Here is a 121,896-nt window from a genome sequence, read left to right as displayed (position 1 = left end):
GTACGCACGTGACTCTTGTGATGCAATAGCCCGAGCTTCACGACGCGAACTTCGCTTCCGTTCTGTAATTTGTGGAATTTGAAGCTCTTTGTCTCTCGCACGGCATTTCGTACAGTCCGCAGGGTGGGAATAACCTGCAAGCGGCATCGCTCGCTCTCGTCGATCGGACCGATGGCTCCTGGACTGATTTTTGCGGCAGCTGCCGCCGGATTCCCTCACCGCGAACCAATCGGAGCGCGTCTCAGCAATTCGAAAGATGGCGGCCAAGCTCGACGCGCTCGTCATATCGCAGTCATCGAACGCATCGCGACATCGGAAATGCTCATCGAATTGGTGCGTAACCGCCCCGTCCATTTCGACAAGTACCACGCGAAGCACAAGGTCTAAGCGACCTGACAAGGGGGCGTGACCAGGCTACGCGCGCCCTTGCAAAGCAGGACAAACCCACCAACGCCGGTGGCGTCGTCTCTTCGGCGAATGCTTCTGCGCGTCACGCTTCGCCAGAAAGGTGCTCGCCAACAGGGCTAGCAGTACTGCCTCTTCTTGCTCGGGGTTCGTCATTGCCTTTCCAAGCAATGATGGAGACGCGCAAAATTAACACACGAACTCGACGCGGGCGGAGACAACTGGGCAAGTTCGAGCCGCGCGAACATCCGGGATATTCCACGCTTGCTTGGAGGTTAGCACTTTATGGGGTAGATGGCGCTGTATCTTGTTCCGGCGGCGCGGTGCGCATGCAGTGTGAACGACGCGATTTTCAGCGGCAGGAGAATTCCATTCGCTGTAGACGCCGGATTCCTCAGTGTGAACGTGCCATGAGAGGGATGCGTATTTGCGTCGTGGCCTTCTCCGCTAATGCGGCACCGAAGATCTAACCTGTACATGCCTCAAGATACTATGGCCATATCGCCAACGCCGCACACATTACAGTGGGCGGAAAAAATTGAAGTGCTTCAACCCTGTATATCGAGGGTGACGCCTTGATCTCTGACGGCCTAGTTGTGAATGCAAAACGGACGTTGACCGACTCGGTGGGGACTCTTTGATGCTCAGAAACTCGTGAACATCGGTAGATAGAGATGGCGCCTGCCGTGGCGCTTGGAGATGGCGCCTGCCGCCTGCCGCAACAGCATGATGATGATGATGATGATGATGCCTCAATTAATGGCACAAACCACTGTGGGGGAGAGGCCATGAACCGGGTGGTAATGTGACGGAGTAACTAATGTAACTGCAACACCACCACTACCACCAGCACTTCGTCGTCGTACCGAAGTTCCCAAAGAATGCTAATCGCATTATTATACCCACAGCGGAAGACTAGCCGGGGGAGTATAAAAAAAGAAAAGAAGCGGGGGAGGAGGGATGGTAGCCGTAGTAGTAAAGAAGCTGCCAGCAATGCAATGAACCCGAAACTATGGATCATTTCTTTATAGAGTGTCGTTGGTTCAACGTGCATAGAAAACGACATCTATAAGGTCCCTTCCGCCAACTTGGATTAGCCATTACGCTACCTATCATTCTGTCTCTGGGGGCGTCGGCACTAGGACACTGTAATAGGAACGTATGTGATGCCATATATAATTTTATAATGGAAACAAGGAGACTTCCATGCTAATTTTACTGTTTTATTTTCCACAACAAGAAACCGAAAATACGAACTTCTAGTTTTAAACTATAGCATGAAAATTATTATTAACGATTAGAATTCATTTAATATCTCATATTCAGTAAAAGAAAAAAAATCTTATTTAGGTATTTATTCTTTTTCGACCCACTGCCGCCCGATTCATGCCCGATCCCCCGTAGTGGATTGTGCTATAACTACAGGAACCAAACCAAACCAAGCTGCCAGCAGCAAGCAACATCCTCCTTCTCCGGAAACAAACGAACAAACACTGTGGCTGTCATCCACCGCGTGACCTTCAGCGCGTGCGATCGCGTGAGACGAAGAAGGAGAAGCGGCACTGTCAGGGGTGGATCCCTTTGGTCAGCTCAGCCACGGAAAAAACGTGGTCACCGACCTTCGAAGGTATGTGTTCTCTTTTCTCGGCGCTCACAGGCACAAACGCGACTGGTGCTTGTTGTGAAACAATGCTACGGACCCTTTATTTGCCTAGCTTTGTCAGGAATAGCTCTCGGGTGGTCAGGGCACTCGCAGCACGGCTATAGCTTGACGTACAGAAGGCGGGAGTTATCGTGTGTTTGTGCCTTTCTGCTGTAAAGGTGTGCGAATATTCGAAATTTTGAATACGAATCGAATAATCTTCGTTATCGAATATCGTTATGTTCGAGTACTATAAAGGATAGCAGTTGTTGCAGTCTACAGAGAGAAGACAGATGAAGGTCGAGGCCCTTCCGAATGATACTGCTGCAAGAAAACCACGGTTGTCGCACATACGAAGCATTTTCTGAACGAATACGATTACGTCGCTGTCGATGCTTAATTTTACACCTGTAACTAAGTAGAATATGGTCGCGCACTGCTGTAATAGCTTTGCGTCCTCTCTGGTTAAACGCTGTGCCATTAGATGGCTCCACCAAGGCGCCTGCTCACGTTTACGTCCTTGGTATTAACCTTTTTACGGAATATCGGATACGTCCGGTATGCTGTAAAAGGTAATAAGTATACGGCTGGCTAAAACTCCCCGATTTCCCTATCTTGTTGAGCTACTGGTTGCGGGAGGCGCCCGTTTGGACGAAGTGGTGTACGGTATACCTAATTGATTAACATTCGGGCCTGTTACTTCTTTTCCCGGCAAGCTACCACTGTTTTCGGCACGATCGAAATTCTCATGGTGGAGGTGTTTTTATTCTTGTAAGTAATAGTATACCTTGCGTTCATGTGGCAAGCCCACTTCTTGATATCGAGGCAGTTTTTTGTAAAACTCGGCTGGCAAACGGAAAAAGCATGATGTTTGCATGGCTCCTATGCTATATCGTCGACCAAGCGCGTCGTACGAGCAGTTCATCAAGCTTTCTGACTTTCTGGAGCGTTTGAATAATGTCAGTGTCTTGGTCGAAGGTGACATTAACCTACCGGAAATGGACTGGTCATGTGCAATTCCCAGGAATTCTGTTCGTGGTTGTTTGTACTCCTCGTTTTTTTATCTAATGTACACTCATGCATTTGAGCAATATGTCCTCAGTGCGTCGCGTGACGATGGTACTGGCCATGTCTTGGACTTGCTGTTGTGCAATGGGTCTGGTATTGTATCAGACGTTCATGCACTACCTGGACTGAGCGACCATAACATTTTTGTTGCTGACGTTAGTGTTAAAAATATACCCATGGTGAAGAAACCACCTAGAAATGTGTTCGTATTGTAAGGCTGATTAATGTTATATAATTCAGTCGTTAGATTCGTACTTCCCAATGTTTGACGCATTAGCGGATGATTTGAGCGTTGAACAGTTGTGGGGAAAGCTTCAAAGAAAAGCTCTTCTATCTACGAGATAAATTCGTTCCGACGCGGATGCTTTCATCTAAACGTCATGAAGATAAACCGGGGTTTCATCAGGGACAGCGCATAATACTGCGCAGGGTGCGGAGGCTATACTTAAAGTATAAAAAACACAGGTCTTTGGAAAACTTATACGAACTAAATGGATTGAACTTTGATTTTCGGAATTCAGCCAGATCGGCTAAGGAATCTTATTTTGCTCGTCTTGGGGAACGGTTGGTAGAAGATCCCAAAGGATTTTGGAAGTATATTCGGCGTAATGGACAGAACGACAATTCTGTCCCTCCTCTTGAATACTTAGGCACGGTAATCGATGATGACAATCGCAAAGTTGAAGTATTTAGTACTTATTTTTTTCCGTATTTAGTAATCGCCAATTTCGGGTTGTAAGTGTGGATTTTTCGCTATGGAGTGAAGAAATGCCCGAAGTTGAGTTTGCTTTGGAAGGTGTACGTAAGCTCTTAGTAAATGTTTCTTCCAGAAAGGCAAATGGGCCAGACGATATAGCAGCAGCAATGCATAGTAGTTGTTGGGAATCGTTATGCCTATATTTGTGCCGTCTTTTCAAAAAAATGTTTAGATATGTGTGCCGCACCTACCGACTGGATATTTGCAAATGTTGTGCCTGTATACAAAAGTGGGCCTAGAAACTGCGTTGAGAACTGCAGGACAGTGTCCTTGACTAGCATTACATGTAAAACAATGGAACACGTTATATATAGTTGCATTATGTCGCATCTAGTTAAACACAATCTATTAAATGCAAACCAACACGGATTTTGGCTGGGTTTTTCTTGTAATACGCAGCTTGTAGAATTCACTCACGATTTGGCCCTAGCAATAGACAAAAGGCAGGCAATTGATTGCATCTTTCTTGATTTTCGTAAAGCCTTTGACATTGTGGCTCATGACCTACTTATTAGTAAATTGCACGCCTACAAATAGCACAAAAAGATAACTGCACGGATATCTGAATATCTCTTACACCGACAACAGCCTGTGGTTCTCAATGGCATATCCTCTGATCTTGCTGCAGTGACCTCTGCAGTACCCCAATGCTCTGTTTTGGGGCCTCTCTTATTTTTATGGAACATAAATGACATCACTAGTGGTATTACGTCATCTTTCAGAATGTTTGAGACGACTGCGTAGTGTATAGGGTTATTGATAGTGATTGTGACTTATGTGCACTTCAGAGTGATTTAGATAAAGTTTCAGCTTGGTGTGCGAAATGGGAAATGTCGCTTAACGTTTCAAAATGTTTTAACATCACCTTTACAAGGAAACATTCATACAAGGCACATGAGTACACATTAAATAGCGTTACTCTACGCAGGGTTACGGAATGCAAATACTTAGGAGTTTTGTTTACCTTGGATTTAAGGTGGAACAGGCATGTACAGGAGGTAAGAAGAAAGGCGGCACGAAAATTGGGTTTCCTGTAGTATACGCCGAAATTTTGGCCACTTACGTAGTAAATTGAAAGAACGGCTGTATTTCACTCACTTGGTTCGGTACTCGAGTACGCGTGTATCTGCTGGGGATCCTTATACGCGTCAGTTAGTTGATTTACTTGAAAAAATTCAGAATAGGGCGGTTCCATTCATTCTGTGGAATTACGACAAAAACTTCAGTATCACCGAAAGCAAGCGCCGACTTCATTGGCAGGATCTAAAGGACAGAGAAAGGCCCTCAGTCTCAAAATTTCCGCAGCGTTTAGCATTCTAAAACAGGCATTGACAGGAGCAAATATATTGCATTACCGTCATATATCTCGCGTAGAAGGGACCGTGCCTTGAAACTTCATGAATTTCCTTTTAAGGGCGACACCTTGCTTTATACGTTTTTCTTTTATAGGACCACGTGGGTGTGGAATGCTCTCCCGTCACATATTGTAGGTATACGATGTAACGAAAACCTTTACCGCGCTTTGTGTGTTTGACAATTGATGTAGATATGTATGTGCCCCTGATGTAATAGCTTCCAAGGCGATGCAGGTACTGAATAAATAAATAAATAAATAAATAAATAAATAAATAAATAAATAAATAAATAAATAAATAAATAAATAGGGGCACTTTCCTGCTTTCACGGATAGGCGAGTGTGTTTAGTGGCACTGTCGCACGCAAGCAGTTTTAATGCAAACCTCGCTTCCTGGACGCATGCCTCCGCGACTGTATATACCTTGGTTTTTCATGCAGGTACTGTTCGACATCATGAAAGGCACAGCGAAGGGCCAGGAAAGCAGGATTTCCGGGAAGTCTAAGGCGTCCAAAGGTGAGCACGCCACATGTGTCGTATGCCTTATTTTACCAGAGGTATTCGCGACAAGGCTTTAGGATTTAAGTAATTCGCTGAGTAAGTAAGGATGAACTAAAATATAAACAGAACTGCATGGGTCTTGTTCGGTATAAGTATTGACCATCTAAATTATAAAAAAGGTAGAGGAAAAAAAAAACTGACTAATGCTGATGTGCAACAGAGAAGCTGGCATCTCGTTTTCGAGCCTCGCCGATACATCCAAATCGCTTTCGGATGACCTGTTTAACCTTTTTCTCGTCTTGCCAAGCGATGATTGTTGCGAATTGAAGTGTGTGCATTCTCATCGATCGTTCCCCGATTTCACTGCGAAAGCTAATGGCCGCAGTAAACTATACTTCCAAAATTTTACCAGCTATAAAGTGCTTTCTTTGTTGCCTCAAATTGACTCTCTGACAAGTCGACTGGTCGACTGACTTAACTATCCGTTAATCGTTTACTAACGTCTTCTCCGACAGGTGCATCTAATGCAGCTTTCGCCAGCAAGGAGCAGCCGACTGCGGCGACGTCGAAGATAAGGAAGGAGAGTGCGGCGAAGGCCTCAAAGCGACCGTCGTCGGTTGCCGATCTTGCCACGGACGCGAGCCGTGAGTGCGCCTGCCAGCACGTCTGCTTTCCGACATTGGCAGTTTCAATTTCCCTCTGAAACGCGAACAAATATATTTTGTCCCAGGAATTCTTCTCCCGCATCCTTTTTTCTTTCTTCCTTATCTCGGGATCCTTTTACTTTAAGCCTCTTTCTCCGATTCCGCTAAGCGAAACGCTCCGCGCCTCTAGCAGAAGTGAGCATGCGATGCCGGTCGTCGCCGGGACGTCAACACGTTACGTCACGCCTTGAAACCGAAGCTGCATTTGGGCGGATGCTAGCTAGCGCCGCTGCGAAAAAACAAAACAAAAATTCCCACCAAATCCGAAATCCGCCGTATCTCGCAGGCCTCGGATATGCTTACGCTTTCCGTCCTCATTTGGAGCATGTGAAACATCCTGTAATAGATACAGTATGCGCGTGCGAACTGGAGTGCCATAAGGTAGTACGGAAAGGCAACTCGGTATACTCTCGGAGTGAATAATTTACTGTTATTTAGATAGAGGTTCAGCACTCGCACTGTCACGGTGGGGACCAAGCTTTCCTTGAGAATGCGTGTGCAGACACTTGGCAAGAAAATTGCTTTTTGGAGGTGCGCCAATAAATATTTCAAAACTTTTTTTTCCTTTTTTATGCCTCGTATCTCACATTCACTCTACGTTTTTCTCGTCCTGCCACACAGTGCTAATTTGTCCTTGGTATAGCAATTGCTTGAAATTACTTCCTTGAACGCTTTATTTTCGTTATGTTTCGCACTCAACACAACCTATGTGGCGTAGCTTCTCTGATATTTTGTGTTGACGTTATTGGTTTAGCAACATATACGATGTTGTTTGCTGAACTTTCTCCCTTGATCTTGTACCCTTCACGGTAAGGTTCGTTACAGCGCAACACAAGACAAGGACAAAAGAAGGTATAAAACGACGACACGGCGCTGACTCTCAACTGATATTTTATTGAAGATACGTCTAACATATATATAGGTGCTAGTTGATAACCATGACGTGCATGCGCTGTAACGAACCTTACTATGAATCCCAACCAACTGGCCCAACTTGCAGTCTTGATCTTGTACCCTTATCGGGGCACACGAGCATGGCATAAATCAGTTTACTGTTTGCCGAAGGAGAGTTCTACGCTACGCCAGCCTCAGAGAAACCGGAATGGCGCAGGTAGGCGCAAGTCCATAAAGATCTTGCAAACTAGTGCACGAAGGAGGACACGCTTGAAGAAGACAGTGCTTGGCCTTGTTTCCTTTTTTTAAAGACAAACCCTTCCGGACTTTGCTGACCGCGGCTACTGCTGCTGTCTTACCGTATAGCTGATGCGCAGGACAGCACTCGTATAACGAATCGGCTTGTATGTAGGACCACTCGTTCTACTTCTACAGATGTGCCGGTTTCCAGCTATGTTCTACACAGAATTGGACATCGAAATAGTAATAAGAAAAACGGTACCTCAGTATGCTCAGTGCGACAAATACACACGTTAAAGCGCATGATTCTTTTATTAAAGCCAAACTCTCTATTCGTTCTTTCCTGGCATTTCGTGCGCACGCTCGGTTGGCTTCTCGCCCAAGATAGTAGACCGGTTCCGGAGATAACGCAGTAGCATAGAGTCTCCTACGATGAAACTCTGTGCTTCTCGGGAGACAGCTTCATTTCGTCACCACTCAGCGTTGCTAAATTGCTATACCGTGCAACTGCAACATTAAAAATTCAAATAAACATTTCTACTTCACCGAATACGCCATAATTTTGCCAGCTTATTGCGGGACGTGTACGGTTTTACGTGCAATGCAAAAATCATGCTCGAATTTTGGTGTCATGGCCCGCTTTAAACGGGACCTGAAGTAGGCACACACACAGTTAGTAATCTCGCGTACATTACATTTATTCGAGCCAAGATTGAACGTGCCTCTGCGGGGGCAACTTGTGTTAAGTGCGGCAATAGTCTCACAGTCCTCCATGTTCTTATTCAGCGCCCTGCAATAGAAACAGAGAGGAAAAAGTATTTCCCTGCTACATATCGCGAGAATATACCCCTTCAGCCTGCATTTTTTCTTGTGAGCTGTACAGTCTGTTGTGCTCCCTATATATGTGCAATCAAGTGATTGTCATATGCAGGGTACCTGGTCACTAAGGTATAAAAGGCAACGAAGCTGCTGACCAACGCGCTAGGTCACTAACTTTTAGTGATGCAGATTCAAATATCCCCATCCCTGCCGCAGACCTAAAGCCTTTTCTGCGCAGTAAATTGAGGAATAATTGGCAAGGCGAGTGGGATACACAAGCAATGAATAAGCTTCACATAATAAAATTAAAACTGGGGAACTGGATAAATGGGAAAACAGCAAGGTACAAGGAAGTACTTCTTTGCCGATTAAGGATAGGCCACACATACGGTACCCACTCTCATCTCTTGACTGGGGGCGAACCTCCAACTTCTGTTAAGTGTGGCAATAGTCTCACAGTCCTCCATGTTCTTATTCAGTGCCCTGCAATAGGAACAGAGAGGAAAAAGTATTTCCCTGCTGCATATCGCGAGAATATACCCCTTCACCCTGCATTTTTTCTTAGCGATGAACCGCTTTTTAATCTGCAAACAGTCTTAGAGTTTTTAGCCGAAACGGACACCCTGAAAATTATTTTGCCAGGCAACTTTTAGCACACGACTAACAGCCTTGCATTCAAGGGCTCTCTTGAAACTCTGGTGTCAGTGTTACGTTTTATTGCATCATGTTTTAACGAAAGCCCATTGCCATAGGCCACATCACATCCCAGTCACCGTCATTTTTTGGCACCTATATATTCTACGCCACTTACAGCGGAAGTTTTTAGGCCCTTTTACAGCCGTATCACATCTACCATGATGAGTTCATTGTGCACGTCATCCACAATACATCGTGAACATTACCACTTGTCATGGCGCTCTTTGGCCAAACCTGGCCCTTGCGCCATAAAACATCACACATCATCATCATCATCAACGTGCCTCTGCTATTTGGGTTCCCGACCAAATCTACCAGATCACTGACATCGAATCACTTCAAAATCGGGCTGTCCGTTTCGTCTTTTCAGGTTATTCGCGCTACTCCAGTGTAACCTCTTTAAACAACATGCCGAGCTGGAACTCTTATCAAACCACTGTCAAATCGCTCACCTTTCGATCTTCCATAACCTATACAGTCGTGAATATTTCTGAGCGATAATTTCTTCAGACCACCCCCAACCGGTTTCCCTCGCCGCGATCATTCACGTACATATATTCATTAATGACAGTCGAGGATATATACAATTCTCCTGAGATTGAGCGCGACTAGCACGGTACACGTACACGATTACAGGCAGCATTTCTGACCCACATTTCCGACCCACATTGCTGTCCTGTAAGTGTCTGGTGCCGAGTTCATGCTAGATTCCTGAACGTGTGTGCGTCTCTGAAAGAAAACCATCGAGAATACCGCCTCATATTCTTCCTCAACTTGGGCCTCTCGCTGTTGGCTGAATGCAGACCGTTTCGCCAAGGATCGTTCAAAGATGTCCGTGAAGAAGCCGCGCATGGAAGGCAAGTCCGGGCCGTCGATTGAAATGACGAAGAAAAGTCGAGGCGAGAAAAAGAGCGACGCATTCATTACCAAGGTGGGCGCAGCCGGAGAGAACACCGTATATAGCGTACCTCTCCGACGCGTATTCAACACTTCCTGTACTATAGGTGACGAGCTGAAATTTCACTGCAAGCACCGTCCACAAAATCGCACTGCATCCATATGTTATCTATGTTAGTGCGCTGTAAAACCACTCCTGCGAGACGCCACAATCTTAAAGGTAAAGTTAGTAAATGGCTAGTAAATGCACGCGTTTACTAGATTAATATGTATTTTACTACCTTCATAGTACTGTACTAGCCGGCGACTAGTAAAGTACTGCCTTCACTAGCCAGACAGGCTTCTTAGTAGCTTTTACTAGTAACTAATAAGCCACTACTACCTCGTCTGGCCGTTGCCTATTACGCTGTGATTGTAAAGGTATTATGCAAAATTGACATAAACTGTAGTGTTTTTAATTATGTTGGACTAATAGTGATGTGCGACGTCGTAGCACACGTGTATACAGACAGTAGGCTTCAGAAATGTGTGCACAAAGCTTCGATTATATGACCAAATACATAGGCGTTCACCGGTGCAATATGTGCTCCCCCCCCCCACCCCCAGCACCTTTGTCATTCTGTATGTTTGTTCTTGCGTATCGTTGCTTGTTGAAGATATGTAGTACATTCTTAGTGCGCCTTAATATCCCTGGTAAACATTACGTACACATACCCTTAATTGATGCTTTAATATCTAGCCAAAGGACACGGTTCTCTTTTTAGATATTTATATTCTTAACACCTTTTCAATAATGTGCATCTGAAACCTGGCTTAGTAATGATGACAAGGACCTATTCTGCATTAACTCATGCACTTCTGAGTATTCTCACAGAGAGACAAGTAATCAGGGCGGTTCAGCTATATTTGTCTCATCTAACATTCCATATAAACGACGGCCTGACTTGGAGTTGTATATTACTGTGAATCTGTGTTTGTTGAATTTGATTCCCCCGTCTTCAGTATAGGCTACAAGAACTTAGCGTTTGGCTGCATTTATCTCTCAACTTTTTCTTTAGTTACTGACTTCTGTAGGGCGCTTGATCAAACCACGGAAAAAATGTCATGCGCTAATTGTAACGGAATAATCATGGGCGATATCAACATTAACCTCGCAGATACCAATTCATCTCATTGTTCTAGTTATTCAAGCATCTTCCATAGTTTTGGATATGAATATTTAATTTCTCTCTCTACTCGTTGTCCTAACATTACCGATGGCACCTAAATTGATGCCGCATTATCGAACTTAACAGACCCACCTGAGGCTGGCATTGTTACCACCGATATTACCTATCACTATCCTATCGTTCTACGCCTGCGCAATCACTCAGCCTTATCTAACACGTCATTCTACATAGTTGCACTTGACAAAGAGATGTTCCTTGCTAGCGCAACTAGAACTGACTGGTCTGAAGTTGTATCATGTAATGAACCTCAAAAAGCTTTTTCGCAGTTTTCAACGACACTTTCATCGCATTTCAACTCCCTCTCTTATAAAATAAAATGCAGAAAAAAGGTATAATCGCTACAAAATTCATGCCTTACAGATAGCCTTCTGAAAGCAATGCGGTCTCGCGAAAATTTGTATAAAGAAAACAAAAAAAGAAACCTTTCAATACTAATCTACTTGCCCGTGACAAAAAATTTTCTAACTCACTTTCTGCACAGCTGAGAAGTGCGAAGAGCAATTATAACGAACAACAAAAAATTAAAGAATGTGGTAATAACACTAGGAAAAAGTGGGAACTAGTTAAGACCTTTTCAAACCGTAACTCTCAGAACGTCATTTCGAGAATCATTCACAATTACATGGTATACATTAATCCGCTTGATATTGCAAATGCCTTCCGTGATGCTTTCTTCAATAACACTTTTGATTCCGCTTCATGCTCTAACATGTCCTTTAAACGCTTACCTCATTCATTTTTCCTTTTTCCAACAACACCTGATGAAGTAATTTTAGTAATTACAACCCTTAAAGCCACTAGTGCTGCTCTAGATAATCTTAACACTTACCACATTAAAATGATCGCGCAACATATTGCTAACGTCGTCTCAGCTATCATTAACCAGATTTTTAGAACCGGTGTTTTTCCACGTGAACTCAAACGCGGGCGAGTCATTCCCGTTTTCCAAAAAGGTGATCGCACGCTTACACAGAATTATAGACTCATTTGCGTTCTTCCAGTTTTTAATAAAATTATTTAAAAACTTATCGAAAGGCGTCTAACAAAATATTTAGATAAATTTAGTATTCTTTCTCCTTATCAGTTTGGCTTTCGTTCTGGCTTTTTAACTAATCTAGCACTTATGTCTCTTACTGATTATCTCAAAAAAGCGATTCTGTTCGAGTCGTTCCACCATCATGACAAACCAGCTCGGCCAGCCCACGTTACTGCTAGTATCGTGAGCCGTTTGTAGACGGTAGGAAAGGACTATAATCGAACAAAAGGAATCGTTCGCTTGCAGAAATCGTACGTTAACCATCATCTTACGTTGCGTTAACCATGTTAACGGAAAGCGTTGTAAGCAACAAAAGGTCAACAGAAATACAACAGAACCCCTTGTAATTACTTTCATAATGTTGAACTAAAGCGACTATAAATATACTAAATTGAGCTATATGAGTAAACTACGTTTTCAGGATAAAGAAAAGGCCGCTCTTAATACGAGAGGACGCGCTTGATAAGCCATAAAAGACGCAAACACAAAAGATGGCTGGCGATGCAGCCTTGAAGTTCCTGCACCAGCCAACAGGGACGTCATTGATTCTGCTCGGGTGTATACGTGAAACCTTTATTGGTGAATAATGACTACATAATATTCTAAAGGAATGAAATAATAAGCGAAGCAAGTGTTGACAAACTTCGTGTAAATGGCCAGAATACGAGAAAATTATCTGAAATCCCCGGCGACACGCCGACGGGCCGGCGTTGTGATTTCGGCGTACGAAAGCCAAGAAATCAACGTTTGGCCTTCATTTGCTTTTCTAGTATAAACAACCTCTTACCGCGAAATTAACGCAAATAGAGTTTTGAAATAAAATCTACGTACTCCTATTAATTACAACCTTGGTGGACCGCAAAATTTGATTGAGTTATCCGAAAGGTCGAGTTATGACAAAATGCCAAGCGACGTGATGTTGAATGGACGAAGCTGACTAATGATTAGAAAGCGTGACACCACACGAGACAAACGGGAACGGATGGTTTCGCCGCACAAGGAGCGCCACTGCCACCAAATGACAAAATGAAGCAGTAGCGCCGCCTGCTAAATTTCTTGTTTTCTTGTTTTCACGCTTTTAGTAACCGCTTGCCGCATGGGGCGCCATTTGAAGTCGGTGGGGTTTGAATTAACTTAAGCGGCATGCTTTCGCGTTCCGACTACAGACGAGTCGTTCTTCCATAGTAATGTATAGTTTCTCGTCGGGGCTTTTCAGTGCGTTCGAATTAGGCGAAAAGTCGAATTAAACAATATCGAATCGACGGGTGTCGACTGCAATACTTTATTAGCCTAAGCTGGCGTATTTTTTTTCCCTCTTTGGCGTCGCTCTCAAGCCGCCCCGTTTCTCCAAACGCAGAAGTCTACGGGCGAAGCCACAGCAGGCGCCGGCACTGGCTTGCGGTCCGCCACGTCCAAGATGAACGTCTCTTCCAAATCCAAGAGCGTGTCCCCTGTATCGAAGGGCGACGTCGCCAAGCGAGACATCGGCAGCGAGGCGGGGAGTTCGAAACCCAACGCTGACCTCACAATCTCCCCCAAGGACGGCAAGCCCAAGGGAGTCGCCGGCGTTCCGCCAGACGAGGGGGACAAGGATAAAGCCAAACCCCGCAAGAAAAGTCTTCACCTTCACGACAGGCGCAAGAGCTTGGTCATTGCCGCCATGTCCAAAATGATCGGCATGAGGCAAAACCGTGAGTCACAACTGGGGTGATCGGATGGCTTTCGTACAAGCAAGTAGGATAGCCCTCTCTAAGCCCTTTCTGAAATGATTCAGGAGTAGTGTAGGTCGGAATATGACCCTCAAGGGAAGGTTAACCATTATCTCTCGCTCGGTTTCATGGAATAACACTTTTTGTGCGGTACGTAATATTGCTACGGCCTCTTAGCTTTCTCTACTTTCGAATATTGTATGTGGTACCGTACGATATTTCAATGCTATCTATTATTTGTCAGAATTATTGCTGTTTCGCATTAACTGTAGTATAGTTCACGTTCAAACCGTATTTAATTGGATGGAAGTTTTCACCTCAGAATGTGACTTCCACAGATGCAATAAGTCTATCTCCTTGCGTTTTTTATTTGCCATCTGCATTGATCTTTAATTGTCTGGTGTCCTTGCCCATACGTTTTATTCTTCTCGCCTCTGAGCAGTATACAGGTGGCGAGGCCTTCGTCAGGCACTGTAATCTGCCTTTAGCCGTTCATCCCAAACAATGCATGTCGGAATAAATAAATAAATAAATAAATAAATAAAATTTGAGTTAATGGACCAACAAAACTATGAAATTTTCTGAGACAAACGGGAAACGTCATCCAAAGAAACTAGGACTCAGTTCGCCAAACATTTCATTGGTGAGGACTGCTTGTCATTGCCTAAGCACCTTCGTTGGCTCATTACATGGTGTCAGGGTTGGGGGCTCAATCACATCGCTCGTAACCCGTTGGCAAGATTGGAGTCGGGCATGAATTAGAAGGTAGCTGGTCCATGCCGCCGTCCAACTTATCCTCGCTGAGGACGTTGATGGAGGAAAGCACTGCTTCTCATCGAGAACGAGGAATATGGGTTTATTTACTCTCGGTCCCCCCCTCGATCCCAAGGTGACGGAAACGTTCGTCCAGTCATCGTAAAACAAGTCGCCTCTCTGCGGGACGGTTTACACACACACACTCACACACACACACTTCTTTGCGCGAGGTTCACGGTCCGGAGCCGACGTCAGACGGACTTCGTAGAACTCGGGGCTTGTGTCAGGAAAGGCGCCTTTTATTCCCCGAGCTGACCCCCGCAGCGCCGCTAGGTGCCCATTGTCTTGCGTCTTGGACGGCGCGTGGGAAGGGGCCTTCGTAGACGTTCCCGCGGCCACTCCCCCGCTCATAGCAGAACAGGTCGGCGTTGGTGGGTTCGGTAACAATAGGTGGTCCGCCGAACGCATTCAGTCACAACGGCGACGAGGCTAGAGCGTAACGGTGGCGTTCCAAGAAAGCTGACGTCGCCGTCGCAACTGGCTGGCAAAACTTGGACCTCAGCTGGGCCGTTCTTAACAATGGTATCAAAATGAGCAAACTCGTCATCTAAGGAAGTCCTCTAAGTGGACGAATTGCATTGTGAATACGGACCCTGAATGTTGTATTTTGCAACTATTCCCTTTGCTCTTTGTCACTGGCTCGCACCAACCCTACTGTAAAAAAAAAAAAAACCGTATTCCCCATAACTCCTATATCCATTAACATCATATGACATACGGGAAAGACATTTTTATATGAAATCCTCTGTTTTGTATCAGATTATTGGGTGGGGTAGTTATGAAGTATGTGGGTTTTTTCAGCAAGGACGCCACGCCCTTAACACCGAATCGGCCAACCGCGACGATGGATTATAACTGAATAGAATAGTAGGAAGGGAATTTTACGAATTATGGCCCTTCTTTAAATTGCGCTTGTTTGAAATTAACATGCAATTTTTGGCATTATGTAAACATTCGTGTAAAACATATTCATTCGTCTTCCCGAAGAGTGTACTTGAGGACTGCGTGCAAGCACAGTAATAAACCAGCGACATTAACCGTTTACAACGATTGCCGAGACACTAAAGAAGTTTTCGTCAACAAGCAACTGTAGATTTCACCTTGCGAAAGGGCCTATGAATACGACAATTAACAACTTGCTATCATCAGGGAGTTATCGATCGAACGTCAACAAGCCGTGGCTCACTTACCCCCACCTCTTCCGCCGAACCAAGAGAGGAATAACCGATAGAAGATCAATGGGCGCACATCTTCAACAGCTCCAGATGAAAGTGCACTCTTAGAGGCCCACGGGGACCTCCAAATTTAATCCGCTTTTTTTTTTTTACTCACACGTTTACCGATTTCGCCCCAGACGTTCTCTAAGGCCGTCACTAGTAGCCTCACGGTGTCTGCTCACTATCTGCGAGATTTCACCTCGATATCTGCAAATTGTATTTTTAATATGAGTAGCCTTCCGAAATGCGTTCATGGACAGGACCTCAGCTGTGACCCGCAGAGTGCGACGTCATTCAAGATTCACGCGATTTGATCCTGACTACGTACAGAATGCGAGATCGTGAACGAGCGCGTAACAACGGACACTGCATGCAACTTTTTTTAGCAAACCCATCTCACGATGTCTGTGGACGTTAATGCGATTACTCAAGCGATGTAACGACACTCCGGATTGTTCAAGACACCTTCATATGAAAGTTTATCGATAATTCTGACATTTCCACAGCTTAGGCCATACAGTGTTCTGTCTTTAATTTCGAACACTGAACAAGAAAAGCTCACAAATGCTCGAATCACGTTGTCATACAATGTGCCCAGATCAACATCAGTTGCAAAGAAAAAAAAAAGAAAAGAAGAAATAAAGGAAGGTGGACCGCTTTATCGCGCCGTGTAGCCCAGTTTCATTTTTCGCCGCCGTGTTACGTCACAGGAGGGTTGCACCGCGCGCCGCGTTTTGCAGTGTTGCGTGCGTAATCAGGTGAATTCAACAAATACTTCGACTCCAATTATTTCGGTTAACATGGCCGTTTTAGTATGTTGAAAGAAGAAATAGACTTTTATGACAATTTCCTTCAACTTTTCCGTATACATACGTGCTGTAAGGTTTGTAATCAATAAGCCAATTAATGTAATTATTTTATGTATTGAATTGATTGCGTTGGTTTTTCTTGGAACTGGTGTCCACCTAGGCGTGGAAACATTCAGGAGTGGAAACTCCGCTGTTTGCGGCGACCAGAAAAGGTCACGAGTCCGCGGAGCCGTTATCATGCTGGCGGCGCCTGGCGGCCTGGAAAGAAATTACCGCCGTTTCGGTTGCCAGGGCAACCGGTCCAGCGTGTTGCTCCCGTTTGGCCGCGTGCGCCTGACTTCTACTTCTATTACAGTGTACTAGAATAGGGGCAATGTGTTCAGACGGCGGAGCGCGCCACGCACTGCTTTGAAGCCGGGAGCGTAGACAGGTCCCGGATGTATGCGGCGGCGCTGCAGTCGCGCGGGCTGTACGGTCGCGTTCTCCGTGTGTTGCGGCCGGTTGCAGCGTGCTTCCTCTGTAATCTGAAGGAATTTCTCGAGATTGTCTCGTTGGGAGTCACATGCAAAAGGATTGCCATTTGTTGGGCGTGTTGGTAAACTGACTTGGAAAGCATATTTAGCGCCAGCGAACAAGTACTGAAGATTTAACTGTGCATGGGTTAAATAGGTGGGTGTTTCCTGAAAATCAAGTTGTTGAAGTTAGTGCATTGTGGTGTCCTCTCCCTACTGTGCTTGTTCGCTGGCGCTAAATATGCTTTCCAATCCAAAAGGACTTTGCGGCTTCTTGAGCCAGTCGACGGCAGATGGGCTCCGTGTGACATTGTGCAGCACCTTGGCTCTGTTAGAATACTTGGAAGGAGAGGGTTTTAAATACCCATTGACATCTAGACTGAGCCAATATAAGTTGTAGAACTTCTTGTGAGGTAGTCGTGCGGATTCAACGATCAGCCAACGCCGTTTCAATTTTTCATTGTTGTGAATTGACTGTCCTTTTATAACTTGGCGAAGGCAATGCAAACAGGGAACACAGAGGTCAGTAAACATTTGGTATCGCTACTTCACTCATCTGATAATTCTGATAAGGAAGGGGACGTTGCGTGACTTGATGAGTTAGTTGAAGCTGGAAATCTAACACTGGTAGAGCAGGGCTAAACTGTACTCCGACAGAGCACCGAGCTTATGTGGAGAAAAGGAGCGATGACCGCCTCATCCATTATATATGGCAGGGTATGCCGAGCAGAAATATTTTACGCGCAACAAATGTGAGGACTACCGCTCTCTTCTTTTGCAGAACTCTAGTGTCAGTAGCAGAGTCTCAAAATTCACAAATTTATGACAGGGGAGGATTGCCGTATCCCTCCAAGTTGCTTTTTGAAGCACCAAAGAAACTTGAGGGAATATATTTACAACCTTCTTCAGCAAAGAGGAGCTTTGCAGCGACAGCATAATTGATGTCATGATTCTAGTGAAAGCTTTAAATTTAATTGGCTATACCATAGGCTGCAAATGACATGCTGATGATTTCACACCAGCAGTTGAGCGTTTTTATAGTCCTAACAAGGCTGCACTTTTACGTTAAAGGTCTCAGTCAGTGAAGAGAAGCACGACGAAAAATGAAATTGCACTTTAAAGTTGGCTAGTGCAACATATGTATGCTGACCCTTGTCTTTTTTATCTGAATGCACAACTTTTTCTGGTGCATTCAAAAAGCACTATTTTAAAATATAAAATAAGAAATGAATTAAGGGATTCATTTGCGCATATTAATTCCGCTGTTTGTTTGGGATGGAATGTACTCGCACTGTTTTTCTGTGTTTTGACATACTGTGTGTAGTTTTGCAGAGATCCCTCTTACTGGGCGTCTTTCCTACCTTTTTTATTCATTTCACAGAAATGTAGGATGTCGGTGTGTCTCGTACTCGCACATGAGCCTGACGTTCGGGAGTACTTGCGAACGCAAAAGAATATGTGTGCACCTGGAATCCGAGTTGGGTATAATCACTTCGATGTCCTTTACTACGGCGTTATTTCCAGCCGAGTTTTCCGTCCGAATAATTTCTGGTTACGTGGCAGCGTGGCTCAAAACAAATTTAACGGCTTTACGCCACAACTTCGGTGTCTGTAAAACCTTAGCTGTCAGGTTAATAAATCCGTCTAATGGGCGTTGAGATGCGCTAGGAGTGCACATATAATTCATTTATTATATGAAGTGAGTTTCAGGGATGCATCTTAACATCCGCCGAGCATTTGCACGTCTATTTGACTGCGACAGAAAATGATTATCAACATGCAGCGCTGGCGCTGCGCCGTACGTTCCGTACAGGATGGATGGATGGATGTTATGAGCGTCCCCTTTGGAACGGGGCGGTGGGTTGCGCCACCTAGCTCTTGCTATTATACTGTCTAATGTCCTACCTAAGTTAAATAAAAATTAGAAAAATAAATATTATAAACTCCCACACCCAAATTTTCTGATCCCCTATTGCTAACTGTGCTTTTGTACGTCTCCGTCTTTTGTCGTTTCCCTACTTTTCGTCCACCAATCCTCCAATCGCCTCTTAATAATGCAGCTCATGTTCCTACAGCGCCATCTCGTTCTATCTACATAAAGAGCCCCAGCGGCGAGCGCTTCCTGAACGCACTGCCCCTATTCCAGTACACTGCACTTCTATTGAGGGCACGGAGGAAGTGGCCGGAGAGCGCGCCGGAGCCGCCTGCCCGGGCGCTGCATTTTCTTTTTTTTTTTTTTTTTCGCTGCGGCTTCTACGACGCGCCGCATGGCGCTGCCACCGCATACGGCCCCGTCGGCGCATCAATTGTGACCTTATCTGGTCGCCCGCGCTCGCTCGCGCTGACGGGAGTTTCCCCTCCATTTTTACTCCGTGACCTAGGCACATAATGTGCAGGAACCTTTGTAGGATTTTTTTAAGTGTTCGAAGCAACAAAAAAATGCTGGCTCTCCCGTAATCGAGAGTAGATGTAGGCATGAAATGGCCAGCGGCGAAGCAGATTGGTTCGAGCAATTACGGCGATTACTCATAACCACCTCGCAACCATCACAGCCATCTCAAAACCATGCGCGGCGCGCCGGATGCTGCCGGCCTGGTCACGCAGCGTGGCGCCGTCCCTCGAAGGAGGCGGCGCAAAACCCGCGCCGTGGAACTCGCGGACCGCTGGCGTTCAAAAGAGCACAGGCAACCCTGTCTCAGCGCTAAAAGATGGCAGTCAAGTGTATGGTGCACTGTATCTTCCTTTTGAACGTCGCTATTGGAAATGGCAAATAAAGCTTGGGCGGGGTAGAAGCTACATCTTGAATTATATTGTGAACAACTATTAGGAAGAACTCGGAAGCAATATTTTTTGTAACTTGTTTGGGCAGTAACTAGCGTATGTAATGTGGTCTTGTACAAAGGGTTGGGGGCCAGAGACCGAATTTTCTTAAGTTTTGACTGGTTGTCCGGATGATCTCGGTTTGTTCTCGTAACACAGTGCCCGGATAACGGGAGCTGAAAGCATTTCATGCTTAAAAATAGTATGCTAGAGACACTCTCCGAGAACGGCCCACTTTGCAATGGTGCTCTGTCGGCGGGGTCACAGTGAGAATGGAATGACGAAGGAGGAATGGCGTCGATAGAACGAGGAAGGAAGCATGACGACGACAGTATGGCGACAATGCGAGGACGATTATTAAATGATGACTATGATATAACACCACAGCATGAGGACAAGGGATCATGACGGGTGTATGACGACGGCGTGACAAGGACTGTACATGACGACGAATCTATGACGAAGATGGAGGGACGAGGATATGATGGCGAAGTTGGAATCATTACGTTGGAACGGGCATGATGACGTTACGATGACGGTGTGGCAACGAATACATGATGATTCATGCATGATGACAGTGCAATGACAACGATGGCATGGCAACGGCTGTGCAAATACAATTGAAGGAGGGTGTCGTGATTGCGGTGAAACGACGAAGGAATGACGTCGACGGAACCTCAAGGGCGCTATGACGTCGACGACACGAGAATTTGATGGCGTTTTTGAACTTAATGACGATGGTACGACGACAGCATGACGACAACGGCATGATAACACTAGGATGATGACGACGATGGTGCGAAGACAACTGCATGACGAGAGTGGGATGACGAAACTGTAATGACTATGACGGAACGATTCCAACGACACCATGACTGGCATCTTGTGGCGCAAGCTAGAGGGCAAGTTACGTCACTTGGTCGGCGTAAGAAGATATCCAGGGTGATCATTTCTATGCTTTATGGAATTTAAAAAAAATCTCCTGTGACAGATAGCTTAATTCTTGTCCTTGAGCTGGATTACTTGAAGGGGCGGACATTACTCTCTTGAGAAATCGAAACACTTCAACTAGTTAACAATAATTCACTAATTAACCTCTTAAACGATTACTTAACGACAGACCGACCGACCTAAGTGACGGTCGAAGTGCCTGAAGTAGGCAAATAATAATAATCGCATTAAAGGAACGGAAAAAATCGCGACAAAGTGAGAGAGGGTCCAGAGAGCGGGTCATAATAATTACTGAACCCTCATGTTCTCCCAACTTCTATGCCTTATGCATAGTTCAGAATATTGATACATCCAAAGCGTGTTTCTTGTGGCCGATGCACGCGGGCGCCCCGACGAAGACGACGATCGTTCTCTGGCTCTCGATCTGTCGGCTGAACTGGCCAGCGCTGGATTCTCCTATGTAAATACTTTGTAAATAGTCTCAAATTCTTAATCTTTCGTTCGCGTAACATTTTGGTGGAGGGTGCCGTTCCCCGTCCTCGCCACGGAGCTCCGCAGCTAGAGGCCTCACAGTCCTGCTTTCCGCCATGGCTCCCGGTGACACCTCGTCTCCTTCTACTCCTGCGACCCCACAAACAACGTACGTTATGGTTACCAACCCCCGCGATCCTGGCATATTCTCCGGCCAAGATAATGTCGACGTTGAGGACTGGCTCAACCTGTATGAGCATGTTAGTCAAAACAACCGCTGGGACCCTACCATTATGCTAGCGAATGTCCTATTCTACTTGGACAGAACTCCTCGTGTCTGGTTCCGAACACACGAGGACGACATCTCTAGCTCGGATGCTTCCAAGGAGAAGCTCGGCGACCTCTTTGGAAATCCCACCGGTCGGCAGCTGGCTGCTAGAAAAGAGCTTGCTACCTGAATTCAACCTTCTACTGAATCGTATGTCTCGTACATACAAGACGTGCTCGCTCTTTGCCGGAAGTCTACGAGAAAATGGCCGAGAATGACGAATTCTGCCACCTACTTAAAGCGATCGCGGACGACGCCTTCACCTCGTTGGTCTTCAACAATGTGTCCACCATCGACATCATTGTCAAGGAATGCCGACTCTTTGAGCTCGCCAAAAGCCACCGCGTCATTCCACAGTTCTCCCTGTTCCTTAACACGGCTGCGACGTCGTGTTGCGTCGACCTTACCACTTCACCACCCTTAAATGAGCACATCACGCGTATTGTTCACTGCGAACTTGAGGCTGCAAGTCCTCCGCCGTTCCATTCACGCCCCCTTGAAGCCACCATTGACCAACCAGCCCCAGCGATCTCTATCATTCAGGCAGTTGTGCGGCAAGAATTTTCCAACCTTGGTTTTGCTGCTGCATGCTCAGTCTCCCGACCTGACGCCCGACCGGTGCCGACACCTACGCCTCACAGCGATCGGTATTCCCCTTCCAGATACCGCAACCCTACCGAGTGGAGAACTCCGGAGGACAAGCCCATTTGCTTCCGTTGCCTCCGCACTGGCCACGTCGCTCGCCACTGCCGCACCTCCTGGATGTCACCGTATTCGAGCTTCTCTTCCCCGTATCCTCGCCCATATGCCAACCCGTGCCATTACTCGCCTTGTCGTATGCCTCATACATCAGGCGTATCCGTCGATGACAGTCGTCCTGCTCGCTCGCCGTCACCTCAGCGCCATTGGTCCCCGTCGCCCCAGCCACGCCGCCATTCGTCGCCGACCAATTATGGACCTTCCCGGACGGAAAACTAGACCATGCAGCTCCTGGCGGTAGAGCTGCATTTTCTTCGTCGTGTCGAAATCCTCCATTGACGCTCCCAACGACCCAGAACTTACTTGATGTTCACGTCGGCGGTGTCCCTTTGACGGCGTTAATAGATACTGGAGCCCAGATGTCCATAATGAGTTGTAACCTCCGTCGTCGAGTGAAAAAGGTTCTCACGCCTTCTCCTACTCGAGCCGTACACGTGGCCGATGGTAGCGCTATTGACGTCACTGGAATGTGTACTTCCCGTATCAGTATCGCCGACCGCCACGTTCCTGTTCATTTTACAGTGCTGACGAATTGTCCCAATGACCTAATCCTCGGACTCGACTTTCTTACGGCGCATTCAGCTTTGATCGACTGTTCTGCCGGTACCCTTTGTCTCGAACTGCCTCTACTCGCGCCTATTCGTGCCGAACTGCCGAACAACTTTAGTACGACCGCCTTCGTCCGCCTACCGCCTAAAGCCTTGACTTTCGTTGATTTGCTACAATCTTTTCCTGTGCCCGACGGTGATTACGTCACCACACCTGTTCCTGATGTCCTTTTAACGCGCAATATAACTGTGCCCCACTCCGTCGCCACCGTCGCCGATAACTGGACATGCCTCCCTGTCGTCAATTATAGCCTGACAAAGGAAGTTCTACGCCAAGGCATATCGGTTGCAATGCTGCGTGCTATAGGAGATGATCACGTCGCGACGTTTGCAGTTGAAGTCTGCTCAGATTTTTCACCATGTCCACAGGATGCCATTTGCCCTGACGCAACATTTCGACCCATGATTGCTGCGGACCTATTGCCAGAACAAGCAGCAACTCTGTGCCGCCTTTTGGTTTCCTATCACGACATCTTCGACCGCAACAATCGCCAATTGGGCCGGACTTCAATTGTTAAGCATCACATTAATACTGGTGATGCCAGTCCTATTCATCGCCGGCCATGTCCAGTTTCTGCTTCAGAGCGCAAGGTTATTCAAGATGAAGTGAACAAGATGCTTGCCAAAGGTATTTTTGAACCATCTTAGAGCCCTAGGGCGTCGCCCGTGGTACTTGTTAGAAAGATGACACATGACGTTTCTTCGTAGATTATTGTCATCTCAACCGCATTACCAAGAAAGACGCCTACCCCTTGCCTCGCATTGACGACGCCCTCGATTGTCTCCACGGTGCCAAATATTTTTCATCAATAGACCTTCGGTCTGGCTATCGGCAAATTTCTGTGGATGAAAAGGACCAAGAGAAGACCGCGTTCGTCACGCCTGATGGTGTATATCAATTCAATGTGATGTCATTCGGTGTATGCAACTCCCCAGCAACGTTCGAACGTATGATGGACTCTTTGCTTCAAGCGTTCAAATGGTCATTATGCCTCTGCTACCTAGACGACGTTCTCATATTTTCGCCTACATTTGAGACACACCTTGAGCGCTTATCAGCTGTTCTTCAAGTCTTCAACGAGGCTGGGCTGCAACTAAATTCGTCGAAGTGTCACTTCGGTCGTCGGCAGATTACAGTGCTGGGCCACCTCCTCGACACTTCTGGTATTCAACCAGACCCAGAGAAAATTCGTGCTGTCACGTCTTTTCCTGAACCTCAGTCTATCAAAGACGTCCGAAGGTTTGTAGGACTCTGCTGCTATTTCCGACGCTTCGTAAAAGACTTCGCAGCGGTTGCCCGACCATTTACTGACCTTCTGAAGAAGGACGTGCCGTTTACGTGCGTCCCCGCTCAAACTGCCGCGTTTGCCCAGCTCACCAATATTCTCACCACGCCTCCTGTACTAGCCCACTTTGACCCGTCCTCTCCTACTGAGGTATGCACCGATGCCGGTGGTCACAGTATCGGAGCCGTCTTAGCCCAGCGCCAACACGGTCAAGATCGTGTTATCGCCTATGCTAGCCGCCTCCTCACAGCAGCGGAGCGCAACTATTCGATTACAGATCGTGAATGCCTGGCTCTCGTCTGGGCGGTTTCCAAATTCCGTCCGTACTTGTATGGCACGCACTTCTCTGTAATGATGGACCACCACGCGCTCTGCTGGCTTTCCGCACTCAAGGATCCTACCGCCCGGCTTGGTCGCTGGGCTCTGCGGCTGCAAGAATATTCCTATGCAGTAGTGTGCAAGTCGGGCCGATTACACGAAGACGCAGGCTGTTTATCACGCTATCCAGTGCACAAACCACCCGCCGACCGCTACCCGTGACTCAGCTGCTACATGTTGCCGACGAGCAACGGCGTAATGCCGCTTTGCGCGCCATCATTGATGGCTTGGAATCTTCGTCTTCTGATTCGTCCCTTCACATGTTTGTTCTCCAGAATGGTGTATTATATCGCCACAATGTACGGCCCGACGACCCTGTCCTACTATTCGTCATTCCCAAGCACCTCCAGTCAGCTGTTCTCCAAGAACTTCACGATTTACCTACGGCAGGTCACCTTGGCGTCTCCCGCGCCTACGACGGGATTCACCCACGAATCTTTTGGCCCGGCCTTGCCCGCTCCTTCCGGAAATACGTTGCGGCGTGCGAAAAATGCCAGCGCCGAAAAACATCGACGCTCCCTGCCGGGTGCCTTCAACCGCTCGACATTCCTTCGGAGCCATTCTTTCGCGCTGGCTTGGACTTACTTGGCCCTTTCCCTCTATCCACGTCTGGCAACAAGTGGGTCGCTGTGGCGATAGATTACCTTCCAACGAGCTGCGCCACAGATGTCGCCGATTTTCTTTTACTCGACGTGATTCTGCAGCATGGCGCTCCACACCAACTGCTCACTGACCGTGGTCGGATATTTCTTTCTAAAGTCATCGCCGACATCCTTAAGTGCTGCTCAACCAAGCGCAAGCTGACTACGTCTTACCATCCACAGACCAATGGTTTTACTGAGCGTCTGAATCGTACCCTAACAGACATGGTTGCAAAGTACGTCTTGTCCGACCATACTGATTGGGACCTTGCCCTACCCTATGTGACTTTTGCGTATAATTCTTCGCGTCACGACACTGCCGGTTATTCCCCGTTCTTTATGTTGTTCGACCGAGAACCCACATTGCCACTGGACGCATCCTTTCCATCCGCCGCAGTAGAGGCCAGCGAGTATGCACTTGACAGAATCACCACGGCAGCCCAGGCGCGTGAAATCGCGCGCGCTCGCCTCCTGAACTCCCAAGAGAAGCAACGGCCTTTGTACGTTCGCCAACACAGAGACGTCCACTTCTCACCTTGATCTCTGGTACTCCTGTGGCCCCCGACTCGTCACGTTGGCCTGTCAGAAAAACTCCGTCTCCGTACACAGGACCATATCGAGTGCTGCGTGCCGTCACTCCAGTTACGTACGAAATCGCCCCAGTCAGTACCAATGCCTCATCTGCCCCGAATTACACTGACGTTGTGCATGTCGTACGGCTCAACTCGTATTACTCTCCTGTTATCACCGATATTTAGACGCACCGGGACGGTGCTTCCGCCGCCGGGGATAATGACACATGCATACTGCGTGTTTCTTGTGGTCGGTGCACGCGGGCGCGCCGACGAAGACGACGAACGCTCTCCGGCACACGAGCTGTCGGCTGAACTGGCCAGCGCTGCATTCTCATTTGTAAATACTTTGTAAATAGCCTCCAATTATTAATATTTCGTTCGCGTAACAGTATGTTTACCTGGTATTGATTGACCAGCGAACTAAACGATGTAATTTGTTTATTCTAGGCGAAAATAAGGGGCAGCCTGTGGTTGTTCTGTACAAGAAATAAAAAGTGAGTTAGTATACATCCGTTGCAGTAAATTACGCATTTGAGCTCTCCAGTGCGTAATGCGTGTGTTCTTACCAACGGTGCAGCACTTGGTTGGTTGTCCCGAGAGAAATGTAACTGCTACCAAGGTCAAATTTGCTGAAGAAGGACATTACAGCCAATGCGCATTCGAACAATAAGTTCGAATTACAGCTTTTGCTATAAATTTCTTCAAGCAGACATTATATGACCCTTGCGCACTGTTTCCAAGTGTTCTGAGAAACACTTCGTCACATCGTGTCCATATTCGTGGAGAATTGTGAGCATGTTATGAACAATGTTCTGCAAAATTTAACGTTTCCGGATTAATGAGTTTTGCAAATTATTACGTGACTAGATTTCTTCCTTATTTGCTTGTATGCCTTGTTTGTATTTCGTTTGTTTACATTTCACAGAAACAACGGTCATGTTATGGGGGATTTGTAGGAAATGTTAACATTCTTGGGTTAATTACAGCCTTTGTAGTAAAAAATGTATGCGAGCGCACTGGAGCGTTATGTGTGTTTTACGAACGTCGAAGAGTTCAGCTTGCGCTCCTGCGACAACTATAATTGTCACCGAGATGAAACTTAATGAAAACAGAGGAAACATCGCCGTCGATGTGCATGCGAAGTTTGATGCGTGTGAATAAATTACAGCCTTTGAAAAAAAAAGATTTTTCAAGCTCTCGAAAGCGTTAATTTTACACGGTCGTTATGCTGAATGTTTCCCATTGTCCTAAAGGTTCTAGTTGTCACTGTACGTGACACCGAGTTCACATTCTGTGGTTATGAGGGAAATGTTTGTGGACAGTTTAACGTTTCTGAATTAATTACGATCGTTACCAAAAATTACTGAAATATCGATTTTTTTCCCACGTTCACGCGCTTTACAGTGTGTTTTCTTTTAGCTGCACCAAATTTTAGACACTGTCTATGGCAGATAGTAGAATTGTAACCCTTGATCTAAATTACTCGATGAGGTGGTCATTACTTCTATATGAGAAATCAGAATACTCTATTGCATATTTAAGATAATTACGCTTAACATTTATTAATACGCTAATTACCCTTTTAATGAATTACTTTACGGCAAATATTCAAATTTACGAACTGCAGCGATGAGTTCGCGAGGCGATCCACTTGAAACGAGTTCTCAGGACTACGTCAGTTCTGAGATATTTTCAAAGTGCCCGACGAAATGCATTGGCGTTCTAGTTACTTTTTGCTTCAATGCTTAAATCAGCGTATATTAAAGAGAGTCACAACCGATCTTTAAGGACCTAGTTTTTGAGGGCGCAGCGCAAAGCTCACCCTCGGTAGCGTTTACATCTGCAGCGGTTACTTCCAAAAGCGCGTGGATATTTAGTAAGCAGAATTTTTAGATCTGAGCAGCCTCGAAAAAAAGTAAGTCCCTCCTCCAGCAACGCTGAGAAGTGAGAGCGATGTCGATAGCCCGCCTCACAAATTGTGAAAGCCACCGATCGTTCTGCTTTGACAGTAGTGTTGTCAACCACCTACATTTCGACCTTTTCGACCACTTTTGAAAATAAAAAAGCTGGTGCGATAAGTTCGCGTTGTTGTACAGACATTTCTTACATTTGTACCGCGTTTTCCCGAAGCACATGCCTACGTCATGGCTAGCAGCCCCCCGTCGTGGTTGTTCTGTCGATAGACGAGCCAAGCCAACTCATCGAAAACGAAGGCGAAGGCAGCGCCACTTTTCTACTCACTACAAACGAACGCTTATCTGCACATTGTAAGTTATAAGAACAACTTATCACAATAAAACGTGCACTGCATTTCAATACTAATAAAAAGACCGGTAACCGCGTGCAATAGTAGAAGGTAACCTGGTAGACCTCTTGTGCAGCTTCATCTTTATGCCGCGTGGGGCGCCAAAGATCATTTCTCGCGACTTTTAATTATGAATTAAAAATATAAATCCACATTTATTGAGAAAAACATGGCTCGTTTTAATCACTGCGATAGGGAATCATTCTATCAGTGGGGTAATCTCGATTCATGTTCTGAGCGGGTTGTTTGTCCCTTTGATAAAGTAAGTAGAACGACAGTGCATTTTTACCGCAAGTTTTTGCCCCCTCATCGAGTAATTCAAATCAAGGATTAGAAGTGTGCTATGTGCCACAGGCAATTCTTAAAAATTTGGTGCTGCGAAAAAAAAAAATGACACCCTGTATACGAGCCGGTCGTAGTGACCTCGGCAGAACCGAGTAGCCTTGTTATTTGTGAAAATATCTGTGGCAAGTTATGGGTGATGCACAGGCAATGTTCAAAGAGTGTGGTTCAGTTACGGCGTATAATTTAATTTTCTACCCTGTTAGAACTATAACAGCCAGCTCGATGAAATTTGTGGGGTGTGTGGGGGGGGGGGGGGGGGGGGGAGGGTACGGCCGCTTCGCATGCCAATTGTAATATGTGCGGATGAAGCTATGACCATTGCCAGAAATTCCTTAAGCAAGTGCTCGAAATGAATATACGTGGGCAACAATAATTAAATTATTGGGTTTTTACGTGCCAAAACCCCTTTCTGATTATGAGGCACGCAGTAGTGGAGGACTCCGGAAATTTGGACCACCTGGGGTTCTTTAACGTGCACCTAAATCTAAGTACACGGGTGTTTTCGCATTTCGCCCCCATCGAAATGTGGCCGCCGTGGCCGGGATTCGATCCCGCGACCTCGTGCTCAGCAGCCTAACACCATAGCCACTGAGCAACCACGGCGGGTGCGGGCAACATTTCAAACAAATGAGTCCTATGCACGCAAAGTTCTAAAGTGTGTCAATTCATTAGTGACAATCGACGTTCTTAAGTGCTCGAAAGCTTCACTGGAAACTGAGTCATTGATGCTGCAAGGTCACACCCATTTTCTGCCCTCTTTTTCTTCCTCTATGGTGGGAATGCATATAGTAGGGATGGATGGATGATTCCCTTTAATACAGAGGGTGGCGGCGGGTGTCGACCTGCTGCCACATAATGTGGAACGGTGATCTCTGTCGTGGCAGGTCCGGGTAAAAAGCCTGACAATGATTCGGAGGAGACCCTGAGCAGCAAGGAGCAGCTGTCGCTGTTCGTGGTGGCCATGCTGGCGGCCTTCTTCTTCTGCTTCCTCGTCGCCCTGCTCTTCTACTACTTCTTCACCGGCCCCAACATACCAGTCGCCGTCGCCTGCGTCTCCGATGGTACGTCCGCCCGCATTCAGAGAGAGAGAGAGAGAGAGAGCCGGCGGAACTCCAGTCGAAAGAGTGACTGCGTGGAGTGTAAAGTGCGAGTCCACCTCCGAAAGCTGTATTCTTGCGAGCCCTAAGAAACACACTTACCTCCTTCAGAAAAATATTTCTTTTACTGCCGTAGAATGAGTTTCCCCGACCTTCTCTTAGTTTTCAGGATGTACGCCTCCGGCAAATATCACGTGATGTGGCGTCGCTGGCGCTTGGCACTACAGAGTGTTAGAAAAGGTGCCCCACATTTCTTTTGGGCTTCAAAGAAGTGCCGCCGTCTTCACTGGTAATGAGCGAGTGGCACTGGCATCGGGCGTGCTATTTTTCGAACGCGCAGGGCCGCTCGTCTCCCCCTTCCCCTCTCCCTCAACAAATAAATAAATAAATAAATAAATAAATAAATAAATAAATAAATTCGGGAAAGAACGTGATGGCGCCCGTCAAATCAATGGTTTTCGCCTTGCACTGTAGGTGACCAGGTTTCACCGTTCCTATGTTTCGCCGTTCCTTGCCGTATCCGAAGCTAGGCACTGCAAATTAGCTGATAGTCTTTACTGATTATTGTCCTTGGCATATGTGTCAACAATGAAACGCGTATGAGCACGACATTACCCCCATTAAGGGCGAAGAAAAATCTAGTAGCCAGATTTTACTGATTTTTGGTACCAAAAGATATTTTCATACTGTAGATGAATTGTGAAAGCTTTACGAAGTGCGCTTTCTCATTTCGAGTGCTACGATATGGCCCACTTTATGAAGTACGCCGTGCCTTTACAGCAGCAAAACACAACGCAGGTCCTAAAATATATGTGCTATATATTGGAACTCGTTAAGATAAGAAGGCTTAATTACATTCGATGGTGACATGAAATTTGACACAGGGTCGTTATATGACCTTCAAAATTAGCATTTTAATAGAATTTTGCCTTTGTTTGGGAGGGCCTTTTACTATTAAAGTGTGTGACGTACGTAAGAATTTTATAGGTAACGGGCAAGGGCTTTGGGGCTGCTTTTCCAAGCGCACGTGGTTCTGATGCAGTGGACTTCACTTAAACAGAACTAGAAGGGGCAGGAAGTAAGGTTCCGTTTTTCAGAAGTTTCGTTTACGCAAAGGACGCAAAAGTCACGCTAAAATCGCTTTATTTCAAAAGCGTCGAGTGTTTTAATTACACTGCGGTGAACAAACGGCGGTATTTCATATTATATCTGGAATATCGCAGCTTCTTTCGCTCAAGCTCAAGTTTGCGCGCCCTACATTTTAGAGGGCAGCTTTTAGGCGCCAGTTCCTGCATTGAGCGTCGGTGTGCCTCGGCGTAAGCGAGCGAAGAGCTCAGCGAAAGATGAAAGAGCGAGCGCGGAGTGCAGCGGCGGATGAGTGAGACGAGTGAGAGCGAAGAGAGTGCGAGAAGAAAAGCGGAGGAGGAGTGAGCAGCGGAAGCAGTAGGCGGAAAGCGGGGGAAGCCACCTTCAAGCACCGCCAGACGGCGCTCACGTCCGCTCATCCGCAGCAGTGGCGGCTCGGTCGTGCGGGGAAAAGAAGAAAAGAACCAGAAAGCGCGCCTTCGCGCATAGCGTTCGCCGCAAGCATTTCCCCGTAAAGCTTACGGTTGCATAAGCTGTAGTTGCCGTGAAGCGGCAAGTGTGTGGCCGGTCTATTTGTAGTGCCGCGCGTCGCGGCTCTGCCAGTCGGTGCGGTGATCGGAGCGATGCATCAACATATCGTGAAATGAAAACACGTATACAGTTGCGCTCAAATTTAGCATTAGGGAGTATCGTAATCGTCGGTGAATTTTTGAATTGTCATCACGATGCACAAAGGAACGCGAAAACTATAGGCAACGTAAGCGCCGCAGAGCAGCCGCTGATGCTACCACAGCGTAACTATCTGCTGATGGGTTGGATTTCCTTGAACATTTGGAATCACCGTTTGAGGCACGTGCACTTTCGGTCAGAGTTACGTTTAAACGGAGTTCACAAAAAAAAAAGCGTTCCGGTTGGACGAAGTTTTTTTAAGGTTGTTCCTATGGGTGGTCAACCAAAGTGGGCACCGTCGTCCTATTTATCCGGACTTGCCGTTAAAGCAAGTTTCGTTTGTCTGGAGTCTATATGTATAATAATTCACAAAGGTGAAGACGTCCTATAATCCACTGGATGCAGGTGTATGCGGCTAAATCATTGAACACTTGGTTCAATGATGGTTGAAGGATTTCACAGATTGGTGGCCTCTCTTGCGATGACCGTCGATTTTGTGCATTATGTCCTGTTTCATGATTAGCTCGGTGACATATTTCTGCTAAAAGTTTCTGACTTATCATGAAATGGGGCCCTTCTCTGGCCCTAGAGTGCACGTTGCAATATTTTTACTTCGTGCCTTATTTGCTTTGCGAAAGGAATATACATCGTTTCTATCATTTTGTTTTTACCTACTTAGTAATCTGCAATAAAATCGTGTATAAATGTCCTCTCTGTTTACCAGTGTCCCCATAAAGCATCTAAATCGTTTTATTTTATCTTTCTAAAGTTACTGTAATATTGTTGCATAGCCCATTTTCGCTTTCGCAAATCTCACTATGGCATTAAACTTTTGGGCACACATTCTTTCTGTGTATACTGAGCCATTGGTCACAGGCGCTGTTCAAATCCACGCCCAAGCGACGGCTCTCCTGCGTAAGAGAATCCAATCTCGAAGGCTATGCTTTTGGTGACTACATGCGCTGGAAAGGGTTGCACAGGGGAAAATAGTTCATAAATCCCGTGTTTCAGACATCACATATTGCAGGCCCTAAAAGAGCACGCACTATTTGCCCTGCGTACACGAAAGCCTGAGCTTCATGCACATGCAACGCGCGTCTTTCTTTTTCTTTCTTTCTTTTTTTTTCCTTTTTTCGCAACTCTCAACATGCAGACAGATGTCCGCAGTATTTTTACGCTTCAGAAGAACCTCGCTTCCAACTAGAAGGCTTTGGTCTCTCGGCTCACGCATGCGTATAATGACCGCATGAATTTGAGAGCACATTTTATCCGCCAACCACAGGCAGCCACGTGCGGCCTTGCGATTCCCTGTTCCCCGGTTGGTATAATGTTGGATGAGTAACACTAACAGTTTTCGCGGAGGAGTTAGTCTAGGGGGCTAGATTTCCTGGCCATTGTTGTTGATACACGGACGATCACTAAATTACACAAGCACCAGTGCTCGTATTTAATATTCGCCCATGCGTCAACAAGTGCGTTGAAGTATTCAAAGCTTTAAATTAATATTAATTAAATTAACTTCTGCGGTTTCGAGTGCCAGAACCACGATCTTATTGTGAGACACGCCGTATAGTGAATTTCGACGACCTGGGTTTTTTTTTTTTTTTAACGTGCGCCTAAATATAAGCACACGAACGTCTTTGCATTTCGCTCCCACCGAAATGCTGTCGCCGCGGCCGGGATCGAAGCCGCGACTATCACGTTCAGCAGCACAACGCCATAGCCACTAAGCTACCACGGCAGGTCTAACAGCTGGTTATCTCTTGGGGCCACAGCATGGCGAGCACCACGTGCCTCATCCTTGTACCACCGCGATCTAGCTTTGGCGTTCTGCATACTGAACGTTCTGAAGTGTTTCGGTGTCAAAACACCAGCAGAATTTACGTCAATCCATGTATACATAAAAAAAAAAGAACAGCCGCGAGAGGCAGGTTATAATGCGTCGAAAAAAAAAATGGTGGATTCCTCTTTCGGAGGAATCGATCATTACGCGAAAATGAAACGCGTATACAAGTTCCTAAATATGCACGATCATTTACTAATAAGTTTCGCTCGAAACGCGAACCAATGACAGCAAGCGAAGCCCATGTTGCAGCGCAGCGTAAGGAATACTCTGGGGGCTATACACCAGGCGTCATATAAGTATATCCATTGCGCGAAGTATGCGGCATCAGGGCGAGCCCCGGTGGTATATATTGTCACGGGGTAGGGACGGTTAAGAAGGCAGCAAAACTGTGATTAACGAAACGAGCGTTTCACTAGCGGCGAACACACTCGGCGATCGTCGAAAATCTGATCAGCGGGTCAAGCGCGTCGGCTGTTATACACCAGTCGTCGAATGTTCCAGACTAATCGTTGGGACCCGCGTGCCTTCCACACGCCCGATAAAGATAAGTTCACGTGTCTATATACACGCAGACCCGCATGCACGCGATTGCCGAGCGACGGCGACGAGCGAGAGGTTTCACGTCGCAGAGGACGACCGGTCGCTTGTCGCGTCGCCGGCTTTTGGCCAGCCAGAAAATTTTGTTTGCCACCCGGGAGTCTATCGCAGCGTCTTCCGCCGGGGGCAGCGCGAGTGCGCAACGCGGCAGCGACCAGTCCGCCCTGGTTCGATCCGAATTCGCTCTCGCACCTTCCTGTCTGTCGAGTCAGCGAAACCTAAACAGCAATTTTGGCCGTCGCTTCTCAAGCTAACTATCGGCGTTGTCTTGTCGTGATTATTGGTATCAGTTTGTTTTGATGCTGTCGGGCCTGAGACGCCACCGAGAATGGTGTTGAGTTTTGCGCCGCGTCCTTTCACGCTGGCTGCATTGAGCGCATTTCCACTGGCGATGACAGCATATTAAAATTAAATCTAGTGCACCTTGGTTAAAACACTATAGCCTCGTGGTACGTTCGCGATTTATTTTTTATGGGGACAAGATTGTATTTATTCGTACAACAATCGATCTCAACAATAACGACAAGAGAGCGCCGATATTTTGTGCTCAGCTTGACATGAGAGTATAAGCTATGACATAAGCTATGGCTGATTTTACTATTGATTTTTTTTTTTTTTGCTGTCACGGCAGAGAAGCGACGCGACAGGCGGAACCTGTTGTATCGCGGCGCAAAGCAACCGTATGGAGGCGACATCGCGAAAAAAAGTCGCGACAAATTTGCGTTGTCGTTACCATTAAACATAGAAGAGTGGTGGCGCATATGCGCATACCCAGTTTACCCAAGTTGGCGTCAAGCAGGTTCACTGAAGAGCGCCACATCGCCAGTAGTACATACCCAGTAACACAAATTGGCATGTAACGGATTAACTGACGAGTGGCGGCACACACTCGGTGTAACACATGCGCAGTCGGCCAAGTAATCCGGCGGTTGCTTCTCGAACTTCGTTCTTGTAGCACAGCAGCCCCATGCTCTACTCATCAGACTACAAACCCCCCCCCAGTGACCCAACTTGACGGGAAAACGGTTAGAGAGACAGATAGACATATAGGTAGATAGACAGGTCTTGAAAAGTGGGTCAAGTACGCTAAGAGTGCTATTACTGCATTAAAACAAACCATTCTCACTTTATTAGGCTGGTACAAAACGGCAGTTTCGCCCCCTTTCCGTGATCGTGATTGCGTGACGTACGTACATCGGACAGATTTTCGGGGGGGGGGGGGGGGGGCGGCATCAAACACTTTTCTGCTGACACCTCCTACAATCAAACACTATGGCTCAGACTACAGCGTGAAATTGCTGCGTGGCTGGTGGTGCTTGCATTTTTCGAAGCCGTGCTCTATGTGTAGGTTGTTTGACGGCGTCTAGTTGTGGGAAATATTTTGCCATGATGACGGCTCGCGCAAGGCATGTGTAAATGGTTCAGAAATCAGCGAGCACGTTTTGTAGCAATGTCGAAGGATCCGTTCGGATTCAGGAGAACTGAGTATTTTAACCAACAGTAGGACGAAAGTGATCAAAATCGGGATTGCTAACTGTTGCGTGGTGACTAGAAGTATCTTGAGTTGAAGGTAAGGAGGAATTTTGTGCGGGGGAGTACATACATACATACATACATACATACATACACGTTTATCCCTGTCACGGACGTGCGCGTGCAGAGTGCCACGAGGCCATGCAATTCCTGAACGGGCACTTGAACGACGCGAAGAAGCCGTGCGTCGACTTCTACGGGCACGTGTGCGACTCCTGGCATGACAAGGACTCCAGCTTCCACGACGACGTGGCCCGCACCACGCTGATCGTTTTCAACCGGTCGCTGTTTAGCACGCTCATCGTGAAGCACAAGGACGACATTCGCCACGGCTTCCACGTCATGCAACCCGTTTACAGGCGAGCACCACCGCCACTGTCAGGTGGCGCTAAGAGTAACTGCACGAAACGGTAACTGCTAGCAGTGTGGCCAGGTCCGGTAATTGTACGCTGATTTGCGCTTGTCGCATTTGCCGATTCGCTTGTACCGCCCGTCGCTTGTAGCGGTTTTCCTTTCATTTTCTTTTTATTCCTGCTTTCATGTGAGTCTTCTCGCTTGCTCGAGTTTCCATGTGGCGCTTAATGGCACACGTATTAACTCCCACTCGAAACAATAAAATGCGTGCCCAAAGCTGTAACATAATTTTTAGCGTAAATGTGATATTCTCGTCAACAACGTTGTCATTCACTTTATCAACACTTCTTAGCAATAGTCTGCGAGAAATTTGCTATCCTAAATTAAATTATGGGGTTTTACGTGCCAAAACCACTTTCTGATTATGAGGCACGCCGTAGTGGAGGACTCCGGAAATTTCGACCACCTGGGGTTCTTTAACGTGCACCTAAATCTAAGTACACGGGTGTTTTCGCATTTCGCCCCATCGAAATGCGGCCGCCGTGGCTGGGATTCGATCCCGCGACCTCGTGCTCAGCAGCCCAACACCATAGCCACTGAGCAACCACGGCGGGTGAAATTTGCTATCTTGTTAGTGCGTATTTTATATATGAATACAGAATACGTATTTTGGGAGCTACAACGGAATACATTCCCGATTCTATGAAGCGAAAGGTTAAACCAGTACTATATAATAAGAATGGGTCTCAGTGGCTTGGACGTTAAGATGTCGACACGTGTACTTGTCTTTATAAGCGACACGTTTCACCGCCTAACAAATGTTATCGCACAGCGCAGGACGCGCCTGCATGTATCGGAAGTTTCTGGAATGTTATCGATGGTTCCATCCGCTGTCTGTGACCGAACCTTGTGTAGTCTGATTGCATGTGTGCGCGACGCGAATAATGTAGGACTTTGTGGAAGGCACGCGGGTCCCAGCGACTACTCCGGAATATTCGACGACTGATGTATAAAAGCCGATGCTCTTACGCTAGTTTCTTTAATCAAAGTTCTTCTGCCTTCTTCAACGTCACTACCACGTGACAATATGGTTGTCAAAACAAAAGCACGAGGATAAGGCAATCTCTATCACACAGAAGACATAACCGCGTGCCGTCGTGAAATGGATCGTTTTGTCTAGTAGACAAAATGTGCGGCCTCCAGCGCACCTCGTTGCCTCTGCCTCCGTTTCGCCAGCACATTCCCCCAACGGGCAACAGAGAACGTTGGGTTCCGCTGTATTACGTGTTTGATGCGCGCTGGATTTGATCTTGCATGCCTATTCGCCCCCTTTTTACGGCTGGTTGTTTGTGGAACAATAAACCGAGTATCGGAAATCTATACACACCTTTTCAATTATGTACAATTGGTATGCCTCTCAGTGTGTCGTTGAAAATTTTGAATTTGATACACCTAAATTTGGTGCCAGAGTGGAGACGGGCGCCATAATTTCACGTTGCCACCGTCCATTGGCAAAGTGCATTGGCGAAGGATCGCCACAGTTTGGCTTGGCAAATACGTTGAAACACTGCTGACGTGATGATGACGAAGATAAAGAGTAACGCAGGACTGCATTCGGAATCGCAACATGCGTCTTGTGCTTGAAAGGGGTTCGAGAGGCAAATATTAAATGAATGCGGACTGTTAAAATGCCGTTCCGGGAACCTCCTATAGCTTCCTCCGTGCCAAGAAAGGACTTAGTTTAAGAGAAAATCGCGTCAGAAGGGTCCGCATACCTTTAGCTCAATTCAAATTGCCAGCCCCGAGCAGGGGGGGGGGGGGGGTTGATTGGTGACGTAGCACACGTCATCGGTGAGTCAAACGGCACCCGACAGACGGCGCTACAGTCTCTCTTTTTAAAACACCTTAAACTTCGTAAAGCAGTGACACTCTCCTCCTCGGCCTTCTCTTCCTCGTTTCTCCTCTCTTTCACGCTCCCTCCTCGACCGTGGCGCCGCCTACACTGCTCGAGCGTAGCAACGGCGCCAACATGCGCTCCTCGCCACTCCGTATTCGCTTCTCGAGCAAAAATGGCGCTGATGCACGGAGCGAGGGCCCACGTGATGCTACTAGGCCAATAGCGACGCAGCGTCGGCCTCGGCCGGAGCGCGCGAGCAGGAGGCGGCATTCTTCAAAGCGTGGCAGTACTTTACGAAGTTTAAGGGGTTTTAATTTTTTTTTGCGCAAAATGCGAACGCGCGGCCAGGGAGAAACCGAGCCAATACAGAGCGTTGGATTCGCCGCTGCAGATGCGTTCGGTCAAGTGGAGTGTACCGCTATGGAATCGCGCGACATCACATGGATGTGGCATTCTCTGCTGCTTGCACTTTGTGTGAGGTTTGTGAGCCAGCTAAACCAGCGCACCACTGCGCGATAACGAGACTACTGAAACGCGACAGCGCGGGCGGCGCCAAGTCGATCGGAAACGAAACCTTTCGACAGCCTGCATCCTTATCAAGGGTAACGTCGATGAGTTCTTTTTCTAAACATCGAAGAGAACTAGGCAAGTAGCATTTTCTTTCGTCGTATAATGCAATGATCTTTTTATTATGAGAGGTTGAGTGCTAGTGATAGAATAAAAATGAGAAGCGCCTATGCCATCGGGCCTTGACCTCAATTTCTCGATTACTGGAACTTTCTTAGCGATAATATTGACGCCTTACGCCTTCTCAAGCATTATTTTATTACTTTAGGCTGACTTATAATATTTGCCGTTAGTGTCCCTTTGAAGAACCACGCTATACGCACGCGACCGCACAGGTCCTGCTATCGTTACATGTCGGTGCCGGTGAACCTGAAGGATGCGATGAAGGAAACTCACGAGCTGCTCGACCTCAGCGACCTGGTCAAGGCCCCTTCCTTCTTCGATGTGGTGCGCTACCTGATGCGGCAGTCCATGCAGGTGAGTATCGCTCGAAAGCGGCTGCTGCCACGCACTTCAAAACGAGCCTGCATATTGGCCTTAACGTTCCTCATATTTACTTCAAATATAATCTTCGTGGGCGATCTAGTTATTTCTTTTTTTTCAGTAAACCGTGAAAACTGGCATATAACGTCGGCGGGCGCTTCTGGTCTCACTATAAGCTTCGCTGTGAAAAGCACATAAGGAAGTGTGGGGGGGAAATGGGCGTTTTGGACCAGTACATTTGGGGTGAAATGGCCCACTGGCTAGCGAATATTTCTACCTCCTTTATACCAAAGCTTCACCAAGGAGGCAATTAACCAACACTTCTAAGCTGTGACAGCGATAAACAGAGCAATATATCGAGAGCTGTGAGAAATGTTCATCGCTCTTATACGAGGGGGGGCTGCAGCATTCGCAATAGAGAGTTTTAGTTTAGGGGACGCAAGCGGCTTGCGCCCCCTAAACTAAAACTCTCTAATCTCTGGGACTCCGTACGTGCAGAGCTCCGAAACCATCTTTTCGTCGTTGCGCAGATTGGTGTGAGCACCCTGTTCCACAGCATATTCGTGTACGAGCTGGGACGCAACATGCTTTTTTTGGGACGCGGATCCTCACTGCGCAATAAGCTCAACACGCCGTTCAATAGCGGTGAAGGACGTCACTACTTCGAGGTTACGCTCCAGGTACGTGGAATAACAGCCAATTAGTTAGTTTATGCTTTAAGTGCCTTAGAAAAGCATATCGGTATTAGTACCGGCGCCTTTCGCAATATACGTTAAAACGTGGGCGCTATACTAACAAACCAGAGAAAAATAACAAAAAGAACGATGTCCTATAGAATGGACGCAGCTATGTTAGAGTGGCGTAGAATACTAGATACGTGCAGGACATTCACCCTTAGCTTCAACAATGGACGGGCCGGCACTTTCATCGGTGTGAGATAAGATTGCAATAATTGTCGTTGCATCCCTTGCAAGAGGAAGAAGAAGAAGAAAATATGTTTGTCGTACTACTGCGCTGTTACTGTGCTTTTCTTGTTTTATGTAGTATATTAAGGCTTATTTGCGCGCTTAGGCGCTTACCGCTACTATATAAAGAAGTGATCAACAGTCGGTGAACATGGAAAGGAGGCTCAGGCTTGTTAAACACTATTGTTGCCCGCAAAACGAGACATATTTCGCACGTCTCGTTTTGCACCCATAATTTAGGTTTAGCAGACCCTGCCACCTTGCCCAAGAAGTCTCTCTGAACCTTAATCTGAAGCCAACGTTTCGACCCGGGTACTTCTTCGCTCACAACGAAGGCAGTTCCCCTTGTGGAAACTTCGGCTCTGGCGAAAACAAGTCCGCTTGTCTAAACGTTGCTTCCGGCTTAATGCCTCCCATGTAAGCCTACAAGTGCCGATCACTTCAATACTTCACCGTCCAGCGAACGCTGCAGTACTGTCTTGCACGTTATGAGGTAGAATTCGTCTTCGACCACGTGATCCGGTCTAAGCTTAAAAATTCGCACGCACGCACACACACACGCAAAACAAGATGCCGCGACAGGTTTGATCGTTCGAGCCAATCTGAAGCGTTCTGCGAATCGCTCTGTTCCCGCACCACGAAGGCGTGGCTGGGCCTGGACAACGTGAACAGGCAGCTGAGCCTTCTGATAAACGTGGACGCCGAGGTGCACAGACTGCTGACGGGACGCGTGCCGCCCGAAGAGCAGGTTGCGCTGCGAGATTTCGTCCGCGACATGCTGCCCAACGTGTCCGCCGACCAGTGGGTGCAGGCCGTGAAGGAATCTCAGCGCCAGGACGTCTTGCTTGAGGCGACGGACGACATACTCGTCCAGGGAGGCCGCAAGTTCAAGGCGGCCTTTCAGGTGAAGTGTGCACGTGTCGTGCTTCATTCGTGATTGCAGGCGCGGATACAGGCTTTTTTTTTTCTTTTCACGCGAAGCTTGTATTGTCTCGCTCGTGTCGGCGTCGGTGTTGCCGTACGAAAATAACTCGAGCCACGCGAAAATAGAAATTGTCTTTCGGGCTGCGGGTTCGGGTTACCGACCTCCGGGTCGCGGGACCACCACGCTAACCGATTCGGCCACTGTCGGTTCACCATACGCGCCTATTAAAGTGGGGTTTTATATGCGTGACGGAGTAGACGCAGCGCAAGGCGCGAGCCAATCACAGGCGTCCTCTCCCTCCGGAGGAGGAGGGAAAGGGTGTGATCGCGCGTTCACGCGCCTCGCGCACGCCGTCTCCCGCCAGTTCAGGCCCGGCAGACAGATGCGGATGCTGCGTTTGGTTCGTTCTGCCGAAGAGTAGACTGCGTTGAAGGAACGGCAGCGGGAATGGGCCACGCGTCGTGCGTTCGGCCGAAGGAGAGGTGGCACTTGATGAACGCCGCTGGGAACTCGTTCGAGAAAGGGCTCGCCGTCGACGTGCCCACCTCGCCGTGAGGGAGCGCGAAGCCGAGACGTTACGACAAAACAGCCGCGGATCCCGAGCTTCGCTTGTACCCCTCTTCATAGTATATAGTGGGATAATGTGTCTCATATGCACAAAAAAAAAGACTAACCAGCCCCTCCCCTAAGGTTGCACAAGGTTCGCGTGTACCCCTTTTCCGGGGAAGTGGGAGGGGGCTATTTTCAAAGGTGGTGGGCTCTGACAATGATGATGATGATGATTGTATGGATATTAATAATAATAATAATAATAATAATAATAATAATAATAATAATAATAATAATAATGCCTTCCCGCGACGAACGAGTGGGTGACAATGCTTTTCGGCTGAGATTACGTTCATTCGGAGTTATGTGACGCAGCATTGTACAATGTCTTCGATAACAATTCCTCGTAGCAAACGTGACTAGCCTATTAAACTCAACTGTGGCTACTACGCTTATCGCACAAAACATGATTAGAAAAGAGGCTTCCACGTGACGGCCTTCTACAGATGCGGATGCTGCGTTTGGTTATTATTTGCCGTTAGTGTCCCTTTGAAGAATCACGCTGTACGCATGCGATCGCGCATGCGTACAGCGTGATTCACTGAGTGAGGTCACTGAGCGAGCTTGTAGCAGCGTTACTCGCGGATGGTCACTGGCATGAGTTCCGAGATCGCGCGCCGCCTGATCTCGGAGGCCATGTTTCAGGCATAAGGTTTCCTATAAGAATGCTAGGAAAAGCTCTGGCAACCTCGCTGCAAGCATTGCGCTTTCACGGGAATGCACTCTTAAAGGGCCCCTCACCAGGTCTGACCATTTTGAGATGACAGGCGCAGAGCGTACAATGCGCGATAACGACCGTGTCTGCAAACTATTACATCGCTACGCGCCGCGGAAAGATATGAAATTTCAAACCGAACGCCGTTTTCCCTTCTTCTCGCGGCTGCCGCGCTCCGAGCCGGAGGATGACGTACACGTGCTAGTGCGCCTGCGTATGCATGTTTGTGCTGTGACGTCGCTCGTAGTGACACGTGACTTCGAGAATTATTCAAGGCAACATCCGTTATTTGTGTAATATGTTGCTTGAACAGACGAATTAAAGCTTAAGAAAAATAATAAAACACACAAACCGAATGTCTGCGTGTTTTTGTTTTACTTTGCACCGCAGAAAGAGATGTACTTCCGTTTCGTCTGCTTGATCCCACGTCGTTCAATCGCGCGCGCAGACGCCGACACTATGTCATTTTATACCGTGTTCCAGCGCGGCATGATACTCTGTGATGCGCTCGTGTGTACCTCGGTGTTCGTGTAGCACTGACTTATACCGCTAGTCAGGTGTTCTCGCGCACAGCGCAACAAAATCGCGGGCTGTGTGAAGCGAGACAACCACAACAGCTCGCGCGCGACGCCGCCAGCGGAAGTGCGTCGCGCCGCAATAAAGCAAGGAGAAAAAAATTGTGCAGATCCCACGCACTGTGGGAATCGACGTAAGCGAAGCTTTCTGTGCTGTTTGCTTTGATCGACCATAATTAGCGGTGGATGTTGATGGCGAACGTTTTAATTTACTCAACGTTTTGTCAACACGAGAGTTGTCAGTCGGTGTTAAACGTCACTTTCCGTTTCTTTTGCGCAGAGGTTGGCGTCGCGCGGCCTGCAGAGCACTTCCTTCTACCTGGCCACCAACCTGGTTGCGGGCGTGGCCGGCATGCTGTCCCAGCGCGACGACATCGCCAAGAGCGAGGTGGCCAAGGCGCACTTCTGCCTCCAGTTCACGCACAAGTGCCTGACGCTCACGTGGGCCTACCTGGCGTCGCGATACGCGTCGACGCCCAGCAGCATCAGCGTGCTCCACGCCATGCTCGCCAACATCCAGGGGGTCGTCACGGAGCAGCCGGACACGTTCACGTGGATGGAGGTGGCGCTGCGCTCGCTCGCTCGGTCTCTGTGACGTTGTTAGACGCGTATAGACGCGTAGAAACGCGCGCCATGGATCGGCGCTCGCCGAAGTTTGCTCGACGTCACACGTAGGCAATATACGCGATGCAGTGTCGAGGGACGCGGACAGAGAATCGAAAAGTTGTGTTACATATGTAATAAGCGCAAATAAATACATATTTTTATTATTTAGCAGAGGCGTTATCAAATTTCTAACGATACAAAAACAAGGCGCATGTACAAGATCTTAATGTCGAAACTGCGCGGTATATAACCGGCAGAATGTAATCACAATACACGTTTACAAGCAATGAATACATGGCGGAAATTGCCCTATAAAGATGTATTAGTTTTATAGTTCAAGGACACAGTGAGTTCATAACCGATGGATGGCACTTAATTTGGTTCACAGTACTGCTAAATAGACAATGAATCAGTGAGATCGGGACATTCAGCCCCCATTCGTTAAGATATAAGTATAATAATTCGAAAACTTGCCCAGCGGCGTGAATCTGCGTTCATACGCTTACTCGTAGGATCGAGGCCCATGTACATGCTGTAGGTGAAGGCGTCGCGCAGGTTCGCGGCCAATACGCACAGGTCTACGCCCCTACATCCAGTCATGATGACCAGGAAGTCGAAAGCTCCTATGAAGACGTGGAATAGGTGATGGGTAAAGTCAAAACAAAATACAGTATACTGATGGGCGACTTCAATGCCAAGGTAGGCAAGAAGCAGGGTGGAGATAAGTCAGTGGGGGAATATGGCATAGGACTAGGAATAGCAGGGGAGAGCTATAAGTAGACTTTGCAGAACAGAATAATATGCGGATAATGAATAGCTTCTTCCGCAAGCGTGATAGCCGAAAGTGAACGTGGAGGAGCCCGAATGGCGAGACTAAAAATGAAATAGACCTTATACTCTGCGCTAACCCTCGCATCATACAATATGTGGACGTGCTCGGCAAGGTGCGCTGCAGTCACCATAGGATGGTAAGAACTCGAATTAGCCTAGACCTGAGGAGGGAACGGAAGAAACTGGTACAAAAGAAGCCGATCAATGAGTTAGCGGTAAGAGGGAAAATAGAGGAATTTCATATCAAACTACAGAACAGGTATTCGGCTTTAACTCAGGAAGAGGAACTTAGTGTTGAAGCAATGAACGACAATCTTATGGGCATCATTAAGGAGTGTGCAATAGAAGTCGGTGGTAACTCTGTTAGACAGGATACCAGTAAGCTATCGCAGGAGACGAAAGATCTGATCAAGTAACGCCAATGTATGAAAGCCTCTAACCCTACAGCTAGAATAGAACTGGCAGAACTTTCCAGGTTAATCAACAAGCGTAAGACATCTGACAAGGAAGTATAATATGGATAGAATTGAACATGCTCTCAGGAACGAAGGAAGCCTAAAAGCAGTGAAGAAGAAACTAGGAATAGGCAAGAATCAGATGTATGCGTTAAGAGACAAAGCCGGCAATATCATTACTAATATGGATGAGATAGTTCAAGTGGCTGAGGAGTTCTATAGAGATTTATACAGTACCAGTGGCACCCATGACGATAATGGAAGAGACAATAGTTTAGAGAAATTCGAAATCTCACAAGTAACGCTGGAAGGAGTAAAGAAAGCCTTCGAAGATATGCAAAGGGGGAAGGCAGCTGGGGAGGATCAGGTAACAGCAGATTTGTTGAAGGATGGTGGGCAGATTGTTCTAGAAAAACTAGCCGCCCTCGAGCGTACCGGAATCATAGAAGGACGCTAACATAATCCTAATCCATAAGAAAGGGGACGCTAAAGACTTGAAAAATTATAGTCCGATCAGCTTGCTGTCAGTTGCCTGCTAACTATTTACTAAGGTAATTGCAAATAGAATCAGGAGCACCTTAGACTTCTGTCAAGCAAAGGACCAGGCAGGATTCCGTAAAGGCTACTCAACAGTAGACCATATACACCCTATCAATCAGGTGATAGAGAAATGTGCGGAATATAACCAACCCTTATATATAGCTTTCATTGATTATGAGAAAGCGTTTGATTCAGTCGAAGCATCAGCAGTCATGAAGGCATTACGGAATCAGGGCGTAGATGAGCCATATGTAAAAACACTGAAAGATATCTATAGCTATAGCGGCTCCACAGCCACCGTAGTCCTCCATTGGGGAACGCAACAAAACCCCAATAAAGAAAGGCGTCAGACAGGGAGATCTTATCTCTCCAATGCTATTCACAGCGTGTTTACAGGAGGTATTCAGAGACCTAGGTTGGGAAGAATTGGGGATAAGAGTTAATAGAGAATACCTTAGTAACTTGCGATTCGCTGATGATATTGCCTTGCTTAGTAACTCAGGAGACGAATTGCAATGCATGCTCACTGACCTGGAGAGGCAAAGCAGAAGGGTGGGTCTGAAAATTAATCTACAGAAAACTAAAGTAATGTTTAACAGTCTCGGAAGAGAACAGCAGTTTACGATAGGCAGCGAGGCACTGGAAGTGGTAAGGGAATACATCTACTTAGGGCAGGTAGTGACCACGGATCCGGATCATGAGACTGAAATAACCAGAAGAATAAGAATGGGCTGGGGTGCGTTTGGCAGGCATTCTCAAATCATGAACAGCAGGTTGCAACTATCCCTCAAGAAGAAAGTGTATAACAGCTGTGTCTTACCAGTACTCACGTGCGGGGCAGAAACCTGGAGGCTTACGAAGAGGGTTCTACTTAAATTGAGGACAACGCAACGAGTATATGGAAAGAAGAATGATGGGTGTAACGTTAAGGGACAAGAAAAGAGCAGATTGGGTGAGGGAACAAACGCGAGTTAATGACATCTTAGTTGAAATCAAGAAAAAAAAAAGGGCATGGACAGGACATGTAATGAGGAGGGAAGATAACTGGTGGTCATTAAAGGTTACGGACTGGATTCCAAGAGAAGGGGAGCGTAGCAGGAGGCGGCAGAAAGTTAGGTGGGCGGATGAGATTAAGAAGTTTGCAGGGACGACATGGCCACAATTAGTACATGACCCGGGTAGTTGGAGAAGTATGGGAGAGGCCTTTGCCCTGCAGCGGGCGTAACCAGGCTGATGATGAAATACGGTGAATTTCATTCAGTATTACGCAGGAACGTGCAGCCATCCGTCTTCGCGGTTGCGGCGTCTGGCAAGCGCAATTTAAACATGGTCACATGGCCTTCACTTGGCCTGCTGTGTTTTCAATTTACCGCCGCAACAAAGTACACAGTTTTTCTTTTCGGGCAGTTTTACTCCGGGAGAACCGATGATTAACTTCCGCCCTCTGTCGTCGAACCGGTGATCACCATAGAAGAATCGATTTGTAGTGGGAAGGAAAACGCCTGTTATAGCCGTCATTAGACAAACTGTACATTGGTGAACAAATAAAATTGGCAGCCCATAGTGCAGGCATGAGAAGATGAATCTTGTATGTCTGACTGTATTTATTTATTTCGTTCATGTTTAAAAGGTAGCGCGCGAAAAACATTGATTGATTGCACCCCTTAATTTAAATTAGGGTGGCTCTGCTTCCTAGTTACTATACAAAGGACGAAAGACACAACGATCGTACAAAGTACTGTATGCCTTGAAACATGAATCAGTACCAACTTTGGTGTCCTCCTTTTGCTTGAGTTCCTGCAATTTTTGTGGCATTACAGCAAGGTATGATGACGTCGCGTTTCCTTTGTTACCTTCCACGTGTCCTGCAGATACGCTTAGGCGCATTTGAAGAATAAAACAAATTTCAACTTAAGCCAGCGTTGTTCTTGTACTCTTCATGAAATGGCAGGTCCGCCCGCGACTTTGCGACGTCACCTCCTGCAGTTTGTCTATAGACCGTTTTCATGGCGATCCCATGGGCACCGCCATATTGTTACGGAAGGATGAAAGAAGAGAGAGGAAGAAGATCGGAGACGCTGGCTGCTGCGTGTTCTTGGTGGTCAGCCATCTTAACTATTCTGACTGATCCTGTACATATATTGTAAATATAGTTTTTATATACTCGCAACATCCCCGTAACATATTGGTGGAGGTGCGGGTACCACGGCTGGAAACGGAGCTTCGCAATGGACGTCGCATTGCCGTCCGCACCATGAATGACAGTGAGCACACGGGATCAGCGTCGTTGCCGCCTCCAACGTCACCGTCGCGACCCAAGGATCCTGGGACTGGGAAAGGATCCAACCCAAGGATCCTGGGAAAGCCGACGCGTTTGCAACCATTCGCCAGACTTCCCAATACTGCCGCAATGTCAACGTGTGAAGATCAACCCGCACAGCAGCATGCGTCGCGATCAGAGAACGTAGTGCGAATCGTTAGACGTGAACTGGATGCGATGGCGCCCGCCGCTTTCGCTTTCTGTTTGCGTAGCCCTGATGCTACCACATTTTAACGCGACAGCGTCAAGGAGCTGGGTGTCGCAGAAAATCCGGTGTCGTCGGTATCGGCGGCGTTGGCCGTGAGCGAAGAATGTCGGATGGCAATTCATAAATAAAAACAACTTGCAAGATGGACTGGGTGGGAATCGAACCAGGGTCTCCGGAGTGTGAGACGGAGACGTTACCACTCAGCCATGAGTTTTTTTTTTTTCTTTATTACCACTCAGCCATGAGTTCGATAGTTCAAAGCGCGACAAAAGCGCCTCTAGTGAATACTGTGCTGCCTTAGAAACGTGTGGTAGAAAGTTCTATTGCGGTGTATATTGGTAGTTATGAGCATGTAAATTACACAAGTCGCAGTTCAACGAGTAGCGAAGTACGTTTCCGCTACATTTATTCTGCCCTTGGTGCACACGCAGAGCCATCTTGCGGCAAACACAGAAGACTCCCTCCTTGCAATGTACGGCGCTGCACTGACAGGTGGCGCGCCACTCGCCTGCTTCTCCCCTTCCTCTCATTTGAGCGCATTGAGGCCGTGCGGGGACCAGTGCGAGGATGCCCCAATACCCTTGCGTTTAATAAGTCTTCACGCTCTCTCACCTGCCAACTTCCAGCGTGCGTCACTTGAACGCTCGTGTTCAGGTGACGCGGCTCCTTTTTCGGCTCACAGCGCGATTCCTAGGTGCAGCGTCCGATGCGGGACACCTCTGGCGTGATTGCTGCGCCGTAGCGCGTCTGGTGGGAAAGCGTCCCCTGTGATGTGTGCCGTGCTGCTGGCGAGGAGTCATGCGTCTGCGTGGTGCTCCCAAGCGAGACAGAGGACGATCCCATCGAGGCATCAGCCCCAAGATCGCGTCCGCCTTCATGGCGCGTCGCGGCCCGGCTGTCCGTGCCGATCACGACGTTTGGCTCTCATAGATCGTTTCTCCCTCCGAGACACCGAGTTTTTTGGTTCGTTCCACTTTCTCAGGCGCACGTTTCGTTGCCGCGCCGAACGCTCCGTTGCTCGGCGGTCACCGCGTGATTGGTCAATGATTGGGTGGTGCGAACGGGGTGCGATAACGCTATCGCTTTCCACTCTTGAAGGCGAAGCGTAAGCGTCCTCCAATTTTTCAGTTCCTCTCGTACAAGCCATGAACTTGAAAACATTGGTTTACAGTCTGTGCGTGCTGTCGCCAATCCCAGAGCTAACGAACGCCCTTCTACTATTTTCGCTCCACCCCGACGCTTCTCTCCACGTTATCGCAACCCGACTGAGCGGAGAACTGCGGACGACCAACCGATACGTTTCACCTGTTGCCGCATCGGTCATGTTGCCCGATACTGTCGCAACTCGTGGCCCTCAACACCTCGCACGCCGACCAAACTGAACCGTTTTGATGGAAATACCCGCAATGCTTCGCCCACCGCTGAATCCAACAGCGCCGCCAACTCTGCTCGGAACACGTGGTACAGCCGCTCACCATCGCCGCGCGGACACCGGTCTCGTTCACCGCAAACACGTGGTGATTATCAGGTGGTGACGTGTACATTGCTTGTCTCAACTGCCTCCACTGCCTCCGTGTTTACAATGAATGTGCATGACGCCCCGGTGGGGCTCAGCACACCTCTGTTTTGGCGGATGTCGGAGACGGTGACTGGGTGGACGACACGAAGCTTTGACCACAGCATCACAGGACAGGTAAGCGCATTCGGAGCTCAATAAGCCTTGTCCAAACGGCGCGAGCAGCGTATATGGTGCTTGTTCAACAAGCGACGCTAGAAATGTATTCCAAGCTGTCCAAACTTCCCGCTTATGAATTAACCCAAGGTCAGTGTGTTTTGTTCATGGTTCTTTATTTGGCAAACACTTTGAAACAATGACTTGTCATGTCTCTGCCTCAGTAAAGTTCCTCAGTGCGGTCGATATCTGATTCCTTTCTGCGTAACGCTCGCGGGCGTGCTCGGTTGCGACAGATTTGCTCTTTCTGTGCAGAAGGGCTTGGTAGATTCTCTGTACTTTGTAATATTGTGGTTTTACGTTCCAAAACCACGATGTGATTATGAGACACGTCGTAGCGGCAGGGGAGGGGGGGGGGGGGGCCCGGATTAATTTTGACCACCTGGGGTTCTTTAACGTGCCCTCAATGCACGGGACGCGGGCGTTACTTTATTTTTTTTTTTTCGTTTCGCCTCCATTGAAATGCGGCCGCCGCGGCAGGGATTTGATTCCGCGACCAATTCCTCAATATGCCAGTCACTGTTTTCCAACGACTTCACACGTCTCCCCTCTACCGTTCCACGTTTTGTAGCATGAATGGAGCGCGGTGGGTTAGCGAACACCCAGTTGCATTGGTGAAAGCGGATCGCACAGCAGCGAGGCAGGAGCGGTAATGACTTCGTATTCGTGCGCTTTCGCTGAGGCAACGTGTGGCGCGCCGCCGAAAGCGCCATCTCGTTCCTCCAGAAGAAACCGCTCCGCGAAAAGGGTCTAAACGGCAGTGATCATGCTGTGGTGTCTGCTCTGTGCGAACACACGTGTTTCCCAGTTATTTGAGAACCACAGTTCTCCGCACGTGTTCCATACACTGAGTCATATTAATCGTATAAGATACGTTATTATATCTAAAATCGAAACAAACATGCGTTAATTTAACTTATATATATACATATATATAAACATGAGCTAATTTAAATATATATATATATATATATATATATATATATATATATATATATATATATGCACCAGGTGACTCCTGTCACTTATGAGATAACTTCCGTGGCATCCACTTCATCGACGGCCACACCACGAAGTGACATCGTGCATGTCTCCCGCCTCAAGCGTTACAACTCTGATAACCCGTTTTGGCCACAATCAGCACCGCGACGGTACTTCATCGGCCGGGGATAATGCCACGAACAGTGGCAAAGACAAACAAGTTGCAGTGGGGCTGGGTCAGAGTCTCTTCCGTAGGACCTCAAAGACCTGCTAAAACCTGTGTGCCCTGTGCAGTCTTGACTAGTAAAGTGCTAGCCGTTTACTCGGGTAAATACTCCCCGTAACAATATTTATGCATATCGTTGACAATACGTGATTGTCATGCTGCAGACGAAAGGCGACATTAACAGCCATCTGACTGAGCCTCCGGCACCACAGTATGCGTTCACCACACAACGGCATTGGAGAAAGAAAAGCAATATAATGCAAGAAGGTTGGCAAACAGCTTTTAAGAACGATTTAACGCTCTCTAGTAACAAGCAAGTGTAAAAGTCAATGCATATAACATATGCACAATTCAGAGAAAAGGGGCCGCAACGGAACGCCAGAAATATATCCTGCAAAAAGCATTGTATGTCTTTCTCTTTTGTGTTGATATATGTCGTCATAGTTCGCTATGACTGTGCGAGGGAGAATAGGAGTGTCATTGCGACGCATGGATCATCCGGCTGTAGTGCTGAGCGTGCCTCTCGCGGCGGGGTCGTGCAGAAAGTCGCCCGAGACAAGACCGCGGACATGCTCCACCGGACCACGCTGCGTGTGATCGCGGGCAGCGGCTTCAACGTGTCGCGCATCAAGTACCCGGAGGACCTGCCGCCGTTCGCCGCGGACGACAGCTTCCTCAAGGTGCTGGTGGTCGCCCTCCGGCTCCAGTACACCGTCATGAGCGCGAGCCCACCCACGCGTCTCGAGATGCTCATCTCGGACCTCGAGTTCGACGCCACCGTGAAGTACGTCCCGGAGAAGCAGTACATCGTCCTGCCCACGCTGTACCAGGTATGGCCGCACGTAGCCACGTCAAGGGGTGTAGATCGCCATCGCTAACGAACTCTGGGGCCTGACGTGCCAAAAGCTGTACGATCTATGAGACACGCCGTAGTGGGACACTACGGAATAATTTTTACCGCCTGGGGTTCTTTAACGTGCCCCCTAAGCGCGAGCGTTTTTTTTTTTTTTGTGTTGTACATTCCGCCGTCGCCGGAATGCGGCCGTCAGAGCCGGGACCGTATCCACGACCTCTTTCTTAGCAGCGCAGCATCTTAGATACTGAGCTACCGAAATAGGTATCGTCATCACTATTGTTCAGCTTGATTTGTGTCGAAGGGTTTGCTCTTACCATCCTTGCTAAAATGCGGTGCCACCCTGTAAAACATGCGGTCGCGTAAGGTCGACAGCGTGTTTTCTGCTGCCTTGGTTTAAAGCAGTGCTGACAATTTCCGATTCAATTAGATTCAATTCACGTTATTTCATGTTCCAACGACATAAGGGTGTGAGAAATAAAATGCTGTCACATGGGCAGCTTGACGCACTCCGTACATAATGGGCACTTTGGCAGCTTACAGATGCCACATAAAGAAGTTTCCCTATCGCAGTTACGGAACCTCTAACACATTCCGCTCGCGCTTACGAGAGGGGCACTAGCAAGTGAGAGAACACGCGTACGATATTTTGATTTATTCCGAGACTTCGGTGTCGACACGCCGATGTTATCGTGACGTCGTGACACAGAGAAATGTTTGCTGACGTCATGTAGCGATGAGGTTACAGATGTGATGACATTGATCTCAGCGATCGCGGGAGCGGAGAGAGCCAACCCATCATGACGTCACGTCGCAGCCACCTTCTGGGTACCCAAACCAAAACTGGTTCGCAGAAACATGTGATATACTAAATTATTTTAGGGTACTTTTGCGGGGCTTTCCAGTATATTTAAAGGCGAAGTTTTGCGAACCTGAGCGGGTGTCATGACCGTGGGAGCTGCGGCCTAACTGTTCCCTTGCCAAACAGGTCAGCCAATCACAGCGAAGCACGTGCGCCGCTGGGTTCCTTGCAGCACTACTAGATGGCGCCGGCCTTCGCCCAGAAAAAAAATACAATAACAGTAAAGGGGAAGAGAAATACAACCATAATGAAGCACAGAACGCTATGGGAATACAACAGGTACGAGGTGCTCCGGCATATGTGGAAAGTTGTAATAGTTCCAGGACCTACTTTTGGAAATGCGGTTGTTTGCTTGAAATCAGGGTTACAATCGGGACTCGATGGCAACCAAAGGTCAGTGAGACGCTTCGCATTGGACGCTCACGAGAAGACTACAAATGAAGCTGTGCAGGGTGATATAGGCTGGACAAGTTTTGAAGTCAGGGAAGCTCACAGTAAAAGTGATTATGACTGACGACTGAGGAATATGGAAGAAAGTGAATAGGCCGGTAGAGTGTTGAGGTATTTGTACAGGAAAAACATTTATTCACACTGGAGGAAAAGAACTAGGAAGCTTACCAGAAAGTATGCGGCCTGCAGGGTGAGCAACACAGCAACAAAGAACGTCAACCGGAAAGTCAGAGAGGCTGAAATAATCTCATGGGTAGCGGCAATGGAAAAGAAACCTGCCATGAATGACTACTTAAGTGGGAAAAACGAAATCGGGAAAGAAAGAATTTATGATAATTCAAAGGGCAGCTCATTACTTTTTGAAGTGAGATCAGGACGCCTTAGAACACGCACCTATAAAGCGAGATAAGACGGAAGCATGTGCTTGCTGCGGTAAAGCTAGGGAAACGATGGAGGATGTTGTATTAGAATGTGAAGATATCTGCCCAGCGGTCGATTTAGGAATCACTGCCCTCCTTGAAGCTCTTGGGTTCAGCGAGAGCAGGGGAAAGTAAACATTTCTGCAATAGAGATTTGTAAGAGGCGATTGGAAGATTGGTGGAAGAACAGTAGGAAAACGACAAACAACGGAATCGTACAAAAACAAAGTTGCCAATAGGGGTTCAGAAAGTTTGATGATGGGAATTCTGCATGTTTTTTTTTTGCTTTTCTTCTTTTCTTCAACATATGTAGGTCATTAGGCAATACAATAACAAGAGCTAGGTGGAGCAACCCACCGCCCCGTTCCAAAGGGAACGCTCATGGCATCCATCCATCCATCCGTCCGTCCGTCCGTCCGTCCGTCCGTCAGCCCATTCGCGAATGACGAAGCGATTAGCGTGTATGCCTTGACCGAAGCGCATTTACCAGATTTGGAGCAGCCGCCTCTTATTGACAATTTTGTATGGAAGGGGGAAACAATGACTGGGTCAAGGAAAGGCGTAGGCGCAGGTATGCCAATTTGGCGAGGTCTGACGTGGCAAAGGGTAAAAGAGACATGTAAGGAGCATTTGCGGATTAGCGGCACATGGCAAGGCAACAAGACGTGGCTTTGAGTAGCTCACCTATGCACAGGTAGTGATAGCGGAGATAAAAATACAGAATTGAATTGTTACATTAAAATCGATAATAATGAGTTCAAGAAATCAGAGCAGGTGATATTAGTGAGAGATATGAACGCGCACATGGATGATTAAGGCGAATATACTGATTACAATGATTCTCCAGTGCTGGATCTGTGTGATAAACAGAACCTTATAGCAGTTAACAGGGAGAATAAATGTTATGGACAGGTAACGTGACAATGGGGACACAAGCAGTCATGTATAGGCTATGCCTTAGTCTCAGAAATGGCCTACGAACAACTAGATGGAATGATAATAGACGAACAGGTAAAAAAATTGCCTGGGTAGCCATCACAGACGTTTAACTTTAAGTGTTGAAGTTTGAGACAGATACTAACGCAAAACTGAACCAATAGCATCAGAATTTCTAAATATGAATGAAGAGCAAATAATAGAGATAGCAAAAAACACGGAGAAGAAAGTAGAGGCTTTTCGTACAGCAGTCTGGGAATATAAGGAACTGGTAGTGGTTATGCAGCAAGAAATATGACAGACACGGCAAAAGAAAAAGAAAGACTGTTGGATTGGAAAGAGAAAACCACGTAAATGGTGGAACAAGGAAATAAAGAAATTTATAGAAGAGCGTAAGCAGGCGCCTGGGCATCGTCGAGAAGCCAAAAAGTTGGGATTATACGAAGAAGCGGTGCTCCTTAGATGGAACAAATACTGAGAAAAGAAAAGGGCGGCGATCATCGAGTGAGCTCACGCAAGAGGAAATTAAATGTGCAAGAGAGCGTTGGGTGCATAACGTTCTCCAAAGAGACAAAGACGCCCCAAAATGATTCTGGAAGGATATGTGGCGACACACTCCGCGCATATTTCTGCGCACCCTCCGTCTTCTTATCATCCGGCCCAGCATACCACAGCTGTACGCTGGACTGCGTGGCCGATAAAACATAGCGCCACCGCCGCGTCACCCGAGGTATGCGTCACCGTCGGTGGCTATAAAAACAGGCTGCCTGGCTGAGAAGGTGCGCTTTCTACCTTCCGCCACTGGAGCGAACGTAGCGTGGGTATGCCCGTCCGCTGGCATCGTTAGTCGAATAAAGAGTCGTTACGTTTTTATGTTGGGATTCGTCCTTCGGCAGACACGACATCCCACATCTGCTGACCCAGACAGCGAACAAGAACGCATCGCCATGGACGAACAAGACGCCCTTCAACGACAGCTGGAACTTCTCAACAGACAGCTTCACACGCAGCAAGAGGTGATCCAGAACCAAGAGCAACAGCTTCAGGAACGGCACGACCAGCTCAATTGTTCCGTGCAGCAGCATCCTGCCGGCTCGGCCGAGGACGTTAGAACCCCGGCAGATGGCATCCCGCACGCTGCCCCGCACGGCGTCTGGCGTGTCGCTTTAACGCTTCCGCCGTTTTGGGCCGACTCACCCAAGGTATGGTTCGCCCAAGTCGAGGCCCAGTTCTCCCTCGCGCACATCACGCAAGACCGGACCCGCTACGATTATGTCGTTGCCCACCTCGATACCCGCTACGCCAACGAGGTCCGGGATATCCTTTCCAACCCACCAACGGCCAACCTTTACGAACACCTCAAGACGGAACTCATTCGCCGCCTGTCACTCTCGGAAGACCAGAAGGTGCGACAACTTCAGTCCGCAGAACTTGCCGAGCGCAAGCCTTCGCAGCTCCTCCGCCACATGCGTGCTCTCGCGGGCAACATGGAAGTCCAGGATTCCTTACTGCGAACTCTTTGGCTTCAACAACTTCCACCGCACGTCCAGGGAATTCTGCAGGCTCAGCTTCCACTACCTCTCGACCATCTTGCCGGGATCGCTGATCGTGTCATCGAGGTCTCCGTGCCGCCGTTGTCACCCACCGTCCAGGCTGTCGCCGCACCGCTGAACACCATGGATCTTCCGCTCCATATCGACGATACCAACCGACAGCTCAGCTCCATTCAACGACGACTGGATCAACACTTGCCGACGCGCCACTCGCAAAGCCGTGGCCAGAACACTACCCCGTCGCAGCAGCCTGGTGACGACGACCGCTGCTACTACCATCGACGCTTCGGGGACAGAGCACGACAATGTCGATCGACCACCCTGCTCCGCTAGAAATCGGGGAAACGCCAACGGCAGCTCGTACCCATGGCTGCGAGCTGCCAACCTGGAGGCCGTCGCATCTTCGTCACCGACCAAATTACAAAGCGCGGTCCCTTGTGGACAGTGGTTCCGACATTTGCTGCTGCCCGCGAGCCCATCTTCAAGGTCCCCGTCCTTCTACGTCTTTCGAGCTCAGCGCGGCAAACCGGTCCACAATCAAAACTTACGGCTCACTCCACCTGCACGTCCAGCTTAAAAACCTACGCCGTGGCCTTCGTTGGAATTTTGTAATCGCCGACGTCTCCGAGCCAATCATTGGCTCAGACTTTTTGCCGCATTACAACCTCCTTCCGGACTGCCGCCACGACCGTCTGATCGACGCGACAACGGGGGCATTCTGCGCCAGGACAACGAACAACTACCCACCAGCCAAGCATTAAAGTACTCAGTGTCGAACATATTTCACCATTCCACGCCATCCTCTCCGAATTTCCCGGTTTGACGCGCCCCAGCACTACATCCGGACCACATCAGGCCCCCCGGTTTTCTGTCGCGCCCGTCGCCTTGCCCCGGACCGCATGCGCATAGCCAAAGCAGAGTTCGAAGCCATGCTCCGGGAGGGAATCGCCCGCCCCTCCGACGGCCCATGGGCCTTGCCACTTCACCTCGTCCCTAAGAAGACCGAAGGCTGGCGGCCCTGTAGGGACTACAGTGCCCTCAACGCCCGCCCAATTCCAGACAGGTACCCCGTTCACTATATACAGGACTTCGCCCATTGTATTTCTGGCTGCCACGTTTTTTCCGTGCTAGACTTGGTCAAGGCCTACACGCAGGTACCCGTCAATCCGGACGACGCCCCGAAAACTGCAATCATTACTCCTTTCGGCTTGTTCGAGTTTCCCTTCATGAGCTTTGGCCTAGGAACGGTGGACAAACCTTTCAACGCTTCATCGACGAAGTCGTCCGCGGCCTCGACTTCTGCTTCGTCTATCTTGACGACATATTGGTCTTTTCCCGCAACACCGACAAACACCACAGGCACCTTCGTCTGCTTTTCCAACACCTCGATGACCATGGCCTACTCGTCAATGTCCCAAAGAGCACGCTCGGCGCTTCAGTCGTCAAATTACTCGGCCATGAAGTTTCATCAGAGGGAACTCGACCCTTACCTCAACGCATTTCAGACATACAAAATTACACTCAGCCAACCACCGCTAAAGACCTTCGCCGTTTCCTCGGCATGCTGAACTTTTATAGGCGCTTCTTGCCACACGCAGCAGACTACCGGGCTCCTCTCCATGATGCCTTGGCTGGTCTACGAGGAAACCAGCCCGTCAAGTGGACACCGGCTTTAACGCAACTTTTCGAAAAATGCAAAGCTGCTCTCTGTACCGCCACACTTCTCTCCCATCCTGTGCCAGGCGCTCCCTTGGGGCTCTTCACGGACGCCTCTAGCATCGCCGTCGGCGCCGCCCTTATGTAGCGTGTAGACAGCACCTGGCATCCCTTGGCGTTCTTCTCCAACAAACTCTCAGCTCGCAAAACGACCCCTTCTGCGGCCAGTCCCACCGACGGAACCACGACCCCCGCCCCGTCGAGTTCGACAGCTTACTACAGAGAACTTCTGGCGATATACGAAGCAGTTCAGCGCTTTCGCCACATTCTCTAAGCACAGCACTACACTATCTACACCGACCATACACCTCTGACCTACGCCGCGACAAACTCCCGCCGGTCCAGCAGAACCAGCTCTCGTTCATTGCCCAGTTTACCACCGACATCCAACATGTCAGCGGAAAGGACAACGTGGTCGCCGACGCGCTTTCACGTGTGGCAGCTGTTAGCCCTTCGCAGATAACAGCTGATGTCCTCGCCGAGGCTCAGACTACGGACACCGAACTGCAGGAGCTTCTTAAGGGCAGGTCCTCACTGCAGCTGCAGCAAGTCCCCATACCTGAATCGACAACGACTATGTACTGCGACATATCAACAGCACGAAGCAGGCCTTACGTGCCCCTTTCCCATCGCCGTGGCCTCTTCAACCAGCTACATAATCTCGGCCATCTCGGCATACGCGCCTCTACATGCCTCGTGGCCGACCGCTATGTCTGGCCCTCCATGCAGCGGGATTGCCGCACCTGGGCGCGCTCCTGCATTCAATGCCAGCGCGCTAAAGTCACCAGGCATGTCACTTCACCACTCGGCGCATTCCTCCAGACCTATGGTCGGTTTCAACACGTCCACCTTGATATCATAGGACCCTTGCCTCCAGCATGACGCTATCGCTACGGCCTCACCGCCATCGATCGGTACACTCGATGGCCTGAGGCATGGCCCCTCGAGGGAATCACTGCGGAAGACGTCGCCTCGGCCTTCTTCGCCGGCTGGATTGCCCGCTTCGGGCCCCCTCGCCGCGTCACCACCGACCAAGGACGACAGTTCGAATCGCACCTTTTCCGGCTGCTCGCTAACCATCGGGTTCGAACGCTCGCGGACCACCAGCTACCAGCCATGCGCCAACGGGTTGATCGAGCGTTTCCACCGACAGTTCAAAGCAGCCATCATGCGCCACACGAAGTCAACCTGGCCTGAAGCCATCCCAGCCGTCACCCTAGGTCTTCGCGCCACCTTCAAGCCCGACATTCAGGCTACACCCGCAGAGCTCGTCTACGGGGAACCCCTCCGTCTCCCAGGCGAATTTCTTGCTGCACCGCCATCCACCACCGCGACGTCAGATCCCACCGATTTCATCGCCCGGTCCGACGCACCATCGCTGCCCTCCGCCCGTCACCTGCAGCTCACCACTGTAAGACCACCCCCTTCGTCTTCAAGGATCTCGCAACGCGCTCGCACACTTTTATCTGCGACGACACCGTCCGCCGGCCTTTACAGCCACCTTACAGCGGACCCTACCCAGTTCTCCGGCGCGACGACAAAACCTTCACCCTGCGCATTAACGGGAACGCCGTCCGCATCTCTATCGACCGGCTCAAGCCGGCCTACACCAATTCCGCCGAACCAAGAAATACCAGTGCACCCACAGACGTCCATCCACGACCGCCGACATCGCAGCCTGCTTGCTTCTGTCACTACACGCAGTGGGTGTAGGGTACGCTGCCCAGATTTTTACAAGCCCTGAGGGCTCTCCACTCCGCGGGGGGGGGGGGGGGGGGGTGATGTGGCGACACACTCCGCGCATATTTCTGCGCACCTTCCGTCTTGTTGTCATCCGGCCCAGTATAACACAGCTGCACGCTGGACTGCGTGGCCGATAAAACATAGCGCCACCACCGCGTCATCCGAGGTATGCGTCACCGACGGTGGCTATAAAAACAGGCTGCCTGGGTGAGAAGGGGCGCTTTCTACCTTCCGCTACTGGAGCGAACGTAGCGTCGGTATGCCCGTCCGCTGGCATCGTTAGTCGAATAAAGAGTCGTTACGTTTTTATGTCGGGATTCGGAGCTCCAACTCAGAGCTCCAACTAAAATTTCGCCAACAGCTATAAGCGATGAAGGCGATGACATCCACGGAGACGATACGCCGCGGAACATCACGGATGTTGTTAGGGTTAACTTCGTCATGAAAGAAAGCGCAGTTGAAACTTCTCAAACAGATCCAGCAACAACAGAGAAACCCGAGAGATCAAAATTTACCATAGAAATCCTTTATTCAACAAAAAAAGGTTGAAGAAAAGTTACCTGATAACACGGCAGCAGGACCTGGTGAAATCCCAGTACAGGTAATAAAAAAACCTCGGTCCAAAGAGCGAGGCACCGCTGACTAATGCCATAGAGCAAGTGATTAGCACGAAGAAAGTTCCAGGTGGGAGGCGCGAAAGCAAGATGATTCTCATCTACAAAGGCAAAGGGGATAACCGCAAGACGAGCTCGTACAGGCCAGTTACAGTAACGTCGGTGATACGTACGCTCTTATATAGAATGGCTTATATATAATGGCAATGCAAGCCATAAAATTAGAAATGTAGTCGTGGCTAGAGAAAAATTATGAACTGGGAGTACTACAGAATGGGTTCAGGTCAAGCAGACGCTTAGAGGACAATATGTTTGTACTAACTCAGTTCCCAGAGATTTCATTAGCTCAGAATATACCTTTATCGATACCATTTCTAGATATTAAAGGAGTCCATGACAACGTAGACGTGACAAGACGTGACAACAACGTGACAACGTAGGGAATTGTTATGGGATGTTAAGCGCCAAGGCGTAGAGGAGGATTTCGTGGAGCTGCCGAAGGACATATATAGAGGCAAACGAGTACAAATTGTATGGGAAGGTCGAAAAGGCAATACAGTAGTGGGAATTCACCAAGGACTGAAGCAAGGATGTCCTCTGTCCCCATTGTTGTTTACGCTTCATACTAAGGGCATGGAAAGACGACTGGAAAACATCGAGTTAGGGTTTGATTTATCCTATATGCGCAATGGACAAGCGATGCAACAGAAGCTCTCTGGTCAGATGTATGCGGACGACGTAGTGCTACTCGCGGACAATAAAAGAGATTTACAGACAATTGCGAATACATGTGGCAACGCAGCGACAAATCTAGGCCTTAAGTGTAACACAGAGGAATGGGAAATTATGATCATCAATGAAGCGATGAGGAATTACGTGGTGTCCACAGCAAACCATGCGCATAGTCAAGCAATATAAAAACCTCGGCATATGCATAAACGAAAGAAAGACTTAGTCAAGCACCCCATCAAGAAAATCTGAAGATAAAGGGGCAGCGGATGCTGCAATAATGAAACAGCACTTTGCGTCCACAATAAATATGAGGTGGTGCGCGGAATCTGGAAAAGAGTAATATGGTGCCAGCGCGAACATTCGCAAATGTCATTTTGTGCTTAAAATCAGATTTAGAAATTAACCAAAGATTGGTAGGCGGCCTTTTCGAGCCCACGGTAAAACCACAAATCAGGCAGTGTAGCGGGACATATGTTGGGCCTCTTTTGAAGTCAGAGAAGCACCGAGCAAAATTAGTTTTGAAGAAGTGCTTAAGTATCTGTACTTGGAAAGCGCGGACAGAGAATGAAGGAAAAGGTCAAGGAAGATGGCAACCAAGTACAGGGTGATTGAAACTGTAAATGTACAACCAGGAGTCACGAGAAAGAAAGCGAGATAAACAAAGACAATTAAGTTGGTGCAAAGAAGGGAAACAATGGCGTACCCACTGCCTTTTGTGACCCCGTCAAACTGGGTCGACTCTGTCGGAGAACCAGTCGCGAGGAGACCGGTTCGCAAGACTGTGGCAAGAAACATGGCACGTCCTACAAAAGATGCGCTACGGGCGTGGTGTGTGAAATTCCCCGTGAGTACGGCACGTCCTACATAGGACAGACTGGACACTGCATAAATGAACGAGCCAGGGAACACGAACTAAATCTAATGAAAGAAGGCGTGGCACATGTTCCAGCGCACTGCAAGGCCTGCATGTGCAAACCCCGTTTTTCCGAGATTAGGATTCTTGGCAGAAGTAGAAATCAAACAGCACGTGAGTTAATGGAAGCTTACTATATAAAAAAGAAAGGTTCAAATTGCATTAGCGATACATCTACCGTGCTCTACAAATCGGAAACAAGATTGTTTGACCGCTGGGTAACGTAGATTTGTGAACAGCCTGCGAATGCGTGTATGTGTGTATATATTGATTGATTTGGTGATTGATATTTAATGGCGCAAGGGCCAGGTGTGGCCAAAGGGCGCCATGTCCTTGGTGATGACTTCGCAGTGTAATTATGGGTTCCATGAAATTGGTGTGACGTGGCTGTAAAGGGGCCTTAAAAATACTCGCGCTAAAGTGCGTAAAATCTGTATAATAAGATTATGGCGATGACGTATGACGTGGGCTATGAACATTAAGATGCATTTAAGAAAAATAATACGATATGTAAAGATATATCAGGTTATGAGATATGCTAGAGCACTACTGCCTCCTTAGAGCCCTTGGATGTGTGTATATATATACATGGGTCACAGCCCAAATTGAACCAATTGGAAGTGCCGCCCCTGTTGTCTTTGTGTCTTCCGTTTGTGTGTGTTTTAACTTGCGGCAAAAAACGTGTCTTTTACCTTCAAAATGTCGCACTGAAACTTGAACTTGTGCAGCTAGACAGCCCGCCACCTTGGAAGATGAGAGCGGTGCGTCGAGAATGGCAACCAATGAAAGGAAAGAAAAGAAAAAAACTTTAGTGGGGGCTTTTATTTTTCTAAACGACACAGAAAGCCAGACCAAGCTGTCCTCTTGCAGCTAACAGATACTGGCGGAATAATATCTAAAAGTACTACTAAAACTGCCAAATTGGCCCTTCTCATTGTGAGCTTTAGTTGCAAATGCAGGGGATCGAACCTGCTTTTCTTTCTTGTCCACTCGAGTGCTGGCGGGGCACCTGCTGTCCGCAGCACGGTCATAGCGTGTGTGTAAGGATCAGTGGTGTCGGCTACCCTGAGACCTCCACGTGTGGTTTAGGCGACGTGAACAGTCTGCTTTTCTATACGTCCGTATTCTACGTCCGACACAGACTAGGCAAGGCATCTGAGAAGCGTTCAAATCTATTTTTCTTTCGCTTCAGGGTAGTGGCCAGACAGGACAGTCTTCCCTGTCGTTTTGCATCCGAAAAATGTTGAATGTTGCGGCCCGCGATAAGTGACACGTGTAGAGGTTGCCTGTCTGAGCATCATATACGATGAAGATGGAGCACATCATCGCCATAAGAAATGTTAGACATACTGGATGAAATTTATATCGTCTGAATATTTGTACTCATCAAGTGACACGCACTGATCTTTCGCATAATTTGCAACAATGCGCTGCATTTCATGGGTAAATTTAGATCTCTTCGTATTTACCGTTTTTTATGCTCCGGGGGAAAAGTGAGAAAAAGGCATTTCCAAAAATCCTCTCTCTCCTTTTTTTTTTTTTGCGATCCCTCGCACATGTAGCTCTACGTGCCGAAACCATGATCCGATTATGAGACACGCTGCTATGGGACAGTCCGGATTAATTTTGACCCCCTGTGGTGCAGCTGCCGCGGCCAGGATTTGATCCCGCGAGCTCGTCCTTAGCAGAGCAACGCCAAAGCCGCTATGCCAACGCGGCGGGTGAAAAATCTATGTACTGACCATCATTCCAATGTTAGCTAAACGATCGTAGATGTAGAGTTTTTTCTAGTAGTTTTTTGTGGGAAACTCCGTGACACGTGCGATTCCAGATGAACATTTTGTGACGAGGCCTCCTCAGCGCTTTGATCGGTTGGACTGAAATAAAAGGGCGTTTCTGGATCAACTCGACGTGCAAATTACCGAGGCGACCTATTTAATCGCATTGTTCGTCTCAGTCGAACGACCCGCCATGGTTGCTTACTGGCTGTTGTGCCGGACTGCTGAGCACGAGGTCGCGGGATCAAAACCCGGCCACGGCGGCCGCATTTCGATGAGGGTGAACTGCGAAAACACCCGGGTTACTTAGATTTAGGTGCACGTTAAAGAACTGCAGATGGTCCAAATTTCCGGAGTCCCCGACTACGGCGTGCCTCATGATCAGATCGTGGTTTTGGCGCGTAAAACCCCATAATTATTTTTTTTCCGCCTCAGTCGAACGACGGCGCTTGGCTCCACTCAGCGGAGTCCAGGGAGAAATCCGAGTTCAGGGCCATTTGAGGATACGGGCCTATATGTGACGCATGCATTCCCCAATATAAAAAAAAAAACAAAATAATATAGAAAGAAAGCTGTTGTAAGCAAGAAGTGGACGCAACGAAACAAAAATAGACTCACATACAAAAATTTGTTTGAAACAACAGCGCGTGCACATAAATAGGAAAGAAAATATAGCGTGCGTCCAAGCTCATCAGTGTAAATCTCCGGATATATCGCATGTGACGTGAACAGGTTGGGATAGAAACCTATCCCAACCTGTTCACGTTACATGCGATATATCCGGAGATTTACACTGATGACGCGTGCCCTGCTTGCGGGGATAGATCAACGCTTTCGCACATGCTCTGGGGATGTATCTCTATAGCAAGCCCTGACCTCAGCTCAGCTAGGTGGGAGGCGGCCCTCCGCAACCCACTCCTGGCTGAGCAACGTTGGGCTGTCCAGCAGGCCCACGATGCGGCTGGCAGGCTAGGCCTGTCGGTCCCGACGTGGGAGCGGCCCGCGACGTGCTAATACGCTTTCTGCAGGACTGTAAAATAAAAGTTACTCAATCAATCAATCAATCAATCAATCAATCAATCAATCAATCAATCAATCAATCAATCAATCAATCAATCAATCAATCAATCAATCAATCAATCAATCCAAGCTCCCTGTTCTTGTGCGGTGTATATCAGGCATTGGTTGAAGCCTCAGAGGACCCCATCATTCCTAGCTGAAAAAAAAGAAAGTTATTCCCACCTAGAAAATATATTTTCCCGCACTGTACCGTGACTCATAATCAGATAGTGGTTTCGGCACGTCAGACCGCAGAACTTATAAGGTATATATCATGGCGTACTGTTGCATCTAAACAGCAAGTCCTGTATAGTGAATGCAGTAAAATTCAACAGGGAAACACGTTAATTTTTATTGCGACATTTTTCGTAAGGGCATTGACGTGCGCAAACAAGCGCAGGCGCGTCGCGTGCAGAGGCGGCCGTACCTGTACGGCGTCAGCGTGCCGGAGTACTTCAACTACGGCACCGTGGGCGCACTGATCAGCCAGAAGCTGGTCGAGGCCGCTGGCATAAGCGTCGCGAACTCGCGTAAAGCCGCGTGGGACGAGACCACTCGGAGCCAGTACGCCGACGCGATCGCCTGCCTCGCGGACCAGCGCAAGCGGATGGGATTCGGCGACCCCGGCAAGGAGGCCACCGCCGAGCAGCAGACGCAGCTGTTGGCCCTGTCCATCAGCGTCCGACTCGCTTATTCGGGCCTCGCGAAGATCTTTCGCATACGGGTACGTTTACATCGGCCTGCAAGCTATTAAGTATTCGTGCAGAGTCCATCCATCTAAACACACACGCACGGGCGCACACACGGGCACACGACACATCACACACAGCGTGCACGCACACGCACGACACACGTGTGCGTCTGACACAAGTCCCACCAATTGAGCGAAGCGTATATATGTAGAAATTTTCCATTTACTTAGTGCCGTTGCTCATGTTCACGCTTCCCGATATTTAGGTGCGTCATCGCTGTAGTACGTCCTCGTTATTTTATCCAGATGAATTATTTTTAGAGACCCAAAACATCCCTCCCTCTTTAAGCATCCTCCCTTGCAAAAAAAAAAAAAAGAAAAAATCGTCTTCCCATCTGCGGCTGACGCCGTAAAACGAAATGCTTTAGTATGGTACACTCCAAGGGCATAGCCAGGAGCAGAAGGGGTGTGCACACTGGGTGACACCCCCCGCCCTTCCTCTAAATTTCAATGTACCAGGAATACCCGCCATAAAACCACGTGCGGCAACACCCGTCTGCTTCATCCTCCACCACCGATAGGGTGTATCAAGTTTGTCCAAAATTATAGGAAAATGATAAGTATTAGTCTTGAGGCACTGTGCGCCTTTATTTCATCCGAATTTTCGCCCGAAAGGCGAAGCATTGATTGTGATAGCAAATTAGTCGGCAGATATATACGAAGTATAACGTTAGTAGTTTTATCGGCCGCATAACCTTGTCAACATTCGCTTACTAATTAAATTGTCAAGAATAGCGTCATGCGCGCACAAGCAAACATGAACACATCTCACTCGATCACTCCGGAAACTCGCTGTGAAAACGCTGGGTAATAAAGCGCGGCAGCAGCAGCGAGTGAACTGACCTTCGTGCTGCCTCTCGCTTCAACGCGAACTAAGCACCATCACCGGATGCGTCGCCATCGTCGGCTCATCTTCGCACGCCTTCACTCGAACATACAGCGTACGGTGTGTGGCGAGGATGCTATCGCCCTTGGACTTCATACGGAACTTCACGGCGACGGCGACGGAAGAAATGCGCCTGGAGTGTCTATAATATGAAGGCTGAAGTATTACTGTCCAATAGAACGCCGCTGAGCAGTCCTTCGAGTTACGGCCTCATCGCGGGCAAGCGAGTGTAGAGACGCTCGGCGCGTTTTGACTTGGCATTACCGAGGCGTAGTTAGAATACAGTCGAGTGCTGGGCGGACAAGGAATGCGCGCATAACAAAGGCTTCGGCGAGCGAAAGCGAGGGTGACGTGGCGTCGCGGCGATGCCCTCTCCCCTCCCGCTGCAGCAATCGCTCCCTTTCGCCCGATCTTCTCCGTCGGGGCCCCAGCCAGCAAGCGCGAGCTAGCGTCACGAGCGCTCGCGACGTGGCGTCGCGGCCAGTGGGAAGTTAGGAGCCGTTTCGCTGCTAGAGTCGACATAACGACAACGGGATGACGAATGTGAAATGACGATGGCGTGACAACCGAGGCATGATGACGACTGAGTGACAACAATGACATGATAACGGGATAACAGTGGAATCACTACGACAAAATGATGACGATGGAACGGCAACGATGGCATGGCGGCGACTCTGTGGAGACGACGCTATGACGACAACGATGTGACAATGACGGCAAACTGGTGTTGGAGCTCGCGTACGCGCTCATGTCTGCCGCCGTGGGCCACCTAGATCTGTACTATATCTGGCGTTTGTTTGCAATATGTCCGGTACCGGCCAATCCTCCAAGACTGTAACCAGGAGCCAGCAGGGATGACAATGGTATGGCGACAACAGCGTGATGACGACATTACTTTCGATCAAGTGAAAAATGGGCGAGTTGGTAATGAAGCATGGTTAAATTGAGGGCGCGTACTACTGGGACACAAGCTAAGGAACAAGAAAAGACGGGACACGGAGCTGCTTGCAACTGAAAGTTATCCGGAAGGTTAGATATTAAATAATATCGACACGTTCTATGTCATCACGCGTCATAAAAAAACACGAAAAAACAGAAATGGCTATTCATCGGTGTTAGCTCGCCATAAAAATTTCCACGTGTTAGGTCGTACCTAGAAAAGATATTTCAATGTCATGAAGCGCTATAGACGGATGACTGATACACCCTGTCCCCTTTCTTTCGTTAGCTCGTGAGCCTCTAGAACTTATCTTGTTCTTCGATCTTTGTGCCTATAAAAGACTGTAGTATTATCAAACTTGGGTTCCATTTACCTTGGGAGTTGCAGTTTCTCACGTGCAATGCAAGGTGTGTGCGTGCAATCTCTTTTGTGGAATTGGAATGTTCTTTCAGCCTAGTGTTAAGACAGCGGCCAGTTTGGCCCACATATGTTTTTCCACACGAGAAAGGCACGTGGGATCGAGAAGACGTGGGATCGCTCCCCACCAACGGCAAGTTTTTTTTTTTCGTCCACTTTCATTGCCATTAATTTATCATTTCTTTAATTCAGTTAGTAAGTACACGTAATTTCCCCTATGTTTTCCTTGGCGTCTTTGTTTATTGGTTTCTGATGACATGCTTACACATTCTATCATTCTTAATTTAGTTGGTAAGCGAACGTTTACAAGTTTATACGGCCGATAAAACTACTATCCACAGCTATCGACTAATTTGCTATGGCAATCGGTGCTTCGTCTTTCGGACGGAACTGAGAATTTTGTTCGAACACGAAGAACATATACGTAGTTACACAATATCATGCGCACTCCGCTTTTCTGTGACCTTTCGTCTGTGTAGCGGTGCGCTTCGAAATTTCATCCACGTGGACTTAAACCGACAAGCCCAACTCGTCACCTTGTTGCATTATGGTATAATATTTAAGGTGCTCTGACCGTCACCAGTATTGATTCTGGGTTTCAGAAAGCTTCGACCTTCATTTAGAAAAATCTTTCGTCTTTGGTCATGCGAGTGCGCCTTTAAAGGGATATTTAAGAGGAAAATTATTTGAGCTTGTGTTGGTAAATTACTCTTCCACATTACACACACAAAAAAAACTCTTACCGCGAGAAGACGCTTGGCAAGACCTCAGGGAGTTTGACGTCATCTGTTTGAGTATAGTTCAATTATTATTTCTAAATAAGAATAAATTGTACTCTAAAAGAACCAAAGGCCGAACTTGGCAAGCTTCAAGAACTCTAACTCAAACACAACGGCTGAAATGCAGAAAGTATTAAAGAAATTGCATCTGTGAGTTTCAACGCGAAATTCGAAAATGAAACTGTCCGACATTTTCTCTGCTAGTAATCAACCAATCTCTGCGAAAACAGCGGAAGTAGAGTTTTTCCAGAAAATTGTATTAATCTCAACCTATGCTGTGTTTCTGTTTAGTGACCCTTTAGGCAAGAACGCTACGCCAAAAATCTTTTAACGTGCCTAGTATTGCGGTACACGCAACGGCGTTTGCGCAATACCGGGTTACTGGACTCTGGTAGCGGCATCTTGTGACGCTTCGTGTAACACTATAATACAGTATAGAGACGTTTGTTTGTTCCATGAGTTATCTTGTCGAAAAAAAAAAAAATCCATTTAAAGACGCAACGTGTTCATGATAATGCAGCTGCCGAAAAACACCAGCAGCGAATTATAATGCACTAGATTACTTCTTTAATAAATGATCTCCACCAGGTGGCGCCACCTACCCAGCCGCTCACGTTTACGGTTCCGCCTAAACCGGTAGTACGCAAACGCCATCGCGTATACCGGAATACCGGACACGCTAAAGCTATCTAGAGGAAGCGCTCTGTTGGGTGACCTGGAGTGCGACGCTCAGTGGTCATCGTCTGTCCTCGCTCGCAGTCCGGCACGTTCAGGGTGTTCACCGACTACTGGCCCGAGGCGCAGCGGGTGTTCTTCGCGCGCTACTGCCTGCTCTGGTGCAGCGGTCGCGCCTCGGATGGCGACCCTCTCACGCCGAGAGAAAAGTGCATGATTCCGCTGCACAACATGCAGGAGTTCGCCGACCTCTACCACTGCGACTTCAACGCCACCAGCAGCGGCGGCCAGCTGTGCAAGATCTAGGCACTTTGTTCGGGAGCACAAAACACTCGCAATGCGCTACGCAGAACGCCTATAGCGACAGCGCATTTCAACGCAATTGCTCATTTTTGTGTGTGTGTGTCGGTGCAGCGCACTTCGATGATGGCAGGTGAAATGATAAAATCTATTGGCGACATTAGAGCAATCGAGAACCGAGAGAGCAGCACATGTGCTCTAGAACTGCCCGTCACATTATTTAGAGTTTACAGTTATCTTCCCTTTTGTTTCTTTTTATTAATTATACGTACGTTTATGCGTATACCGCGCTTCAACATGCCGTTTTACATATATTTGGCGCTTTTGGCAGCCCATGACGGTGTCTTGGATTCATTATATTGGTTGACCTCGTGAAGTGTCGTACGTGCATCGGACAATCTTAAGCATTGGCTTTCGCCTCTGCAGTGTTATGCAAAAATAAACAGGACACTGTCTCCCTCGCGATCGATGTTGTTGACTGCTGTGAATCCTTGCAAATACAGAGACGTGCAAATATTGCGAACTTTCGAATAACCGACCGAATATTTTTCTACTCGATTCCGTCCTCGAATCGAATGCCGACTATTGCAAAATTTGTACATTCTGCAAATAGTTTACACCGTCCACTGTACACGATCAAGCAAGAAATCGAAGCTAAAATGCGATAGCTTTCATGACATTTACAGTGTACGTGACAGTTGACAGCACGCTGCGTCGCTCAGGCAGCTGCAGACCTTTCCGGCTAAACGCGATCGCCAGCAATAAATATGTTCATCAGTAGTAATTCGACTGTAGTATAATGGTTTAGTACTGTCTATATAGATATAACATTTATCGTCGCGCCGGAATAAATCTGAATATGGTTCAATGCTACATATATTTTGTACGATATAGTGGCACCACGCATCTGCCGCGACCATTCGAACGAGAGAAAAAGCACACTTCTTTTTCGCTGCCATCGCCACAGACAGCACATATTTTTTTTAATTGGTCGCGAATATATATAAACAGATAATATTAGACCAAGGAGGATGCCTTCCTAAACTTTACATATACAGGGTACATATGCATATATGTCTGTATATGTATATGTACAAATACAGACATAACTTGAGACAAGTATCTAAAAATGAAAGGCGCGTCGGAAGCGAATTGAACCGAACCCATACTATTCGCAATAGCCTATAGTAACTCAATTTTTTGTTTTTCCCATAACGCGCTAATTTACCCAGTTTAATTACCCAACGTTCTAATTAGTGGCTGAGGACTCCAAGTGTGATAGGCAGATTTGTATAGTACCTTTGGAAGCCACCGATCGAGTTGTTTCATTTACGTCTCATGCAGTCCTTTTTTCCGGGTTGCAAAAAAAAACCACCCACGAAATATGAAAAAAGCCACATGATGGAGCGCTTGCGCAACTAATATTATATATATATATATATATATATATATATATATATATATATATATATATATATATATATATGAGCCATGCCTTTTGACCAATTTTATTTCTGGCAATATATGTGGACAAAGCAATTTGCGAAGATAAGTTGCAGCCGAACTAACACGATCTTCAGGCCATCATTACAAGAATTTAATCGGTAAGACAAATACTAGCAACCGTTTGTGAGGAATAAACCGATTGACACTGCTGGTATGTCACTGAGGCTTGAGCAGAGACTTAGCGCCGTTGCAACGCTGATGCACTCATCCATAGAGTTTCATACTACTATAGCTAGCGAGAAATCTGGCGCTGCGATCATTCAACTATCATGGGAACAATGGTTAGTACGTCGATTTCTCTGATCTTCGTGCTTTTGGCTTGAAACATTCTTGTAGCCTAATTTATTACGCTTTATCTGCCGTCATTGTCGTATATTTCAAAGCAGTATATACTTACCCTAAGTGCAGAAGCCTTTGCGAACATTTACAAACGCTCCTAATTGCAGCGGTTAAGGCTAGCGAGGCGGCGAACTCGAAACGCGGTAAGCTCACAACGGCGTTTAACCGCTATAGCGGTAAGGGCCCCTTTTTGCAGAAAATACGGTGTTAGTGTCGATGCCGGCGGCGAAAAACGAAAAAAAGAGAGATATCCCGATACACGCAGGCCCTCCGCGTGGCGCAGAGGCGTTACCGCACTAATTGAACTTCTGAAGTAAAACGCGTTAAAAAATTCGTTAAGTACGACTTGCACACAATCTACACGTGCGATAGCGTCGGATTGTAATTTGAATATACGAGAAAACAGAATTCTGTTACGCGAAAACTCAAACACAAACCCCCTTTCCAACTGCCGTTTGAGGTATGTCTTAGGTGAAGAGGCGCGCCTCGCTCGGCTCCTCGCAACGCCATACAGATGGCGCTCGCCTCCGCGGTTCCATAAAGCCCCTCAGTGCTTTACGGTTCCACAGCAGTGGCGGCTCCTGCCGTGAGGGGGGGGGGGGGGGGGGGGGAGGGGGGGAGCGGTGAGGAAGTGGCTCGCCTTCGTGCACAGCGTTCGCCGCCAGCGTTTCCATAAAAACATTGCGGTTACATGAGCTGCACTTGCCGGGAAGCGTGAGAAGCGATCAGGGATCATCGCATGCTATCGCGCTCCACTCTTAAAGGCGAGCGTCCTCAAAAATGTTTTTCATGCCGCTTGTCGATGCATGCGTTCGTGGTGCAATGGTTTCAAAACCGGGCTTCTGCGCTAAAGGTCCTGTGTTCGCATCCTTCCATCTGACAATTGTAAACTTGCTTATTTAATTATTTATTACGCAGTACTTTGTTGACAACTACGAGTTTACAAAGGCACGGAGCCGTTTGAAGACAGGACAAAGTTTAGTCATATTCTTGTACTGCCCATGATTCCCATGCTAGATGAACCGCCCCCTTGCAGCCCCGTATACGCTAGCGGCAGAGTTCCTCCTAGTAATTATTGAATGAAACCATCTGCTCGCGTCATTGGGAAGTCTGAAAAAATTCACAAAACTCCTCCACAGAGCCGCTCTTATGATGTCAAGTTCGTCTAATGGTTGGCTAGCTCCCCGTCTTCCGTCCCTTCACGCCAACAAGCTATAGACTGTCTAAGCTTCACCATCTTCATAGTTAGCATCACAACCGAAGCCGGTGTCCGTGCGCTATCTGATCTGCGGTATCGGGGAGCAAGCCACGAGGGTGAGCGCGGGCAAGGGCGACGTAGGCATACAGTGACTCACTTCCCGCGTTGTGTCCAATTTAAGATACACGAAAACAATATGCAAGTAATAGCGAAACAGAAAGAAGCGTTCTTTCCAGCCCACTAATCTTTCGATATTTCTGAAAGCTTGTGATTGTAAAGAAGTGCGAACCACCAGTCCACCTGTCCACCAGCATCCTCAGACCTCACAAGATGTTGGGATGCCCGACAAAAGCTATTGGCGCGCATATTCCTTGAAATTGAAAGTAGCGCTCTCCTTCGAGAGGTTGCCCAAGGCGGGTGGCGTACAGGGCGCGATCTCATCACAGTAAGACTGGATCACAGTACAACTTGACAGTAAGACTGTGATCTCATCACAGTAAGACTTTAGCTGCCGGCGCAGCCGACAGCTAAAATTTGCCTTGAGTGTCACTTTATTGCTATTTCAGTAATAAAGCTAAAAAGTGCTTTCGTGCTTTTCGTGCTTTCGTGTCACAGTTTTGATTTTTATAGCACACTCCCCAAGGCGATCATTTGTGCATTCTACCGGAGCGTTTATATAAGCTTGCAAACATGATATGGATATTGAGTAAAGAGCTTTGACAGGACTATTGATTAAAGGGGCCATTGTGCCTTCATCTGCACCCTTGTTTGCGTTTAACGCAAACCCAAGGACGCAATTTCATCAACGCGTTTGGAGCTCAGAATAAAAAGAGGAACGTCGTGTCTTCTTGTAGCCATGTTGAGTTTGTCCAAAACCCTATCCGAATGCCATGCGACGTTTGACTTCTGTTACAAACGCGGGGGCTTTGTCTCTTTGCTTCTAAATACATGTTTCAGTATCCGCATGAGACACTCAGCAACAGCATCGGATGACCGATGGAACGGGACTACTATCTGAGTGCGCATTCCATTCACTACTACGTTTCAAAACATTACACAGTTTTAGAACGAGCGGAATCACAAGGCAAAAGTTTTTGATGGCACATGGAAAGTACGCCAAACATCCGTGGTTAACCGTGGTAAGAGAATGTCATTGAAGACAAGCGGTGATATGGAGTTATCCCACAGAACGCTGTAGCCGGAAATTAATTATTCAACTTGCAAGGAAAACTTTGCTCAAGCTCATACATTAAGTGCCTATGGATACGCAGATGTAGTGCGACACGCTTATAGAACAGCTTATAGAATAGCTCTTGTAGTGTATAACACTACAAGGGCTTTTCTAAATGCTCTCCCAGAGGCCTCTCCTTGGTACAGATAATTGAGGAAGAGATATGAAGCAGCAAAATATAGCTGAAAAGTTCTAGTGGGAGAACACCGCCTGGTTTTATGCTTATTTGCCTATTCGAACAGATATCCCCACGCCTGCGCGATGAAAGTTTTTGCAAGCAAGTCTACTCCCGAGCAGTAGGAAGTAGTGTCCTCATTCAACAGCTTTGTTTTTTATATCACCAAACCCTTCCAAGCTCTACTACTCAGCGAGCGTTCCCGGGTGTCTGTAAACGTTGTCCAATAGCAATAACAATTTTCTTCCTGGTGACCGGATTTAGGGAAATTTGGCGGCACGTGATATTCTCGGACAATGTTTGTGTTGACTGGCTTCTGTTTGTGAAATAGGCGACTAATATTTTTGGAAGAAATCTATCTGAAACCGAACCACTTCGTAGAATAAAGTGTTTACTTCTCTCCTTTGCTCACCTTTAAGCGTAGAATCTGGGAGGTTGGCTTTACCAGCGTGATTACGTTGGTTTACCAATTCATAAGAATAGATAGATCAATAAAAGAAATGGATGGGAATGAGATTGCTACCGACTGCTGTAACAGTCGAGCAATGTCTTCTTACTTCTATTTTGTTGTAGCGCAAGGTGAACGACATGGACAAGAGAGAGGTACATTTGACACAAACATCGCGCTAACTTTCAACAATAGATACATTTCCAATTGTCATCAGTATATATACACTCGAAACGTCATACAACACTTGTAAAGCTCGGTAAACATGAATAAAAAGTAGGGACCCACATGCAGGCACTTTCTTTGCTACACATATTGACAGACACGTACACGTTAAGGGCGAACAATGGTAATCGAGCTCTTTTGTGGATAATGTAATTGAAGGCTTACTGACGCATGTGTCACCAAATTTCGATGTGTTTCTAGCTTCTATTTTCAAGCGTGTCTTTTCACACCTGCTTATACTAATGCTGTTTCTTTAAATCTGGGTTTGCATTTGCGTCTTTGGCAATGCATGGCAAGAAAATCGTCAGCGGCCACGTTGTTTACTTGTTGAGTTGTCGTAGCCCAATCATTTGCGTATCTACCAGTTTGACCAATGTAGCACCATCCATGCATGTGCGAGAGGAATGCGCTATTCCGCTCCTCCGATGCAATCAATGGGTTTGTTTTTATGTCTCTTTTCGCATGCGGTACCTGTGATTCTTTCTTCCGCGGTGTTTCTACACAGGCTTACCAACTTACTAGGCGCCGAAAAAACAACGTTGATGTCACTCTTTCCAATAATCTTTTCTAAACATTGACAGAAACTACGTATGTAGTGGATGACCGCAACCTTCGTATTTTTTATGTTTGGGCTTGTACCATCCAACTGCTCCTAACCTTTTCCCTGTGCCTTCCTAAGCAATCCTTCAGCGACTGACGCGAGCACGGGGCTCGGGTAACCAGTACGGCTTAAACTTGAGACTTGCCGTCCGAAGCTTTCGTGCATGAAGTGCTGGCATGACTTCTTCAGTGCTTCACTAAAACGCATCTTCGCCATTCCCCTCTTCACAAGTTTCGTACGCAAGGAATGAAATGGTAAAAGTGGCTTACTTGCCCTAGGTTCGTAACATCAGAAGGTTTTGTTATCGGCGAGCACAAACTGAATGTCAAGAAATCTAATCTTCCAGTCGCATCGCCTTTCAAAGGTACCTTCTAGTGTGTTAAGACAGTCACGAATAGCGGTAAAAACGGCAGTGTATGGATTAGTAAAGCAAGCGGATGTACACTCAATTAAACAAAAAATCAACACTTCTACAAACTTTTACAACCTTAGGTTCGTGAAAGCGCTCTGACACGTCCCTGTCCTGTTTGGTTAAAAACAGATTATTTAGCACTGGAGCTAGGCAAGAACCTATACAGAATTCCTGTTTCTGCAAATATAAGGCCCCGTTGTTTTGAATAAACGCTTACGACAACATAAAATCTAAGCAATTCTAAAAATTATCGATGGATGTACCCGCTGCTGTACTGAACGTGACGGCACAATACTCATCGATGCAACTGTAAATACTGGTTAATAATTCTTACTGCAGCAGAAAATGATGAAGATTTTTAAAATCTGGGGACAAAGCCGTTAAACTTTGATTTTCATGAGCTCTTACAAAATTTAAAACCTCCTCAGAACGTTTTGTCAGGAAAGGGTAATTCATGTGAAGGAAGTTCAGTTTTCAATGCAGTTTCAAGGCAATAGATTTCTTCCCCGTGTCCCAGTTAACGTGCGCGTGCCTGTCAATCTGTGTGACAGAAAAAGTACCTGTATGTGGGTCCCTATTTTTTGTTCATGTTTACCTAGATTTTACACGTGCTGTATGACGTTTCGAGGATATATATATAGTCGACAACAGGAAATAAATCTGTTGTTGAAAGTTGGTGCTGTGTGTGTGACAAACGTGCCTTTCTGTTGTCCCTGTCGTTCAGCCTGCGATACAACAAAATAGAAGATGCCGTACCAACAAGCCCCTATAGCTACCCTCATTGTCTGCTGACACGTGAACAGCGGTGAGCCTTGAGGGGAAGCGAGAGGTGCTTAGAAGGACTGGGAGACAGGATAGCACAAAAGAAGACGGCTATGGCGGGAAACAAGACAGGCAAGCTGCCCACTTCAACGACGCTTGCACGATGGTCGATGAACAAATGTTGGGATACTGCGAATTTCCGGAATTCTCCGTGTATCCACAATGGCCGGTGGGCACGAGGGCATACCCGTCCATTAGGTGGAATGCACTCATGTCCCTGCACATGTCACGAGTAAATATCGCTTACAGCCGCAAATTGTTGATACTGTAAATGTATAAAATTCTTCCTTTCTGCTTTCCCTTTAATGGCACACCACTTTCAGGCTGTTCACATCTCGGCTACTGCGGGGGCTGCCTTTTCTTCCAACAACCATACATTATAGTCCCTTCTTTCTCCTAACAGATGCCAGGTGACACACATGCAAGGCTAGAGCCCTCCACAGTAATCGTTGATTGAGGACGACTCTATCCACATTCCATACGACATACATCAGAGCCGCATGTTGATCATAACAACTTGCATTAACCTACGAGTCGGTTACCATGAAAGATTTCTCGCAGAAAAAAATTTTGAGGAGGCACTCCACTCGGGGAAGATTGATTACCTGCGAAGCTGCAGTACATCGAAAAGGTTGAGACCAGGGTACATATATTGATTTTCATCATTTGGTAAAGTTAGTGATAATAGCTTTGTGTTTACTGTGGTATACTTTCACTGCTTCGGCTACAACCTTAGACGCATTATTCGCCAGATTTAGACCTATACACAACCTTTGGCGAGTAGTTGAGTGACTTGGATATGTGTGCCACTTCAAACAATCTCTTCTAGCACAAGCTGAGTAAACCATTTCTTGTAAGTTTTTCAAATGTCGACATAGAAATTTTCAACGATGATCACAGAGGTGGTGTCATTTTCGCGAAACCATGCATAATGCACGGTCATGACCTTCACGATATCACCTTTGGGTGCGTCTGAAGGTGTGTATATATATATACATCCTTGCACTCAGTGGCATGATCCTCTTGCGAGTCAAGGGTGTTTGACTGCACATATTATATGTCCCTCGCGTAAATGGCAGCACTCGTAAGTCAATTTGTTATACACAAGCGATAGAAGTTTGCCCATCGACTTGAAACTATGCAGCTTCGTTTATTTATGTTATTAAAATTCGTATGCTAATCGCTGATACTTGTCTTGTGCCTTGCCGTTATCTCGATCTGTTCAGTGTGTTCAAATCGTGTAGCGTACGGTGAGGGGCTAGTTGGTATGACATTATGAGAACAAAGAAAACCAGTTGTTAGTCTGCGCCTGTGTCGTGTGGTTCTTTCTCTGTCTTGTCCTTTTTAGCGCAGTTTTTCTTTTTTCTCATAATGTTCAAATCGGTTTCCAAGTGATGGCAGATTGTTGTCATCCGTGGAATGCGGGAATCTCCTTCTCTTGGGCAAAGCATGCTCGGTTGTTTCTGAAAGTACATTTTTGGCTATGGGATCCTCAAAAAGGGAGATTTGGAAAAACAGGCACTGTAGAGCATCTATAGATGACTCCAGTTCTGGGCAACTCCGCAACTCGGCTGCCTCTGCAGAAGCCGATGAGCCTGTTTCTCAGTTAGATTCATTTATGGAACAATAATAGAGAATCAATGGCATGGTCGCTTGCTCTTTTAGCCCTTAAAGAAAGGATAGATCAGTTACTTGCACTAGCCAAGAATTGATGAGGTGCTAGCGTTGAAAGAAACAATACCATGGAGTTGCAAAGATCGATGCATGATCTGGCAACAGGGTATGACACCTTCCTGACTCAGATAAAGGAATCGGATTCAGCCATAAAAGGTCTTGAAATCCAAATAGGTTCACTAACAGAAACCTGAAGAGGGCAGTCTGATTAAATAGCTCAATTTCGTGCTGAGCGCTACAGGAACGAGTAGTACAGCAGGCTTTCGAATTTGGAACTCCACGGACTTCCATTTACTTCAGGTGAAAACGTGCGTGTTGTCATAGTATAAGTTTCACAGAAGCTAGCCTTGAGAGAATTCCACCCTCGGGATGTTGATGCGGTCGACCGGCTACCAACCAGAAAGAATAAAGTACCAGCTGTGCTAATTTGGTTCTCTGACTCGTTAGTGCGGGACACTTGGCTGGCAGCATGTCGCAAAGTGCGTGACTTGGCACAGAAAAAAAAACTGTACCGCATGATGCACTTAACCGAAAAATTGACTCAGCCTAACAAAGAATTGTTTTGAAAAGTTTGTGCCAGAGGCAAGGAAAGCCTCTATAAGTTTGTGTGGGTTAATAATGGCAAGATTTGTGCTCGAAAAGAGGACGGAGGCAGCGTGCTTCGATTCGACACGGTAGCCATATTGATAAAATGGCGTAGAAGATGACAGTAAACTATCACTCCCTCCCAGATTTTTGATCTCTTCGAACAATCTTTGACGTCACTGATAATCCGTTTTTTTTCACTTGTTCACGTTAACGTGAGAAGTATAAGGTAACACTGGGATCAGTTTCTTGTCAATTCCACTAACATCTTGAGCTTTGTGGATGCTTTTGTACTAACAGAAATCAACACTCAAGATGATATGCTGTTCCACTTCCGCCTGCCCTATTTTCAAAAGCACTTTATAACCAGAACAGGTAGACGAGGCGAGGGAATAGCGGTTTTCATTATGACTAAATGGTTGGTTACACCGATGACGTTTTCGCTTTTGGTTGCTGAAAGACTGGCGTTATGCCTGGAAGATTCTAGCATTGCTCTCTCTTTAATCGCTATGTATCGTTCACCGTCAGAGCACGTGCAGATATTTCTAGATTTATTGAAACAGCATTCTGTTGTTTTACCTTCTCATAACATGTGCATTATTGGGGGTAAGCTCGGAAAAAACATTTGTTTCAAATTACTTAACCATACTTGAAGATTATTGCGTAGAATCTGCCGTAATCGAAGCCGCTAGAGAAGTGCTCTCAGGATGCCTTCTGTCCTCGTGCCTCGACCTCGTCTGAGTTCGTTCAATGGCAAAGCTTTCTCTGACTTTTCCTTCAAATTTCCCATGGCTACTGCTGTGGCTGCTGGAACAGCTGCTGTCCGGCACACCTCGATGGTTAGTGGTTCAGAGCCTGCATATACATGGAAGAAACATGGAAGAAAAGAAATGGGAGGAACTTGTTGGTAAGGATTCATAATGCAAAGAAAGGCTAACGCGTGCAGACACGGACACAACTGGAAAAACTCGTTTGGACCTCACCGCGTCGAATGTGCGCAATGCCCTTTGGAGCTCCTAGGTCTTCGCCAATTTAGCCTCTGGACAACTGTAATTAACCGTGACCCCCCGCAGGCGCTTACCTTTCTACCAACGTGCAAGTCCAGAGGGAAGCTAGATATAATGGAAGAGAGGAGAGGGAGATGGGGCAGAGGATAGGTAGAACCGACGCAGTCGCGAAACGAATGAATAACAGCCTTGCCATTTTTCGCTCGCAGTTCCCGTACATTAACAAGGGCAGAGGAGGGTGATAGGGAAAAGGTGACGTGAGAAGGCAACCGAACTCTGGATAAACTTGAGTTTAAGGTAGGGTGCGCTTCTGCTATTTCTGAAAAATAAGGAGAACCCGGCTACATGGCCGTTTTTATCAGCGAAATTGAAAATCGCAACAATGCTGCCATCTAACTCTTTTTTATCGCTTCGTTTATGCCCCGTCGGCAGAATAGCTGTTCGCACACCGACACGTACGTGATTTGCCCCAAACAATTTTCTGGCTGCTGATGTGTCATTTCATTTTATTAAAGCGAAGCATTCTTTGCCTCTTCCTTCGACTTTCCCACGGCTGCTGCTGTCGCCCACATTACCTCGGGGTGTGGTTCAGACCCTGTATAATGATGACAGACGTGAGCCAGAGAGGAAAGGCGACAGGAAAAACTCGTTTTCAGCCCACCGCGTCGAATGTGCACAATGCCCTCTGGAGTTCCCTGGCCGTCGACACCGGAGTTCCCTGGCCTTCGACATTTTAGCCGCTTGACAGCTGTAATTATCCGTGACTACCCCGAAGAGGCATTCAAGAAACTGCAGCGCTTCCCTTTCTGCTAACAAGCGAGGCCAGAGGGGACGCAGATAGAACTGTGGAGAGGAAAAGAAGGGGAGGTAGGAGACGAGGCAGTTCTCATACAATAGGGTGGGGGGGGGGGGGGGGGGGTACGGGACAAGGCACTCCACTACTATTTGTTATTAAATTATCGAATATGAATTTAGATTTTTGTGCTTGTAATATCTGCGTCTCTGAACAAACGCGTTCATTGTCTAGAAGTAGGTTATTTGCGACAGGCAATTTCGAAAAAATCCGTAAAACTTGAAGTTCATACTACGTACACAATGGCGGTGTTGCACTCTGGCGACAATTCTGCATAAAAGTATGTTCTAAGTGGTCCTCTGGCGGCCCGTAGCATGCTTGACCGACCAGCAGAATCTCCCTGCAGAAACTACGAGAGGCAACCAATGTTCGATCATGTGCTGCTCAGGTGAGATTGAGACATGCACCGGCGCTGTTCGTAGCAGGAGATTTGATACGATAGCGTGCCTGTGTCCTGTGGAGAATACCGCATTTTATGGGAAAAGAAGCGCGTTCGAGCTGGCTGACCGAATGAGCCAGGTCACCCCAGTCAGTGAACACGATACCGCCGTTTGAACGGAAAATAATGTGCACGTGTATCACAAAGCCTGTGTAGCGCTGGATGAACGAGGACAGCTAAGTTCGCGGTTGTTAAGCTGAATGCTAGGATTAGTGCTAATTGCGGGGACGTCACGTGCCACACATAGTCTTACGGGAGGGGAAGAAACATTTTTGTGAAGGCTCCGGACGGCCAGTGTGAGACCGTACCAACTGCTGCTAATAAAGTCAACAAACACGTTCAGCACTACGCATAGATGCTGTACATAGCAGACGACTTGAGGGACACTAATACAACTGTCTGTTCTATCGAGAACGCTGTATTTTCGTCGAGAATAGTTGTTGGTTAAATAAAACAATTTAGAACGCTACGGCATTTATGTCTCACACTTGCAATAAATATGTTTTCAAGTCTTGAGACTGTGATCGTTAATGTGGCGTAATCAAAACAGCGTTACGTGCTTTGGCATAATCTGTTGCGAAGCAGTCGGAGTTGCGAAGCAGTCGGAGACTTCGTCTAATTTGAAAGAGGAACCGTCTTTGGCACGTGGTTTCATGGCTACGTGGCTTCGCGCTACATGACTTGCTTTCGGCGGTTCTTGAGCTTGAAGGGTACCACACTGAGTGGCCAGATTAGGCTTTTTAGAAATTACGTTCTTCAAGTTGATCGTATTGAATGCGGTGCAAATTCGAGCTTAACACAGACACGTGAAAGGCCGATACAAAGAGACCACCTACTTTCAAAAGCACAGCTTTATTTCACGATCGATGTGCAGCTAGCTAAAAGAAGAAAAAAGGAGACGCGCGTTAGTGCAAGCGTAAGCTACCTTAAACTACTTACACAGAAGCCCCATTGCAAGCACGCTAATGTGATGCCACGGATTTTAAAGTATAAGTAACTTTTTTCTGTTAGGTTTTGGCTCATTTCAGTGTTTGACTTCATTGTAGCCCATGCTTAACGAGGAAATAACGAGGAAACATTTTGATAGCAATACCGCACAAATTTTTTGTAGTTCCTTACAAACACACGCGGATGCACAAAACAGATTTTGTTATGTGAACCATGCTGCAGAACTGATGGTATGCGTTTACAAGGTTTCTAAACGTTTTCGTTTTCCTGCTTGTATCTTCGCTCAAAACGTGGGATTTTGAATCAAACACCTAATTAAGGTAAAAGACAGATACAGTAATAGAAGTTTTTTTTTTTGATAGAAACAGCTCTTGTGTCAGTCTTTTCATTTCGGGACCTATTTGCGACATATTGCGACCTACTGAAGGAACCAGTTCATATTGCAACCCACAGTTGACATGGTGCCATTTAAGCGAAAAAAAGGCTATAGCGTGACATCCGTAAATACTTGACAGCACTAGTAAAAGTGACATGTGATTTTCTTTCATGATGCTAAAGGCAGCATTGTTGATCAGCGAGGACACCTAATTTAGTGTCGTTGAAGCAAAGCTTTGCGAATAAATGCCACGGTTTCGCGTATCACAGACAAACATGTGGTGCGTTTATCGAAAGCGCGCTATGACACGAATGTAAACGTGCAAGATTAGTGCGTCCTTAGTAGCACGCAAAAGTAATAAATGTAATCGAGGCTGTCATGCACTCACAAGACTGGCGACAAGGTCTCGTATTTCCTTGTGATCTACAAGTTCGGTATCTTAGCGCCTTTGGCATCTTCTATAATTGAAATTATTTTCATTGCGCTAAATAATGCTCAAAAACGAACAGCAGGGATTCACTGGAGCTTGAGAGAGGCAAGGTCATTTGTATGCGTGCAAGAAATTTTGATATTATTATATCTGGGGTTTTACGTGCCAAATCCACGATGTGATTATGGGACTAATTTTCACCACGTGGTCTTCCTTAAATTTTCACTTTTCAGCAGTCACGTGTGGCTTCATTTTTTAGTTTCCTCTCAAAAGAACACCAGGGAACATTATTTGCAGGAATTTCAAACTGAAGAGCGCTAAAGAAAAGAACGAGAGAAAATTCCAAAGAAACGTGGGGTTACAGCAAGTAAACATGTCTCTCCTGCTTCAGCGACTTTCTACCATACCCCGCTTTTCTTCTCTCTTTCTTTCATTTCCTTTCAGTGATTACTACCTAGAATTGCACATGGTGAAACCAAAGTTGAGAGGGCGATTTGATTTTGAGAATAGAAAAATTGCTTGTACACTCGTTTGAAAGCACTCACACAGTCACATTGATAAGTGGTTTAACAAATATTAGGGAGACCTCACATGAAGGTGCGCCAGCCCCTCTCCCACAGGCCCCGCCTTTTGGAATACCCTTCCTCCTCGGCCTTTGTTCAGTTCCTCCCCTCCACAGGTGTTATATTGGCTTGCAAGTCTATTGGCAGCAAATTTCCTCCTCGACACGGCAGCCCTGCCCCGTTTTGAAATAAAAAGGGGTCACTTGGGAACCAAATTTCAGATCGGTCGTGAATCTTGCTGCAGGAAAACACACCAAACTCGCGCCCAACTGACTAGGCTACGATCAGCTACTCGGCCCTACCGTCAGTCCGCACCACCTGCTTACAACCATGCGTTTGCCACTATCGCTAGCGTCCCCCGGAACGCCAGAGCCGATGGCACAACGCATTTCTCCGTCGACGAGAACCGACCATTGGGCAACAATTTCAGTGCATCGAGAAAGCTCGTACCCGCTGGTCTGGTAAGTCGACCGACGCATATTCCTTCGGTATCGTTATTTGGTTCAACGCACTTTGCGGACGGGTTAAGTTAGCAGGCACGATATGGACCATCTGTTGACGATAAAACAAGCCTGCGTTATCCTAACTTGCATAAATGTCATAAATGTCATAAACAGGATTTCCGCCTTAGCAAACCGCACACAGTCTGCTTATGTTAATGGTCACCCCTCGCGTCGTTTGCCAGTTACTTCCGGGGTACCACAAGGTAGCGTACTGGCACCACTCTTATTTTTGACTTTTAATAATGATATTCTTTGCGCTATTACTGAACCAGTACCAATACGTTTGTTCGCAGACGACTGCATCCTGTTTCATGAAATCGCTTGCCAAGAGAATCAGGATCTTTTTAATACTAAGTTTCATAACATTTATTCATGGTGTACAGAATGGGACATGAAGTTGAATGAAGAAAAAACAGTATACATGCAGATAACAAAAAAAAGAAAGACTTCAGCGGTCGTTTCCCGATAGTCCTCCTACTCATCCTCTCGACGAAGTAAACGAACATAAACATTTGGGTGTGTCAATAACTAACAACCTAAGTTGGAATACTCATGTCTCAAATTTATGTGCTGCATCATTTCGCAAACTCTGTATTCTGTGCCATAAACTAAAACAAGCGCCCCCAAGACACTAAGCTTCATGGATTCAAATCGCTCATTAGTGTGCAAATGGAATTTGCGTGCACCGTCTGGAACCACATAACACAATAATAATGCGCTGGTAACGATTCAGCAGAAAGCATGTATGGTTTATTTTTTTCATGTACCGTATAACTAACTCACCAACAACTGCAAGATCGTGTATACCATGCACGCTCAAGATATACAGATATTAATATATCGGCGGAACATTCTAAGGATGACATTTTTTTGTCTAATCAAAAATAACAAACTCGCGATTCATGTTGCTCAATATGCCCGACCACAAACCACAAGGGAAATCAGACATCACCATTCTAAATCCTTAACTCCCTAACAAACAAGAACGAATGCCTTCAAATTTTCCTTTTCCACTTCTACTATTGAAGAATGGAACGCACTACCATTAACATTCTTAAACAGCGCTGACTCAACTGTTCTGCTAATTTCGCACCAGAGGTTTCAGCGCTTTATTTTCTTCTGGGTGCATTTATGATTTTTTAAAATTTTACCACTTTTGTTCGGGCCCGCTTGCGTCTGCAGTATTTTGTCAATTTTTCTGCTAATTATTGTTTTCCTTGCTTTCACCTCGCAGGTACGACGAAAGGTCTGCCACGTACCAAATGATCGCTCACATCCCCGGCACAACAGTGGAGACAGTGGTGATCGACCCGAACTTTATAATAGCGTCTGGGCCGTGGGCTTCCTGGCGCTTCTGTTATTCTGTGTTTCGGGCTCCCGACTTTCCGTACTGGCATTTCGGGTGGTCCGCACCAATGATGGCAGAAGCGTGCTGGAGGCTCGATTGCGGATTTACAGACCCGCCGAGGCTTTTTGACGGGCCACCAGGAAGCCCGGCTGGTTGCCACTGTGAAAGAGGCTATTATATCAGAGCACGTCCGCGTTGCCCGCCTTCACCAGTGTCATCCACCTGCTCCACTCTATCGGATGGCAACGACGAGTGTGAAGAAGGATATTAGCAGCGTGAGCCATCTATGAGCCTTTCCGACCTTGGCGGCTGAGACTACAAATATTCACTCTGGCCACCTACCATGAACTCCTGTTCAGCCGAGAGCAGCCTGGCGCGGAAGGCTACGCTGTGTGTTAGCCCGCGTAAATAACTGTATGCATCTAGTCGTGTTTAAATAAATATCGGTTTCACTAAACATTGCGTTGGTTTTCTTACCACTCTAGGGGCCCATTTTCATACCTACCGAAATTGGTTTCCCTGCAGTGTCATTTCTAAGAGAAAGCTATCCCCATGGTAAATTTTTGGTAAATTTCGTTAGGCAAGCGTGTTGGTTGTGATAACACCAATAGGAAGACAATGAGGGAACACCACACTAGCGTGACGTGAGCTGTCTGCTTGTCAAAGGTTCGGTCGCGGTGTCCTTTAAGAACCAATGTTTGACACAAAAGGGTAGCAACTGATCATTGCAGAACCAACATGGACGAAGGCGTGCTGTAAAATTTGACATCACTCCCAATACTACCATTATTTTAAAGCAATACCGCACCGAATAGGCCCCTTAAAAACTTCTATACTGGTGGTTTTCAAAAACTTTGCTGGACAACCACTTTCGCAGGGCCAGGATGGCGAGTTAATATTTTTAAGGCGAAGCTTTCTTTGCCTCTTCCCTAGACTTTACCACTGCTGCTGCTGTGGGCTGCTGTCGCGCCCACCGCCTCAGGGGGTGGTTCAGGGCATGGGTATAGAAGACAAGAGAAGAAAGGCGACGGCAGAAACCCGTTTTCGCCCCACAGCGTCGAGTGTGCACAATCCCTTCTGGAGATCCCTGGCCGTCGCCACTTTAACCGCTTGACAGCTCTAATTATCCGCGACTCCCTTCAAAAGCATTGCAGAAAGTGCAGCGCTTCATTTTCTACTAACATGCGAAGCCAGAGGGGATGCAGATAGAACTGTAGAGAGGAGAAGAAGGAGAGCGAGGAAAAGACGCAGTTACCATTTAAGAGAGGGTGGGGGGAGTTGAGGGCAGAAAGCAAGGAAACCCCACTACTATACGACAGCGATTGCGGGGAAACAAGATAAACTTAAGTTCAAGGTACGGTACAGTACGTTGCTGCTGTTTCTGAAAAATAAACTCCATGCAAATATTTCAAGCAGGCAACGTACACAGGGCGTGCAGAAGCAGAACCTCATTAATTAAAGCGCACCGCAGGGTCCAGGAGACACTACGGAAGCGGTCGACCGTCAAATCAACACTTATGTGCCCCTCGCGTTAGCTTTACGGCTATCGTATTCCTAGAGGTCGCGGATTTGATCCCAATCGCGGCAGACGCATTTCGACGGGGGCGAAATAGAAAATGCACGTGCATTAGATTTTGGAACGCGTTAAAGAACATCCCTGTATCAAAATTGATGCGGAGTCCGTCACTACGGCTTTCCTCATAACCTGAGTGTGGTTTTGGCACGTACAGCCACATAATACAATTCCAGTTTAATACTTCTGCCCCAATGCGATGTGCAATGTGAGAAAATGACAACGCTAAACCCTCCCAGAGGTTATCAAGTATGGCGCACATCAATGCCTCAAGCAAACACCTCTCCCTGTGTGTTCTGTGTACTACGCAGACAAACAGCAGTGGTGCACGCAAGGTAACGTTTAACATCAATTCACCACACTCGTATTAGCCTAAACGTTAAAGAAATGAAGCTTTAGCCATCAACATCACTGCTAATTATCATCGGTCAAAGCATCCAGCACGGAAAGCTTCGCTTACATCAATTCTCACAGTGCGTGGGATGTGCATACTTTTCAGCTAAACATTTTTCCCACCTGCACGTTTATGCCTAACTTATAACTTAAGTGCTTTTCTTCTCTTAATCGCGATTAGTTAGTGGGGTTGATATAACCGTTTGATAGCGGAAGTCATTGGTGCTTTTATGTTCTCGTTACTTTCACAGCACTGCAGACATTAGCGCGCCGTTAATAATCACTCGAAGGCTGAGCCTTTTTTGCCGGCGCCATAGCCCTTCCAAGGTGTAAAAGCTTTCTCATTCCCTGTTTCCTATTCGCGGTTGGCCTGCCCACACAACACGGGCTTTGCTACAGGCCCGGAAGATCTGCGCTAGACTTTGTGACTGCTCCTGCATCAACACATGTATAGGGGAGGATGACAACCGTCGCCACTTGAACACCGTCGAGCACAGAGGAGAGGACGATGTAACTAGTGCCATCGTACAATAAAGATTTCATCATCTTCAGAGCCGCTACACTGTAGCCGGTGGCAGATATGATAGGACGCACGATAAACCAACTTCTTCAGATCTGGATTGCACACAGAAACTGGTGAATGTAACACTTTTTGTGTTCAGAAACGCACAGTCAAATTCAATGCTGTGCGTCCAACTCATCTGCCAAACGCACGTATTTTCATTGGTTACAAAAATATCGTCGCTGGAAACAAGCGCCGTCTCCTTGGAAACTACCCACGAAAATGGGTTAACCTTGCATCCGTTGGGCGCGCTCCCCCACGGTTTAAAGCGCACTGATTCGCTTTCTCAACCTTGAATATCTTTGTGCGGGAAGACGGTGAAACAGATTCTTGTATTCATTTCTGAAAGCTGCAAGTGAAGCAGCTGTTAGAAAGCGCAGGCTGTGAATTTAAACGGCAGCTCCCCAAAGTCGCAGATACTTTGCATTTGTGGTAAACGGTACATTATGTATTTTCGGCTCGGAGAAAATTCAAAGGAGGCTCTTTTTGTCTTCGCACGTTGCTAAAATTTCTAACACGGACTACAGCATCTTAAATAATAAATATTTTTGCCTCTTTCTGAAAAAATGATTACGAAAAATTTACAGCAGATTAGTGCCAAATGTTCTTCGAGCGATACACTTAGAGCAGTTCCATGGAAATATAATGTAATCACTGTTTATAAAACAACTGTCATGTGCTCGAGGCTTGACTAAGCATAGCACTGATAGAGACTCCGTGGAAGGATATGGACACGCAAAATTGTGTTATGCCTGTGCTTTTCCTTGGTACAGCGTTATCGTGTGCTCTGATGTTAATCAAAAGCTTTGCAATGCTTTCACCACGATATTCAAGGCGGTTTTTTATTCTTCCGATCACGGCTTCCAAGATACAGCTCATATTATTTCATGCCTATGGACGCTATTACCTCCGGTTGCACCTTAAGTCAATAGCGAATGTCTCACCACTGGAGGCAATGCCAAAGGGGAAAATCCTCATCAAGGTATGTTTCGGAGCACTTCATCTTGAACAGCGATTTGTTGATTGTCCCATTTGTCTCACTATTTCTTGCTTAGATGTTTATCAGGGCTTCATCATATATATTTTGAGTAAGGGAGACAAAAGAAAGATTGTTGGTCTTAAGCAGCTCACACCAAGCCATAAGAATCTGAACGGAAACCATAATGAAATCGGACCGTCTTGGACTCCGCGCCTCAGCACGGACTCTTCACAAGTTTACCAGGTGCAGGGGTGTGGACTTTACACAGGAAAGAAACGTTCGAAAGAAACAAAATAACACGGAAAACGAATTAAAATATTTGACATACAAGCTCACGTACTTTTAATATCGTTTAATAAGAAACGGGGAAATGACATGTTTAATCCCATTTTTTTTTATTAAATACAACCATGATTAAGAGCACAGAAGCAACATAGGACGTTCCTACTTGCTTATCCACAAGCTCTGTCGTCTGCTCTTAGGAAATCAGCTTGACAGGCAATGCCATGAACTACGACATGTTGCATCAGAACGATAACTTTCACATGATCAAAAGTGCCCAGCGTAATTTGGAAAACATGACACTTCATGGTGGCTAGACAGGAGTCACTCTTATATGGTTAATGAACAGTTCGCATAAAGTCAATAACAAGGCTAACCCTGCGCAGTGATATATGTTTTCAAGAAAAGGCAAACTCACACAACCGGGCCACATCACATTTCACACACATGTAATCACACAAAACAGTTTTATTTTTTCTACAGCCAGCAGATTACAAATCCACCTGAGTAGGGTGTGTTCACAAAAAGCTTTTGAAGTGTACTCAGAGAATAGTAAGCACTGTGTATCATTCACCGGATCAACTGTGAGTGAAAAAAGGAAAAGGAGAGAAAGTTGGGCGAGTTGGTACGGTAACATGATCGTGGATTGTAGCGCGAAGTGAACACGGACACAGAAAGGAGCAGACAGGACGAGCTCGTCCTGTCTGCTCCTTTCTGTGTCCGTGTTCACTTCGCGCTACAATCCAAGATCACGAAAAAAGGAAGCCTCAACGTGGCAACATGCCTATATCCCGACCCTCACAAGTATATTTCTTTTTTGAAACGTTGGCTCCAAGCTGCAGATTCCCCTATTACCCTACTGTTTCTCATTCCAAGTATTCATTTCCCTGAAACCACCTTTGCCTTGCTTGATTATATCAAAAAAAAAATTTTCAACAAGAATTGTAATTCAGTTTTGCACCTGTCTGCGAGCATTAATTGGACTTGCGTGTCTGTTTATTTAGGGTATTTATTCACACAATCTTTGCAGAAGTCCATGTAAACACTGTTGTCTGCAACGATTCATTTTCAATTGTTTCAACCATTCATTTTCTTCAATTGCGGCAAATATGGGAACGCCCCTTTATCTGCAAATCCTTATCGCTGCGAGTAGTTCGGTATCAGATTCGGTGCTTCTGCCCCCGATGGCGGAAGACTTGTTTCGATTGCTGTATCGGTCACGAAAAAGCCATGCTGTAGGTTTAGATGGAATATCAGCTGAAGATATAATACGTAATATCAGTGTGCTAGCTCAGGGCCGATCCTTTTCATTTTGAACAGTATACTAGACACGGGTGTTGTACTCGATGAAATGAAAAGAGCATGTCTTATTCCGATATTTAAGGGTCAAAACCTGAAAACTACCGCCCCATATCCGTACTTCCTTTCTTATCACAACTGCTGGACACGCATGTTCTTCAATCGATGAACAGCTTTGTTCTTAAGCACAACATATCAGCTTCGCCGTATGGCTTTCTTCGAGGCAGCGGTAAGCAGAAACTTTTTCAAACCTTGTCAGATTTTTTACACGAATCTTTTCATTGAAACAAAGTGGCCTGTGTACTCTTATTGGATATGTCAAAAGCATTGCACTCAGTTAACCATCGTATTCCATGGAGTAAACGACCCGCCGTGGTTGCTCAGTGGCTATGGTGTTAGGCTGCTGAGCACGAGGTCGCGGGATCGAATCCCGGCCACGGCGGCCGCATTTCGGTGGGGGCGAAATGCGAAAACACCAGTGTACTTAGATTTAGGCGCACGTTGAAGAACCCCAGGTGGTCGAAATTTCCGGAGTCCTCCACTACGGCGTGCCTCATAATCAGAAAGTGGTTTTGGCACGTAAAACCCCATAGTTAATTTTTTTTATGGAGTAAACGTTACAATTAACTATGGCTTTCAATTATGTTTTCTAGATTTTCTTCGTAATTTTTTCAATCATTCTCAAATTGTTTGTTTGAATGATGCACACAGCACTCTGCGATGCCTCACAGCAAGAGTGCCGCAGTGTTCAGCGCTGTCGCCACTCTTATTCAACTTATACGTGTGTGGCATGGAACAGGCAATTGGCACAAGAACCGTTTTTAAATGTGCGGACGACACGTTGCTTGTTTGAAGACACGTGGAATATGATAGGGCTGTTGCTCTGATTCAAATTGATGCAGTAAACGTCACAGACTGGTGTAAAAGTAATCAAATAAAAGTTAATGCCCGAAAAACGCAATTAGTCTGTTTTAGAACTCCTCTAAGAGTTCTTGATGCCACACTGCCTGTCCTACTGCATGGCTCTGATTGTGTGAATTGCGACTGCACACCGATTGGATATGTAGACACTGTTAAATCCAAAGCCAATAGTATATTACAGAACATTTTAAAAAGTATAGCCTACAACACAAACATTGTTATAAACAACCCATTCAGGTGTCTGAAAGTGCCAAACTTCGATTCAGTGTTTTGCGCCGCGTTATTTATGGAAGGAAGGTTTTTGCGTACCCGCAATGAAGCACATGAATAAACGCAATCCCCAGAGAGGGGCTTTTCCTCGAAGAACTAATTATGGCAAAGGGAGAAGACAATATTGTATTTTTAATTTGTTTATTACTCTCCCCACCTCAATACTTGCACAGTAAAGTTCATCCGGTTTAAAGAATGCCTTAAAAGAACGGATATGAAAAGAAATGTCACTCGTATGAAGCTAACTTTTATTTGCATGTATGTGAGCATTGCGAATGGTTGAAACATGGTACCTGCATCCATTTCGCGGCTTTCCTTTAGTACATTAGCGAATTCAGTGCATATACTTGTAATAGTGCGACCAATCTTGTTTGAATATTACATGTAGCATCTTTGTACCTCTATATATTGCCGTTCTTCGTAATTAGTTCTTTATGTGCTCTTGAAAATGAAGAGGTTTACTTTATATTTTGGACATTAGTTTATGCTTGAGACCCTGTCAATGTGATTTTGACGTGACTGCGAAATCCCTGCCACACAAGTCCTCCGAAGGCTTCGGTAGATCCGGCATAAGGTCTCACAATAAAGCTATCATCATCATCATCATCATCATCATCATCATCATTATTATTATTATTATTATTATTATTATTATTATTATTATTATTATTATTATTATTATTATTATTAACCAAAGAAGATTCTTCGGGCAAAGTATATGAAAGGTTCTGTATGCAAATGAAAAATATTGAATTGCGTTGCACACGGCTGATAGCTAAGCTGATAAGAAAAGGTCACTGCTGGATGAACACGGAAATTCTTGCTTCCATTTCACATCGAGACAACTTGTGGAAACGCTGCAAAAGAAATCCCAGAAACCAAAGACTGCGATTAGAATACAAGTCGGCAAGAAATAGAGTTGTTGCTCTTCGGCGTGGCGCCAAACGCCGTTACTTTTTTTTATAAATTCCAACAATCTTCAAATAAAGTCAGCAAAACTTGGTCTTCGGTAAATCATCTCAGAGGTGTGAGTTCCAATAACCGGTCTATTTTCGGTGTTTTTCAACAACCTCCCACAAAAGTGGCTGATGCTTTCAACAGGCACTTTGTTAAAGCGTCCCAAGGGGCCGTCTCTCCATATACAAGCACTACGCCGTTAGGGCATACCGTATCTGCGTCGGCTTTTCTTCCGAGAATTTAGAGGGATGATCTGGAAGAAATTATTTGCAGTTTCCATCCTAACAAGCCCACTGGATATGATGGAATTTCTTTACACACCATCAGAAGGAATTTCAATGCGCTGTCAGATATTATCCTGCATATACTGAATGGTTTTTTGGAAGGCGACGAAATTCCAGAATGCTTAAAAACTGCAGTTGTTGTACCACTACACAAGTCGGGGAAGAAAGATAGTATTGAAAACTATCGGCCAATTTCTATATTGACGATTATTGCTCAGGTCTTAGAAAAATTTCTTTTCCACACTATGTCTTCTTTTCTTAACAAATTTTCTATCCTGACCAATCGACAGTTTGACTTTGTTTCAGGGCGTGGTACTGTGGCACTGCTTGAGGAATTTTCAGGTGAAGTGTTCTCGGCATTCGATCAGAATCTTTTCACATGTGCCCTATTTTTAGATGTAGCGAAAGCGTTTCACACCCTGAATCATCAAATCTTGTTAAGTAAACTGCATTTCTTGGGAATTTCGTGGACCTTTTTACAAAGTTCTCGAAAATTACTTGAGCAACAGATTTCAGGTGGTCTCTACAGATGATAAGGGCGTATTTAGTTCTAAGCTGTCGGTAAAAGCTGGAGTTCCTCAGGGGTTCATTTTGTCGCCATTGTTGTTTAATATCTTTGTTAACGACTTCCCTTTGGCAATTTCGAGATGTTCAGCATTCCAGTATGCTGACGACTCTGTATTATTAGCAAAACACCTTTCTTATAAAACCTCCACTGAAATGTTGCAAAATGACGTGCACAAGGCAATGCTTTGGTTCTCTAATAATGAAATCGTTGTAAATGCCCAAAAAACAAAACTGTTTGTTCTCGCTCCCCACTTAAGACTACTGTTATTAACATGCCTCTCTACTTGCGTGAGTCAGACTGTGTCCATTGTAAATGTGCGCCTATTCCATACGTGGATTGTGTGAAATATCTCGGAATTTATTTCGATAGCAATTTATCGTGGCATCATCACTTATCACTTATTTGTTCTAAACTGAGGTCAGTAGCTTGGCTGTTGTTTAATATCAAAAGTATTGCACCCTTGTCTGCAAAAAAAGATTATAGCACATGCACTAGGTTACAGTGTGTTGAGGTATGGCATTACAGTCTTTGGCTTCTGTTCGGATCGTTGGAGATGCAGGGTAGAGCGTATTATAAAAAGCATTCTTAAAAATGTTGCATACAATTCCCCAATAGTAACATCAGCAAATATCTTCCGTGAACTTGGTCTACCGAACTTCCATTCATTACTTATAGAAACAGTTGTCGTTAAACATTTCTGGAATTCCGCTTTCAAACAAAAAAGTGCCGCAGCAAGAGAGTTTAGAAAGCATGGCCGTTACGTAGTTCCTCGTTCAGCCACAAGGTATGGCGCGGCCAGACGCTGTGCTTATATGCAAAAGGATAGACAGTTGGGCGAGTTGGTACGCTGTGCTGGGCGAGTTGGACGCTGTGCTTATATGCCTGACATATTTAACAAATTACCAGAATAAATTTTTAACGCGACATCAGAAAGCGCGCTCAAACACTTCTTAAAGCAGCTACAGTAAAATTAACCTCTTGTACATTTTTTTGCATCGCAATATTTCCCTCTTCAACTTTTGTTATATGTAGATAACCATATGTTATCTTGTTCTTTTCAATTTTTTGCCTTTCGTTTTATTTATTTAGTTATTTTTTTGTTCTTCATGTCTCATCAATTTATGTATATTTTTTGCCTTGTCTATCATATTCATTGGCACGGTCCTACAAGCCAACTGAGGCTTAGACCTGCCTGCTTGTGTTGCTTTGTATATTTTGTGGCAATAAACATTATTATTATTATTATTATTATTATTATTATTATTATTATTATTATTATTATTATTATTATTATTTCGAAACAGCTGACTTGTTCAATCATTTCTTCGGTCAGGCTTCAGCAGAGGCGTTATCTAAGCCTCGGCTAATTCTACGACTAGCTATTGACTTTATATTACTTTACAGTTTGTACATATACTTTGTATAATTTTCCTCACAGTGACTACTGTATTGCTGTTTTATGCTTTGTATTTCCTTTAATATATATATTTTCTGACAGGAGGTGCCCTTTCAGCCACATGCTCTGGGACCTGCTTCTGTATACTTGTGTAAACATGTATGTCTCCTCCTTATTAAAGAAATAAACTGAAACTGAAGATGTGACGCTTGGTGATTCTTTGACAGCATCTGCATTTTTACCGCGGCTTTCGAAATCTGACTTTGCCCGGATCATTTTCAGTTTTCGAATGAATAAACCACCTGGAGTAGATGGTATATCTGTAAGCTTGCTGAGAAGAAACTTTGAGGCGCTTTCAGATATTGTGCTTTTCATGTTAAACGACTTCCTAGATACCGGAACTATGCCACAAAATTTAAAAACCACTTTAGTTAGACCACTCCATAAGGCAGGAAAGAAATCTATTATTGAAAACTACCCGCTTGTATCCATTTCTCGCGCATTATTTCAGGTTTAAGAAAAAGTTTTGCTTGAGGTTATGACTTGTTTCATTCAAAAGTTTTCAATTTTGTCTGACGAACAATTTGGTGTCGTGCAAGGCCGGGGTACAATTTCGCTCCTGGAAGAATTTGCAGATGATTTGTAATCTGCTTTTGAACACAATCTATTTAACTGTGCTTTGTTTCTTGACGTATCCAAAGCCTTTGATTCAGTTTGCCATGACACATTACTTCGCAAATTATATCTTCCTGGTTTTAGGGTCCCCTTCTATACTCTACTTCAAAACTATCTAACCCACAGGTCACAAATGTTTTTTATAGGTACCAAATACTATAGAAGCAAATTATCCCTTGGTGCTGGTGTCCTTCAAGGATTAATTTTATTATTTTTTTCTTTTTTCAACATGCTTGTGAACGATTTCATTTCAGTAATCACATATGGTAAAGTGTATCGGTGTGCGGTCGACATCATCCTTCTAACAAAGCTTGTTAACTACAAAAAGGCTGTTGAATATCTGGGGCAATCGGTGCATAAAGCTATCGTCTGGCTTTTTAAAAACAAACTTAGCGTCATTAAAAAAAAAGGCTAAATTTATATGCTTCAAAAATCCCCTGAAGATGGGAACCACGGTCACCCCAGTGTATCTTCATACCCAAGACTGCTTTTCTTGTAAGTGTACTCCTGTCGAAAATACAAACTCAATCAAGTATCTCGGCATTCATTTCGATAGTGATTTGTCGTGGCATAATCATGGGGCGCATGTATGCTCCAAACTAAGATCTGTCGCATGTTTACTCTTTAATATTAAAAGTTTGGTGCCGTTTCAGACTAAAAGAATGATAGCACATTCTCTTGCATACCGCACATTAAGGTATGGTATAACGGTTATCGCTTTCTGCTCCCAACTTTGGCAGAACAGATTTGATAACCTCTTAAACATACATTAAAAAGTGTGGCGTATAATCGCGTGACACCAACAAACAAAAATATTTTTCATTATCTCGGTTTCCCGTCCTTTCAATCTTTATTCATTTCTATGGTTGCGCTGCGCCATGTCTGGACGGATGAATTTAAGCATCCGCACGCCTCCCCGCGACCACTACGCAAAGAAATGCGTTTAGTTGTACCGCGCGTATCTACTAGATACGGAGCACCGAGACGCTGCGTATGGCCACAAACATGGCCACAATTAGTACATGACCGGGGTAGTTGGAGAAGTATGGGAGAGGCCTTTGCCCTGCAGTGGGCATAACAAGGCTGATGATGATGATGAGACACTGCGTGTATGTCCCCAAGGTATTTAATAATTTGTCAGACGACTATTTTTCTGTGGACTCTCGGTCTAAATTGAAGAGTGTTGCACATGTTGTAATATAGATGTATGTACTTATTTTCTTTTTGTTTGTCGCAGTTGTGATTACTTCATGCTTTTGTTTCGATACCTTGGGAACCTGATCTACGCTTATCACTCTCATTTGTTTCCCTTTTTGTTTGTTGGTTTTAAATTTGTGCATGTACACTGCAACCACATCGCTTAGCTGATGATTCCGGGCCACGTCACACAAGTCACCATTGGCTTAGATGGGCCCGTTCTGCTGTAATGATTTTCTTGGGTGCTGAATAAATATTATTATTATTATTATTATTATTATTATTATTATTATTATTATTATTATTATTATTATTGTTATAATAATAAGTTCTAGATTTCGTCCTCTCAGCAGGTTGGTTTTATCGCTATTAAAGATACTACAATACTTTCAGAATCCTTTCCTGATGAAATTTGTTCCGCGTTCGACCAAAATTTGTTTAGCACTGCGTTATTCCAGGATGTCTGTAAAGACTTTGAGACAGTCAATCAGCACATTCTATCGAACAAATCAAATTTATTGCGCTTTCGGGGACCATTTTATGACTTCCTTAAAAGTTATATGCGGAATAGATCGCAAACAGTAGTGTTAGGAAATTACTCTAGCTCCATTTTGCCTATGAAAGCTGGAGTCCCTCAAAGGTCTATTATATCCCCACTACTTTTTAATATTTTCATCATTACCTTGCGTTCACTGTTTCAATATACACAATATTTCCATACGCCGATGACACCGTTCTACTAGCAAAGCATTAATGTTATAAATTGGCGATCAATACGCTACAAAAAGATGTCTAAAAATGAAATGATTGGCTTTATAAATATTTCTTGTAATCATTAATTCAAAACTAAGTTGATTTATTTCAGAAATCTCTTGAAGATGACGTTGATAGACGAACACATCTACTTGCACAGTAAGATTTTTTCGCAATGTAGTGCTTCAGGTGAATATGTGCAGTGAAAGTAAATGGATGTACTTGTTTACACGAGCCTATCGTGGGAAACACATACCTTATGTATGTAGTAAACTGCGAACTGTAGCCTGGAGACTTTATAGCTGTAAATGTATAGTTCCTTTTTCGTTCATAAAAAGCAATTGTGCGTGGTCTTGCGTATGAAAAAATGCAGGTATCGCATCACAATTTTCGCCTTCTATTCTGTGCGTTTGGACAGGCGGGTTGACGCTCTTTTAAAAAAACAGGCTTCAAAGTGTAGCGTGTAACTCGCCTCTACTTTTATCTCGAAATATAATTACCGCCGCAAGTTTGTTGTTAGCCGCAGGTTAGCCGTGAACTAAACCAGTACGAACCTGCTTACGTGCTTTGGTGTAATCTGTTGCGAAGCAGTCGTAGAGTTGGTCAAACTTGAAAGAGAAACTGTGTAAGGCACGTGGTTTCATGGGTACCTGGTTTCGCGATACACGACCTGCTTTCGGCGGTTCTTGAGCTTGAAGGGTACCTCATTCAGTGGCCAGATTGGGCTTTTTTAGTAATTACGTTTTTCAAGTTGATCATATTGAACGTGGTGCAAATTCAAGCGTCACACAGACACTTGGAAGACCGATACACAGAGACCGCCTGCTGTCAACAGCACAGCTCTATTTCACGATCAATATTCAGCTAATTAAAAGCAGAAAAAAGGAGACGCGCGTTAGTGCAATCGTAAGCTACCTTAAACTACCTACACCGAAGCCCCATCGCAATCACACGAATGTGACGCGATGGATTTGAAAGTATAAGTTACCTTTCTTTGTTAGGTTTTGGCTTATTTCAGTGTTTGACTTCGTTGTAGTCTATCCTTGAGGAGGAAATAACGACGAAAAATCTTGATAATACTGCACTAATCTTTGTTGTAGTTCCTTATATACGCACAAGGAGGTACAAAATAGATTTTGTTATGTGAACTATGCTGCGGAACTGATGGTATGTGTTTACAGGGGTTCTGAATGTTTTAATTTTCCTACATATATATTCGCTCAAATCGTGGGATTTGGAATCAAACACCTAACTAAGGTAAAAGACAGATCCAGCAATAGAATTTTGTTCTTTGATAGAAACAGCTCTTGTGTCAGAAGCGTGGCAGTTTGGGCGAGTTGGTATGTCATGACTGTGTTAGGCTTGCAGCGCAGCTCCGGAAGAGCAAAAAAGGAAGGAGGTAGGGGTAATCAAAGGGAACGGAAAACAGAGTGAGCGCTACTCTGTTTTTCGTTCCCTTTGATTACCCCTACCTCCTTCCTTTTTTGCTCTTCCTGAGCTGCGCTACAAGCCTAAAACGGTCTTGTGTCAGTATTTTCATCTTGCGAATTACTTTAAGCAATTTCTATGTGACTCAATGAACGAGTCTATTTTGCAACCCACAGTTGACATGCTGCCATTTAAGCGAAAGAAAAGAGTATAGCGTGACATCCGTAAATAGCTGATAGCGTGACATCCGTAAATAGCTGAGGGCAATAGTAAAAAAACGGGTTATTTTCATTCATGGCGCTATGGGCACCATTGTTGATCAGCGAGGTCACCTAATTTAGTGTCGTTGAAGCAGAGCTTTACGAAGAAGTACCACGGATTCACGTAGGATAGACAAATACGTGGTGCGGTTCTCAAAATGCGCTATGGCACAAATATAAACCCGCAAGTTCATTAGTAGCAAGCAAAAATAAAACATATAATCGAGCCTGTCATGCACTCACAAGCCTGGCGACTAGGCCTCGTATTTCCTTATCATATACAAATTCGGTATCTTAGCGCCTCTTGCATTTTATATAATTGCAGTTATATTCATTGCGCTAAATATTGCATCAGAACATAAGGACAGGGATTCATTGGTGCTTGAGAGAGGCAAGGACATTTCTATGCGTGCAAGAAATTTCGATCTTTATATTATCTCTTGGTTTTTACGTGCCAAAAGCATGATCTCATTATGAGACTAATTGTGACCACGTGGGCCTCTTTAAATTTTCACTTTCCAACCATCAAAGGTTCCTCTCAAAAGTTTGAGTTTTCATCTAAAAAAAACACACCTGAGAGCCTTGATTGTACGAATTTGAAACTGAAAAGCGCTGAAGGAAAGAACAAGAGAAAATTCCAAAGGAAAGAGAAGTGAGGATAAATCCCGTTCCTTCAACGTTTTTCTATAATACGCCTTTTTTTCCTTTCTTTCCCTTTCGGCCATTGCTACCTAGAATTGCACACGATTAAACAGAAGTTGAGAGGGGGATTTGACTTTCAGAACGGCAAGATGGTTGTACACTTGCTTGAAAGCATTGGCATAGTCACATGAATAAGTAGTTTGACGAATATGGGAGACCTCACATGAAGGTGCGCCAGCCCCTCTTCTAGAGGACCCGCCCTTTTGGTATAACCTTTCTTCCTCGGCCTTTGCTCAGTTCTTCCCCTCCAGAGTCGATATATTTACTTGCAAGTCTATTGCCAGAAAACTTCCTCCTCGACACGGCACCCCTGCCCCTTTTCGTGGTGCACGTTAGAACAAAATTTCGGATCGGTCGTGGACCTTTCTGCAGGAAGAGACACCAAAATCGCACACAGAAGTGACTGGGATACTGTCAGCTACTCGGCCCTACCGTCAGAATCACGAGTCCGAGCCGCCTGCTGACAGCCATGCGTTTGCCACGATCGCTAGTGTCCCCCGGAACGCCAGAGCCGACGGTGCAACGCATTTCTTCGTCGACGAGACCCGACCATTTGACAACTATTCGAGTGCCTCGAAGAAGCTTGGGACCGCTGATCTGGTAAGTCGATCGACGCATATTGCTTCTGTTCTTAGGTATCGTTACTTGTTTCAACGCGCCTTAAAGACGGCTTAAGCTAGCAGGTACGAAGTGGAGGAGTGACAGAGAGAACTCCCATCTGTTCACTATAAAAGAATTCTGCTCGCGTTATCCTAACTAGTTGGCTAATTATTGTTTTTCTTGCTTTCACCTCGCAGGTACGACGGAAGGTCAGCCACGTTCCGAATGAACATTTACATTCCCAGCACATATTATCTGCCGAACAGCACAATAGTGGAGACAGCGATGATCGGCCCGAACTTAACAGCGTCCACGCCATCGGTCCCCTGGCTATTCTGTTTTTCTGTGTATCGGGCTCCCGACTTTACGTTCTGGTATTTCGGATGGTCCGCACCAATGATGGCAGAAGAGTGCTCGAGGCTTGATTCCGAATTTACAAACCTGCCGAGGCTTTTTGACGGGCCACGAGGAAGCACGGCTGGTTGACAGTGAGCAAGAGGGTATTCAATCATAGCACTTCCGCGTCGCCCACCTTCCCCAGTGTACTCTACCTGCTCTACCCTCTCGGATGATAACGACGACTGTGAAGACAGATGTAGGCAACGTTAAACATCTCTGAGCCTTTCCTACTTTGACGACCGAAACTAGAAATATCCTGTGCGGCCACCTACCATGAACTCCTGTTCAGCCGAGAGCTGCCTGGCGCGGAAAGCTACGCTGTGTTTGAGAACGCGTAAATAACTCTATGCATGTAATCATGTGTAAATAAATATGGGTTTGACTGAACATTGCATTGATTTTCTCAGCACGCGGGGGGCCCATTTTCACAATTATGGAAGTTGGTTTTCCTGCAGTGCCAGTTTTCAAAAGAAGCTGTCTGCATGCACTGGCATGGTGAACTTCCTTAGGCGATCGTGTTGGTAGGGATAGCGTGTACAGTAAGAAGAGAAGGAGAGAACACTCCAGCCCCGTCCTGTGCACTCTCTCCTTGTCAAAGATTTGGTCGCGGTGTTGTCTTTAGAACCAATTTTACACACGAGGCGGCAGCAAGTGATCGTTGCAGAACTGTTACAGGCGGAGACATGCTGTCAAAATTGACATTACTCCCATTACTACTAATAGCTTAAAGCAATAAAGCGCGCAATGCGCTCTTCTGCAATTGTATACTGGTGGTTTTCAAAAGCCTTGCTGAACATCCACTTTGGCTGGGCCAGGATGGCGAGTCAATTTTTTTTAGCTAAACCTTTTTCGCACCTGCACGTCTTTGTTGAATTTACAACTTAAGTGCTTTTCTTCTCTCAAGCGCGATGAGTTAATCGTTTCATAGTGGTAGTCATGGTTGTTTTTAAACAGCTTTCTTTGCCTCTTCCTTCGCGTTTCCCACTGCTGCTGCTACTGTCGCTGGTGTGGGCTGCTGTCGCGCCCGGCTACTGCCTCGGGGGGGGGGGGGGGGGGGGGTTGAGAGCGTGTATACAGATGACAAGCGCGAGTAAGAGAGGAAAGGCGACGGGAGAAAGTCGTTTTCATCCCACCACGTCAAATGTGCACCCTGCCCTCTGTAGCTCCCTGGCCTTCGCCACATTAGCCGCTTGACAGCTGTAATTATCCGTGACTCCCTTCAGAAGCATTGCAGAAACTGCAGCGCGTCCCTTTTTACTAACGTGCGAGGTCAGAGTGGACCCAGATAGAACTGTAGAGAGAAGAGGAGAAGGAGAGAGAGAAGAGGTAGTTCCCATATAAGACAGGAGGGAGGTGACGTGAGAAGGCAAGGAAACCCCACTACTACTCGCAAGTTCAGTCGCCTACAGGTGGCGCGCAAGGGACTCAATATGGCGCCCACAGAGAGTATAGGAACCCTTGAGCACATGTGTGTCCTTCGTGTCGGCTCATATTTTGCTGAGCGCTTGAAGATGGCACTATTTTTTTCTGGATCACTGTCGCTGAGTGACACCATGCGCCACATAGACACCTCAGAAACGCAAATACGGTGCCTCATAGAAGGAAAGGGGTCCTGAACGCCAGGCACATTATTTGTTGCGGTGTGAAGGCCTGCAGCGCATCGTCTGTTGCCGTGCCGCCAGAAGCTACATGAGCTGGAATTTATTTATGACAGGGAGGGTTCTATCAAGGTAAGTTAGCTTGTCTTTTATCTTTTTCGTGCTAATCGGGACGGCCCGCGAAGCCTGCCTTTCGGGCACTGTCCCTACGCGACGAAGCAGTTTTACTGCTCTGTGATGTTCTCGAGATCTTGTCACGTAATTAGTTATAACCAGCCATTTTCGATAATTAAAGAAAGGATTTCACTAACTCGATTTTTCAGACGTTATTTCTCTACTTGGCTATGCTAGAGCATGCATATCTAAAGAAAGGTTGTTTTATTTTCCGCTGGCGCAATTGTATTATCGTTCGACTGATGAGGAGTCACGACAGAACCTTGTTGCCCTCACGTCGCGAATTCAGCAGGTTCGTTTTATATTCTACCAATCTCGTTTTCAGGGCCACTGTAGCTGTAAAGCTGGTAATTCACAGCGGTGCAAGCACATGGTTGCGATGCTGCTGATCGTGAACAGGAAAGTTGGTTTTATAGTTTTCGTGATATTTACATTGATACTGCTGCACACTATCAAACACTGCACGTAAGCATGCCCAAGCCAAGTCTCGGTCAGTTCTGTTTGAACGTAGCCGCAGCGGCCGCATTGTAATGGGTTCCGAATGCAAGAACGCTCGCGAAGCGTGCATTGGGTGCACTTTAAACATTTAGTGGTACAATTTAATCTGGAACTTGCTTAAGCGTGCCTCTAAATGAGATAGTTACTTCGGAATGTAAAGCCAAATAATCGTTTTGACAAGGTTTCATGCATAAACAGTGTACATAAATTCATCAAACTCCATTTGGCATGTGTAGATTGCTTCTTGATCTTCCGACTTAAGCACGCCTCTAAATCAGATAGTTACTCTGGCACGTAAGACCCCATAATTATTCTTCAAATGTTTCGTGCATTAAGTACAGTTCACAAACTCATGAAAACTCTTTATTTGGCATGTGTACATTGCATCTAGGGAACATAAGGATCTAGGGAAGCACATTTTAAGGCGAAATGTATGTAGCCTAGTTGCGCTATAAGAAAACTCGAAACTATCAATGTCTTAATAACGCTTCAGCTTGGTTCATTTGCGTAGATACTTTCTTTGGGCTTGTCATAGCAAGTGGAATGTTAGAATGCAAGGCATGTTAACACAGAATAACTTTGACTTACAAACAGGTCCGGCTTTCAAAGCTTACAAGCTTTGTCATCTATCGACATGAAGCAGGCCCGGGGAAGACTGCAAGCATCTCCATTCTACGAGGCAAAGCAACTGCAAGAGCTTTGTCACGTGCAGGTGCACCCGCGTCCACACCTTAGTGACAAAATGAAGCAAGAGACCAGAAGACGACTCCTGGAGGCTGCACCACACATTGCACTCGCGTTACATTTTCATGGTCGGCTTCAGCCAAGTGGGGCTGATACTCTTAGCCTTAATGTATCCCATGATGAACAAGCCCTCTTTAATCACATGTCCAGTGAAAGGATAAGATTGTACACAAGCATGCTTTTCCATGACGTAATATTTCTTGATGCAACATACTTAAATATAATCAAGTTCACAAAAAGCGACATCACAGAGGCCCAGCAACAGTTTTATGCTACTAATGCCATAGTGACAACAGCACAGATATGTGCAGATACAAGGGCTCAAGAGAGCACCAAGTGGCAGCGAACAAAAAAAGTTAGAATTACAGGCAGCATTTGTCATGCATACTTGTCAGTCAGTCGGTGTTTTATTTTCACCAAACAAAAACATTTGTGAAAAAGGGGACACGGCGCAAAAGCTTCCGATACTGCAGCTTGACTAAGCACCGTCCACTCTGTGTGTTCCGCATCGGTGCGTTCCGCATCGTCCTCGGACGAGTCAAATACGAAAGCGCCGAAGGTGCGGGCGTGACCTGTCGCCTGGCGGCTTTTCCGTCCCGGCTACGTTGCAAGTGTTGGTTCATCCCTCGGGATGACCGCACGTGAGAACAGAAAGTGCCCGCTAAGTTCGCCAACTCTTTTCGTGGTAATGCAGCAACGAGATATGACAAAGCATGTGAAGGCCATGTTCTTGAAGAATATGCAAAGCTTATTGGCAATGCTGTCACAAGGCCCGGTGTGGTTGTGAACCCCTAGTGCCATGCCCACTGCAACCATGACTTGGCTATAGTCCTGATGGCATTGCATTTCGGGGTGGGATACCAGCCATTCTCCTCGAAGTTAAAAGCCGAGTTCTTGATAAATTACAGAAACCTGCTGACGTAGCTCGGGAAAAGAAGCTCCAGTATGTGAAACAAGGTAGGGAGAATCTTGTGCTGAACCGCAGACATTCATATTTCTCCCAGGTTCAGCTTGGGATATTTATCTTGAATCTGCATTTGGCTTATTTTATTGTTTATTCAAAGATGAAATCACTCATCCTCATTGTGCAAAGGTCCAACTAACACATTGACCAGCTCGTGCGAAAGCTTCAGTATGTTTAATTCAAGCATCTTCTGCCAGAGTTTGCTAAGCGTGCATGACTCGAATAAGTATATCCAACTGGAAAGTTGTCGAGAGCAACCTAGTCTATATGAGTGTGAATACTTCGTCAAGAGCAGTGCGCCCTCAACCATTTATTTTCACTCTAGCGAGCCTACTGTCTTGTGATATGCTTCATCGTGACATTTGTTCCTTTAAATCAGTATATGTCTAAGTCTTTAGCATTGCACAAAAGGAAAATCTGTGATACCCTGTGCATTGTGTGACACAGTTCAGTTGTGATGCCTTTGTGTAAGTGTGTTACATGATGGTTTATTTTATACACTGTAAATTCCAGGTGTGTGCAAATACTCTAAGTTTGGAAGACGAACTCGATACTGCACACTAACTATTCAGACTCGGAAATGAACTATTTGTTATACTCAAATATTTCACAACCACTGAATGCAAACATCTGGTTACTGTTCTCCATCTGCTAAACAAAACATCAGAGATAATCAGAAGTTAGAACACAAGTGTTATCAAGCAAGGCAGAAATACAATGGGCAATGCGAGCTTTCTTTCACGAGTTTGCAGAAAAAGCCTATGTGACAACTTGTAATTTTTGCTTGTAATGTTGTTTAATAGTGTTTATTGTTTATGGCAGCTTAGTCATGTAGCTGTTTTATCTTTTAATGCTACAACCTGGGATATTTTCTTTGTGTAGGGTTCTTTTCCTGTGTCTACAGTGTACAAGTCTTACAGCAGGATTTTTTCCCACTAGGATCTTTTTTCAGCAACCATGTATTTATATTTGTAGCTAGTCATGAAGCAGCCACTCTTTCACGAAGATCTTGTGTGTGCTTAGGCTTTAACTAGTTGAGAGGCATGTACAGTAGCTATTTGTACTATTTTGTTCAACTTTTGGCTGTTTTTAAGTGTAATCAGTATTATTAAAATACTTTTTAGATAATATTCACCTACTGTTGTTTGCGACATTTCACCTTAGTCATTTTTATACTCTGTTTTCTGCGACATACTATGTTCATGCTATTACTTTGCGCGTGATCTAATGTTATGTTTCTATTGAGACTTGACTTATATTCATATCTACGTACATCAAAGTGGGGCACCACATGTGCTGTGATGTCAAGCCCTGCTTCGTGACTGGTTACAAGGCCTCTATCAAGCTGCAGTAAACTCAGCTAAATATTCCATGATTGTGTAGGAAAAAATAAAGGAAATTCAATGAGAAGATAGCTCTGTTGGCTTGAAGGCAGCGAATATTGACTCATGGCAAGAAGATATAAGCTTTATATAAGTACTAAAATGTGAGTAGGCTGCAGCATTTTTAATTTAAACTGAAGAAAGTGCAACTCTTCTTTTAGAATTCAGTTTTAATGAAAAAGCTCAGAGAGCAAATTTACTTGAAAGCTAAAACAGCGGTAAGTGCGCAGCAGGGATCCTAAACATGTTATTGATGCAGTAAACCTGCCAACGTGAACGTCATGTGCCAGTCTGCCTCAAAAGCAACCTTCACTCCTTTCGTTGTACCTGTTTTGCCTGTTGATTTAATGAAACAGATAGGGGGCTACATGAAAGGGTTGTGAGGACCCTGGCCCAAGTATTTGTAGTCGTTGCACTGTGGTGGACGAAATAATGGAACAGCGGGTTATTCTACGTAATCATTTTTTTGCTGTATTTTTGGAACTCTGTTCCTGCATAATTTTGCTAATAAAGCGCGTGCGAGTATTAAACACAGTCACTGATCCCTGCATAATCCCAACTTCACATGGTTTGTTCAGTTTGAATTTGAGTTTATTATCCTTAAACAAAACATACAAGGAGTAGCCAAGAAACGCTACGGCGCTTGCAGCTTGGCAGAGTTAATCTCCCTTTACATGGCAGCTAGAGTGTACATATTTCGCGTGCAATTGCCGAGAATGAAATCGCAAGGTAAAGAATGTGTTTTACTTAAAGAAATGTTTTACTTAAGAAGGAAAACCAAAGATAAATGTGTTTTCGTTGCTTGACAGCCAGAAATGAAGGATTTTCCTCGCTAATATCACGAACAATTAGCACACGCCGTGTCCTTTTTCTGAACACAAACATACTTAAACGAGTAAAATCACATGTGTAAATGTAATGGGTAAAGAGCTGTTTGCAAGTGATCTGATGAACTGATTATGCAAATTCTTGTTGGAAGGCATTATCTGTATGCTAAAAGAACCACATAAGCAGGAACAAGTAGACATGTTTGGCAAAATGAAAGTAATCTGTCATCACAGCAATCGCATACAGAAATATCTCAAACAGCAACAACAACATCGGCAATACTACAGAAACGGTTTCTTATTTTAATTTCCTCGCAGAATAACAGCATAATGCGTAAATTATCCTGCATAATGTTTTGCATTGGTATGGCAACATGTATGACCTCAATAAACTGAAGCATGTAACAATTAAAAATTTAATTTTGCGTTTTTACATGCCAAAACCATGATATTATCATGAGGCACGCTGTAGTGGGTGGGGTGACTCTGGATTAATTGTGACCACCTAAAGTAGTTTAATGTGCACCTAAATCAAAGTACGCGGTTGCCCTTGCATTTTGCCCCAGTTGAAATGTGGCCGCTGGTGCTGGGAACCAAAGCCACTTCTCGAGCTAAGCAGCGCCACACCTTACCTGCTAAACCACCACGGCGGGTTGCATGTAAAAATTATGCTACTACTTGTAATAGTTCAAGTGTTTTTTCCTTGTCATCAGCATATTTAATATCAGGAATATGTCGACTCAACAAACTTGGAAGCATGCTGCTCGACACCGACTTACTTGGATGGATCGCAGGAGAGCGCTTTATTTGAACAATGAAAGGATCTCCTCATTTCTAACTTCAAAGGCACTATTACTGCTCAGATCAGCGCACTTCTGCCACGACCGAGCGTCACAACAAAGTCTCAGTAGAGTTTGCAGTGCTGCTTGCACTGTATGCAAGCAACAGTAGCATGCACAACAGGATGGTATCAAAATAAACATACGTCCTTGCACTTTAGTTGTCACTTTTTGGCAGCAAACCATACATTTAAACTACATCAAAACAAACAGGCTTTTGACTTGTGGCTTACAGCTCCGGAACACTGGATTCATTCAAGATTTTCAGGAGAGAGAGATGCAAATGAGCGAAAGGCAGGGAGGTTAACCAGAGTCAAAGCCTCCGGTTTTCTACCCTGCACAAAGGGAAGGGAGAGTAAAGATGGAACGAAGAGCGGGGACAAAAAAAGAAAGGCGTAAAGAAAAAGAGGGGAAGCGGGATCATTATAGTGTTTCCAATAGGCCGCTGCCACGTAAAGAGGTCAACAAAGCCTTGACCGACTTTCAATGCGAGGACAGCTCATGTCGGCATTCCAAGACTGTCTGTTCTGAAAATTGCTTGTCGTCCAGGCGTGCCAACACGGCCACTAGCGACAGTTGGTGCACGCTGTGCTTAGGACAGTGGCAAAGTATGTGCTCTATAGTCTCCTCGTCGCCGCAGTGACTGCAAGCTACGCTCTCGTCCATACCGACTCGGAAGGCAACAGATCTTGTGAAAGCGACACCAAGCCACAGTCGGGAAAGTACTGTTGTTTCGAGTCGAGAGAGTCCAAATGGGGATCAAAGTCGAAGGGACGGGTGCAGTCGGTGCAGACTTGTGTGCTTCAAGCTTCGTGTGTTCAATAAAGACCATATGGCTTCATTTGCAAGCAAAAGAATTTTTCATTGCTGCGTCTGTTCTTGAGAATGGTAAAGCTTTTCAGTACCTTATATCAGAAAGTATTGGTGTCGGCAGATTAACAATACCTCCTATTACAGTGAATATTTGGTCATGCGCCCCTGCCATTTCCCAAGGCACTGGGCCCTTGAGTACTTCGAATGCCTTCATTCTCTGGATCGCTCTTTCAACGTGAACACGTGCTCTAGCAATTTTCAGTGTATTGCTTGCATCTGCAGCTGAGAATTGCTGTTGAGAACGCAAGAAAGGGGTATGCATAACACCCAGCCCTAGCTTTGTGCACATTTCATCTACATTAAATCCTTTATCAACCGTTATGTCACCTTGAAAGCTTGTCAGCTTCTGAAGCACCTGTTATTTCTCTACGCAAGCCTTGTCAGATGCCCTACCACCAAAAGCACTGCTTACAAAGGTTATGAGAACTGCAGGCGATACACCCACAAGGACTTTAGCGTTATGTGTTCCGTTATATAACGAACGTATAACGAACGGCATGCGCGTTATCCGAATGATAGAATTTCCTGTCGGCAATGCTATCATGCTGATAACGCGCGTGCCGTTCGTTACTGGAAAGTACCGGGCTCGCAGCGTTAAAGAAAGGAAACGCATCAAGGCAGATGGCGATTATCGTTGTGTGGCAGAAGGGGCACTCCAAAGGGTGTAAACTGTTCTTAGAGTGTAACACGTTGTATTCCAACAGGCGGTGACCTTGATTCAGCCCTCGTGATACCTTGGACGCTGCTATCACCTTCATCAGTGTCGACCATTCTGCTGACTTTGGCGACAAGGGGTCAACTCGTCTGGAAACCAGGATTCACCGGCAGGCTACTTAAGTCAGCGGACAGCCGGGATCCTTTGCAGTCAGCGGCGAGTGCGTTGCCCAAGCTAACACGTTGTATTCCAACATGTAGCGTGTAATTTGACTGATATCGCTCGACTTTGAATTTTCCGCTGACTGCCCACTGTGTACGCCTTACCTAGTATGCCTTATACGCCTTTCCTGCATGACAATGACGGAGCGTATTACCTGCCACAAGTCACTGCCCGATGATGGCACATTCATAACCTGCGCGAGTTGTAAATTTTCTTGTCATTTGGGTCAGAACTGTTCTGGAATGGCGCCGAACACCTTCAGTACAATGGGTACAGCAAAGCGAGACGTGTGGGTATGCAGGACATGCAGAACTGCAAAAAACGCACGGACGGTTCCAGCTCTCAGTCTGATGCTGCCGAGGTTGATGACAGTTCTCCACACGGCACCCCTGCCCCGCTTCGAGATAAAAGGGTGCACTTGGGAACCGAATTTTAGATTGGTGTCTACAGCAAGATCCTCGGCCAATGTCGCGCACAAGTGACTGGGCTACGGTCAGCTACTCGACCCTACCGTCAGAATCACGAGTCCGCGCCGCCCGATGACAGCCATGCGTTTGCCACGATCGCTAGTGTCCCCCGGAACGCCAGAGCCGACGGCGCAACGATTTTCTTCGTCGACGAGACCCGACCATTTGACAAATATTCGAGTGCCTCGAGGAGGCTTGGACCCGCTGGTCTGGTAAGTCGACCGACGCATATTGCTTCTGTTCTTTGGCATCGTTATTTGCTTGAACGCACTTTGCGGACAGGTTAAACTAACAGCTAGCAACTACGAAGTGGAGGAGAGACAGGAAACCTCATCTGGTCACTATAAAAGGATTCTACTAGCGTTATCCTAACTTGCATAAATGTCATAAATGTCATAAACTGAATTTCCGCGTACTTAGCAAACCGCACAGGCGGCTTATGTTAATGGTCCCCATTCGCGTCGTTTGCCGGTTACTTCCGGGGTACCACAAGGTAGCGTACTGGCACCACTCTTCTTTTTGATGTTTACCAATGATATGGTTAGCGCTATTACTGAAACAGTACCAATGCGTTTGTTCGCAGACGCGATTGCATTTTGTTTCATGAGCTTGCTTGCCAGGAAGATCAGGATCTTTTGAATACTAAGTTTCATAACACTTATTCATGGCGTAAAGAATGGGACATCAAGTTGAATGCAGAAAAAGCAGTATACATGCAGATGACAAAAAAAGACGCAGGTGGGCAACAACCTAACCTAACAACCTAAGTTGGAATTCCCATGTCTAAAATGTATGTGTTCCATCATTTCGCAAACTCTGTATTCTGCGTCATAAACTAAAACAAGAAACCCCAGACACTAAACTTCGTAGATTCAAATCGCTCATTAGGTCGCAAATGGAATTCGCATGCACCGTCTGGGATCCACATAACACAATATTATTGTACTGGTAATGATTCAGCGGAAAGCATGTTAGGTTTATTTTTTCCCATTACCGTATAATTGACTCGCCAACTATTATGCACGATCATGGTATACAGATATTACAACGGCGGCGGAAGATTCTAAGGATTAAATTTCTTTTCCTAATAAACTGTCGATCCATGCTGCTCAACATGCCCGACCATCAACCACAAGAAAAACCAGACATCACCATTCTCAATCCTTAACTCTCTAACAAGCAAGAACAAATGCCTTCAAATTTGCCTTTCCCCGCGTACAATTGGAGAATGGAGCGCATTACCATTAACATTCTTAAACAGCACTGACTCAACAGATTTGCTAATTTCGCAACAGAGATGTCAGTGTTTTCTTCTCAATGCATGTATGATTATTTTTATGTAATTTTACCCTCCTGCTTGGGCCCGCATGGACCTCAAGTATTTTGCAAATTATTTGGCTAATTATTGTTTTTTCTTGCTTTCACCTCGCGGGTACGACGAAAGGTCAGCCACGTTCCGAATGAACATTCACATCCCCAGCACAGATTCTCTGCCGAACAGCACAACAGTGGAGACAGTGGTCATCGACCCGAACTTCATAACAGCGTCTGCGCCATCGGTCTCCTGGCATTTCTGTGTTTCGGGCTCCTGACTTTCCGTACTGGTATTTCGGGTGGCCCGCACGAATGATGGCAGAAGCGTGCTCGAGGCTTGATTCCGAATTTACAGACCCGCCGAGGCTTTTTGACGGCCCACCAGGAATCACGGCTGGTTGCCACTGTGCAAGAGGGTATTATATCAGAGCACGTCCGCGTCGCCCACCTTCCCCGGTATCCTGTACCTTCTCTACCCTATCGGACGAGAACGACGACTGTGAAGACGGATGTAGGCTACGTGACACATCTCTAAGCCTTTTCGACCTTGACGACTGAAACTGCAATTATACTGTGCGGCCAGCTACCATGAAGTCCTGTTCAGCCGAGAGCAGCCTGGCGCGGAAGGCTACGCTGTGTTTGGAACGCGTAAATAACTACATGCGTGTAGCCATGTGTGAATAAATATGGGTTTGACTGAACATTGCGTTGGTCTTCTTAGCACTCTAGGGGCTCATTTTCATAATTATCGAAATTGGTTTCCCTGCACTGCCATTCTTCAGAGGAAGGTATCTCCATGCACTAGCATGGTAAATTTCGTTAGGAAAGCGTCTTGGTAGGGATAGCGCGAACAGAAAAACAACGAGAGAACACCCCAGCACCGTACTGTGTGCTCTCTCCTTGTCAAAGATTCGCTCGTGGTGTTCTATTAAGGACCAATTTTACGCACAAGGTTGCAGGAATTGTTTTTTAATTATATATTGGTATGTCTTAAGGGAATGAGATGAACGGCTTATAGCTAGTGCTAGCCTAGAATTACGAATTTTTCTTATGTTATTGTCTAGATCAAGGTTTCCTAGCATAGTATTATTTTTTAACTAAGCCTTTGTACTTTTTCTTTAGCTGTACCTTTTTCCCACCTGCATGTTCTTGGCTTATTTAACTTTTTTTCTGAAGCGTCATGAGTTAGTTGCGTTAACATGCTCGTTTGATGGCGGTAGTCATAGGTGCTTTGCTGTCCTCGTTAATTTCCACTAGAGACGTTAGAACGCAGGTAATAACCACGTGAAGGCTAAGCTGTTATTACCGGCACCAGAGTCCTTTCAAATGAGGAAAGGACTCTCTCTGCATTCGATCAGCGATTGGTCAGTGCAACGTACACGGGCTTTGCTTCACGCCCGCAAGACCTGCGCTTGACTTTGTGACCTGGTGCGCCGCAGGCTTATATATGGGAGGATGACAATCGTCGCCACTTCAGCACCGTTGAGCGCACAAGTGCCCGTTGAGAACAGATGCTAGGGCGATTTAACTAGAGTCATCATACAATAACGTTTTCATCATCTACCATGTCTGTACCCTGTAATTTTGTTGGGCCGTATGATATTACGCACCTCTCTGTATCTCGTTTGCTCGCAGAAAGTCGAGATGAATGTAACGTTCTTTTTTTTGTGTATCTTCAGAAATGCACCCCCAAATTCCCTACTATGCGTCCTTCTTACATGGTGAACGGGCGTATTTGAATTAGTCACAAAATATGATCGTTGGAACCAAGCGCCATCTGCTTGGAAACTACCCACAGGCTGCTCAACCATCACTGAGCAGCCTGGGGGCGCGCTCACATATGGGTAAAAGTGTACTGCTTCGCTTTCTCAACGTTGACTTTCTTTGTGTGCGAGGTGGGTTAATCAGGTTCTTATAGCGATTTCTTTACGCCGCAATTGATGCAGGTATTGAAAAGCGGAGGCTATGATTTCAAGCGGTATTTTCTAAAACTCGTTCATTCCTTTACACTTGTGGAAAACGATGGTGTTATGTTCTTTTTTTGCTCTTAGAGACAATTCAAAAGGAAATCTTATTTTGTCACATTGCTAAAATTTCTAACATGGAGCAAAGCATCATAATCAATAAATATTTTTGTCTCTTACTGCATAATTTATCTTATGCGACAAAAATTCACAGAACATTAGTGCGAAATGTCCTTCGAGTGATACAGTTCCGATAGTTGCATAGGACACGTAGTAAAATGAAGGTTTATTAATAATCAAGACTTGACTAAGCATAGCACTTACAAGAACACCATGGAAAGAAATGCAGACACGAAGCTGATATGTGCCTGCGCCTTCCTGTCATGAAGCGTCGTCGTGTGCTCTTAAGTTAGACATTAAACAAGCTTTCCCATGATTTTACCATAGATTCCTGTGTTCGCCTACTGTTACTCAATTGGAGTGTTCATTTCCTTGAAGCCCTTTTGCTTTGATTGAATACAATAACTAATATTTTTCAACAGTGCAACAGTAAATTCAGTTTTCCAAGGATATGCGAGCATTAATTTGACTTACTTATATGTATTATTCACGAATTGGAGGAAATTGGGCGATACATTATGGCCGCTAAGGGGGCGAAATAAAATGCGTGTAGATCAATTAAGCCTTCGCTAACAAATTCTTAGCAAGTGTTTGAAATCCTTATATGGCCGTTATTGACAATGTTTCGCAGTGTACGTGACACCGAGTTCACATTCAGTGAAAATAAAGGATACGGGCAGGGTGTTGTTTGGAGAAAGCGCAATGTTTCTGGCCTAATTGTGAGTGTTGACAGTAATTCCGATTACTCGTTTTCTTAATTTTCTTTCCATCCGTTCTACGAGGCGCGCCGGTTTTCTCGGTGTCGTCCTGGGTACTAAAAAACGAGGCACATTGTTTATATTTGGTGAAAATAAAGGGCAGGTGGTGATGATGGGCAAAGTTCAAAGCGTGAGGTTCAATTGCGGTCTTTGCAGTAAATTATGTATGAAAGTGCTCCGGAGGGATGTAGGTGTGTTTTATAAACAAGGAATTTAGCCCACTGCCCAGGAAGAATTCGATATTACAAAAGAATTGCTAATGCGAAGCACTCTTTGCCTTATTCCAGGCACGTTGCGGTAGGTATAGGTTCCTGTCTCACATGGTTTCGGGCCTCATCAACAATCAACAAAAGATGGCTTGACGACGACACCATGGTGATAGTAGAATGATGACGGTGGAACGACGGTGACGTGATTACGACGGCGGTATTACGACGAATTGATCACGACATACTGACGACGACGGCATATGAGGACAGTGTATGAGGACAGTGTTTTTTTTTTCAATAAGAAGCCAGACAGCTTGCACTGGGTGTCGTTTCCCGACTGTTTCTTCAGGGCTCCTTTCACTTCCCGCACCATTCGCTCCGCTCTTCCACTGCTAGCGGGATCATAAGGCGCTGTGAATACCGAACGGCGGCCGTTAAAATTGAGGAACCCGTGCATATGCTCGCTCGTGAAAGCTGTTCCGTTATCCGAAAAGGTAATGTCTGGAACACCGAGAGTTGCAAGCAGTGCGTGTGGTGCTGCGATTACTGCCGATGTTTACTGCCGAAGCACGAAAACTTCGATTTGCTTGTCCGCTTTCGGCCACCACATTGACGATCTTCCCTAATTCTTCATAGCTGCTTCTTCGATTTCCTTGTCCGCTTTTGGCCATCCCATTGACGATCTTCCCTAATTTTTCATAGCTGCCATGCCAGGATGGTTTGCGTGCAACAAACGACGAACATCTTTTCTTGCTGTTTGAGGTATGACTGTTTCCCCAAAGAATGCAATCACGATGTTTTGCTTACTTCAAAAGCAGCAAAATCCTTGTCCAAATGGTTTGGCCAACCAGAGAGATCGGAATCCTTCACCATGGACAAAATACGGTCCCTCTTCATAAGTTCCGCGATGTCAGTCGCTTGCAACGGTGGGCCCTCTACTGCGGCGAACAGCAACACGTCACCTGATGGTTGCGTCTCTTCATCTAGTACGGGTGCTGGAAGACGGCTTTACTCGTCAACGTCGCTGTTGCGGGCACCTGATCGATATTCCAATATATATTCCAATATTCCGATATTCACAGTAATGGCCCCATAAACCATAATGACCCCCCCCTGCCACCGGTGCTGGGGGCCACCAGGGGGTACAACGAAAGAGGTGGACCTCGCAGACTGCCAGGGGATTCCCCAGCTACCACCCGCCGAGATGAGGGGTGAGTCTGGCCAAACGCCGCCGGGGTACGGCGCTACTATGGTGCCATCACCGCCCTCTGCCGGGAGGGATGAACTGGAGGACAGTAGGCTTAGGCCCTGGTCAACGCCGCCCGCCTCACCAGATCCCCAAGCTGGATTTATGGGGGTAGGTGTTTTCGTGGCACCTGAGGAGGAGGCTGGCTCCTTTGAAGCCCAAGAGTCGCAAGAACAGGAAGGTGGAGAGAGGACAGTTGAGAGCCTGCCGCCTTAATGCGATATTGTTTGCGAACCACAGGTCACTGTCGGGGGCCGGGTGGATCGCGGTGCGTTGCCAGAAGTCGTCCACGTCCCTGATAGCGTTGAAGATATCTCCGATGGGTCGGTGACCTCAGATGTCGCCTCTCCTGGGAGTTTCTGTCCAGGCGAGCGGGCAGATTTGACAAGAAAATCAAGATCTTGTGTGGTTCCTACCGCTAGCTCCTATCAGCCTTGGACTGAGCAACATATTAATTTTGGCCCAGGCCGAAGCCAGGTTGCCGCCCGGTGAGCGCTTAGTTAATGCGGCTCTGGCCGCTGTTTATACCACCCATTCTTTGGACGCCATAAAGAGCCTTAGGAGGCAAGTAAGGTACAGGGAGATCCTGGCTGAGGAGTCAGCACGGCCTGTCACTCCCGCCTCGTTGGGGGCACCTCTGTGTGATGTCGGTCGGAGTGACATTAGTTCTGAAAGTGTGGTCTCCAATGGCCAGGATCTCTCAGCAGATGATGTCCATGAGGTGCTTTTGTCCAGTGGCGTCGACGACCGAGGTTTGGCTGTTAATCTTGCTAATTTCCCCCTCACGATGGCTGACCTACGCTTACTCTATGAATATTTCGGCGTCAAAATCCGACGCGGTCGGAAGCGGGGTGGGATGCAAGACAATCAGAACGCTGGAGTGCTGAGACGCCCCAACGAGAGCGCGCGCTCATTCAAACGAGACTCTATGCTGAACATCAATGTCTGTATTCCTTGGGCCCATAGGTTTTACTGGAGGAATTAATCTCTGGTTCCGGCACTTTATAGCCCGTGTCCTTAGGGGATATTCATGATACATTCGACGGTATCTTCTCAAGTGAGTCTCCTACAGTTACGGAAGTTGGAGTGAAGGGTGGATTGCCTCGGAATTGTCCAAGATTCTCGGCTGCGGAAGTGACTCTGGCTATTAGAGGGATGGCTGTATCTTCGGCCCCTGGTCCTGATGGACTTACGGTGCGTGAATTACGCAAGATCCCCTCTGATGTTCTAGCCTTAATAACGTCTAACTGGCTAACACATCACAGCATCCCTGATGAGCTTAGGCTATCGCGCACAGTATTTATACCGAAAGCACCTGACGCGTCATCCACTTCTGAGCTAAGACCGATTACAATTTCCTCGGGTTTACTACGCCTGTATTCGCGTTTGCTGCTGGTCAGGCTACAGGAGACATACCAATTCCATCTTTTACAAAACGGCTTCTCTAGAGATCGGTCGGCGCATTCAAACCTTCTGCTTTTGGAAGGCCTAATGAAGCATGTCAAGCGCTTCAATCGTGATTTTTACGCTGCCTCTTTGGACCTACGTAAGGCATTCGACTCCGTCAGTCATCCTGCGCTTCTCTCTTCCTTACGGGAGGGAGGGGCGCATGATGGCTACATGCTGTCGATTGCAAATCAATACTATGGCCAATCGACAACCTTTTCGTATAGAGGCAGGTCGGATGGAATTAGTGTGTTCGTGCAAAGGGTGATCAAGCAGGGCGACCCCTTGTCTCCATTTCTGTTTAATCTAGCTCTTGATCCACGTCTGGATGGCCTCAATTCCTCCGGGTACGGGCACAAGTTAGAAGGCGCGACTGTGACGGCCCTTGCATACGCCGACGATCTCATTTTAACTGCTTCTAGTTACGAAGAACTGACGACGAACCTGGACGTTGCCCAACAACATTTCAAAAAGATTGGATTGGCTTTAAATCCCAAGAAAACCCAGTATTTTAGGTGGAGATACGAGGCCCATCGGCTCAAGTGGTTTGACAACGACATTCCCTAGCTTCGGTTGGGGGATGCCGTGGTCAGCCCCAAGAGCCGAAACGAACCTATTAAGTATCTGGGTCTCGATATCTTTGTAAATAAATCCCAGAAGGCTTCAATTACATTAATTGAGAAAGAATTGGCATTCATCAATTCGGCCAAATTAAAGCCTTTTCAAAAATAAACTGTATTTTGACCCTATTGGTCCTGAAATTGTTATATGAAACGTCCAGCTCCCTTTCAGTTCTACCTATCACATCAAATATTGATAGGTGTGTCCGGCAGGAAATCAAGCGAATTTTGCACCTGCCGGCATCATTTTCAGATATCATGGTACATGCCCCACATCGAGCAGGGGCGTTTTGGCGCTTTCTCGCGTGTCGGCCGAATCGCAAGAAAACTCCTTCGCGAGGCTCCAGCGTCTAGGTTCCCCGATCGTGGATGCCGTTCTGGATGGAGCGCTTGACGGCTTCCGGCGGCAGCTAGAGGAGAAGATGGGCGTGCTGTCGGGGATCGTTGAGTCAGCGTCTCTGGATAGGGCACTACGTTCAGCCCGAAAACCACACTTGGAGGACATCAAGAAAAAAATATACTAACAAAAGCCTTTTTGCGTTTGAGAGTGACCCAGTAGGGAAAGGGTGGCTCAGTCCTAATGCCAGGTTTATGAGTGACGGGGACTGCATTAAGGCCCTTCGACTGTGGTCTAACATATTCCCTACACGGACACTCTCTAATCGGCATAGTAGTGACGATTCGGCGAAACTATGCAGAAGATGCCATAAGGCTCAAGAAACCACCCATCATATCCTCCAGGTGTGTGAGGCCGTCCACGAGCCGCGTTGCTCACGGCATAACTTCATTGCGAAAGCCATAAATAACAAACTTCAGGCACGTCACCCAGATGCTGACATCTCAAGTGAACGCCTCCTTGTGGCCGATGGCGGTGTCAGGCTTCGGCCTGACATTGTGGTTGACCTCAAGGACAAAACATTCATATTGGATGTGGCAGTTGCTTGGGATGCCATGACTGACACCCTTGAGGCCTCTTGCACCCACAAGAGGCGCAAGTATTTGCCCGTTGTGTCACTTTTTCGAGAGCGTCAGCCTCAAAAGGAGGTGAAGGTCCTGGGCCTGGCGTTCGGTGCACGTGGTCTAATTTGTCCAAGCACCAAACGAGCTGCCAAGGAAATTGGCCTTCGGGAGGGGGAACTGGCCTGGTTAGCAGCCAGAACACTGGTGGCCAGTTTGATCTGCCTCAACCGGTTTTCAAAACAAGTCGTCGCTTGATGACCGGGGAATTGGCAGCCCGTTTACGTGCTTGCATCTGATCATCCGTAATCGTGCATTTCCATTCTATTTTTTCATTTCACCTCGTTTTCACGCCATCATTTTACGTGTTTTTATCTTTATACATGTCTTCCACACTCTTCTTATCGCTTTTAACTTTCTTTTTTTTATCGCTTTTTACCCTTTTCCTATATTTTTTATCGCTTTTAGCCTCTTTATATTTTTAGCAGTACAATGCTGCCTACATTTTCAGGCCACTTTTGTTTGGCCCAACTGGGGAAAAAAGTTTGCACAAACTATGTTCACAGAAACTTCCAGCAAACGTAGCATGGAAGTCCACCCCAGCCACTAAGCCGCTTGAGCTTTGTCCATTTAATTACTTTTTTGCATGCCTTCTTTTTGGTGTCTTTTTGTCTTTTCTGTCCTTACCTTTTTCTTTTTCTAGAAGTGTCCTGCTATACCAGCTGATTGCACCGTTCGTCCGGTATACCGGCCCCTTCACCACGTCCTCAAAAAGAAAAAAAAAAAACATGGAGGCTCCAGGATCCCTGTAGCCCCAACAGCGCCGGCCTTTTGTCACGCCTTCGCCTACCGACGGACGGATCCTACCCCTTCACCACCCCAAGGGGAAAATAATAAAGTCGTTTATAGCCACGTGCAGCCAAAATCAGCATCCAACTTGGGACACCATTTCTGGTATGTTTCTCCCTCTTTAACAACCCAAACAAAGGCTGGTACTGGTGGAACTTTTTTTACGCCATACACGATGAACCCCCCCCCCCCCCCCCCTACGCCCTCCATATCAATCTGTGCATACTTTCGCTCGCTCGATCCAAGCGGTTGAGAAGCGTGAGCTATCGGGCGTTCCGTGCTGTCCAATTCGTGCTGCCATGCATCGCATGGCAGCACGATTGGTCGCTGCGGATCGTTCGAGATCAGAACGGTTTGTGACGCTAACAAATTTTTGAGCGCACTGGAGGCTCGGTCGTGTTGTCTATTCTAAAACCAGCCGCTACCTTTGTCTAACAAGCAGTGGAGCGGTTCCGCGACTCCTGCTTTTCCATTTAGGAAACGGCTGTAAACATTAATTAATCCAAGGAATGATTACAGTTCCCTTTTTGATGACGGCGTCGGTGAGTTCAGAATCGCTTCTACCTTGCTCGTACTATAGGATGAATTCCCGTGGCATTGATCACGTGACCCAGAAACTCGATGCTTATCTCGCGGAATTCGTATTTTTCTTTGTTCACACGTAGGCACGCGTTCTGTAGACGGGTGAGCACTGCCTCTATAGTCGTTCTGCGTGTCGTTCTAGCATGTCTGCTGATATCAAGATATCGTCGAGATAGCATTTCACTCCCAATATATCTGCCGCCAGTATGTCAATGGTGCGCTGAAACAACCACGGCGCTACAGAAATTCCAAAAGCAACCCTGCGCTCATTGAAAGATATCTGTATGACGCAACAAAACAAACACACAAGAAGAAACGAAGACGAAGACAAGCGCTAACTATCAACAACGAAAATTTTACTTCTGGGGTCGGTCATACTTATACCTCCAAACAACCGCCTGCACACTATGATATCAACCATGAGGATGCACTCACGTACATGACGGTATGAAAGCAATCTAAAACCGATACAACAGGAAAACACAAGAAAATCTAAATGACATATGGAAAAGGCAGTTCAGCCTTTATGCGCCATGCGCAAATAATCCAACTCTATCGCGGACAATGACAGTGATGGTTTGCTGATGCATTGGTCAGCGGCCGAGATCTTCTTAGCTTCTCTTATTAGTCTTACACGTTCGCTCTTATCCCTTAGTGGTATATCTTCTAGAAGTGGGCGACATGGCTGACATGGACACGTTTTACAATAGAAAGCAAGAAACGGTCGCCTGATACACTGTGACACTTATTTCTGCGCTCTCTTAAGAACTCATTGATGCATCTTTCGGTTCGGCCTATGTAGCATTTACCACACGACAGCACAATGCGATAGATCACCCCCACTGCGCATCCTACGAACGGATCTTTGATTCTTCTCACACACCAGCCTTTTCGTCCTCATTGGGTTCGTGGTTTTGCACAGGGTACCCAGCTTATTTACAGATGAAAAACAACCGGTACGTTAGCGCGACATCCAATTTTTTTTCAGGCTATGTGATACCTGGTGTATGTACGGAATCACAGCGGTTTTCACCTGCTCACGGCTTTTAGCTATGGCATTCTCACCGGCGCAATCTCGCGAGCGTTCCTGTTTTAGCCACCTCTCCACCACCGACACCTACACATGGTTAGGATAACCAGCCTCCTTAAGACGCGTAGACTGCTGCTGGAGACTGGTTTTCATTAGGTGTGGGAATGATTTTTTAGGAGCGTTCTTGAAACATGTTAGATATGCCCCTCTTCACCAACTTCGATTGGGCTGAATGAAATTGTAGAAGAGGTTTGTTAGCTCGTGGGCTATAAGCCCTGCAGGTCTTACTACCAATAAAGATAAACTGAATGTCAAGAAACCGAAGCTTATTGTCGGCAGGCACTTCAAAAGTCATGTCAAGAGGTCTCAAACACTCGCGAAAAATCGTAAAGGCATCGGCAAGTTTTTCTTAGAAACACTTACTAGGGCAATCTAGGAACACTAAAATAACATCAACAAATCTAAAAGCTCCCTGAAAACCTGCTAGACCTGTGAGGCGTACATACATGTGCCTACCTAAATGTACTAAGTAAAGGTTGCTAAGGGCGGGAGCTAGACCCGACCCTACACAAATGCTTTCCTTCTGCAGATGCGGCCTATTGTTCCACTGTAGAAAAGGTGACGGCAGGTAAAAATTCTAAAAACTCTTCTACTGAAACACCTGCTTCCTGTGAAAACCTTGTGGCGCCATATTTGTCAATACAATCCTCGACACATTGAAGAAGATCATTGTACGGGATAGAGTAATATAATTCTTTAACACTATAGCAGAGAAGGCCTTGAAGCCTTTTTCCGAGTGACACTTAACAAAATCAAGAACTTCGTCAGAACCTTTCTCGGGAACGTTCAGCCTTGAAAGCAGGTGCAGTTTTGGCCAAGAAACTTGAACCCGCTGTGAACGGCCGTGGAGTGGCAGCGCTCATGCAGCTATCGCGGCGCTGCCACTGCCGGTGCTCTCCGCTGCTCGCTGGCGTGTGTGCGTGTGCGTATGCGTGTGCGTATGCGTGTGCGTATGCGTATGCGTGTGCGTGTGCGTGTGCGTGTGCGTGTGCGTGTGCGCGTGCGCGTGCGCGCGCGTGCGTGCGCGTGCGCGCGCGTGCGTGTGTGTGTGTGTGTGTGCGTGCGTGTGTGTGTGTGTGTGTGTGTGTGTGTGTGTGTGTGTGTGTGTGTGTGTGTGTGTGTGTGTGTGTGTGTGTGTGTGTGTGTGTGTGTGTGTGTGTGTGTGTGTGTGCGCGTGTGTGCGTGTATGCGTGATTCTTAGGAAGGGTGAAGAGATAAGTGCAGCGCCGTAACTGACTCTCAGGCGAGGTCACCTCAACAACACTGCACGAGGAAAGGGAAGTGAGTCATAAAAGTGAGAGAAATAGATAGCCGAGCGGGGAGGAAGGAAGAAGGTGGCAAGTAATAGT

At 46.4% G+C, this 121,896-nt stretch overlaps 2 protein-coding genes and 2 long non-coding RNA genes across 6 annotated transcripts; all 4 read left to right on the top strand.

The window, feature by feature from the left end:
• Positions 1-1,790: 1,790 nt before the first annotated feature.
• On the top strand, positions 1,791-51,943 carry LOC126534106 (uncharacterized). Of its 3 annotated transcripts, XM_055072668.2 has the most exons (11): positions 1,791-2,032; positions 5,322-5,358; positions 5,667-5,742; positions 6,243-6,371; positions 13,600-13,933; positions 29,657-29,833; positions 38,754-38,895; positions 39,432-39,581; positions 40,510-40,770; positions 42,971-43,252; positions 51,132-51,943. In XM_055072668.2, the coding sequence occupies exons 7-11, from the start codon at positions 38,770-38,772 to the stop codon at positions 51,465-51,467; spliced, it is 1,155 nt and encodes a 384-aa protein (XP_054928643.1). In that variant the 5' UTR covers positions 1,791-2,032; positions 5,322-5,358; positions 5,667-5,742; positions 6,243-6,371; positions 13,600-13,933; positions 29,657-29,833; positions 38,754-38,769; the 3' UTR covers positions 51,468-51,943. The 3 variants fall into 3 exon arrangements, with proteins under 3 accessions (XP_054928643.1, XP_050037278.2, XP_054928644.1); XM_050181321.2 differs by lacking the exon at positions 1,791-2,032 and having other exon boundaries at positions 3,865-5,358; XM_055072669.1 differs by lacking the exons at positions 1,791-2,032; positions 40,510-40,770 and having other exon boundaries at positions 3,865-5,742.
• A 3,113-nt stretch (positions 51,944-55,056) lies between these two features.
• LOC126534769 (uncharacterized) lies at positions 55,057-55,995 on the top strand. Its single transcript, XM_050182011.1, has one exon. It carries the CDS (start codon positions 55,057-55,059, stop codon positions 55,993-55,995), a length of 939 nt encoding a protein of 312 aa, XP_050037968.1.
• Positions 55,996-83,035: 27,040 nt separating this feature from the next.
• On the top strand, positions 83,036-85,108 carry LOC129385447 (uncharacterized). Its single transcript, XR_008612971.1, has 2 exons — positions 83,036-83,261; positions 84,538-85,108. It is a non-coding gene; the product is annotated as an uncharacterized lncRNA (long non-coding RNA).
• A 14,582-nt stretch (positions 85,109-99,690) lies between these two features.
• LOC140219294 (uncharacterized) lies at positions 99,691-100,536 on the top strand. The gene is made up of 2 exons (XR_011895454.1): positions 99,691-99,750; positions 99,948-100,536. It is a non-coding gene; the product is annotated as an uncharacterized lncRNA (long non-coding RNA).
• The last annotated feature ends 21,360 nt before the right edge of the window (positions 100,537-121,896 follow it).

This window comes from Dermacentor andersoni, chromosome 7 (genome assembly GCF_023375885.2).
Source record: "Dermacentor andersoni chromosome 7, qqDerAnde1_hic_scaffold, whole genome shotgun sequence".
NCBI lineage: Eukaryota > Metazoa > Arthropoda > Arachnida > Ixodida > Ixodidae > Dermacentor > Dermacentor andersoni.
The sequence above is the reverse complement of the archived record's forward strand: the minus strand, read 5'-3'. Positions and strand labels throughout refer to the sequence as shown.

What these genes read in the sequence shown, in the direction of transcription:
- LOC126534769 (XM_050182011.1), top strand. Translation starts at nt 55,057, where the DNA reads ATGGACGAACAAGACGCCCTTCAACGACAGCTGGAACTTCTCAACAGA.
- LOC126534106 (XM_055072668.2), top strand. Translation starts at nt 38,770, where the DNA reads ATGTCGGTGCCGGTGAACCTGAAGGATGCGATGAAGGAAACTCACGAG. An exon ending in TGATGCGGCAGTCCATGCAG is followed by an intron (nt 38,896 to 39,431) that starts GTGAGTATCGCT and finishes GTCGTTGCGCAG; the next exon opens with ATTGGTGTGAGCACCCTGTT. An exon ending in ACACGTTCACGTGGATGGAG is followed by an intron (nt 43,253 to 51,131) that starts GTGGCGCTGCGC and finishes GGGGTCGTGCAG; the next exon opens with AAAGTCGCCCGAGACAAGAC.